The following is a 139,919-nucleotide window of genomic DNA, read 5'->3' as shown; positions in this document are numbered from 1 at the left end:
GCTTGGATAATTGGTCAAACAGAGGAGTCCCATGGCATGTGTGTGTGTGTGTGTGTGGGGACAGATGATCTGTTAGGAACACTAACAGGGTCTTGTAACAGGGCCCTAATCCCCTGGAGTGGGGCCTTATCACTGCCAACAGCCATTTGCTAAGATAACCCCCATTCCCTCCTCTTCCTCACCTTCCTCTTCTTCAAGTACCCCCCATTCCCTCTTCTTCCTCACCCCCCTCTTCTTCAAGCAGAACTCAGGTCCCTACTTAAAGGGCAGCGCTGCATATCGTACAACGCATATGTCTACTTCAGGCGAGGTTCGGAGCGCGGCTAAGATAAATAGCCTAGCGAGCCGTAGCTAACAGGTTTGTGTGGTAGTGAAGCATCATGTTTGGGGGGTGGGGGGGGGGGGAGCAGGAGGCCTGGCTGAATAACATAGCACAGGTTGATTGGAAGTGAAAGTGGGAGTTTAGTGGGTCAGCGCTTCTACAAGGAGGCTCCACGGAAACTGGACATTTATTTTTTCCTTTTGCTGCATCCTCGCCCTCCGTTCTCCACACCCCTCTGCGTGCGTCTGACAAGTCCCTTCCGCCCACGCGCGCCCTCTCTCCCTATCTCGGCCGGTCTCTCTCCGCTCCGAACATGAAATATGTATTTGACACCGTTTCTGCAGGCAGCAGAGCACGGCGGATTGTATGAGGTACGCGCACGGAATGACTGAAAACACCAATAAAAGGAAAGAAACACCCCAGCGAAGCCTGCGGTAATTAAACAGCCGTGTTGGAGTCACGTACGTGGCTGTGTGTGTGCGTGCGCGCTGCCTGGTTCCCCGTCGACAGAGCCAGAACACAGCGGTACCGGGCCCACGCAGTGTGAGGTGCCCTCCCCCCCCACCCCCCCCCACCCCCCCCCCCGCTGCGAGAGTCTTTCATCAAAGAGCCAGGGAGTGATTCGGGGAGAGAGAAACGCCGTGCAGCCTTTCATCCTCCCCCAAGAGGCCCGCGAAAATGGGTCAGTTAGCAGGGAGAGGTGTACACACACCCCTGCTGGCTGACACACACTGCTTTCACACATGCACAAACCCCAACATGAGCTTATAGCACAGGCACAATTTTCTGCCACACAGACAGACATATATATGCACTATTCTGATCACACACGCGCGCATGCACGCTCTAGCAGTCTATTCCACAGTGTGTTTTTCTGGGTTGAGATGTTCATACGGCCTCGGCAGCACTACCACTTTTAAACTCAGGGGTTCAAGTTCCTAACGGCGCCACCATGTGGTCAACTCAAGGACTTACTATATCACATACTCTTTCGAGGCATTTTTCATGCATTTGTTTTGACAGATAAGTGGGCAAAGGTAAAGGAGCGACCTTTAGCAGCGGGCCACAGTAGTTGGCCAGGTTCAAACCCACGCTACAACAGCACTGGGGGTAGGACTGCCCAGGCAACAGGGGAAGAACAGGGAACGGCTCTTCTGCCTTTCAGACGTTCGTTCAACAATTCAGGGAGCGTTCATTTATTCAAACGTAGACTCGGCGGAAAGGACATCGCCCTACGGACAGCAGGATGTTACGGTTTCCAACGACAACCGAGTTGAACTGCAAGGCCTGTGCTGAACACACCATTATCAGCCTCATCTCCCCACAAAGCCTGACTACAGTCTGCTGGTGTGTTAGGCATGTTGTCGCGTGTCTGGCGTGTAAATAACATGGGGGGGGGGGGGGGGGGGGGGGGGGGGGGGATTGAAGGTCAGCCAGAATGAAAGGATGAAACACCAAAGCTTTCAAAGTGAATATGTGCGTGTGTGCATGTGTGTGTGCCAGATGCTCATACTCAGTCTTTAAAGCGGAACAGTGACAAGTGCAGCAAATGAACCGCTGTATGAATACATTTGGGGAACGGGAGGAAACGGGCCGAGAGAAGCCGGAGATGTGAAAGGACAGGGGACGTCCAGGCGCAAGCCTGTTACCATGGCGACACGGTCTAGTGTCCCTCCCCAGCAGGCAGGGGGGTGCCGGGGGGGGGGGGGGGGGGCAGGGCTTGGCGACGCAGGGGTCCCCGGGGGATGGCGCCGACCGGTCGCGTGCCAACCGGGGAGAGAGTGGAGCGCGTGGCAGCGGAGGGCAGGATAGACAGCTGGTCACCCTGGGGGAGGGGTGCCACACACACACACACACACACACACACACACACAGGCTTCCCCTAATCTCTACGGCACAATACTTACCATATGCTAATCCCCTCCAATTCAAACACCCAGGGCAGAGGAGCTTAATATGTCAATAAAACAATGGGTCAAATATTCTGAACCTTATTCTAATCCATCCATTCATGGTCGACATAAATAAAGGTTGCTTTTCAGGGCACCTGGCTGGTTGCTGCTTTCAGAACGGATGAACGGTATTGGTTATAGTGGGTCTACTGCCATAGAGATGGATAGAGGTCTCGACTTGGATGTATAACGCGTATTAGCGTGGCAACTGACATTGAGGGCTTCCGCCACTTTAAATGTAGTCAATAGGGTGGGGTTTTTAAACGTCCCTGGCTGATTACCCAGTTGCACATGACTCTGAAAGGGTTATCAGGAGGGATTGGCCCCGATTTTCATGAAGATAGACTGCTTCAAAATGGAGGCTGCGCACTAATAGACTCCATAACAGAAACTGTGCAGGGACGTTTGCTCTACCCATCTCTGTTAACGTCTCTCACTATTATAGTGAGGGCCCCTCAGAGGGAGACACTGTGTCCTTCAGCTCCCTGCCCCCCCCCACGCACCCATCAGGGGTCAACCTCAGAGGTCAGTCTTTCGCTGAGTCGGTCAACCCAATTATCTGAACTAGACGATCTTCATTCCAATTATCCCCCTTTGCCTGCAGATTCCATTATTGGACTTCTCAATGGGAAAGCTTTGTCCAATCGAAACTCGGCCCAGATTATGGCTGTCCGGATGTGTCTCTCCGCCTGACAGCAGCAGACAACGTGCGGTCCCTAGTTGACTACAAAGACACATCGGTCTGTATCTGCAGGGAAGAGAGGGAGCCACGTAACCTAGTGGTTGGAGCACTGAGCTGGTAAACAAAATGTTCCCATCTTGAGCCGACCAGGTAAAGAATCTACTGCTGTACCCTTGAGAAGGGCATTTAAGCCACTTGTGATAAGAGCGTCTTCTACCCAAGTCCACTGTAAATGTCCATATTTCATAGCAAAAGCAAATTACGGGAGTCTCCGGTCTGGGTTTCGCAAGTGCATGAGCAGGGGAAAACGCATTGTGAATCGGGAATCAATTAGGAATCGTGTCCGCTAAAACGTGCACACCCGCACACTATTCCCGGAAACCCAAACGTCTGCCGGCGGACGCAGGAGCCGCCGCACCACGCCGCGGAGGCCGTTTTTGGCGGCGGGCTATGGTGAGACGGTTTCCTCACGGATGTGGAGGAGGAACGAATGTAGAGAAACTGGGTCGGAAACGGAGATGTTTAAAGGCCCGGTGGTGCTCCCCACGGGACCGTGAGAACCCCAGCGCGCGGCGGACGTGACCCGACTTGAAACTCCTACGCAGCGCCTTGATGTCTCCTGGGAGACTGGACCAAGCTGGTCAGAGGACATCTTTTACAAACTGTTGTGTAATTGATGCTGTTTCATCACCAAGGGGTGATGAGACAGAGACCCCAGTTTCCTCCCCTTAGCAGGAAGAGAGACACGAGGGGTCATGGAATACAGCATTCTGACGTGCGCATTCGCACGTGCCCGCACACACACACACAAGCCATCATTAGAGCGCAGAGACATTCATTATTCGCCAGCGGGGAAGAGTGTGTGCGCGTGCATTTCCGTGTGTGTATGTTCTATTGAGATGGTATCATTGTACTGATTTGGACCAGTAGTAAACTATGCTGAACTAAAAACCAGGAGGTACATTTACTGAAGGGAATAGATACGAGCCTGGCTAATACCTGAGGTAAATCACATCTCATAGCTGGCCCCTTTACAGCTGTTTCACAACACTGAAAACTAGAATAATACAGGCATAATATATACTAATCTAACGGGCCTCACAGTTTCAGCAGTCCAATTCAAACCCACCATCTTGGCAAATGCCATGCTCTACCAACCAGGGAAGGCTTCAATTTCAATTTCAGCTCAATTTCAATTGGCCACACGCCACAGGAAGCAGAATTTGAATTCAGTCTGAAATTACGCAAACTAAAACTCTGAATATTAAAACGCTTATTTATAGTACACATTGCACTTATAATTGACACTAATATTCACAAGGTTGAAACCTTTCGTTTATCAAGCTAGGTTCATCACAAATCAAAAGTATCTTTACAGACATTAAAGCGGTCGGACAAGTATGCGAAAGGTCTGAAAGATCCTTTTGTGGTTTCCCCGACAATAAATCATAATTCCCTTAGTGTTTTTCAAAAGGAGAGGGAAAACAATCCAAGAAAACGTCTACATTCAGAAATTCCTCACAGAGCCTGACCATGAGGCGAACGTCAATGTAGCCAAACGCACTGGCACAGTGCGCACAACCCGAGCACACCACTAATCTGTGGCTGGCTATACATAAGTCATGTCAGACAGCGGCTTGGCCTAGTTACTCCGTGCCCCACATTCTCCAACGCCGGAGTGGGTAGAACCAAGCTGGCCCAGACCAGGGAGAATACAGGGTAGAACCGTGGGACAGCCCCCTGCTGAAAGTCATTGGACCACTGACTCATTTACCTGAATTCCCTCAGAAGTAATCTCTCGTGTTCATTTTACCAGTAAGCCTACGGTCATGAGTAGCCCCAGTAGACAGGCCAGGTACCCCAGGGGTCCAAGCATCCGTTTGGCACTGGCTGTTCAAGTGTTCCTCACTGCTGTTTGTTAATGTCAGGTTGTCATATTATATGTGAGAATGAGCTCCTAATTGACAATTCAGCCGCAGTCGCTGTGTTTCCCACTGCGAACCGTGCAGCTGTAGCGCGGCCCGCTCAGAATGGAGCCATTGTGGGTCTCATCTCCATACATAACATGATAATCAGGGCCAGAGTGGCTCCTTGGGGTTCCAGTGACGGTCCTGGAGACGGACACTTAGGCCCACGCTGCCAGGGACTGAAGCGCTGAGAGAATGGGAGCGTTTCAGAGGGATGACACCACCTCTGGCAAACTCCCAGACAATGTTGGGAATGGACTGGACTCAACAGCTGCCTGGCACCCTGTAGATAGGCTAGGATGCTAAGAACTGGTCCCCTCAGAAAGCACATGAAGACATGTATGTATGGACATATATCAAATTAATTCCTCATCGACTGAGAGCCTACATGGGTCTCTAATGTGTGTGTTTGAGTGTGAGTGTGTGAGTGAGAGGGTGTGAACTAAACAGCTGCCTGTGGTAGGATTCTATCACTTTCAAAGCCCTAGGCTTAGTCGGAGACATTCCCAACATTCCCCCTGAATTCCAGAATCCCACATATCTTTGTCTCCCCCTGGTGTTAACAACACCCAAACTGCTCTGTTGAGTGAACAGTGCAACATTGTAAGAAGGAACCATATATTTCAGTCTGTATTAGTCACCACTGTGGGAATGTTGTTTTCATTCTGTGTCCCGGAAACAATTTCAACAAAGACTTTTATGTCTTTCCAGAAAAGATCACAGCTTGAGAACCAAAGCTGGTCCAAGAAATAATTCTTTTTCATGGTAAGAAAGAGAAAGTTGAGCCGAAAACCCATTTAAAAGAATTTCCCACCAGCGGCATTGCACACCAGTGTGTTTTTAATACATTTATTTGGATGGTTATTCATCAGTATATTTGGCATTTTTAACAAAGCCTGCAGCAATTTGCCCAAATCCCTAACTGAATCCCATTGGTGCATTAACTTGTCTATGCTTGGTTCAGGCAGCAGGGTGCGCTGTTGCAATGAGAAAAAGATGCATTGTGAATTACTAGGTCAAACAAAGCCACTCTATTCTCGCTGACACCAGCTCTCCAAGACCTACGCTGTGATTGTCAAGTGGGTCACGTCGGTCGGGCTGAAACAATCCTGGTGAATGTTTGCATCTTGTTACACTCCACTGATATGAGGTGCATGAAAGAGAGAATTTAAGCTTTGACGCCCGTCCCCACTCACCACACAAAAGACTGGAGCAAAAGCCCAAATTAGCAAAGATGGCTGCACTTCCGAAACGGTACCATAATCCTGTATAGTCTTCCAACTCAAGTCTTTGAAGCCGGTTCCAAGCTTCTTTTTGTATTTCACTCATTATGTAGCCTGTCTAGAGCAATCTGTGGCAGCTTATCTAGATGTAGTGCTTGCTATCTCGTTGGAGCCAAGCCCATCCATGGAGGGTCCCTGAGACATGGGTGGGTGTGTTCTGCGGTAACAGAAGCGGGTGGATGTGCTGAACAGCTTGACAAGTAGGGGGACATGGGTTAGCACATCGGTGCCTTGTAAGAACACACACACACACACACACGCGAATATAAGCTCAGTCAGCAGCGGCTTGATCTCCCCTGACACATCCCACGCTCCAGTCACATATCCAGGCAGCCCCGCGCACCCACTACCCGGGCCCCCGAGAGCCAGCCGGCTGAACACTCACATGGAGACAGCATCCTCGCTCCAGGCGCCCACGCGGGAGGTGGTCGGGCCACTTTGTTGAGGCCCGAACCGCGGCGGCGTATGCACCGCGTGCGTTTGTCCGACGGGCTGAAAAGGACTACTTAAGTCTTCCTGCTAGTTAAATTGGGCGGCAGAACGGTGTGAGAGCAAAGTCCGGGTCCTCAGTACTTATGAGTCATGCACAGGAGTAAAGTTGATAACTGTCACCGCTGTGTATGAAATTTGAATGACACAAATTAGATATAATAAGGGGGCACTAAGCGAGGTTATTTGTGAGGTGCTGTCGTCTATGTTGTATCCAGTGTACATACAGTGACGGAACATATTCAGACCATTTCCCTGCTGAGACGGGAGAACCTGGCCAGACAGACAACCAACTCTACAGCCCCATCAGTCAGGCCTGTAGGAAGAGGGGAATAGACTGGGAATGCTACTCAACATCTCTGAGGAAACCTGAAGGCCACAATTCGCCAATAATGCCCATCCAGTCTGACAGACCTTGAGAAGACCTACAACTAAGGAATTGGAGGAAACTGCACAATCCAGGTCTGCAAAGCTGGTAGAGGCATAGCTAAGAAGGACTCAAGGCAGCAGCTACCAAATGTGCTTCAGAAAAGTACTGAATAAAGTGTCTGAATACATATGTAAATTTGATATTATAAATTTCTAAAAACGTGTTACCATTATGGGGTATCGTGCGTAGATTGATGCCAAAAATACAAATTCTGTCTATAATAACAAAATGTGGATAAAGCCAAGTGTTCTGAACATGTTTTTGTTGCAACTTAGTGGCCTATCGCCCTTTCAACCAAATCTCTCTTTCACTGCTTTCCTGTCAAACAAATAAGAACATTAAACGCCCAGAAATGCAAATAAATGTACGCCACTTTTTAGCCAACTGAGGAATTGATACCACACTGGACAGTCCCAGGCTGACCCGAAATGCCTGAAGACCTGCACGGCAAGTTAGCCATGCCGCTCCCCTCAAGACGAGCGCGCTGGGCGCTGGGAACAAGCCAGAGAAACCAAAATAGCAGCCCGGCGCATCGGTGGGCTGATGTGGAGAAGAATCCACGGTCTGTGTTCCTCTGGCCGGCCTGGCTGGATCTAGCTGTCCGACGACGCGTCCCGACAGGCGGGCTACACCCAGTTCTGTGCACTCCTTTTCACCAGGCCCCGCAGGAAGCGGTGCCCTGAATCCGACATTTCGTTTGGGACACAGCCACAGCCAGGCCTGCAGGACCCAATGTAATTTGGAGCTTAATCCAATTGGATACTGTCTCTCGGTTCACACGGGGTCGAGCTGCGCTGTTAGCCTCTGCATTCATTGCCCCCCCCCCCAGAAACCCTCGCCGCGTATTCTGAAACCCATCCTCGGACACAATAGTTGTTTTCCCCTTTCCTCTTTGAAAGGCTGTTTGATGTGAGGGGCTTCCCACACAATGTTCCGTTTCACAGAGTCAGTTTTCCAGAGTGCTTCGATCTCGGGGGCGTAAAGGGGCTCCCGTTTCAGCTGCAGAGGACAGCAGGGGGACCATTCAGCGGGGGACTCTTCTGGAACGTTCAGATAGAAATAGGCGATGCAGAAAAAACACGACTCCCTGACATGGAGAACGAGGAAGTACATCCGCTCGATGGTTGTCTGACTACACACTCCACAACAAAGAACATGACTCAACAACATCATTCCTGTGGTCGGTCAAAGACCAATGCAGTAGCATGATAGGAAGTATCGTTATCGTCAGGACCGTGACCACACTACACTGAATGGTAGTGGCAGAGAGACCTATTATCATTCGACTCTGCGTGGCTAAATAACAGATATGGACAGTGGACACTGATAAACGGTCAAGTTGCTGTGTGCATATATCACGAGGCATGAGCGAGTGTCCTGCCAAGGGCGATTCACAGCATGTCTCTAGATGACCTAAGGAGCTCATTGACTGGACCGGCCAAATGATGGGCCCGTGGTCTATTTTAAATAAGGAGCTTCTGCTTCCATGGGGCGATGGTTGCTGAGGCGAGCAGTGGCGCTTGCGTCATCGGCCTCTCTCTTTATGTGGTGACTCACACACACGGCCGTCTCCCTCTGTGCCAGAGAGGCTCGCGTTAAAACACACTCTGTGGGGGGAAAACACTATGAGCAGAGAGCACAGAGACGCCCCGGAAGCTTCTGGAACATGAAAACAATCCTGTTCGTTCAGGTTGCCGTTTCTGTCGGGACGTTAGGAGAGCATCATTGCATTTCGCCACGGCTACGGCATGAACCGCGTTGTACAGATTGTTTCTGATATTCATTCTGAACCCTATGAAGATGTCAGTTGAGAGCAGATGTGTTATCCTGAATGCTAAACAATCAGCATCTGTTCACTTTGCCAGTTAACATTCCCTAGCAGGGGTCTCGAGATGTGTCACAAAAGGTAATTTACTCTGATAATCTTTATCCGGCACCGCCAATCAAAGAACTTGCCACCCCTCAGAGTCTGGCTCCACTCTAGGTTTCTTCTTAAGGTTTCAGCCCTACTGGGGAGTTTTTCATACCCACTGAGCATCAATTATTGTTTATAGGTTTCACACTGGGTATCTGTAAGCACTTTGTGACCACTGGTGATGTAAAAAGGCCTTTATAAAATACATTTGACTGATTGTCTCCGTGGTCCTATGAGGTAGAGACTTAGGCCACCCTGTACTTTTGTCTTATTTCATCAGTAAAATAGTTATGTTGCTCCTTAATAGTTTCATTCAGTTAAGAGGATCTGTTCTATTTCCTAGGGAATTGTGGCAGATGTTCTCAACCTGTTCCATCCCCAACATTGAGAACAAAGGCACTAACACGATGGGGGGGGGACACTCAGTGCCTCTAAATGGACGGCTCTGGTCAACCACGGGATCGGTCAGTTTCAACTATATATGGTCTTTAAGTAAGGGCCAGCATACTCATCATTCTATTGCTGGTCTGGGAGAGCCAAACCACTCATAACCCAAACCGCTACACTCTATGAAACACCCAGACACTAAGGATTTCACTTAGAGCATGTGAGAGTGTGTGCGTGTGTACACACACATGCTGAGTGCAAATTCAGTGGATGTTCCATAGGCAAACACACGCAGCCACACAAAAACCCCCAGTCAGCTGTATCTGGATGTTGATTAGGGCTCATAGTAGAGGAGCTGGAAAGCGTGCACGGCCGGCCTGTAACCCTGCCCCCACGTGACCATCTCGGCTGAGACGAGCCTCGTCCTCTGGGGCTTATTATCCCCTCGTCTCAGTCTCCAACACGGCCCATAGTAACCAACGCGTACACACAAAGAGGCGTACACACATGGGACCGCATGCGCCTCAGGTGTAGGGGTGTGGGTGTGGGTGTGCGCGCGCGTACACGTCAGCTTGCGAGCACTCTCAACTGCTTAGGTTGGAACACGGCGCACATGCTCTTCTTTACCACAGCTGAGGCAGACTAATAATCCCCAATGCCTTAATATGACATGATTTATTGGGCCAAAACAGACAGGCCCGGTTATCAGCACACCGGAGACGAGAGAGCAGAACGCCTCACGGTGGCGAGGCGGTGAAAGTCAGAGGGCTGCAAGGTGACGTTATGCCAACGCTGCGTCAAGGCAGAGCCTACCGCCAAGCAGCGACACCCCCTGACAAAGCTTTGTGTCGCTCAAACATTCGGTTCAAGGTGATTTGTCGATCCTTTGATAACGGGGCGTGAGGCTTAAAAGCCAGCAAGAGCAGCGGCGTACTCTGAAAGCGCTCATTTCGAAGCGCCCCGTCGCTCTGCTGTGTCAACGGGAGGGCGCCGATGAATTAAGCCAGATGAAAACAGCCGAAGCGTGAGGAGGCAAGTGCACAGCCCAGCGCGGATAACTGTCCGTTTGAAGATACCATCAGTTTCCAAACAAGGGCACTCCGCTGAAGATGTTTAGTCGTGTCTGTCTGTTACGTTGGCAAAACAACTTCCAGCTGGGAACAGTTTGTAGCAAATGGAAACTCTAAACCATTATACTCATTAAAAACATTACACAAAAAATCTATCGATGATTAGGATGCAAGCTTAGCGGGTGGCTGCAAATTGATCGTTCCTTATAGAACGGAGAACCACACGGTTTAACATGGTTTAGACAGAGCTGGCATAGATTATGTTGTCGAAATGGAGGACGGTCGGTCAGTTGTTTTGGGGGAGGGATTCCACTGGCAGATGGTGACCTAACACAAGAGACGGGTCCTTTTAAGTGAAAAGGGGTCATTGATTTCATCCCCTGAAAGGTTATAAGGGAAGTGGGTCTGAGGGGTGCTTCCTTTAATATATCTTCTGACCAAACTACTGCATAAAGCAGCTCGGTCATCCTTGTTACAAATGACCAAGAAGATCCATCCCAAGTCACCCCCCCCCATCCCCCCAATTTAGAGAGACTGCAGAATAACTAAACAGCCTATATAGGCCAACGAGTTGATTCATTTAACCCCTTTTCTTATTCGTGTTCCTTGAATATTCAGCACGCTTCACCACGATTAATGAATGTAAGAATTACAACAACAAAATTGTGCTGGGGAATAAATAAATGAATTATTTATGTTTACAGAACTACATGATCATCGACAGGAGGAAGGAGCTCATTTGGCTGCCGGTGGTCCCAGCTCACAGATAGTTAGCAGATTAAACATTTATAGTTGGATGAGAAGAGGCCCTTGAGGGTCAAGAGCATCTGTTGTGCCCGTTTGAAAAACGAAGCAAGAAACACAGTCCAAGTAGGCCTTTGCTACAAACCAGGCCGGTTAATTCTGCACAAAGATGCACATAGTAGACTAGACTACAAACGAAGATGGTTAGATCTACTGGTTTGGTGTCAACAGGGATCATGAAGCAGCATTATGACAGTGTAGCGCTAAGCAAATTGTAGCCTGCACTGCAAACAAGGCTGGTTACTCATGTGCTCCTGTGCTGCTCGGTGGGTTACCGCGAGGTGCTTGCGACGCCAGGGTTGTTGGTTGGACTCCCATGCAGAGGTCGGTAGGAAAATGTACGCACTCACAACCATAGGTCACACACACTGGGTGACAGCGCCCGCAACCCAATGTAAAACAAAATGTATAATGTTTAAAGTATATGCATTTGTTGTCTTAAACTTTTTTTTTTAAGTATACAAAAGACATTGTATCCAGTATACAAAAGACATTGTATCCATTTCTTCTGAGTAAAGCACATTTGAAACCAGATAAGATCTGTGGAGGAAATAATGACCAGGCTACATCAGCACCACTGGAAGGTCTTCAATCAACCTCGGACGTCGCTGGGTCAGTTTCCCAAGCTGTGCTGTCGGCCGGCCGACCCGCGGGGGCCTTCCCTACTTCACTCCCTCCTCCGGGACATGCAAGCTGTTGACATGGCTACGGGGGGTACGCCGTGATCAACGCAGGAAGTGACATCATCACCTGCCCAGGGGAGCTTTGGGTGGGTGTCAGTCCCCCTTGTTGTATAAATTAATTTGACAAGTTGCGCGCTCACACACGCACACGCACGCACAGGCACGCGCACAAGGGGAAGCTCCTCTTCACCCGGGGCCAGAGAAGGACTTGACTAAAAACAAAACAATAGCGTGAGTATGGGTTGAGCTGCATATCCCATGGAGGATAACTTAAAAATAACCCCTAAGCTAACACGCTTCCTGCTGAGGAGAGCTACCACACACACACACACACACAGAGACACACACACAAAGAGACACACACACAAAGAGACACAAACACAAAGAGACACACACTATGCTCCCGGTGCAGCTGCGGTACACAGCTGTGGTGCTCCGGCATCTCTTTCAGACAGGACTACACGTCCACCTTGGACCTGGCCCAGCGTCCACTACTCCCAGCATGGCAGTGCATGACAGTGGGTGGTGGAGCTCTGAGTTCTGCTGCCTTGTCGGCAGCTGGTTTCTGTTTTCCACTTCCTCCAGGATGCTGCCTTTGCGCGGGCGGCCAAATTCTTCTCCTCCCACCACTAATTGGCCTTTCGACCGATCTCATCGGATCTTCTCATATTAGGTATGATTCATGGCTGGTCAATTACCAGTTGGGGAAGACAAATATCGGAATTGGCGGTGTCTGTGTGAAAATATGAATTGGCTGGATTCTGTCAGTTTCAAGTTTCAAGGTTTATTTGTCAAATGCACTGAACCACACAGCATCTTCCTGCACAATGAGACTCTTGTGACAGAAGAGTATATAAGCAAAAATATATTACGTTCACAGCATATGTGGGAAGTGAAGTTTTTACATCATAATTTATATATTAGAGGAACATAAATGTTTTGGTTCAGTAAAACTCTTGTACCTGTTGGTTTCGCCTTTTTAGGGGAACTAACAAGTTCCTCTCTGTTGAGTGGCTGAAACCAAAGGGATGTGGAGATCATAGATATATTCATAGATAGATATACAGTACCAGTCAAAAGTTTGAACGCACCTACTCATTCAAGGCCATTTCTTTTGTTTTACCAATTTCCACATTGTACAATACTGAAGATATCAAAACTATGAAATAACACATGCAATCAACCAAAAAAGAAGTGGTTAACAGATCAAATTAAATTGCATTGCATTTTGTAGATGCAATTTCCACTTCTTCAAAGTGGCTTTTTGCCTTGAAGGTTTTGCATATTCCTTTCCCTCAATCAGTTTCATGAGGCAGTCATCAGAAATGCATTTCAATTAACAGGGGGCTCTTGTTAAACGTTAACTGGTAGAATTAATTTCCTTAGGGTGGGTATACACAGGATGACATGGAAGAGTTGGTATACAGAAGACCCTCGTTAAGTCTGTACTGTATTAGTCCATATTATGGGAAGAACAGCTAAAATAAGCAAAGAGAAACCACAGTCCATCTATTTTAGACATGAAGGTCAGTCAATCTGAAGAATTTTGAGAACTGAAAGTTTCTTCAAATGCCGTCGCAAAAACAAATCAAGATCTGTGATAAAGCTGGCCCTCATGAGGACTGCCACAGGAAAGGAAGACACAGAGATACCTGAGGATCAGTTCATTAGTGTTACCAGCCTCAGAAATTGGCATTTTACGGCACATCAGATTGCAGATCAAATAAACGCTTCACAGAGTTTAAGTCACATAAGCATCTCAATATCAACAGTTCAAAGGAGACTGCATGAATCAGGTCTTTATGGTCAAATTGCTGCAAAGAAACCACGACTGAAGAATACCAATTAGAAGAGACTTGCTTGTGCCAAGAAATATGAAAAATGGACATCAGACTGGTGGAAATCCGTCCTTGGAGTCCAAATTAATGATTTTTGGTTCCAACTGAGGCTACTTTGCAAGGCGCAGAGTGGGTGAACGCATGATCTCTGTATGCGTGGTTCCCACCGTAATGCATGGAGGAGGTGTGATGGCGTGGTAGTGCTTCGCTCGCGACACTGTCTGTGATTTATTTAGAATTCCGGGAACACGCAACCAGCGCGGCGACCAGAGCATTCTGCAGCGATACACCATCTCATCTGGTTGGCGCTTAGTGGGACTATCATTTGCTTTTCAACAGGTCAATGACCCAAAACACACCTCCAGGCTGTGTAAAGTCTATGTGACCAAGAAGGAGAGTGATGGTGCCGCATCAGCCGACCTCAACCCATCTGATGAGTCGGACCACAGGGTGTAGAACATTCTTCAACTACTTTGAAGAATGTAAAATATATATACGTATTTTGATTTGTTCAACACTTTTTTTGGTTACGACATGATTCCATGTGTGTTATATTGGAGTTTTAATGTATTCACTATTGTTCTACTATGTGGGAAATAGTAAACATAAAGAAATTGTGTAAAGAAAGGTGAGCGTGGGTGCGAACGTGCATGTGTGTAAATATATACATTTCTGTGATGTTGAATGTCTACCGATATATTCTTGTTCATGTTGCTAATTCATTTTGCACAATGTGTCGATTATATTATATATATTTTATTAACTTATTGGTGTTGATCAGTGGCAAACCGTCCACTTAGATTTCATTTTGCAACAGAATAAAATGTTGAAAAGTCCAAGGGAGGTGAATGCTAGAATAATAGAGCCACTATTTCTCAAATCTTTGAAAAAACTAACCAACTCTTAACCCACAGTACTAAAATGACAACCTGCTAAAGTTACCATTCTTTCAGGGGCACCTATTTCCTGGAATTCTCATATAATGAAAAGGAACATGGTTGGATCAGTGTTCGGGAAAGGTTGGCTCTGTCAGATCTCTATGGAACTCTCATCATTAGCCAGAGTTTGACTTCAAAGCATGTCAAAACACTTAATATCAATGAGCAGGTCGAGGTTCATTGGAGAAAATAAAACTTGTTGCAAAACATTTGAATTGAAACTGAGACATCCAGACTGGCGCTGCTTGTAAATCACAAGCAAAGGGATGTCGAGGGTAAGCTGAATATTTCAGGCGCTTCTATAGCGAACTACAATGAGCCAGACGGGAGACTCAAGAGTGAAGGATTATGAGGGGGGGGAGACGCAGAACAGAAGGAGCGCTCTCCAATACGGCCAGAGAGGGACAGAAATGAGGCAACTTGACAGCCAACCCTTGTATAGGAGCTGTGCATTATTCAAACACGACGATGCCTTTTCGAACACGAGAAACGACTGCTTGGTGGACGAGGGATGAGAGAGGGAAAAGGCCTACAGGGTGCGGACGACGGGTTTGCGTACACAGTAACACCTCCACCGCACCCGCAGCGCCACCGCGTTAAGGTCAACTTTTGCCCTTTGCCACCGTTTCCCGCCAGGCCGTTGACACGCGCGTTTTGATGCCTATGTGGGAGAACCTCAATGCGCGGAACTCACTGCCACGGCCCTAGGCAATGCAGCAAGGCAAGCACGTCGTTCCAGTGGAAAGGAATGCGCTTCTGTTGCACCAAAACGGAACGCAGCCCAAAGATCTGATCGAGGCTAAATTGACATTTAATGGACGTCCACACAGCTGCCAACCAGGCGCCAATTCATTCTCCTGAACTTTATACAGTCGTATTTGCGTTTTTTGGACGGGTCAGCTCTGTATTTGTCATTACTCTCTCTTGCTGATATTGTTGAATAACAATACTAGACCTGAACCCAGAGAATGGCAGTTAATAATACCATCATCAGCATTGTAACAATATTGTATCGTTTGAACCCTGGTAATTCCCAGCTCCAACAAAAGAAAATGTCATAAAGAACTGTCAACCAGAACTGACCAGGCAGACAACACACACACACAACTGAGAATATGAAGAAGCTGCCATCAGCTATGTCTGTACCAATAAAAATTAAAAAGACCTACGCGACTGACAGTGGCATAACGCACAGAAATCTCGTTCTCCCAAGATGAGACAAATACATTTCATCCTCTCTGCACCTTCCTCTCTTTCGCCACTGGCTTCTGAGGCAGGGAGTTCAGGAGTCACGCGAACACACCACCTCCCACTGGGCCGCCCGGGTCCGAGACAAGGCTTCCAATGCTGTTACGGTGATGCGGTGTGAGTCCCCCTCTGCCCTCCACCCACCCCTGCATACCCATGGCACATGGCCAATGAACGCTTATTAACGCCAGGAAGCCACTCACGCCCTCTTTTTGGGGCCAGGGGGCAGAAGGGTGCGGGTGGGTGAGTGTGGGGGGCAAGCCTCCTTAATCTGCATTGTCTTCCACACATGCCCAGTTCGGTAATCCCACTACCTAGTCTAGACAGCGAAGCCTCCGTAACATATGCCCTGCCGCTTCCCTCCCCACCACGCCAGTCGCTAGGCAGCTAGCCGGGGATGGTTGACCCACTGTGGAACCAGTACAGGGCCCCCTTTCTAATCAGATCTGAAGAGATCGAGTGTGTGTGTGTGTGTGTGTGTGTGTGTGTGTGTGTGTGTGTGTGTGAAGGGGGGGGCGCATTGACGGCAGGAGCCAACGGTCTCCGTTCATCACGACTGGCACCGGAAGGAGGCAGTCACTTTCCGAGAGACTTAGTGGTCAATCAAAATTAAAGCCGGCTTACGTGTCCAAGGGAAGGGGACTGAAGCCAGTGCGCGGGTGGGGGGGGGGGTCGCACTGGTTTAGGACGCAGAAGAACTAGCCTTTATTGAAAGACACATGGGGAGGGGCCTGCCGGGAACACAAGCCTGGTGATGTCACAGTGCACGTCTGTGCGTGTTATGAGCACTGATGCATCCTGAGCAGCATCAAGCTAACCAACACACGGATGGCTGATGACTGCATCTCCCTAATGGTACCCTGGAGGCAGTGTGTGTGTGTGTGTGTTTGCGTGCGTGCGTGAGCTGTTTCCCCATCTCCTCCATCTGTACGCAAGCTGGACGACAGACAGCAGTGGGCGGGGATTAATTGGGCACGGCCACTCACAGGTGACCTAACCTCAGCCCTGTCCAATGAGAAGGCCCCCGGAGATTGTGCTTGGCATTACGGGAGGCGGAGCGGAAGGCCTTGCCAGCCACTACACTGAAAGAGGGAGGATTTGCTCCTGCTGCTCATCAAGGACAGATATAAACGCCTGCCGCTTCTACCGATGGTTTGACCTTTTCGTCAGGATTGTTCTCCCTTCAAGCACTTTTTTTTTTTTGCCCTTATCTCTCCCCCTTCATCTTTCTCCAATTCCTCCTCACATTAAACACTCCACATTAGATTAAGCCTGTATGTAGGATGTGGAATAGGGCTATTCAAATCTGGCCCTGGAAGGTTTTCATCCTTTCTTTTGGAATAAGGTTGATTTTCACCTGGTATACCAGTTGAGTGTAATAAACTACCACGTTTAATGCAATAAGATATATATAGGAGTGTTTTGGCCCGTCCGAACCAGAGTTTCACAGCCCTGATCTAGGATGTGAATAGTCGGTTGGAGAGGAGGATTGCACCCCGCTGCATCCAGCCGTCCCCCTTTCAGGGTGGGGGTTCCATGTGGTTAGCTCACAGTGAGAAGCTGGTGGCCCTGATCTAAAGAACCGTCTGGAGTCAGACGTCCAGCTAATCTCAGGTTGGTTGAGCACAGTGGAGGGAGGGGTTTCACCGCGAAGCAAACACACAGGTCCATGAACACACACAAACGCATTTAAATTTAAATAAACAAGCTAGGTCCCATCCTGTTTCTTTCTGCTTGCACGTCTAAAGAAACCGTGTGCTATTTTTGTTCGGCGAAAAGTATACAGACTGAATACAGACCCTAGTTTGTCGTAGCCTATAGTGTCGACACCGCATAGTGACGAGCGATAAAAGCCCCGGGACACGTGTGACCTGCCGGCACGGGTAACAGATGCCACTGAAGGAATCTCTATCTCAGCATGTCCGAGACGTTCTGTTACCCGTCCCCACCACACACAGTGCATTCGGCTCCTGACAGCAGCTGAGCGGGACACCTAAACGCAGCAGCTCCTGGACGTCTTTTCTGGCTGAGACTCTGTCGCCGGCTTCATGACACCGACAAAAAAAGCAAGGACATAAATATGATAATCACGTCTCGCCCTCAAAGTGTAGACTGTGGTAGAGGAGGCGGGAAACACTGACATTTACGGGGTGCAAACTGCAAAGTCATTTCCTTGCTGTCGATGGCAACCATGATGACTCACTGATTGGTCATCCTAACGAGTAGGCTTTCTGCTCTATGACAGAGAACGCGGTGCACAACGCGGACTGTGAATGGAATCGATGCCGGAGCGTTTAGTTACCGGCCCAGCGGGGCAATAAAATGCCACCCGGCGCCAGCGGAAACAAAGTGATTGTCGACGAAGAACAAAAACTGATATTGCTCAGACAAAGAACACTGTGCCAGTTGCCTCCTCCACAAATCAGCAGTCAGAGTGCGGGGGAGTGCCGTGCGAGGCAGTGATGTAACAGGGTGAGTGTGAGTTTGTGTGTGTGTGTGTGTGTGTGTGAGAAAGACGTATTCAGCAGTAATAAAGGGTGCAGAGTGGATACGTCGTGGTACGTGTCTGCAGAGACACCAGATTATTTGCTTAGTGTACCACTTCTGACCAGCGGGCCCATGTAGGAAGCCGCGTCGGACAAAGCCCAGGACTGTGTCTCAACGGGCCTCCACGGTGACATCGGCCTCGTTCAGACGACTCTTTATCGCCTGTGAGTGCGTACATGCGCCGTTGCATAACAGCACTCCAACTACTGTTTAGAAGCATGTTTCACTTATTATTACATCCAGGACATCAATCGGCCCTTCTGTTCGCTTTGCAATCCATCTCACACACACACACACACACACACACACACACAAGTTAAGCTCTGTCTCTCTTCCTCCCTTATCGCTCTCCCTCTCTCTATCCCTCTTTCCAACACTCTCTCTCACAATCTCCCACCCTATAGATCAGTCATTCCATCAGCAGTGAAACAGTTGTCCTGGGTCAGAGAGATGAAGGGGCGTGGCGTATCAGTTTCCAGAGTGGCTCTGCCATCTGTCAGAAGAGAGGTCAGTGATGCCATTTGAAGTGCCTGGATACGACCTCTAGACTCTAGTCCCAACTGTCCTGAGCTACTACCACTTAATCACATCCCAAGGCTGCAGTATTTCAGTGGCAATCATCAACATCGTCCTCCTCATTAGACCCGTTTGGAGAACAAAAATCGCTACATTTGATTACTACAGGTCCCAGTGACATGAAAGCTAGTCCACAATAACCTAATGTATATATACATTTTGTGCAGTACAGCCATAATGACAGCAACAACAAACAAAACGCACAAGATCTACAAGGTTTGGCAAACATAACAGGCATACATGGTAACTTAATCAACAAACAAAAAAACGTGTGAAAAGCAATTGGCTTCCCAAGTAACGGAAGATATTGAGTCCAGATGCTAGTTAGTTAAATGATAGCTCTGGCGTATTGATGGACCCACAGACTAAGAGCGGTCCTGACAGATTTACAATCATACAGTAGATTTTGCTCAAAGTTCAAACCACTGAGCCAAGTGAAGACAATCATTTCAATCCACACAATCCAATCAGTGTAATTTGCGAGCCTTGCCAAGCGAAGAGCACGCAACGATAATGGAAATCTACCCAGGCCCCCTGCGTTCCTCCATTAAGGTGGGGCCCACTTTTGACAGTACCACTGTTCCTCAGGACATGGTCCAGATGATGGTGCTCAAGTCCCTGCAGGTAGCTAGCTGGGACGATAAACCAAACATTACAGACAATACCGACCACTTACCGTCGTTTTGCTGATTCGGTTGTGTAGCCTATTCAAATGTGTATTGGAATGAAACATGTTTTGCAAATAAGGGACATTGATGACTATAACAATCAGACATTGTTAGTTACATTTACCGTTATTTTTTCAATTCAGACAACGCAATACGAATGTGTCGCCCAGCTCTACAGGACACTCACATCGTCGGTCAGTGAAAGTGGGATTAGACTAGGTAGTGGGATTACCAAACTGTGCATGTGTGGAAGACACTTGTCTGACACGCCCATGGCAAACACCTTTTGTCAGGCATGGATGCCCGTCACCAGGGAAGCAGTTTTAAACGGAGTTGCTAACAGATGTGTTAACTCGATGTCTGAAGCTTTGCGCTTGCTTTACTTCGCCGCAGGCTCCAAAATCTGTGGAAAGTGGGCCAGCATCAACAACACCTGGATGGCGGGCGAGTCATCCCTGCCTACTGCACAACACCCATGTCTGTGTGAAAATGATCCAGAGAAATAGAATGGGGTCCTCAACAAGTATATTGGGCTAAATTGTGGCTTAATTTTGAAACACACATGTGGATCATTGAAGAGACTTGATGTTGGAGATTTAAAGTAGCCTAAATGGAAGAGAACAGAAGTAGATAACTACGACTCGCGATATAATTACAATGTTAAGCCTATACCAGGAACACGTATTTAGGAGGTCATGGGAGAATGCGTGCCATCCACTTCTGTTATGCAGCTCAACATCTGCCCAGCTGAGTGGTAAGAACCAGAAGCCTTCTGCGTTTCCCTTACTGTAGTTCCGCATTCAAGTTAATAAAATGTGCTACTTGATCTGTATTTGAGTATCATGCAGCAGGGTTAAGTGCTTGTTGAACCAGATCAATAAAATAATCGATTGTTTACTAACAAATCAATATTCCATTCAACGAGACCCTGCCAAGGTTTATACAATTATGTATACAGTAGGGTAAGACGGGACAAAATGTGACTTAGACTGTATCAAAACCATACAGCAATTGACACACTGGCATTAAACATATATGAGACGATTTTAGCGAAAACACGTTATGGTGTTAATGCATAACATCAACTGAATACACACACCGCGATTGCCTTACCTTCAATGGCGATGACATGTTCCCGAATCTGATTCTGCAGGATTGGCTCCTCCACGCGCTCAAGTAGTTCATATATGGAGTATATGTTCGGATGGACTGATTCGAAGCGTTGGATCTCAGACCGAATGGCAGCGGAGTTTGCAAGGTGCTGCTGATAGTTCATGTTGACGGTCGTTTTGCTTTCCACCTTCACGACTGGAAACAAATTGACTTGTCCGGTCCAATGGCGTTGTCCTCAGCACAATATTGTGTGGCGTAAGAGAAACAATTCGTCGATAGGTAACTATAGCTAAATGATTTAAACAGCAGAATTGTCTCGAAATGAGAGAGCAGCTGCTTTTCAATTAAATTGGTCCATGTAGCTAGCAACCAGCTAGCTGGCTACCCCTGTGTCCAAACAACCAACCCGGGCTCTCCTGATTCGAAATCCTGGAGGAGTGACAGTAGTAAAGTCGGCTGAGCAACGCTTCCCCATATCCTTGTTCCGTCCCTCACCGAGTGCAGAACTACAAACACAATTCACGGAGACCCTGTATATGTATTACAGTAGAGCAAGCTGTCCAGGAAAAAATGTATGTAAATTCAATAGTCATAACTATCTGACGCTAAACAGGTTTGAAACCCCTTGCTGAAAGGGCCCTCTCGTTCGGGCTAGCTCTTTTAGCTACTTAGCTAATGTCCAAGCCGGGGGACTAAACTCAGAATTTCTCAAACACAAACCATTCTGTACTTAGACCGACCATATTGTTTCACCGATTTTCTTCACAAACAAGCAAATAAACCAATCTATGTATCCAGGCAAAACACAAAAAAGCAATCTACATAGGTAGCTAGTAAGCTAATAGTTACTAATCGTGGCTGGATGTGTGTTCTGCGCAGTTCGTTGTTTTGTTTAGCGTGCAAGATCAGGCGCAAAACTCCCCACTGTCCCGATTTGGTCCAAACTCTGGCGTTGGTGATAATTTTAAATCAGCGCAAAATGTTGCTACTTAGAGTTAGTGATTACGATAAGCGCAATAGCTATATATTTTACAGATTGCTCTTGTTTATCCGCAAACATAGGTTGTCTTGCGTTGTGCCGAAATCCATCCCGTCTTGGTGTCTGTATCCTTGGACGTCATTCCATGAACGTTTCCTCCAGGAAAACGTCTGCTGCAACGCATTGGCTGGTTTCGCGTTCTCGAATGTGCTCATTGCGTAGAGGCTGCGCATTTGTTTGTATGGGCAACTGTTCTAATACTAGTTTAGTGGCTGGTCTCGTACATAAGTTCGATGGTAGAAAATAAAAAGGTATAGTAGTAATAAAAAATATGTATATCTTCATATTCTAGAAGTCAACTATTTTGGGCAAAATTAGCGCAATATATAATCTAAATATAATCAAAACAAGCAAACAAGGAATTTAAATAATTATACTCAAAATTCAAAAATTAACCTGAAATATTTTATTGACCAATTAAAAAAGTTCATATTTACATTATTTTGTTGTTGATTTATTCACTTATACAACCTGGTTATCAAAAGGATAACAAGGTTATAGGATAACAAGGCTCTTATTAATACCCACCACATAAATGTTGATCCCAAAACATAATTTGACATCTCAGTTCAATGCACTCAGCCCAGATGCTGCCTCTCATTATATTCACACATAGGATATATCCAACATGTCAGAAGATTCCGGACTTGTTAAGTTCAGTGGTCCAGTTTCTTCCTCAATCATCCCAGTTGGATACTGCTTCTCCATCCACCATTAAATAATGGACGATGCCAGCTCTTTTCTTCCCACTGCTCAAAGCTTTGATGCAGCATTCATGGTCTGCCACTGTGAAGTGTGTCTCTGTTCCGTCATCCACAAACTCTCCCTACAGATTACAAAAAGAGAAGTTCCATAAATATAAGTAAAGTATTGTGATGACAAAACCATGGAACAAAACATTAGAATATCCCATGGTCTTGGCCCATTTATTTAACATAGACTAAATGAATGTAATAACTTTACAAGTTGCTCCATATGGGGTTGAAAGGGTCCAGCGGTTCTTACCATTGTCTCCATTTTCTGCCCATTGCACCATACATCCATTGTGTCCTTCTCTATTGAAATAAATCACACATTGTTAATTTATTCTTACGGCTTGTGTTATGTTTTATCAACATTGTCCTATAGGACCATATAAATAGTACATTTGAAATACAGGTGGTCTCCCTGCAGCATTATGGCAATGTTGTTCCCTCACAGGCGGTGATTGGGAGTCTCGAAAAGGGCGCTGCATATTGGCCCAACCGCGTGGGTGGAGATGGTCGCACCGCGTGGGTGGAGATGGCCGGCAGGGTTTAAATGTCAGATCACGCTCTAGTGACTCCTTGTGGCTTTTAGGCCCCTGCAAGCTGACTTAGGTCATTCGTTTCAGGAGCATTCTCCTCTATGTGCATTGGTCCATGGTTTACACATACAGGCCAAAATGGGAGGTGTTCAAAAATAGTTTCAAAAAGTCCCAGACTGCACCTTCAACTAAGAATGGGATTTAATGACATTTTGAGAAAACAGGTTAAAATCATGAAAATATGTACATTTATTTGTCATTATTTACCGTAACTGTATGTACAGAGTGTATATTATACATCCGTAAGTTCTTCCAAACATCACTCAGTCAAGGTTAGTACTATGTTTATGATTGCCACATGGATATTTGCCCTCTCCAGTTAGGTTGCATGCATGGCTAAAAATAGCTCACCTAGATGTTTTCACCTGAGATAATCCTCTCCTAAGAGCTACACAAACCAGCAGGTTGCCTGAAACAGAAGTTACTATTTTATAGGCTTTTTAGCAAAGACTTACCAAGGACAATCCTGCAGTCAACACCATCCACCTGTAACACCCAAGTCTTAGTAGCTTTTGATCTATTGTCCGTGAATTTCTGGAGACTTTTGCCATCAATCTCCAAGGTGTACTCGTAAGTAAAGCCACTGATAGCCTCAATGTTTACTGTTGCTCTTGTTTCCATCCCTCCTACTGTGAAAGTCTCCTTTCCAACCAGTTTGAACATCCAATCTCTTCTGAGCACTTCCTGAGGGAAAAAGCATATACGAAAGCCATTGGCCTTTTGTACATAATCTAACACAAAAGAAAACAGTGGTTGTAAAATGAAATACAGACAAAGAAAGGAAACAATCTCCAGACGTACATACCTGTCCATTAATCCAAACAACCCTCTTTCCTGTCGTTGTTCCATGTTCAAACTCAATTCTGTAAACCCCGTCACTCAACGCCACCTCCCACATAGCAACAACGTCTCCAGTCATCATCTTGACTCACTTTCCAGCGGGACATGAAGCTTGTGTACCTAACTGGAAACCATCCTAATTTTAAAACTAGTTTGTAGTTTGAAAGTCATCCTATTGGGGTTGTCTTAAAGCAGTGTTGGTCTACGTGTCCATCAAATTGTTCTGGTCTACTCTGCCTACACAGCAAAGTACAAACTGCATTACTGTAAGAGGCTTATTGGTGCAAAACCAAACCCTCTTTAAATCCAGTTACTGCCAGAAAGAGTGTGTGAGATGTAGTGTAAATGCCTATACCTTATTTGGATTGGCCTAAGTTAAATAATAACAAATTGCCAATGAATCAGTAACATTATCACTATTATAATAACATAAGGAACATAGAGAAACTTCAGAGTGTTTTAAGCTTGCAATACGAAAGCCTTGTGTATTATAATTTTGTTATAAGGATGTAATAAGAATACGTACGCATCAAGGTGGTTTATAAATCTTCACTAAAAAGCTAGAGCACACTGTATAAGCTATAACCTGGTTGAATTTCGTCATCACCAAGTGAGTGTATGGAATATTTAAAGGTGATAAAACAAGATATTCACAAAATGTGGTCAAGGCTGCCAGTAGATGGCATCCCAATACTTTTTCTACAAAGAAAACGTTCCTAAATAAAACTTTCTGAACTTGGCAACATTTTATGGACTATTATAACAACAATAAATAAGTCGGCACGTAAAAACAAATTATGCATACAATCTTACGGCCGTTGGCCTAATGCATTTTATTGATCATAAGAAAATACTTAATAATAGTTTGTCTGGTGTAATAAATCAAATGAATGTAACCGAAATACACCTATGTCATTTAATGTAAGGTATACCGACTGAATGGGCAATATATAAATAACTGCCAATTTAGATTTGGTATTTTCAAAAGCAGATATGGTTGTAAAAACTAGCGGCACGGTATTGCGTGGGCGGTGCCGACATTTTCTGAGATCCACTACTCCGTTGTTACCGTCTTTCTGTCTCGTGTTGGTCCTCAGAGGGAGAGAGCGCTGACGGAGACTGTGGTTACTTAGTATTTCCATTGGTAACTCGACGCGCTGAAGGGGGAAGGCAGAAGATCCTGGCCGACAACGCAGTGAGACTTCCAGAAATCCTTTTTACGACGTAGAGAAACGTTGCTTCTGGAGTTACGATCGATGGAGTAATATTGTTACTGACAAAATAAAGTCATGGAACTGTTATGCGTAGTGCAGTACCTACATGTACTTTTTTACAATATCAAATGAATGGATGGAACAGATGGAACAGAAAAAGGAGACATTTGGAAGACTGCCATAACATGTATTACCATCAGAGAGTTATTTTTTCCCACCGGAAAAATACTATCTTCTCATTTAAACTTCCATGAGGATTATATCACACATTCACTAGAGCTTTTGTTGATTTAAACAGTGCTAAGTTACACATGCGCCTCTCTTTTTATGAACAGTTACTGCTGAACCCAAAAGAAAAAAAATTGATGGTCCGTCATTAAACATGAAAACTGGAAACAACTTCAGAACAATAGAGGACAACAGGCAATGCTTCTCTCATCAAGCTTCTTAAACTCATTGTGGGTTTATCAGTGATACTGCAAAAATGAAATGGACACTGCATCATTGTGTGTTGCTACTATTGCTGGTCTGGAATGCAGGGGCCTCTGAGAGAAGACCCCTAAGAAAGAAAATGTTACGACGAACATTCCTTCAGGGGGGGACTTTTAACAGGACACAGAATATGTTGTACTATGGCAGTATTACCCCTTCTGCTGAGGCTACAACTGTGTCCCCTATGGCGAGGCATCCTGGCAATAAGCAGAGTGAAGAGAAAGCAGAGACTTCGAGAGGAGAGGGGCGGCCCGGCAGAAAAGTGATGCTAAACAGGCGAATACCTCAGCGACCAAAGACTTCCATAAACAAGACTGTCCCTGGTATATCTCAGGACAACAGCAAACCAGGCGTGGCATCTCAGCCTCAGTCCAAGACAGCCCACGTTGTACCCGGCAGCACAGCCTCTCTTAACATCCTGGCCAGCTTTGCGGGCAAGAGCAGGGTTCTCGTCATCTCCGCCCCACACGAGTCAGACGGGTATTACCGCTTGATGACGACCCTACTGAAATCGGATGTGTACTGCGAGATGGCGGAGCGGCACATGCAGGTGATAGTGATTTTCCACCAGGAGGGAGAACGGGGAGGTAAGGTGCGCCGGGTCAATGCCAGGGGACAGGTGACAGAGGAGACCCTGGACACAGCCCTCATCCCCAGGCTAATGAACTTCCTTAAGTTGGAGGAGGGGAAGTTCGGCATGGTTCTCCTGAGGAAGACCCTGCAGGTGGAGGAGAGGTACCCGTACCCAGTCAGACTGGAGGCTATGTATGATGTGATGGACCAGACCCCCATGCGGAAGCTGGAGAAGGGCAGACAGAGGGGCTTTGTGCAGAGGTGCAAGGCGGCCGGTGTTGAGGGCCAGGTAGTTGGGTCCCATGGACCAGTGGTCACAAGCTCAAAAGCCAGAGTGAACCCAACGGGGGAGATGGTGCCAGTCAGGAAGGAAATGGAGGGAAAAGAGCATGGTACGACCACAACCACCACAAAACCTATTACTACCACAAAAGCAACCACAACAAAAGCAACCACAACTACTACAAAGCCAACCACCACTAGAAAGACAACCACAACCACTACAAAACCAACAACTACTACAAAAGCAACCACCACAACAAAACCAACCACCACAACAAAACCAACATCTACTACAACTACAACAAAACCACCCACAACAACAAAAGCAACAACCACCACTACCACAACCAAAAAAACAACCACCACAACAAAACCCACCACTAAAAAGCCCTGGGAACCCAAAATGGCCACCACACACTGGGACCCAGAGGTCCTTACCACACACAAATCCTCCAGAATATTCTCAGTGACCCACAAAGATGACATTACAGCATCCTATAGAGACCAATACGAAGGATTCACGACGGACGATATCAAAGATTGCCGCCAAGTTGCTTGTCCAACTCAGCTCACTAACAACAAATCAACCAAAGGTGTGGAAGAGCTGGGCAGTGACCTGAAGGTTGACGCGGATGCAGAGGTGGAAACAGCGTCCCCTAAGAAGGGCAAGGTCAAGCAGCCTGACCATGCAGAGAGGAGGAAAAAGGTGGATAAATCTGGGAAAAAAAGCAGAGCAGACAAGAGGAAATCGAAGGCTGCTAAAGACAGTGATAGCGGTTTTTATCATGGCAGGAAACCAGGGAAAAAGGGTGCCATTATCCAGAATAAAGATGCGGACACTGAAAGGCTTGCAAAACACCTAAGTCCCTTGGTCTCCTTTTTTAGTCATTTTGAAAAGAGACAACGTCTTCTTGTGAGTACCCTGATGTATTATGTAAAGTACTGGTTGAGTGGACACACTACAGTTGCTTAATTATTTTAATCCCAGCCGTGGCATGCCGCCAATGCCTAGGGCGTCCAGAATAAGGCCGTGCAAATTGGCTCAGTGCTGCCCTGGGGTGGATGGATGGATGTGGTGTACTCCACCCAGGCTTTTGGCTAGGGAATGCGTTCTCCTCCAGCGTTTTTACTTGCGTAAACTTCCTAGTATATGTTGAGCAGCATTATAATTAGAAGAAAGGAATGTGCTTTGGAAAGGAACCATTTTGATCTTTTACAATACACGTATTGTGTTGCAAAGAGGCAAGACCGTAATTACCAATTGGGAGGGGAAAGAAATGGGGTAAAACATTGGTTCATTCAGCCATACAATACGAAAAAAACTTTGAATAGGAGGCAAGAATAACAATTTTATGACACATGTCCGTCCCTACCAGGTGATCACTACTCCAGATGAGGAGAATCGTATGTACACACAGCAGAGAGATGAGTATCTGGAGCATGTGTGTGAGCTGGGCCTGCGTAAGATTTCACTTATCACCATCATTGGCTCTCTGACCAATGGCACCATGAAGATGGATGATTACCAGGCTGGTAAGTGACGTTTCAAACTATTTCTGTGTTGCTACTTTTTAATGAGAGACTTATGGAGTTGTGTGGTTACAGAGAGTGATCAGCCTCTAAAAAGAATAAAAGAAGAGGACCTTACAAACCAGTCGCTCATCAGAGCTTTGCGAAAAGAGTTGGGACTGATCTTTGAGGACTACTATATGGTGCTGACCGACTTTAATATGAAAGTAAAGGTTGGTAGATACTTAAAAAGCTTACAGTTTTCAATTAATGACATAGGTTTTGTTTATGGTGTCGTAGCCTAAAATCAGTGGCATTCAACTCCAGACATAGGGACCTAGCCTTTTGATTACAGACTAAATTAAGTCTAGGACAGCTACCAGGCAGAATAGAAATCTAGCAGTACTCTGTGTTCCTACATGTGGAGTGGACAACCCTTGACCTCATCATATTATTACCGTTGTTTTAGTCCTGCGTTTGAAAATCGATCATATCAAAAATGTATCTAAAGAGAATTGATAGTATCAATAACATTCCCTCTCATTTCTGTCTGTACCCGTCCTATGTCCGTTTTATTGTTTGGCCTCACAGCAGGAATATGAGGTGCCCATTGCCATGAAGGCTGTGTTTGACTACATAGACACATTTTCTTCACGTGTCAAGGAGATGGAGCAGCAGGCGAATCAGGGATTGATGTGCAAGAAAGAAGACAAATCCAAATCTTTAGAGAATTTTCTTTCGAGGTATCAGAGGAGTTTGGTTCTTATGACTAGGCAAAGGCAATCTGAAAGTCTGCACAACTCACATTAGACTTAAAAAAACAACAACAAAAAAACACTCTGGGTAGAATATAATAATCAAGCAATACATAGAAGGTGGCCTGGGGATATTTTGTTTCCATATACTTGATTGTCTTTAGTACGTCTGTTATTTTGTTTGCAGATTCCGATGGAGACGCAGACTGTTCGTGATTTCCTCCCCTGATGATGAGGAATGGGCCTATCAACAGCAGCTTTACGCCATGAACAGCCAAGCTTGCAATCTGGGTGAGTAGTGATGTCACCCTATTATCTCAGATGGGGTCAGTACATGAGGATTTCCAAAGAAACATGCTCAGCAAGCATCATTACACATGGTTTCTGCAACTTTCAGCAGCTCATCATGTGATTTTCTTTTTAATTGTAACTTACAGAGTCTCTCACAAAAGTGTAAACTGTTACAAAATACTACATAATAAATCGCTATAGCTATGCAAACAAAGGAAAGGGATTCTTGGGAGTTTAGCTTCAACATGCCTGAATTTGTTAAGCCAGAAAACGAAAACCACATTAAATCCCTTCCAAGGAAGAGGTCTCTTGAGACTCAACAGAATGTTTTGGTATTTGGTTTTGAGCTTGTGGTCAACTATTAATCTTGGTCAAGTACTGACGAAAAACAAACATCTTAGTTTGAGAGGACTGTCTATTGTTTACCAGCATTCAGTCTTATGTATGACTTAAATAGTACTGTGATGGAAGATCTGCAAAATAGAAACACTTTTGGCAAGTTGGTGAATGAATCATATAACAGAGAAACTAGTAAAACTGGACATCTGTTATGCTTCAGTTGTATGCATGCCATAATGCTTCTAGAAAGTTCTTCATGGATAAATTTTTTGCTTCATCTTTGCACAGAAAATATTGTATACTATTAATACTGTAGAAATATTTCGGGGTCCAATAAAGTATTTGTTTGTGGATTTTGAAGTGTACTTTGAGTTATTGTCTTGCTGTAAGATCCATTTTCGGCTAATTGTTAGCCCCCTTACAGACAGAATCATGTTACTGGACAAATTATCCTGGTATTGGGAAAGTTTCATGATGCCATTTACCTGAAATAAGACCACAGGACCAGTTGAAGACCCAACACAATCAAAGTTCCACACCATATTTATCACTTTACCTAGTACACAGTTACTTAGTTACATCAACGGTGTAATTTAGTTTACAAAAATGTGTATAATATACATTAAGATGTACATTATCAGGTCTTGGTTACAAATTGTGTGTAAGAAGTTTAGGAGCTTAATGGGCACATTTAATGGCTAGTTTTCACCTGGCTCTATTTAGGCCTACGCCATATTTCTGTGCTGAAGCTGATCGGGAAGGACTCCGAAGACTTGGGCGGAACCCTTGAGCTATATCCAATCAATGGTGAGAAACTGGGTTTATTTTGACAATATTGGTGGGAAAATAGTGAGATTGCTAGGCTAATTCTTTGATCTAGGCTAAACTACAGTTGTGGGCCAAAGTATTAGAACCTGTGCACTTCATTCAAATAATGCTTAATTTCAAAAATATTTTGGTATTCAGGTATGTATGTTTTTTGTGGTTTAGTGTTGAACAAAATCATACTAACAGAACAATTTTCTAAAACTTAGTTTATTGTACAAATAAATCCTAGAATGGTTCAGACAATATTATTGTCACATTCTAGCTATAGTAGATTTCAAGCAGTTGATTCTTCTTTACTTTGGAGTTCAAGTAATCTGTGAGTGAAAATCACTCATTGTAGCCAACCTTGCTGGACGTGGAGGCAAAAGAAATCCTGATGGAAAATTGTGGCAAATGATTGTTTGAATGGTAGAGAAATCACCTTGATCAACTGCCACCCAGATTCAAGCTAACCTGCAGACACAAAATACGATAGTTTCAACTCACACTACAATGACTACAAATACACTTAAAAAAGCACCAGGAAGGGTTCAAGACAAAAACTCTGGACTGTTCTGAAGTGCCCAGCAATGATTCCAGATCTAAATCCTGTTTAAAGCTTGTGGAGGGATCTGTAAACAGCAGTTGGGAAGTAACCTTTTAAAATCCGGGAGAATTGGAGACGTTTCTGGACCAACCTGTTCAGGAAGCTCATCCATGGCTATAGAAAGCGATTGATTATAACAGTAACAGTGAAAAAAGTATTGCAATGTTTCCAAAAGTTTGGGCCGTGTCTCTCAACACATTCCGTTGTCGAAAAGTATGAAATCAAGTAAAGTTAACCCCTCAACCCTACCTGTGTCGCAGGGACTGCCACGGTGGAACGTGAGGATGTCAATCCCTCTCTGGTGAATGACATTAGGAACTACTTCCAGGTCAGCCCAGAGTACTTCTCTATGCTCCTGGTGGGAAAAGACGGCAACATCAAGTCCTGGTACCCGTCTCCGATGTGGTCCATGTCTATCATTTATGATCTGGTTGACTCCATGCAGCTCCGTAGACAGGAGATGGCTATTCAGCAGTCCCTTGGCATGCGCTGTCCTGAAGATGAGTATGGAGGGTACGGTCATGACCGAGACCCAGATGGTTACCACCGGGGATATGGATACTAAGGGGTTTGGGATGAGATCTGGACATTGACTATATGTTAACTATTGGAAACATGCAGTGATATGGGCCTCATGGCAGCATGCCAATGTTTTTCTGTCTTTTGTCCTCTCAAGTGAGATCTCTCAGCTCTCATCCTGTACTTATATCAAATAGTGTAAGGCAAATATTATTATATCTACTATGTTTAACGATTCATGAACCAGTTGATTTACCTTTGTTCTCTGTTTCTTTCCGTTTCCACATGATTATTTGGGGTACACATCTAGCAGGCCTATATGTACAATGATTCTCTTGTTCATTACCTCTTCATCTCGATTTTACTCTTTCACTAAAACACCAAAGTAAATAATTGTGCAATGTGTGAAGCTGGTGGACAGTTCTATATTTTAACACATTAATAATTTGACAGTATTTTTCCCCTTGCCAGCTAAGATTGGAGGGATTACTCCCTCTCACTTTTCACGAAGGTATATTTCACCATTAAACCCATGTTGTTAACAACAATGTGTGACCTTGTCTGTAATAGTAGAGTAGATGGGCAGTGCTGACTTTTTATAGGCCGTTCCCCAGAGCACAGTGAACAAGGTGGGAAATTATATTGCTATGTTCTCCCTGGCTGAGCCAATAATGACATGGATTGGTAGAAGGAAATCGATAATAATGAAATAAACCATATCAATGGAAAGGAAGCTTTTACATGCTTTTATTTTGATTAGTTAATTTATTTTCATTCCATAAGGTGGTGTCTGGCTAACAAGTGGTAAAAAACTGAACAACAATCTCTGGTGAGAGCATTATAGCCTTTTCAGTTAGAGGTAATTGTTTGTGTATGTGTTCTATGTTCTTGGGAAACGAATATTTACAGTGTTGTGTTTAGTTTGGTTGTAGTTTGTGAATTATGATCAATTGCTACTTTTTTGTGTGTGATATCCATTGTTGGGGCACTGTATACTGCATTCATATGAAAAACTCTGGGACATCAATTGCAAGACCTTTGATATCACGTAATTACGGGGTTTGACTTATGGAATATTGTGAGTTTGAATGTTAATGGGTTAAATCATGAAATAAAGAAATAAAACCCTATCATATCTAAATCCTTTTAACTGAGAGAGCTAGATGAACTCCCAAAATCATGGGGTGGTAAAGCATGCCCAGGTGCTTGCTTAACAATGAGTAAGCAGAAGCAATCTTGGTCAATAAATCTGTTCTTCCAAACATTGTGACAGATTACTTGTGGTGAGAGGAACGTTGATGGATGTCCTTGGCATTTTATGGGAACTTTAGGATAAGTGCAGACTCACCACAGTTTTTCTGGACGGCAGAACAGTGTGAGAGAGTATGATCTGGAACCATCCCGTTCTCAGACATACGAGTCAAACACAGGAAATAAAACCGATTACAGTCACTGCAATAAGGGCAAGATGGACCTTGGTCAGGAAGGTAAACAAGAACCCAATGGCCACTCTAACAAAGCTAAGAGATTCTCTGCAGAAATGGGAGAACCTGCCAGAAGGACAACCATCTCTCCATCACTTCAACAATCAGGCCTTTTTGGTAGAGTGATTAGATGGAAGCCACTCCTGAGTATAAGGCATATGTAGGGCCTGCCTGTGGCATATGAAAGCCTGTCAAACCCAAACAAAAAAGTTTGATGAGACCAAAATTGAACAATTAATCCTGAATACCAAGCGCTATGTCTGGCAAAAACAAGGTATGCTCATTGCTTGACATACTATTTCTTTAGTAAAGCATATGTGGGTAGGAGCATTTGCATCGCAAATCTTATTTATTCTTGGCCTGCATGTTAACAGAGCAAAAGTTAACTAGCTGTATGTTTTATTTATTGAAACAATAATTGCACTTAGCAACTGACCGAAATATAATGACTTATAAACCCATAAAACATTAAGGCACAAATGGAATACCGTCCATAGGGGATTTTTAGATCCACTTCAAATTAGGTATCGTGTCGGTGTACACCACCTAGCCATTTAAACTTCAGTCAATATTGACTTAATAAGCGAAGATATTTTTGTTTAGTTAATTGAAGCAAATATGTTAACAATAGGCAACTTCGCTGTCGAGATTTTACACTGTTTTCAAAACGCCAAGCAGGGTAATGACTTATGATGACTTATGGGATAATAAATTAATGGTGAAATGCAAAAAGAGCCAGTATCACATTTTGCCTGTATGTTTTACAGGGATTATGACGCGTCCGCAATTTCACTGGCTGTACAGTATAAACCAGGCGCATTGTGAACGTAATAAAAACTTTCTGGCAAACGTCACACTGAATCGAATATAATATCATGAGCGAAGGCGATCATTCATCAGTAAGCAATATGGATCACAACGATAAGAGAATTAGAAGAGCGTTAAGGCGGCGACCTTATTCGGTAAATATCAAGTAATATTCAAGGTTTTCGGTGTGTTCCATGTGTATTATTTCATTCTTAAGGTTTATAAACCGATCCGAGCAAATTCGACCTGAAAACAATACGTTACATTTATACATATAAGTCTATAAACTGCATTTTCATCACAAACTAAACACAAATAGTAACCTCATTTGATTTTGTCATCTCCACAGTCAGCCTGTGTGAAGACCCACAACAGGCCTGTAAGTACATTCAATTCCTTATTGATTTAGCTATAAATCATTTGAACTGCATTTGAATTAATTTTTTTGAATATGAGCAAAACTATGACAAATATGTTCATATTTTGTTCTCAGCCCATCATCACAATCTGTGGTCAATCTGGGGTCAGATTTGTGCAATTAAACCAGTGTATCTCTGCCATCAAACCAGAAACTCCCTGCCAGGTCAGACTTCCCTATTGTACCCATACTGAGACACGCCAGATAGATCCATCTTTCTATTTAACCAAACCACCTCCTAATGTTGTGGAAGCTTCAATACAAATGAACATTCACTATCCACATCCTGGCCAATGGCTGTACATTATGGTGGCCCTGAGCACTTGTCTCTGTCTATGTCCTCAGTCTGGGAGGTTGACTCGGGTGATGGGGACATCACGTGAGGAGAGGTGCTCCTCAGTGCAATCTAACGACTCCCAAAAAACTTTCATTGTCTGTGCACGTGAGGTAAGAGAGTTTTACCATGTCTTTCTTGTGTTACGCCACTGTAAAGAAATGATCTACAACTGACTAGCTGGCTCCTCTGGTCCACAGAGCAACAATGAGGTTGATGAAAGCAGGTCAGCATCAGAGAACATGAAGGATGAACACAGAATAGGAGGAGTTCTGGAGCAGAACGATAATCTTTCAATCAGTTCCATCAATGAGTCCGACTTTCTTGTAAGTTCGGTAGCATGTATTTAAGTAACTCTGTGAGTGTAGAGATTGGACAGTGACTAATACCCTCTGACCTACAGAGTGATGATGAGGATTATGAAAGCTGGGCTGCATCTGAAAACATGAAGGATGAGCACGGAGTAGGAGCAGTTCTGGACCAGAACGATAATCTTTCGATCTGTTCCTTCAATGAGTCAGACTTTCTTGTAAGTTCGGTAGCATGTATTTAAGTAACTCTCTGAGTGTGGAGATTGGACGGTGACCAATGCCCTCTGACCAACAGATTGATGATGACTACAATATCTCTGAGTACGATTCAGATACTCCAGGAGAGTCAGACATGAACTCAACTTCTCTGAAACTGCCTCAACTGGTAGGCTTTAACTGTTTGGCGTGTGTGTAGATATGTAAGCATCCAGATGTGTTTGTGTCTGTGAGTGGCCCCAATCATACCATGTCATACCTCAACAGCTCAATGTGTTTGACTGCATTTTTAAAACAGATTTGTGTGGCAGCAGCAAAACAGCCCAACAGCACTTTGCCTGCCTCAGTGAGCACCCTGAAAGAGGTGTCCCTCCAGACGGATGTGGTCCCCGCTGGCAAGCCCCTGGAGGAACACCTGAACAAGGAGCAACAGTCGAATAACACCCAGGAGGACATCCTGTTGAGGGTAAATGAAAACCCGGTCTCCATCGAGCACTTCCCGGATGAAGGCCTGAAGAAGTTCAGCGGTGGGGAGGACATCTCCCGGCCTCAGGGGAAAAGGCAGAAGAAGCATGGGGGGTGCTTCAGATGGATTGGGGAGTGGCTGTCTAAGAGGAAGGGCGAAGAGATGAGAGACAGAGGGAGGACGGACCAGAAGCCTGGCCCTCTGATCGTCGTAAAGCCCAGAGACTTCAGCATCAGGACTGATGTGGAGGTAGGAGACCTCGGGGACCGTCTGCCTGAGCTGGAAGGACGCAATCAGGTTTTAGGAAAATGCCAGAACACACTCAGTCCTGAGAACACCAAAATGGTCCAGAGCTTTGTGAGTTACTCTTTCTCAGAGCCTTATATTTATAGAGTTTATCTGTATGTTGCTCAAATTGGAGACATTCAGTTGAATAGCATAGGTTTTGCTCCCTCCCCACAGGATATCCCCTGCCCAATGACCCCTCCCAGCCACACCCTTGCTTCCTTGGCCACTATTGAGTACATCCCTCACCCAAATAGGGCACGCCTGGCTCCCATCACTAATGTGAGTGAAAAGGGCAGGAAGCTTCTTGTGGAACTTGCCAGAGATTCCCAACGGGTGAGTTCCAGGAAGGAGAGACGGGTTGTCATGGAGGGTTGTAATGAAGTTTTCCCTAGATGCTGGTCTTGGATCATTTTTGCATTGTCTCACCAAATGGTTAAGGTTAGGAGCGGGGAAGTGGAAACATCCTACATCTGTTCACCTAGGGGAACTCACAACTTCTGTTGAGTTAACTGTACGTTGAGTATGTTTCTTTTCTACATATAGCCCCATGAGACAAACCAAACTGTCAAAGACATCAAGAAGGCTAAAAAACACAGAAAACGAAAGAAGGGGAAAGCCATTGAGAGACAGCAGGAGAAGGTTGTGGGGGCCAAGGAGAAAAAGCACATCAAAAAGGACAAAATCAGTCTGAGGAAGAGGTGAGGACACAAAGAGAAAATTTGAATTGCAATATAGGGGACATTCATGCTGAATATGAACATTTGATGGAAATCAACACCAATTAGTCTTTTTCTACATGATTTTCATCCACATGACCAGCCAGGCCAGCATAGCATATGCATGATGCATGGACCAACTGCCAGTTCTCCATGTAACCGATGTCTTCTGGTTTTTGACAGATTCCTTCAATGGCTGCTACCTAAGATGTGCTGTATGAGGAAGTAATGGAGAACGGCTACACACGCACACATACATACAAACACACACACACACACACACACACACATACACACAAACATACACACACAGCACACTTGCTATGCATATATTACATTTATTCTTCCACTTATATTTGATGGTATAGTACAGGGGTTCCCTAACCTTTTGCTTCAGGCCCCACCTGTGCATTTGAGTCACAGCTTGCGCCACCCTCCCGAATCCCATCATACATGCTCTTATATATTGCCCTAACACAGGCCTTAATATCTTGCGCTAACACATAGGCCTTCAGAAATTGGTTAGCATTTTACTATATACATTTTATTTCACAATTGGTAGGCCAAACCTAATACATTTCCATACTTAGAATTAATTAAATGGATAAGTCTGTCGCTGGGAACACAGCATTTGTATTCTGGGCTAGTACCTGTACATGTGTAAATTAATAGGCATTTCACTTCATACACTTATTCAACTTTGTAGGCTAAATGCCAGAACAACTTAAGTATAAACATATAGAGTTTATAACTTTGTGTACTTACTCAATTAATGAGTTGGATGAGCCTGACACTGGGAACAGCCTTTGTATTCTGGGCTTCATGCTTGATAGTGATGAACATAGTTCAACTTCTACTACCGTGAGTGGTGACCGTTGTTTGTTTTTAATGTATTCCTGGTATTCGCCATCAATTGACAGCCAGGATTCATTCAACAGGGTTGAGATAAAGGCTGCTGGCAGGTCCCTGTCACTGGATAGGTCCAGCAGTGAGTCCTGTAGTTCTGATGACAGGTTGCTGCCAGTGGTAGTGGCGGTGATAAACCACTGTCAGATCCAGTCGTGGTTTTTGTGTTTCTCTTCCTGAAAGTACCTCTTCAATAGTCCAATAAGTCAGCGTAAATGATTGGTTGTCATTTTATTGTCAAACTTGATCTCTCATTTCAAATAGATGCAGCAGCACATCATAGCACTAGCCCCATCTGCATAAGATTTTGCTTGGACTTTGGAAATTGTTGTAGTCTGTGTGGTCAATGCTTGCTTTTGACCACGCAAATCTTGCTCTTTACAATCGAAAAAATTTATTTATCAATGTGTGTTGGGTGTTTGGTGTGTAAATGTCTCTTCAGTTTCACCGGTTTCAAACTGTCAATTGCTAGTACCTCTGAACACATTACACATTGTGGATGTGCATCCCCATCAACCACAAGACACATAAATCCATACAGAATGTAATCATCTTGATATCGCCGTCGCTTTGCCTGCTTATGCTTGCGTTTCCTTCCAAATTTCACTGGCACTTTAGTTTCACTGGCACTGATAATTCAAAGTAATGGTTCTGATGTACAACTAATTTAATGTGTCCAAATGAATTTCTCAATAAAGTATAATGAATGACAGATGTGATTTTGTTTATCATTTTCTTTGTTATATATTCATGGTGTTGTAGAGCGTTGAGATAAAGGTTTTTGTGGGTTTTTACAATAGGGTAACCCAGTGGTGGGCTGTCAGGGCCATCAGGGCCTTCTCTGCTGGCCCTGTTAAAATAATTAAATGAATGTGTCTAAAAATCTATTCATTTTTCAGCAGCAGATGTGAATCTTGGTCTTCTTTTGCTGGGGCGGTCCTCATGTGAGCCATTTTTCATTGTAGCGCTTGATGGTTTTTGCGACTGCACTTGGGACACATTCAAAGTTTTCGCAATTTTCCGGACTGACTGACATTTCATTTGTTAAAGTAATGATGGCCACTCGTTTCTCTTTACTTAGCTGATTGCTTTTTGCCATAATATGAATTCCAACAGTTGTCCAATAGGGCTGTCGGCTGTGTATCAACCTGACTTCTGCACAACACAACTGATGGTCCCAACTCCATTAATAGGGGAAAATATTCCACTAGTTAACCCTGACAAGGCACACCTGTGAAGTGAAAACCATTTCAGGTAACTTCCTCATGAAGCTCATTGAGAGGACACCAAGGGTTTGGAGCGCTATCAAAAAAGCAAAGGGTGGCTACTTTGAGAAATCTAAAATATAAGACATGTTTTCAGTTATTTCACACTTTTTTCTTAAGTACATAATTCCATATGTGTTCATTCATAGTTTTGATGCCTTCAGTGAGAATCTACAATGTAAATAGTCATGAAAATAAAGAAAACGCATTGAATGAGAAGGTGTGTCCAAACATTTGGCCTGTACTGTATATTCATTTTGTTGTAGTGTGTTGAGATAAAGGTTTTTGTGGGTTTCTACAATAGGGGCCCTCAGGGCCATCTCTGCTGGCACTGTTAAAATCAAATATATATTTTCTCATAATTAAATGAATGTCTAAAAATCTATTGCTTTTTCAGTATGTTACGAAAAGAATATGGTTATTTTTTCTGAGTAGCTGGATTTTCCATGTCATCAAAAACGCATCACAGCTCCGTGGACCAGCTCTTAATACATCCATGACCAGCACTAGTAGCATCGCTAGACTTTAATTGAACTGCCATTTCCCATTTGATTATAACTTTGACTGACGTGTGTCATCAGCCAATCAAATTTTGATGCATAGTGACAGAACGCCCTAGGGGCCCGACATTGTGTCAACGCTAGCCCCCGCTGATGTCATCAACGAAGTTTGAACCTTTTAGCGGGTTGTGAGTGAACCAGGAGTGAACTATGCTATGGCCGCGGCCTTCAGACCTCCTAACGACCCTTTTTCCGATCTCCTTCATGTACCTTTTTCAAGGCGATCGTTTGGAGAGAAGAAATAAATAATTTTAAGAGGAAGGCCTACACCTAAGCTGGATGGGCTCATAGACATCATATATAAAGGCTAGATACCTTGTCCGCGCTAAAGGCTAATGGAGGTCGACGTCAGCACATGGCGGCCATCTTGCCCCAGGCCGCTCGCTCACTTGTAACATTGTGTTTTATGGTGCATGTACTTTTAAATAACCATAACTTGCACATTTTTCTACCGATTTTCAAACGGTTTGGTTTGTTATAAACGCCAGAGATAAAGTTATGACACTGCATACATATGAACCATTAAAACCATGGACTTCCATATGAAAATATCCTTGAACAGAACCAGATAGGTGTAATGAATATACAAACAAGGTATGTATGTTAAATCAATAGGCTACAGAATGGCAACAAAACATATACACTTTTGTACTATTATAATAAAATTACTATTATAAAATAATTTTAATTAGTACATGTTTTTTCTTTCTGCCGGATAACAAGCATCTCTGAACTGACCACATTTCAGCCCTCTAGGTCACTTGATATGACTTTAGAAACAACTGAGCCCTAGCACCAGGTCTTGTGAAGCTGTGTGCAAAAGCAGATCAATATAGAATGAAATTTAGTACTTTAGACCATTATTTGCCAAGGTATGGTCATGCGTATTGTAAAATGCCCTATGGAAACTCCCCATAGGACTTTGTCAGACAAAATGCTGACAATAAAATGCTTACTGTGGTGCAACCTCTTCGTGTAGAAGCATAATGAAATCAAATCAAATGAAAGGTAACACTGATGTTACTTGTAGACTATTTGGATTGTATGTCAGGGGTTCTGATATAGAATGACTACAAAAAATATGGAATAATTACACAAGTCTCTATTTTAATAATAATAATAATAATAATAAATTTTATTTATAATGCACTTTATATCAATTAAATGACCTCAAAGTGCTACAATGCATTAGCCTAAAAGCATAGAACAGCGACATTAAAATAACACAATTAAACAAAAAAGGCTTTTCTAAAAAGATGGGTTTTCAGGCCCTTTTTAAAAGAGTCCACAGTTTGTGGGGCCCTTAGATGAACAGGGAGAGCATTCCACAGAGCTGGGTAGTCCCATGGGACTGAGGAGCTGGGTAGTCCCATGGGATTCAGTGGATGTAACAGGGGAGGCAGAAGGACTTGGGAGAAGAGTGGTCGGGTGCAACAGAGCAGGTACAGCGGGTGGCTGGAGGACAGGGGTACTGGAGAGCATGGAGCGGATGTTTTCAACCTTTCTTTTGAAAAAGGAGATGAAGTTGTTGCAACGCTCCTGCGTGTTATCTGAGTGTAAGGGGATCTGGGGTTTGAGAAGCTGATTTATGGTTGAAAATAGTTGCTTTGAGTTACCAGGGCTATTGTTGATTATGTTGGAGTAGAACCGGGACCGTGTGTCACTGAGAGACTTGCTGTAGGCCCTCTGATGTTTCCGGTACGCTAGCTTATGAACAGCAAGTCCTGAGTCCTTGAACCGCCGTTCAAGGACACGCCCTTTTCTCTTCTGTAGTCGCAGCTCACTGGTATACCAGGGGGCTGAGCGTGTGAAGGTGACGGTTTTGGACTTGACTGGGGCATGACGGTCCAGGATGACGCTGAGTGACGAATTATAGAGATCCACAGATTTAGTGACTGAAAGGGGGTTGACAGCGGAGAGATGACGGAGGTCAGTAGTTAGAGCGACTGGGTCGATGTTTTTAAGGTTCCTGAAACTGATTTGTCTGCTAGAATTTCTGACGGAGGACAGAATGGGTAGCTCCATTGAAATCGCCTTATGGTCGGACACGCCCAAATCGTACACTATAAACTATTATAAGAGTGACATTTATTTGCACACAAAAAATAGGTAAATGATTCCCCTTTACAAATATAAATAAATCATTTATATATACACAAATAAATAAATGCTGTAGAGAGCACTACACTACTGTTGAAGTAAAAGAGGACAGTACCTTGAAAACACATACCTTGGGCTAATGCTCTTTGCAAAGGACAGTTTTATTAAGTTTCTGTCGCATGTTGTTGCTCTGTAAGCTGAGGATTGTAATTCTGGCGATGTGGTGCAGCCTTAACTTAAAAAACAGGGGCAGAATTATTTTTAACAGCCTATGGTGGTGGATGTCTATCCCATACTGTCTATTCCAACACAAACATCCTCTGAACCGATCCTTTTTCAGACAATGTAAACAACCTCAAGCAGTTTGATGGGCTGTGATCGTCTGGTACTGCCTGATGACTGCCGAATGACCCACTCTGCTGCCCTGATGACACTCATGGTTCCCTCTGATGGAATCACCAGACCTCCATTGTTTTTTAAATTCAGCATGTGGTAGCTCTGGTCCTTGATGGCCGATGCAGCATGTCACCAGGCTGGCACGGCAGACATCACACGACAGCTTCTTCAGAGCCTGTCGCACAACAAATCCTGAAATTTTAGTTAGTAATATCATAACTAATAACAATAATCATTAATAAGCATGGGGAAATTAAGGGAACACTTTTTTTGGACAATCATGAGATTGTTTTTCCCCAGATTGTGACAATTGGCACTTTTGGTTATAGGGAAAATCGACTTTCAGTTAGCCTTCACCTGAAATGTACATGAGAGCGTTGTCCACAAGACCATCGAAGTGGACGGGAAGGTAGCTGTGATCATGTACTAGGGCAGGAATGTCAGCAAATGGGGATGGAAGATCTTCTCCTCCTGCTGCAGAGGACACATCTACAGCTGACAGGCTTGTAGAGGTTGTCGATGACAGCTGGTAGGGACTCTGTGTCATCCTGTGCCGTCACATTGCCTCTGCATGGTTTAACAACCCCACACTGGGCCATCAGCTTTACATCCTAAAGATGTACTTGAACTGGCTGGCATTAGGGTTGTTATTCGTTTAAGGAAAAAAATATATATACAAGAAATGTACACAGATATTCAATACATGCTTTAAAATGTTTTATGCTTAAAACATTTATACAAAAAAAGACATAAAATAGGTTGAATGACATTATCATACAATTCAGACTGTATCAGTGATGAGAAGTTCTGCAAACAAATAGTCAAACACAGGCATTTTTCTAAATACTCAAAATGGTTTGTGACACTTCCAGGTATTGTGTATGTCTTAGGGTTAGGGTGTATGTCTGCAGAAAACACATGTTACCAAAAGTAAAAAAACATATGGACCGACAAACTGAAAACAATACAAGTCACTTAGTGTTGCGGCTGGTAAATATAAATGATGAACCCTACCAGATACTCTGATGTAGATGAAGAGAAGCTCCAAGTGGTCCTGGCTAAACATGTAGGTCAGGACATATTGCTGTCCTTCAAGCAACAAAGGAACCAACCGGATTGAAAAGCATGTGCAACTTTGCTGGTTAGCAGCTAAACTGTAACGTTAGCTGCCATAGGTCTCACTCAAAGCTTATTGTTATTAGCCAGCAAATAACTACAACCACATCCACACATATTGTAATTTAGACAAAAGATTAGTTGTCATAAAATCGTTATTGGTGTCAGTAAAACCTCTATAATCGAACAGCTCGTTTGTGATATCTGCCTTGATAACTTGCGCAAGTAGCCGTGATCCAACTATGCTGCACGATTTAGACGTTTTTAGAATAGAAAAGCTGCAATTTCAACATTTTCAAGCATTCAGAATTATAGCCACGTTAATAACGTTTGTAAGAAACCAAACTGTTTCTAAATCCGTCAAGATTTCAGCGAGATAAGAGTATTTGTGTTAGTGCTGATCACTCACCTTATATTAGGTACCACAGAGCCCGACAGGAAGCCTGCCTGTGACAAGATGGCCACCGGTGATGCCGGAAGTGAGTGCGCTTTGAGACGTCTAGCCTTTAAATAAGATGTCTATGGATGGGCCGACCAAGGCTGGCAAAGGTTTTGTGCGGCACTTGACTGGCTAACAGCTAGCACCGAGCGTAACCAGCTATTTTGCTGGCCATGTTTGCTTTTTAATACCAGTGAGGGAACATGGAACACCACAGGTTTTAACAACCTTAAAAGTTTCACCAAGGCTATCAAACATCAGACATCCGAGCGACACCTCACAATAGTGCTACATTTGAAGAACTTTGGTGAGTCCAGGGTGGATATGCTACTGGATGAGCAGAGACAAGAGACGAGAGCTAAACCTGCACAATGAGAGAGTGAAAAAAAAACGGGACATACTGAGCCGCTGTAATGGCATCGGGACTTAATGGCGTACAGGCGCGCGTAAAAGAAGAAATCCCTCAGACTCTGTTTAAAGTGCACTGTTATGCACACACATTAAATCTTGTGATGTCTCTGGGAGCATCAAAAAGAAATTACTGGAAGATTTTATTTGCGAATCTGGGAGGATTGTCTGTATTTTTACACGTTCTCCCAAGCCAACAAAACTGCTGGATGAGTTTTGCGAGAGGCGGCTGCCGCGGGTCTCTCAGGTGAGATGGAACTTCAACTCCAGGTTGGTGGGCACAGTCCACGACAAAAGAGCTGAGCTGGTTGAGCCTTTCCAGCACATCCTCGATCACGCGGAGGATTTGGACCGTGAAACGGTACATTGTGCATCAGGACACTTGTCACAGTTGAAAAGCTTTGAGTTCAGTTTTTTTCTCTTTACTTTCATCTGCATTTTTGACTTTGCTGATGTGCTGTTTGGAATACTGCTAAATAAGAGCTTAGACGTGCAGTTCAGTCTGGCCAGAATTGGGGATTTTTGCCAGAGTCTTGAAGGTGAGCGTGGGAAATGTGATGCCATCTATGAGAGGACCGGGGAGGCCGCGGGACAGCCGAGCGCAGCTAGAGGCCGAACAGACCCGCACGCGCACTACAGACAGCTACACACAGTGCTAATCGACAGCATCATCACGCAAATCAGGAATCGATTTGAGGATCACAAGCGACTACTGTTAGTTGCATTGCTGGACGCACAGCTGTTTACCAAATTCAAGCAGACAGTTCCCGAAACAGAGCTGAGGAGCCTGGATGAGACCTACAGCGTACAGTTTGACCTGGGCAGACTCAGAGCAATGCTCAGTGATGTACAGCCAAGGGCGGAAATCCCAGGGGGGTTGGGGGTCAGGACCGCCCGTCTTAGGATTGTCCCCCTCCAACAATATCCTTAAAAACAATGATTTGTATTGTAAATAATATAATGATATTTACTTAAATATACTTGATAGTAGTAAAACGATACAAACCCCAAATAATGCTTTTCAAATGTAGAAATGTTTTAGTCCCCCCTCCCTTGCCTCACAGTGGTTTGTTCCACTGCCTGCCTTACCCGTCCAGCGAGAGCATGGGCGAGAGAACCACATACTGTAGTTGGATTCGGTACAGTAACGCTAGTTGTGGAATGTAGTGAGTAGGCGGTTCAAGGCTATTTTTTTCAGATTAAACATCGGATGAAGTTTTTCTTTTCTCAAATAGAAATGATGCTGAGTAATTAATAAATTAGTCATGACATAAAAGTTCGCTATGTTTAGTGCAATATAATGTAACGTTACCTAGCATGTTTAATAGCTTTTTGGATAGAAATGCACCTGGCCACTGCAACTAACTTTACCACGGCAATAAGCCTAACGTTATCTGTGAACTGATATTAGGGTTAATATTAAAGATCTACAGGTTATGTTTTGCTAAATATGATGTTAAGTGGCTGATCAGTGGGTTTGCTGCTGTTAAATATATATCCTCTGTCCCAGACGAAAACTAATATTTATGTGGAGGACGCAAGATAATTTTTTAATTATAATATGAACGCGTGGTGAACCTATGAACCTAATTGAAGCCTATACTTAGACATCTGAAGTTAAAGATTTGTGTTGCTGCCCAGATAAAATGACAGAGAAGAGAAAAACGGACATAAGATCCTTTTCAGTACACCAAAACGCAAAGTAGTACCGTAAGTCGTCATATGGTCAATTTAGTCAGCTTTTTCATTGAATCAAGAGAAACACTGAAAATAAGGATGATGGTACAGTCGTTACGGAAGGCCCTGACTGAAAGAACACGGTACGCTACTGCCCATCCCATATAACATTCACTTAAACCACATAATGTCACCATTCTTTTATTCAGCTCCTCCTCTGGCCGGCACTAGTCTTAATCAACCACAAATTTCCTCTGTATCATCACACTGTAACGGTCCCTTCCTGAAGGGATAATTCCACTTCGTGTTTTCTGTGTGTCCTTGTCTTGTCCTTGTATGGTCTTTCCTGTTCTTGTTTCAGTTAATCGGTATATTCATTTCACCTGTGTTTTAGCCCCCACCTGTTTCTGTTCTCCTCGTTTCTCAGTGTATTTAGTTCAGCCATTTTCTCCCTGTTATTGTTGGTCATTGTGTGTGTATGCCTGTCATGTTTGCACGCGCCTTGCCTTGGCGCGCGCCTTGCCTTGGCGCGCGCCTTGCCTTGGCGCGCGCCTTGCCTTGGCGCGCGCCTTGCCTTGGCGCGCGCCTTGCCTTGGCGCGCGCCTTGCCTTGGCGCGCGCCTTGCCGTGGCGCGCGCCTTGCCGTGGCGCGCGCCTTGCCGTGGCGCGCGCCTTGCCGTGGCGCGCGCCTTGCCGTGGCGCGCGCCTTGCCGTGGCGCGCGCCTTGCCGTGGCGCGCGCCTTGCCGTGGCGCGCGCCTTGCCGTGGCGCGCGCCTTGCCGTGGCGCGCGCCTTGCCTTGCCGTGGCGCGCGCCTTGCCTTGCCGTGGCGCGCGCCTTGCCTTGCCGTGGCGCGCGCCTTGCCTTGCCGTGGCGCGCGCCTTGCCTTGCCGTGGCGCGCGCCTTGCCTTGCCGTGGCGCGCGCCTTGCCTTGCCGTGGCGCGCGCCTTGCCTTGCCGTGGCGCGCGCCTTGCCTTGCCGTGGCGCGCGCCTTGCCTTGCCGTGGCGCGCGCCTTGCCTTGCCGTGGCGCGCGCCTTTGAACCCCTGAACTCGGGGGTATTTCTGCAGTGCCCGGCACTCTGTTTGGTTCTCTTTATTTTTTGTTAAATAAAAAGGGGAAACCCTCAACCTTCTGCGCCTGCCTCCGTCTCCTAATCTACAAACGTGACACACACCTGCTCAGCCAACTATTAAAATGTTTTCTTCTGAGTTTCATTTTAAAGACTGCTGGTATTTAAAATATTGCCTTATTTAAACAATAATAAGTTTAGATTAACTCAATGAAAAGATGTGTAATGAAAATGTAAGTGATGTAAATAAACAGGGATGGATTTATTCTTAAAATCCCTTAAGCATTATCTTCTATTGGGATAAGATTTCCTGGGGGGCAAATAAACCCATGGGGGGTTATCTTACCCCAGTAGCGGGAAAAAATACCCCTTTCCTACAAAATACATTGGATTAAATACAAATGAATCTGTTGACTGTAGCCATTTATTTTACTTCATAATATGTTACCCTAAGCATAGCCATCTTCAACTTCAAAAAAACCCTCCCTAAATGTTTCTATATTGTGTCAGTAAATAGACATTCATTTTAGGGGGGGTGTCTCACCCCAAACTATTAGTTACGCCCACTGATGTTTGCCATTGGTCAGTTAATATGGGGTTTCCTGAATATTAAGTTACACCCAATGTTGTTCGGAGCTGAAGTAGAGAGTCTCTGACTTCAAGTTCCTCAGTGTGTTCATGAAAAATGAACACACCTGGTCCAGGCAATCAGACATGGCGAATATCCCAAATGCGAATATCCAGAGGGTGGTGAAGTCAGCGGCTACCATCACCCTACCGTGCAAGGCATCTACCATACACAATGCCTTAGGAAAGCACAGAACATCATAAAAGACTACAGCCACACAGGCTATGGTCTGTTCACACTGCTGCCGTCCGGTCTAAGTTACTGGAGCATCAGGACACTCACTTCCAGACTCAAAAACAGTTTTTACCCCCCGACCATAAGGCTCCTCAACCAGCAACACTGATCTATTGATCGCATGTGCACTTCATATGCGCTGGTCACTTTCTATGTAGATTCATGTAAATTAGTACATTTTAATGTATCCAATTATGGGCACTACAGGAATTATATTTATATGATTTAAGATGTCTATTCATACTGTGCATATTCCCATTTCTACAATATTTGAAATTGCTTCTGGTCACTATTGTTCTGTATAATTTGTATTTTCTGATATTATTTTTGCTTTATTTATTTCTTAATTACTATGCAGATGTCGTGTGTCATGTCACAATAATTTCATTGTTTAGAATGACACATGTTAACTTGACAAATAAAAGACTGTTACTTTGACTATGTTCCAAGCAAAGGACTATTTAGTGTTGTCATATATTTAGTGCTCCCATTTATGATCAATTGCTACTTTTTTGTGTGTGTGATGTCCATTGTTTGGGCACTCTGTACTGCATTCATATAAAACTCTCTGAGATATCAACTGGAATATTTGACTTATGGAAAATTGTGAGTTTGAATGTTAATGGGTTAAACATGAAACAAAGAAATAAAATCCTATCATATCATATCTCAATCCATTTAACTGCGAGAGCTAGATAAACTCCCAAAATCATGGGGTGGTAAAGCATGCTCAGGTTCTTGCTCAACAAAGAGTAACCAGAAGCATTCTTGGTCAATAAATCTGTTCTTCCAAACATTGTGACAGATTACTTGAGGTGAGAGGAACGTTGATGGATGTCCTTGGCATTTTATTTTATGCAGACTCAGCACAGTTTTTCTGGACGGCAGAACAGTGTGAGAGAGTATGATTCGATACCACCCAGTTCTCAGACATATGAGTCAAACACAGGAAGTAAAACCGATTACAGTCACTGCAATAAGGGCAAGACGGTCTTTGGTCAGGAAGGTAAACAAGAACCCAATGGCCACTCTAACAAAGCTAAGAGATTCTCTGCAGAAATGGGAGAACCTGCCAGAAGGACAACCCTCTCTGCAGCACTTCAACAATCAGGCCTTTATGGTAGAGTGATTAGATGGAAGCTACTTCTGAGTATAAGGCATATGTAGGGCCTGCCCGCATACGAAAGACAGCCTGTCAAAAAAATATATTTATCTGGTAAAGCATGGGGGTAGGAGCATCATGTAGGTGAGATGCTTCCCAGTGGCCTGGACTGGAAGACTATGAATGGAGGAAATATGGAGGGAAATACAAAGAGTTCCTTCAATAAAAATCTGCTCCATGCTTGGCATAGCAAATCTTATTTATTCTTGGCCTGCATGTTAACAGAGCAAAAGTTAACTAGCTATACGTTTTATTTATTGAAACAATAATTGCACTGACCAACGGACCGAAATATTATGATTCATAAACCCATAAAACATTACGACACAAATGGAATACCGCCAATAGGCGATTTTTAGATCCACTTCAAATTAGGTATCGTGTCGGCGTACACCACCTAGCCATTTAAACTTTTGTCAATATTTACTAAATAAGCGAAGACATTTTTGTTGAGTTAATTGAAGCAAATATGTTAAAAAAAAGGCACCTTGCCCTGTCGAGATTATACACTGTTTTCAAAACGCCAAGCAGGGTTAAGTCTAAAGAAAACACAGACCTTATTTGGATATTTTTTTATGATTTATGGGATAATAAATGAATGGTGAAATGCCAAAAGAGCCAGTATCACATTTTGCCTGTATGTTTTACAGGGATTATGACGCGTCCGCAATTTCACTGGCTGTACAGTATAAACCAGGCGCATTGTCAACGTAATAAAAACTTTCTGGCAAACGTCACACTGAATCGAATATAATATCATGAGCGAAGGCGATCATTCATCAGTAAGCAATATGGATCACAACGATAAGAGAATTAGAAGAGCGTTACGGCGGCGACCTTATTCGGTAAATATCAAGTAATATTCAAGGTTTTCGGTGTGTTCCATGTATATTAGTTCATTCTTAAGGTTTATAAACCGATCCGAGCAAATTCGACCTGTAAGAAATACGTTACATTTATACATATAAGTCTATAAAATGCATTTTCATCACAAACTAAACACAAATAGTAACCTCATTTGATTTTGTCATCTCCACAGTCAGCCTGTGTGAAGACCCACAACAGGCCTGTAAGTACATTCAATTCCTTATTGATTTAGCTATAAATCATTTGAACTGCATTTGAATTAATTTTTTTGAATATGAGCAAAACTATGACAAATATGTTCATATTTTGTTCTCAGCCCATCATCACAATCTGTGGTCAATCTGGGGTCAGATTTGTGCAATTAAACCAGTGTATCTCTGCCATCAAACCAGAAACTCCCTGCCAGGTCAGACTTCCCTATTGTACCCATACTGAGACACGCCAGATAGATCCATCTTTCTATTTAACCAAACCACCTCCTAATGTTGTGGAAGCTTCAATACAAATGAACATTCACTATCCACATCCTTGCCAATGGCTGTACATTACGGTGGCCCTGAGCACTTGTCTCTGTCTATGTCCTCAGTCTGGGAGGTTGACTCGGGTGATGGGGACATCACGTGAGGAGAGGTGCTCCTCAGTGCAATCCAACGACTCCCAAAAAACTTTCATTGTCTGTGCACGTGAGGTAAGAGAGTTTTACCATGTCTTTCTTGTGTTACGCCACTGTAAAGAAATGATCTACAACTGACTAGCTGGCTCCTCTGGTCCACAGAGCAACAATGAGGTTGATGAAAGCAGGTCAGCATCAGAGAACATGAAGGATGAACACAGAATAGGAGGAGTTCAGGACCAGAACGATCATCTTTCAATCAGTTCCATCAATGAGTCTGACTTTCTTGTAAGTTCGGTAGCATGTATTTAAGTAACTCTCTGAGTGTGGAGATTGGACAGTGACTAATGCCCTCTGACCTACAGAGTGATGATGAGGATTATGAAAGCTGGGCTGCATCTGAAAACATGAAGGATGAGCACGGAGTAGGAGCAGTTCTGGACCAGAACGATAATCTTTCGATCTGTTCCTTCAATGAGTCAGACTTTCTTGTAAGTTCGGTAGCATGTATTTAAGTAACTCTCTGAGTGTGGGGATTGGATGGTGACCAATGCCCTCTGACCTACAGATTGATGATGACTACAATATCTCTGAGTATGATTCCGATACTCCAGGAAAGTCAGACATGAACTCAACTTCTCTGAAACTGACTCAACTGGTAGGCTTTAACTGTTTGGCGTGTGTGTAGATATGTAAGCATCCAGATATGTGAGTGGCCCCAATCATACCATGTCATACCTCAACAGCTCAATGTGTTTGACTGCATTTTTTAAACAGATTCGTGTGGCAGCAGCAAAACAGCCCAACAGCACTTTGCCTGCCTCAGTGAGTACCCTGAAAGAGGTGTCCATCCAGACGGATGTGGTCCCCGCTGGCCAGCCCCTGGAGGAACACCTGAACAAGGAGCAACAGTCGATCAACACCCAGGAGGACATCCTGTTGAGGGTAAATGAAAACCCGGTCTCCATCCAGCACTTCCCGGATGAAGGCCTGAAGAAGTTCAGCGGTGGGGGGGACATCTCCCGGCCTCAGGGAGAAAGGCAGAAGAAGCATGGGGGGTGCTTCAGATGGATTGGGGAGTGGCTGTCTAAGAGGAAGGGCAAAGAGATGAGAGACAGAGGGAGGACGGACCAGAAGCCTGGCCCTATGATCGTCGTAAAGCCCAGAGACTTCAGCATCAGGACTGATGTGGAGGTAGGAGACCTCGGGGACCGTCTGCCTGAGCTGGAAGGACGCAATCAGGTTTTAGGAAAATGCCAGAACACACTCAGTCCTGAGAACACCAAAATGGTCCAGAGCTTTGTGAGTTACTCTTTCTCAGAGCCTTATATTTATAGAGTTTATCTGTATGTTGCTCAAATTGGAGACATTCAGTTGAATAGCATAGGTTTTGCTCCCTCCCCACAGGATATCCCCTGCCCAATGACCCCTCCCAGCCACACCCTTGCTTCCTTGGCCACTATTGAGTACATCCCTCACCCAAATAGGGCACGCCTGGCTCCCATCACTAATGTGAGTGAAAAGGGCAGGAAGCTTCTTGTGGAACTTGCCAGAGATTCCCAACGGGTGAGTTCCAGGAAGGAGAGATGGGTTGTCATGGAGGGTTGTAATGATGTTTTCCCTAGATGCTGGTCTTGGATCATTTTTGCATTGTCTCACCAAATGGTTAAGGTTAGGAGCAGGGAAGTGGAAACATCCTAAATCTGTTCACCTAGGGGAACTCACAACTTCTGTTGAGTTAACTGTACGTTGAGTATGTTTCTTTTCTACATATAGCCTCATGAGACAAACCAAACTGTCAAAGACATCAAGAAGGCTAAAAAACACAGAAAACGAAAGAAGGGGAAAGCCATTGAGAGACAGCAGGAGAAGGTTGTGGGGGCCAAGGAGAAAAAGCACATCAAAAAGGACAAAATCAGTCTGAGGAAGAGGTGAGGACACAAAGAGAAAATTTGAATTGCAATATAGGGGACATTCATGCTGAATATGAACATTTGATGGAAATCAACACCAATTAGTCTTTTTCTACATGATTTTCATCCACATGACCAGCCAGGCCAGCATAGCAGACCTGATGCATGTACCAACTGCCAGTTCTCCATGTAACCAATGTCTTCTGGTTTTTGACAGATTCCTTCAATGGCTGCTACCTAAGATGTGCTGTATGAGGAAGTAATGGAGAACGGCTACACAGGCACACATACATACAAACACACACACACACACACACACACACACACACACACATACACACAAAAACATACACACACAGCACACTTGCTATGCATACATTACATTTATTCTTCCACTTATATTTGATGGTATAGTACAGGGGTTCCCTAACCTTTTGTTTCAGGCCCCACCTGTGCATTTGAGTCACAGCTTGTGCCACCCTCCCGAATCCCGTCTTACATGCTCTTATATATTGCCCTAACACAGGCCTATATATCTTGCGCTAACACATTGGCCTTCAGAAATTGGTTAGCATTTTACTACATACATTTTATTTCACAATTGGTAGGCCAAACCTAATACATTTCCATACTTAGAATTAATTAAATGGATAAGTCTGTCGCTGGGAACACAGCATTTGAATTCTGGGCTAATACCTGTACATGTGTAAATTAATAGGCATTTCACTTCATACACTTATTCAACTTTGTAGGCTAAATGCCAGAACAACTTAATGTATAAACATATAGTGTTTATAACTTTTTGTACTTACTCAATTAATGAGTTGTATGAGCCTGACACTGGGAACAGCCTTTGTATTCTGGGCTTCATGCTTGATAGTGATGAACATAGTTCAACTTCTACTACCGTGAGTGGTGACCGTTGTTTGTTTTTAATGTATTCCTGGTATTCGCCATCAATTGACAGCCAGGATTCATTCAACAGGGTTGAGATAAAGGCTGCTGGCAGGTCCCTGTCACTGGATAGGTCCAGCAGTGAGTCCTGTAGTTCTAATGACAGGTTGCTGCCAGTGGTAGTGGCGTTGATAAACCACTGTCAGATCCAGTCGTGGTTTTTGTGTTTCTCTTCCTGAAAGTACCTCTTCAATAGTCCAATAAGTCAGCGTAAATGATTGGTTGTCATTGTATTGTCAAACTTGATCTCTCATTTCAAATAGATGCAGCAGCACATCATAGCACTAGTCCCATCTGCATAAGATTTTGCTTGGACTTTGGAAATTGTTGTAGTCTGTGTGGTCAATGCTTGCTTTTGACCACGCAAATCTTGCTCTTTACAATCGAAAAAATGCAGTTGTTTATCAATGTGTGTTGGGCGTTTGGTGTGTAAATGTCTTTTCAGTTTCAACGGTTTCTAGTACCTCCGAACACATTACACATTGTGGATGTACATCCCCATCAACCACAAGACACATAAATCCATACAGAATGTATTTGTCTTGATATCGCCGTCGCTTTGCCTGCTTATGCTTGCGTTTCCTTCCAAATTTCACTGGCACTTTAGTTTCACTGGCACTGATAATTCAAAGTAATGGTTCTGATGTACAACTAATTTACTGTGTCCAAATGTATTTCTCAATAAAGTATAATGAATGACAGATATGATATTGTGCTTTTGTTTATCATTTTCTTTGTTATATATTCATGGTGTTGTAGAGCGTTGAGATAAAGGTTTTTGTGGGTTTTTACAATAGGGTAACCCAGTGGTGGGCTGTCAGGGCCATCAGGGCCTTCTCTGCTGGCCCTGTTAAAATAATTAAATGAATGTGTCTAAAAATCTATTCATTTTTCAGCAGCAGATGTGAATCTTGGTCTTCCTTTGCTGGGGCGGTCCTCATGTGAGCCATTTTTCGTTGTAGCGCTTGATGGTTTTTTGCGACTGCACTTGGAGACACATTCAAAGTTTTCGCAATTTTCCAGACTGACTGACATTTCATTTGTTAAAGTAATGATGGCCACTCGTTTCTCTTTACTTAGCTCATTGCTTCTTGCCATAATATGAATTATGTCGGCTGTGTATCAACCTGACTTCTGCACAACACAACTGATGGTCCCAACCACATTAATAATAGAAAATATTCCACTAGTTAACCCTGACAAGGCACACCTGTGAAGTGAAAACCATTTCATGTAACTTCCTCATGAAGCTCATTGAGAGGACGCATTGATTGAGAAGGTGTGTCCAAACGTTTGGCCTGTACTGTATATTCATGGTGTTGTAGTGTGTTGAGATAAAGGTTTTTGTGGGTTTCTACAATAGGGCCATCAAGGCCATCTCTGCTGTCACTGTTAAAATCAAAAATATATTTTCTCATAATTAAATGAATGTGTCTAAAAAATCTATTGCTTTTTCAGTATGTTACGAAAAGAATATGGTTATTTTTTCTGAGTAGCTGGATTTTCCATGTCATCAAAAACGCATCACAGCTCCGTGGACCAGCTCTTAATACATCCATGACCAGCACTAGTAGCATCGCTACTTTCATTGAACTGCCATTTCCCATTTGATTATAACTTTGACTGACGTGTGTCATCAGCAAATCAAATGTTGATGCGTAGTGACAGAACGCCCTAGGGGCCCGACGTTGTGTCGACGCTAGCCCCCGCTGATGTCATCAACGAAGTTTGAACCTTTTAGCGGGTTGTGAGTGAACCAGGAGTGAACTATGCTATGGCTGCGGCCTTCAGACCTCCTAACGATCCGATCTCCTTCATGTGCCTTTTTCAAGGCGATCGTTTGGAGAGAAGAAATAAATAATTTTAAGAGGAAGGCCTACACCTAAGCTGGATGGGCTCATAGACATCATATATAAAGGCTAGATACCTTGTCCGCGCTAAAGGCTAATGGAGGTCGACGTCAGCACATGGCGGCCATCTTGCCCCAGGCCGCTCGCTCACTTGTAACATTGTGTTTTAAGGTGCATGTACTTTTAAATAACCATAACTTGCAAATTTTTCTACCGACTTTCAAACGGTTTGGTTTGTTATAAACGTCAGAGATAAAGTTATGACACTGCATACATATGAACCATTAAAACCATGGACTTCCATATGAAAATATCCTTCAACAGAACCAGATAGGTGTAATGAATATACAAACAAGGCATGTATGTTAAATCAATAAATAGGCTACAGAATGGCAACAAAACATATACACTTTTGTACTATTATAAAATATTTTTAATTAGTATATGTTTTTTCTTTATGCCGGATAACAAGCATCTCTGAACTGACCACATTTCAGCCCTCTAGGTCACTTGATACGACTTTAGAAACAACTGAGCCCTAGCACCAGGTCTTGTGAAGCTGTGTGCAAAAGCAGATCAATATAGAATGAAATTGAGTACTTTAGACCATTATTTGCCAAGGTATGGTCATGCGTATTGTAAAATGCCCTATGGAAACTCCCCATAGGACTTTGTCAGACAAAATGCTGACAATAAAATGCTTACTGTGGTGCAACCTCTTCGTGTAGAAGCATAATGAAATCAAATCAAATGAAAGGTAACACTGATGTTACTTGTAGACTATTTGGATTGTATGTCAGGGGTTCTGATATAGAATGACTACAAAAAATATGGAATAATTACACAAGTCTCTATTTTAATAATAATAATAATAATAATAAATTTTATTTATAATGCACTTTATATCAATTAAATGACCTCAAAGTGCTACAATGCATTAGCCTAAAAGCATAGAACAGCGACATTAAAATAACACAATTAAACAAAAAAGGCTTTTCTAAAAAGATGGGTTTTCAGGCCCTTTTTAAAAGAGTCCACAGTTTGTGGGGCCCTTAGATGAACAGGGAGAGCATTCCACAGAGCTGGGTAGTCCCATGGGACTGAGGAGCTGGGTAGTCCCATGGGATTCAGTGGATGTAACAGGGGAGGCAGAAGGACTTGGGAGAAGAGTGGTCGGGTGCAACAGAGCAGGTACAGCGGGTGGCTGGAGGACAGGGGTACTGGAGAGCATGGAGCGGATGTTTTCAACCTTTCTTTTGAAAAAGGAGATGAAGTTGTTGCAACGCTCCTGCGTGTTATCTGAGTGTAAGGGGATCTGGGGTTTGAGAAGCTGATTTATGGTTGAAAATAGTTGCTTTGAGTTACCAGGGCTATTGTTGATTATGTTGGAGTAGAACCGGGACCGTGTGTCACTGAGAGACTTGCTGTAGGCCCTCTGATGTTTCCGGTACGCTAGCTTATGAACAGCAAGTCCTGAGTCCTTGAACCGCCGTTCAAGGACACGCCCTTTTCTCTTCTGTAGTCGCAGCTCACTGGTATACCAGGGGGCTGAGCGTGTGAAGGTGACGGTTTTGGACTTGACTGGGGCATGACGGTCCAGGATGACGCTGAGTGACGAATTATAGAGATCCACAGATTTAGTGACTGAAAGGGGGTTGACAGCGGAGAGATGACGGAGGTCAGTAGTTAGAGCGACTGGGTCGATGTTTTTAAGGTTCCTGAAACTGATTTGTCTGCTAGAATTTCTGACGGAGGACAGAATGGGTAGCTCCATTGAAATCGCCTTATGGTCGGACACGCCCAAATCGTACACTATAAACTATTATAAGAGTGACATTTATTTGCACACAAAAAATAGGTAAATGATTCCCCTTTACAAATATAAATAAATCATTTATATATACACAAATAAATAAATGCTGTAGAGAGCACTACACTACTGTTGAAGTAAAAGAGGACAGTACCTTGAAAACACATACCTTGGGCTAATGCTCTTTGCAAAGGACAGTTTTATTAAGTTTCTGTCGCATGTTGTTGCTCTGTAAGCTGAGGATTGTAATTCTGGCGATGTGGTGCAGCCTTAACTTAAAAAACAGGGGCAGAATTATTTTTAACAGCCTATGGTGGTGGATGTCTATCCCATACTGTCTATTCCAACACAAACATCCTCTGAACCGATCCTTTTTCAGACAATGTAAACAACCTCAAGCAGTTTGATGGGCTGTGATCGTCTGGTACTGCCTGATGACTGCCGAATGACCCACTCTGCTGCCCTGATGACACTCATGGTTCCCTCTGATGGAATCACCAGACCTCCATTGTTTTTTAAATTCAGCATGTGGTAGCTCTGGTCCTTGATGGCAGATGCAGCATGTCACCAGGCTGGCACGGCAGACATCACACGACAGCTTCCTCAGAGCCTGTCGCACAACAAATCCTGAAATGTTAGTTAGTAATATCATAACTAATAACAATAATCATTAATAAGCATGGGGTAATTAAGGGAACACTTCCCTTTTTGGACAATCATGAGATTGTTTTTCCCCAGATTGTGACTATTGGCACTTTTGGTTATAGGGAAAATCGACTTTCAGTTAGCCTTCACCTGAAATGTACATGACAGCGTTGTCCACAAGACCATCGAAGTGGATGGGAAGGTAGCTGTGATCATGTACTAGGGCAGGAATGTCAGCAAACGGGGATGGAAGATCTTCTCCTCCTGCTGCAGAGGACACATCTACAGCTGACAGGCTTGTAGAGGTGTCGATGACAGCTGGTAGGGACTCTGTGTCATCCTGTGCCGTCACATTGCCTCTGCATGGTTTAACAACCCCACACTGGGCCATCAGCTTTACATCCTAAAGATGTACTTGAACTGGCTGGCATTAGGGTTGTTATTCGTTTAAGGAAAAAAAAAGACATACAAGAATTGTACACAGATATTCAATACATGCTTTAAAATGTTTTATGCTTAAAACATTTTTACAAAAAAAGACTAATTAGAACTAGCCACCCCTGAATGATCTTTCCACATAAAATAGGTTGAATGACATTATCATACAATTCAGACTATCAGTGACGATAAGTTCTGCAAACAAATAGTCAAACACAGGCATTTTTCTAAATACTCAAAAAGGTTTGTGACACTTCCAGGTATTGTGTATGTCTTAGGGTTAGGGTGTATGTCTGCAGAAAACACGTTACCAAAAGTAAAAAAACATATGGACCGACAAACTGAAAACAATACAAGTCACTTAGTGTTGCGGCTGGTAAATATAAATTATGAACCCTACCAGATACTCTGATGGAGTTGAAGAGAAGCTCCAAGTGGTCCTGGCTGAACATGTAGGTCAGGACATATTGCTGTCCTTCAAGCAACGCAGGAACCAAATGGATTGAAAAGCATGTGCAACTTTGCTCGTTAGCAGCTAAACTGTAACGTTAGCTGCCATAGGTCTCACTCAAAGCTTATTGTTATTAGCCAGCAAATAACTACAACCACATCCACAAATATTGTAATTTAGACAAAAGATTAGTTGTCATAAAATCATTATTGGTGTCAGTAAAACCTCTATAATCGAACAGCTCGTTTGTGATAACTGCCTTGATAACTTGCGCAAGTAGCCGTGATCCAACTATGCTGCACGATTTAGACGTTTTTAGAATAGAAAACCTGTGATTTCAACATTTTCAAGCATTCAGAATTATAGCCACGTTAATAACGTTTGTAAGAAACCAAACTGTTTCTAAATCCGTCAAGGTTTCAGCGAGATAAGAGTATTTGTGTTAGTGCTGATCACTCACCTTATATTAGGTACCACAGAGCCCGACAGGAAGCCTGCCTGTGACAAGATGGCCACCGGTGATGCCGGAAGTGAGTGCGCCTTGAGACGTCTAGCCTTTAAATAAGATGTCTATGGATGGGCTGACCAAGGCTGGCAAAGGTTTTGTGCGGCACTTGACTGGCTAACAGCTAGCACCGAGCATAACAAGCTATTTTGCTGGCCTTGTTTGCTTTTTAATACCAGTGAGGGAACATGGAACACCACAGGTTTTAACAACCTTAATAGTTTCACCAAGGCAGCTATCAAACATCAGACATCCGAGCGACACCTCACAATGGTGCTACATTTGAAGAACTTTGGTGAGTCCAGGGTGGATTTGCAACTGGATGAGCAGAGACAAGAGACGAGAAACAAACCTGCACAATGAGAGAGTGAAAAAAAACCGGGACATACTGAAGTTATGGTGGATGAGACCACAGATTTCAGCAACACTGCACCGCTGTCATTTGTACTTTGGTAGCCTACGTTACTGACACCGGAGTAAAAGAGAGATTTTTAAAGTTTGAGGATGTCACAGAAAGAAAACGAGCTCATGATCTAGCAGCTTCAATAATTAAAGTGTTGGCAGCTACGATTGCGAAACTAAGTTAGTGGCACAGTGTTATGGCGGAGCCGCTGTAATGTCATCGGGACTTAATGGCGTACAGGCGCGCGTAAAAGAAGAAATCCCTCAGACTCTGTTTAAAGTGCACTGTTATGCACACACATTAAATCTTGTGATGTCTCTGGGAGCATCAAAAAGAAATTACTGGAAGATTTTTTTTGCGAATCTGGGAGGATTGTCTGTATTTTTACACGTTCTCCCAAGCCAACAAAACTGCTGGATGAGTTTTGCGAGAGGCGGCTGCCGCGGGTCTCTCAGGTGAGATGGAACTTCAACTCCAGGTTGGTGGGCACAGTCCACGACAAAAGAGCTGAGCTGGTTGAGGCTTTCCAGCACATCCTCGATCACGCGGAGGATTTGGACCGTGAAACGGTACATTGTGCATCAGGACACTTGTCACAGTTGAAAAGCTTTTAGCTCTGTTTTTTTCTCTTTACTTTCATCTGCATTTTTGACTTTGCTGATGTGCTGTTTGGAATACTGCTAAATAAGAGCTTAGACGTGCAGTTCAGTCTGGCCAGAATTGGGGATTTTTGCCATAGTCTTGAAGGTGAGCGTGGAAAATGTGATGCCATCTATGAGAGGACCGGGGAGGCCGCGGGACAGCCGAGCGCAGCTAGAGGCCGAACAGACCCGCACGCGCACTACAGACAGCTACACACAGTGCTAATCGACAGCATCATCACGCAAATCAGGAATCGATTTGAGGATCACAAGCGACTACTGTTAGTTGCATTGCTGGACGCACAGCTGTTTACCAAATTCAAGCAGACAGTTCCCGAAACAGAGCTGAGGAGCCTGGATGAGACCTACAGCGTACAGTTTGACCTGGGCAGACTCAGAGCAATGCTCAGTGATGTACAGCCAAGGGCGGAAATCCCAGGGGGGTTGGGGGTCAGGACCGCCCGTTTTAGGATTGTCCCCCCCCAACAATATCCTTAAAAACAATGATTTGTATTGTAAATAATATAATGATATTTACTTAAATATACTTGATAGTAGTAAAACGATACAAACCCCAAATAATGCTTTTTAAATGTAGAAATGTTTTAGTCCCCCCTCCCTTGCCTCACAGTGGTTTGTTCCACTGCCTGCCTTACCGGTCCAGCGAGAGCATGGGCGAGAGAACCACATACTGTAGTTGGATTCGGTACAGTAACGCTAGTTGTGGAATGTAGTAAGTAGGCGGTTCAAGGCTATTTTATTCACATTAAACATCGGATGAAGTTTTTCTTTTCTCAAATAGAAATGATGCTGAGTAATTAATAAATTAGTCATGACATAAAAGTTCGCTATGTTTAGTGTAATATAATGTAACGTTACCTAGCTTGTTGAATAGCTTGTTGGCTAGAAATGCACCTGGCCACTGCAACTAACGTTACCACGGCAATAAGCCTAACGTTATCTGTGAACTGATATTAGGGTTAATATTAAAGATCTACAGGTTGTGCTTTGATAAATATGATGTTAAGTGGCTGATCAGTGGGTTTGTTGCTGTTAAATATATATCCTCTGTCCCAGACGAAACCTAATGTTTACATTTTTTTATTATAATATGAACGCGTGGTGTACCTATGAACCTAATTGAAGCCTATACTTAGACATCTGAAGTTAAAGATTTGTGTTGCTGCCCAGATAAAATGACAGAGAAGAGAAAAACGGACATAAGATCCCTTTTCAGTACACCAAAACGCAAAGTAGTACAGTAAGTCGTCATATGGTCAGTTTAGTCAGCTTTTTCATTGAATCAAGAGAAACACTGAAAATAAGGATGATGGTACAGTCGTTACGGAAGGCCCTGACTGAAAGCCCACGGTACGCTACTGCCCATCCCATGTAACATTCACTTAAACCACATAATGTCACCATTCTTTTATTCAACTCCTCCTCTGGCTGCCAACTATATTTTCTGACTTCAGGTTCCTCAGTGTTCATGAAAAATGACCACACCTGGTCCAGGCAAGCAGACATGGCGAATATCCCAAATGCGAATATCCAGAGGGTGGTGAACATAGACATAATAAAGAATAGACGCCACATCGACCACTACTGCCTACTGGCGCTGACGAGCCGTGGGACCGCCATCTTGGACCAGTCAGCTGCTCCACTCAATGTAATCTGTTTTGGCAGGTGAAACGACCTGTCAGCGCATTTAATTAATCATACCTCAGTGAATACCTTACTGATTTTCACGCAGGTTTTTTTGCTGCAAAGGTCATACATGTAGCTATGATACAGGACACATGGTTCGGCATATTTTAATATTCATAGTTTTATATTCATCAAAACTGTGAACATAATCCCCAAAAAGGGAGAAAAACAGGAACATTTCCAGTTTGATTATCATTCTGATTGAAACACCTAATGTGTAAATAGTGGCAGTAAAGTCAGAAATATATATTTCTCTCTCTCTCATTTCACAGCCCCCATCCCAACATACTCACATGGGTCCCAGTCTAAAATAGCAGGATGAAATGAAAAGTGACTGTTTTTATTTAAACTACACATTTACTTTGTTGAAACTCCCTTGAAAAGTCTGCAAACGTAATTAATGTAGCAATTTTCAAAACACAGTTACAAGTGCTTTTCAGAACCCAGAGGGAAAGGGATCAGGGCTAAGACAATAACAAGGACATCATGTAAAGATAAACTTCATTATACACAAGCTCACAAACTTAGTGTAAGGCAAAGGAGACCAACATTTGGATTCCTGGAGACACACACCATGAGGCTAGAGGTCATGAAACACAAACAAACAGAGGTATTTACAGACCCAACAACACTTACAGCAGTATTCACATAAAATGTGACAGACCACTGTTTTCAGGCAGTTTTAAGCCATTGCTTTCAGATTCAGTGTTAATCTTGTCAGAATGATGACAGATATGACATAAAGATACTATGTGTGATGAGTAAGGTTAAAGTACAGATAAAGCTTAGAATTAGTTTTGGGATGCTGGAATTTAGGATTAAAGTCTTGAATTGTCGTGGAACCACACACATGCACACGCTCTAAAACCCCTGAAAGAGGACAGTTCTTCCTCGTGCTCCCTTTCTGCAGCTCAAGAGAGGTGAGTTTGGTAATGTGGTGCAGCCTTATTTTGAGAAACACAGACACAACCAATGACAACAAGTCAGAATGATGGTTGTCGATGCCAAACTGAGTCTCCTCAATGTGTTCCCCAAGCAGAAAAACATCCTCCGTTCCAATCTCCTCCCGGACGATGTCTGTGACTGTCGACACCTTAGGAGCTGGCATTGGTGAAGCTTGGCGGATCACCCTCTCTGCAGCACTCAGCACCTTATTAAAATAATAATTTAAAAAAAATACATTATAATTTATATAGTGCTTTACACAGGTGAGACACCACACCGAACCATCAGGCGGCGGAAGATGGCCTGGAAGTGCCGATGGATTGTTATTACAGCCTCCTTATATGGAAAACAGGCACACAATACATACATTACTCACAAGACATAAAGATATTCATTAGGTATATTTTCAAAATTGTAATTAAAAGAACACCAACCCTACCTGACGCTCTGATTGAATTAAATAGGAGCTCCAAGTGATCTTGGCTGAACCTGTAGGTGAGCACATACCGCTGAACCAAATAATAAGCTTGTTTGAAAACCATTCTACTATCAGATGTTCTGTTGCCTTTATTTTAAGTGTGGTGGGTATGAGACATGAGAGGTAACTTAGTTTTGTTAGGGTGAATTACACGTGAATAATACAGTGTTGGGCAAGTTACTTGGAAATTGCAGTGAGCTAAGCTATTAGTTACTCTGTCATGAATAAAGCTTCACTACACAAAATCTACCACCCAGTCAAATGTAGCAAGCTAAGTAACACAAAACACAAAAAAAATATATATATAAAAAAAAAAGTTACACAAACGCAGCAGTAGGCTAGTTCATTACATAGGAAGCTACTTTAAGTTGTGCTAATTTCACATGACAAGAAAAGTAGCTTGTGTGGCCAAGCTACTTGGTAAATAAAGGAGTTACTACTACTGAAAAAAGTTACTTGATTCTGAAAATAGTGAAGCTACCGCCAAAATACTAAGTTACTAGCTAAACTAGTACTGCACAACAATGATAATACCGTCTTTTATTTATATGAATATATAATTAGCTGGCCAATGTTATACCAGTAATATTTGCTTTATTTCTACAATAGCATTCTTGATTCAGTTGTAATCTAAGTCAGTGTTATAGAATATGACTTATCAAGTCTCAGTTCGCTGGGTGAACACCGGCTGGTGCAGTAAAGCTGGATACGATTTCAGTACAGTAATATCAAAGATCCTTGCTCCTTCTCAACTCTCTGGTAATATTCTAGTCACAAAATACAACCAATAATACGGTAATGTTAAATCTTACTTGTGAAAAGTAATCCCCCGAGCCCTGTTTTCGATGGTCCGCCGATTTGAGCAGGAGTATGCTCCACAGTGCTCTGGCATGGTTGCTTCTGCTGCTACGCAAATAGGAGTATGACCGGTCAAACATGGGGGCCGTATTTCTCGCGCCCCAGCAGCCAATGCGGCGTCTACTCTTTATTATGTCTATGGTGGTGAAGTCAGCGGCTGCCATCACCCTACCGTGCAAGGCATCTACCATACACAATGCCTTAGGAAAGCACAGAACATCATAAAAGACTACAGCCATACAGGCTTTGGTCTGTTCACACTGCTGCCGTCCAGTCTAAGTTACTGGAGCATCAGGACACACACTTCCAGACTCAAAAACTGTTTTTACCCCCCGACCATAAGGCTCCTCAACCAGCAACACTGATCTATTGATCGCATGTGCGCTTCATATGCGCTGGTCACTTTCTATGTAGATTCATTTAAATTAGTACATTTTAATGTATCCAATTATGGGCACTACAGGAATTATATTTATATGATTTAAGATGTCTATTCATACTGTGCATATTCCCATTTCTACAATATTTGAAATTGCTTCTGGTCACTATTGTTCTATATGATTTGTATTTTCTTTTATTATTTTAGCATTATTTATTTCTTAATTACTATGCAGATGTCGTGTGTCATGTCACAATAATTTCATTGTTTAGAATGACACATGTTAACTTGACAAATAAAAGACTGTTACTTTGACTATGTTCCCAGCAAAGGAATATTTAGTGTTGTCATATATTTAGTGCTCCCATTTATGATCAATTGCTACTTTTTTGTGTGTGTGATGTCCATTGTTTGGGCACTCTGTACTGCATTCATATAAAACTCTCTGAGATATCAACTGGAATATTTGACTTATGGAAAATTGTGAGTTTGAATGTTAATGGGTTAAACATGAAACAAAGAAATGAAATCCTATCATATCTCAATCCATTTAACTGCGAGAGCTAGATAAACTCCCAAAATCATGGGGTGGTAAAGCATGCTCAGGTTCTTGCTCAACAAAGAGTAACCAGAAGCATTCTTGGTCAATAAATCTGTTCTTCCAAACATTGTGACAGATTACTTGTGGTGAGAGGAACGTTGATGGATGTCCTTGGCATTTTATTTTATGCAGACTCAGCACAGTTTTTCTGGACGGCAGAACAGTGTGAGAGAGTATGATCTGGAACCATCCCGTTCTCAGACATACGAGTCAAACACAGGAAGTAAAACCGATTACAGTCACTGCAATAAGGGCAAGATGGACCTTGGTCAGGAAGGTAAACAAGAACCCAATGGCCACTCTAACAAAGCTAAGAGATTCTCTGCAGAGATGGGAGAACCTGCCAGAAGGACAACCATCTGTGCAGCACTTTAATAATCAGGCCTTTATGGTATAGTGACTAGATGGAAGCCACTCCTGAGTATAAGGCATATGTAGGGCCTGCCTGTGGCATATGAAAGACAGCCTGTCAAAAAAATATATTTACAAGTTTGATGAGAACAAAATTGAACAATTAATCCTGAATACCAATCGCTATGTCTGGCAAGGTATGCTCATTGCCTGACTAATACTATTTCTCTGGTAAAGCATGGGGGTAGGAGCATCATGTAGGTGAGATGCTTCCCAGTAGCCTGGACTGGAAGACTATGAATATGGAGGAAATATGGAGGAAAATACAAAGAGTTCCTTCAATAAAAATCTGCTCCATGCTTGGCATAGCAAATCTTATTTATTCTTGGCCTGCATGTTAACAGAGCAAAAGTTAACTAGCTGTATGTTTTATTTATTGAAACAATAATTGCACTGAGCAACGGACCGAAATATTATGATTCATATACCCATAAAACACTACTGCACAAAAGAAGTACTGTCCAAAGGGGATTTTTAGATCCACTTCAAATTAGGTATCGTGTCGGCGTACACCACCTAGCCATTTAAACTTTTGTCAATACTTACTAAATAAGCGAAGATATTTTTGTTGAGTTAATTGAAGCAAATATGTTAACAATAGGCACCTTGCCCTGTCGAGATTTGACACTGTTATCAAAACGCCAAGCAGGGTCAAGTCTAAACAAAACACAGACCTTATTTTGATATTTTTTTAATGATTTATGGGATAATAAATGAATGGTGAAATGCGAAAAGAGCCAGTATCACATTTTGCCTGTATGTTTTACAGGGATTATGACGCGTCCGCAATTTCACTGGCTGTACAGTAAACCAGGCGCATTGTCAACGTAATAAAAACTTTCTGGCAAACGTCACACTGAATCGAATATAATATCATGAGCGAAGGCGATCATTCATCAGTAAGCAATATGGATCACAACGATAAGAGAATTAGAAGAGCGTTACGGCGGCGACCTTATTCGGTAAATATCAAGTAATATTCAAGGTTTTCGGTGTGTTCCATGTCTATTATTTCATTCTTAAGGTTTATAAACCGATCCGAGCAAATTCGACCTGAAAACAATACGTTACATTTATACATATTAGTCTATAAACTGCATTTTCAACACAAACTAAACACAAATAGTAACCTCATTTGATTTTGTCATCTCCACAGTCAGCCTGTGTGAAGACCCACAACAGGCCTGTAAGTACATTCAATTCCTTATTGATTTAGCTATAAATCATTTGAACTGCATTTGAATTAATTTTTTTGAATATGAGCAAAACTATGACAAATCTGTTCATATTTTGTTCTCAGCCCATCATCACAATCTGTGGTCAATCTGGGGTCAGATTTGTGCAATTAAACCAGTGTATCTCTGCCATCAAACCAGAAACTCCCTGCCAGGTCAGACTTCCCTATTGTACCCATACTGAGACACGCCAGATAGATCCATCTTTCTATTTAACCAAACCACCTCCTAATGTTGTGGAAGCTTCAATACAAATGAACATTCACTATCCACATCCTGGCCAATGGCTGTACATTATGGTGGCCCTGAGCACTTGTCTCTGTCTATGTCCTCAGTCTGGGAGGTTGACTCGGGTGATGGGGACATCACGTGAGGAGAGGTGCTCCTCAGTGCAATCCAACGACTCCCAAAAAACTTTCATTGTCTGTGCACGTGAGGTAAGAGAGTTTTACCATGTCTTTCTTGTGTTACGCCACTGTAAAGAAATGATCTACAACTGACTAGCTGGCTCCTCTGGTCCACAGAGCAACAATGAGGTTGATGAAAGCAGGTCAGCATCAGAGAACATGAAGGATGAATACAGAATAGGAGGAGTTCTGGACCAGAACGATCATCTTTCAATCAGTTCCATCAATGAGTCCGACTATCTTGTAAGTTCGGTAACATGTATTTAGGTAACTCTCTGAGTGTGGAGATTGGACAGTGACTAATACCCTCTGACCTACAGAGTGATGATGAGGATTATGAAAGCTGGGCTGCATCTGAAAACATGAAGGATGAGCATAAAGTAGGAGCAGTTCTGGACCAGAACGATAATCTTTCGATCTGTTCCTTCAATGAGTCAGACTTTCTTGTAAGTTCGATAGCATGTGTTTAAGTAACTCTCTGAGTGTGGAGATTGGATGGTGACCAATGCCCTCTGACCTACAGATTGATGATGACTACAATATCTCTGAGTACGATTCAGATACTCCAGGAAAGTCAGACATGAACTCAGCTTTTCTGAAACTGCCTCAACTGGTAGGCTTTAACTGTTTGGCGTGTGTGTAGATATGTAAGCATCCAGATATGTGAGTGGCCCCAATCATACCATGTCATACCTCAACAGCTCAATGTGTTTGACTGCATTTTTTAAACAGATTTGTGTGGCAGCAGCAAAACAGCCCAACAGCACTTTGCCTGCCTCAGTGAGCACCCTGAAAGAGGTGTCCCTCCAGACGGATGTGGTCCCCGCTGGCCAGCCCCTGGAGGAACACCTGAACAAGGAGCAACAGTCGATCAACACCCAGGAGGACATCCTGTTGAGGGTAAATGAAAACCCGGTCTCCATCGAGCACTTCCCGGATGAAGGCCTAAAGAAGTTCAGCGGTGGAGGGGACATCTCCCGGCCTCAGGGAGAAAGGCAGAAGAAGCATGGTGGGTGCTTCAGATGGATTGGGGAGTTGCTGTCTAGGTGGAAGGGCGAAGAGATGAGAGACAGAGGGAGGACAGACCAGAAGCCTGGCCCTATGATCGTCGTAAAGCCCAGAGACTTCAGCATCAGGACTGATGTGGAGGTAGGAGACCTCGGGGACCGTCTGCCTGAGCTGGAAGGACGCAATCAGGTTTTAGGAAAATGCCAGAACACACTCAGTCCTGAGAACACCAAAATGGTCCAGAGCTTTGTGAGTTACTCTTTCTCAGAGCCTTACATTTATAGAGTTTATCTGTATGTTGTTCAAATTGGAGACATTCAGTTGAATAGCATAGGTTTTGCTCCCTCCCCACAGGATATCCCCTGCCCAATGACCCCTCCCAGCCACACCCTTGCTTCCTTGGCCACTATTGAGTACATCCCTCACCCAAATAGGGCACGCCTGGCTCCCATCACTAATGTGAGTGAAAAGGGCAGGAAGCTTCTTGTGGAACTTGCCAGAGATTCCCAACGGGTGAGTTCCAGGAAGGAGAAACGGGTTGTCATGGAGGGTTGTAATGAAGTTTTCCCTAGATGCTGGTCTTGGATCATTTTTGCCTTGTCTCACCAAATGGTTAAGGTTAGGAACGGGGAAGTGGAAACATCCTAAAACTGTTCACCTAGGGGAACTCACAACTTCTGTTGAGTTAACTGTACGTTGAGTATGTTTCTTTTCTACATATAGCCCCATGAGACAAACCAAACTGTCAAAGACATCAAGAAGGCTAAAAAACACAGAAAACGAAAGAAGGGGAAAGCCATTGAGAGACAGCAGGAGAAGGTTGTGGGGGCCAAGGAGAAAAAGCACATCAAAAAGGACAAAATCAGTCTGAGGAAGAGGTGAGGACACAAAGAGAAAATTTGAATTGCAATATAGGGGACATTCATGTTGAATATGAACATTTGATGGAAATCAACACCAATTAGTCTTTTTCTACATGATTTTCATCCACATGACCAGCCAGGCCAGCATAGCAGATCTGATGCATGGACCAACTGCCAGTTCTCCATGTAACCAATGTCTTCTGGTTTTTGACAGATTCCTTCAGTGGCTGCTACCTAAGATGTGCTGTATGAGGAAGTAATGGAGAACGGCTACACACGCACATACATACAAACACACACACACACACACACACACACACATACACACACAAACATACACATACAGCACACTTGCTATGCATACATTACATTTATTCTTCCACTTATATTTGATGGTATAGTACAGGGGTTCCCTAACCTTTTGTTTCAGGCCCCACCTGTGCATTTGAGTCACAGCTTGCGCCACCCTCCCGAAACCCGTCATACATGCTCTTATATATTGCCCTAACACAGGCCTTAATATCTTGCGCTAACACATAGGCCTTCAGAAATTGGTTAGCATTTTACTACATACATTTTATTTCACAATTGGTAGGCCTAACCTAATACATTTCCATACTTAGAATTAATTACATGGATAAGTCTGTCGCTGGGAACACAGCTTTTGTATTCTGGGCTAATACCTGTACACAAGTAACAGCCATTTCACTTCATACACTTATTCAACTTTGTAGGCTAAATGCCTGGCCCTATGATCGTCGTAAAGCCCAGAGACTTCAGCATCAGGACTGATGTGGAGGTAGGAGACCTCGGGGACCGTCTGCCTGAGCTGGAAGGACGCAATCAGGTTTTAGGAGTGTTTACATAGAGTGTTTATAACTTTGTGTACTTACTCAATTAATGAGTTGGATGAGCCTGACACTGGGAACAGCCTTTGTATTCTGGGCTTCATGCTTGATAGTGATGAACATAGTTCAACTTCTACTACCGTGAGTGGTGACCGTTGTTTGTTTTTAATGTATTCCTGGTATTCGCCATCAATTGACAGCCAGGATTCATTCAACAGGGTTGAGATAAAGGCTGCTGGCAGGTCCCTGTCACTGAATAGGTCCAGCAGTGAGTCCTGTAGTTCTGATGACAGGTTGCTGCCAGTGGTAGTGGCGTTGATAAACCGCTGTCAGATCCAGTCGTGGTTTTTGTGTTTCTCTTCCTGAAAGTACCTCTTCAATAGTCCAATAAGTCAACGTAAATGATTGGTTGTCATTGCATTGTCAAACTTGATCTCTCATTTTAAATAGATGCAACAGCACATCATAGCACTAGCCCCATCTGCATAAGATTTAGCTTGGACTTTGGAAATTGTTGTAGTCTGTGTGGTCAATGCTTGCTTTTGACCATGCAATTCTTGCTCTTTACAATCGAAAAAATGCAGTTGTTTATTAATGTGTGTTGGGTGTTTGGTGTGTAAATGTCTCTTCAGTTTCAACGGTATCAAACTGTCAATTCCTAGTACCTCCGAACACATTACACATTGTGGATGTGCATCCCCATCAACCACAAGACACATAAATCCATACAGAATGTAATTGTCTTGATATCGCCGTCGCTTTGCCTGCTTATGCTTGCTTTTCCTTTCAAATTTCACTGGCACTTTAGTTTCACTAGCACTGATAATTCAAAGTAATGGTTCTGATGTACAACTAATTTACTGTGTCCAAATGTATTTCTCAATAAAGTATAATGAATGACAGATGTGATTTTGTGCTTTTGTTTATCATTTTGTTTATCATTTGTTATATATTCATGGTGTTGTAGTGTGTTGAGATAAAGTTTTTTGTGGGTTTTTACAATAGGTTAACATGGGGCAACACGCCCCATCCCATGTAAAACTCACAAAAACCACATAATGTCACCATTCTTTTATTCAACACCTCCTCTGGCTGCCACTAGTCTTAATCAACTACAAATTTCCTCTGTATCATCACACCTGCTCAGCCAACTATTACATTTTTTTTCTTCTGAGTCTCATTTTAAAGACTGCTGGGATTTAAAATATTGCCTTATGTAAACAATAATAAGTTTAGTTTAACTGTTTGAGAAGGCGTGAATGGAAAATGTAAGCGATGTAAATTAACAGCGATGGATTGATTCTTAAAATCCCTTAGGCATTATCTTCTATTGGGATAAGATTCCCGGGGGGGCAAATAACCCCATGGGGGGGTTATCTTACCCCAGTAGCTGGAAAAAATACCCCTTTCCTAGAAAATACATTGGATTAAATACACATTAATCCGTCAACTGAAGCCATTTATTTTACTTCATAATATGTTACCCTAAGCATAGCCATCTTCAACTTAAAAAAAACCCTCTCTAAATTTTTCTATATTGTGTCTGTAAATAGACATTCATTTTAGGGGGGGTGTCTCACCCCAAACTACCCTATGGCATATTTGCAGAGCACAAGTCTGGGGCGTTACATGATGTGGGGGTTCCTGAATATTAAGTTACGACCACTGAATATTAGTTACACCCACTGATGTTCACCCAATGTTGTTCGGAGCTGAAGTAGAGAGAGTCTCTGACGTCAAGTTCCTCAGTGTGTTCATGAAAAATGACCACACCTTGTCCAGGCAAGCAGACATGTTGAATATCCCAAATGCGAATATCCTTCCTAAATAGAATCAAAGAGGTTGGCATGTCTGCAAAAACTCTAACCAACTCTTCCAGGTGCACAATTGAGAGCATCCTCTCAGGCTGCATTACTGCCTGGTACGGCACTTGCTCCACAGCTGACCGCAAGGCCCTCCAGAGGGTGGTGAAGTCAGCGGCTGCCATCTCCCTACCGTGCAAGGCATCTACCATACACAATGCCTTAGGAAAGCACAGAACATCATAAAAGACTACAGCCACACAGGCTATGGTCTGTTCACACTGCTGCCGTCCGGTCTAAGTTACTGGAGCATCAGGACACGCACTTCCAGACTCAAAAACAGTTTTTACCCCCCGACCATAAGGCTCCTCAACCAGCAACACTGATCTATTGATCGCATGTGCACTTCATATGCGCTGGTCACTTTCTATGTAGATTCATGTAAATTAGTACATTTTAATGTATCCAATTGTCGGCACTACAACACATATGTTTATAAGATTTATGATTCTATTCATATTGTCCATATTGTCTACTACACAGATGTCGCGTGCCATGTCACAAGAATTTCATTGTTCAGAATGACGCATGTTATCAGGTGAACTTGACAAATAAAATACATTCACTTTGACTCTATGTTCTCGGCAAAGGAATATTGAGTGTTATGTTAAGTTTGGTTGGAGCTACTTTTTTGTGTGTGTGATGTCCTTTGTTTGGGCACTGTATACTGCATTCATATAAAAGTGTTCGGACATCAATTAGAAGACTTGTGGATAACTGTAAGTTTGAATGTTAATGGGTTAGATCATGAAATAAAGGAATAAAATCCTATCATATCTAAATCATATTATCTGAGAGAGCTAGATAAACTACCAAAATCATGGGTTTGTAGAGCATACTCAGGTACTTGCTCAACAAAGAGTTAAGCAGAAGCAATTTTGGTCAAAAAATCTGTTCTTCCAAACATTGGTGTGGTAAGAGGGATGTCCTTGGCATTTTATGGGAACTTTAGGCTAAGTGCAGACTCACCACAGTTTTTCTGGACGGCAGAACAGTGTGAGAGAGTATGATCTGGAACCCTCCCATTCTCAGACATACGAGTCAAACACAGGAAATAAAACCGATTACAGTCACTGCAATAAGGGCAAGACGGTCTTTGGTCAGGAAGGTAAACAAGAACCCAATGGCCACTCTAACAAAGCTAAGAGATTCTCTGCAGAAATGGGAGAACCTAACAGAAGGACAACCATCTCTCCATCACTTCAACAATCAGGCCTTTGTGGTAGAGTGACTAGTTGGAAGCCTCTCCTGAGTATAGGACATATGTAGGGCCTGCCCGTGGCACATGAAAGACTGCCAGTCAGACTCAAAAAATATTCTCTCATTTGATGAGACCAAAATGTAACAATTAGTCCTGAATGCCGAGCACAAAAACAAGGTATGTTCATTACCTGACTAAGTACTTTATGGTGAAACATTGGGGTTGGAGCATTATGTAGTGGAGATGCTTCCCAATGGCAGGGACTGGGAGACTAAGACTATGAATATGGAGGAAATATGGAGTAAAATGGAAGAAAATACAAAGAGTTCATTGTCCATCTGTGAAGTGAATCACTGGTCAATCAACTTCACTGAATTTGGCTGATTCTGAGTACACAATATATTCCTACACACTTGAGAATTCATCAGGCTTCTTCTGTGTTCTGTCATATCATCAATAAACACTTGTGACCCAGTGCCATTGGATGCCATGCATGCCCATGCCATCACACTGCCTCCACTGTGTTTTACACATGATGTGGTATGCTTTGGATCAAGAGCCATTCCAAGCCTTCTCCATACTTTTTTCTACCCATCTCTTCACCTCTGCCTATCCGTAGCCCCATGGCCCCTTCCCTTCTCATCGGTGTCTGAATCTTGTCTTGTTTTGTTTTGTTCTGTTTTAATAATCTACCTGCCCTGTAAAGCGACTTTGAGTCCAAGATAAGCACTATATAAATACAATTTATTATTATTATTATTAACATTCTGGCATAGGAAGATCTTAGTTTAATCTATCCAAAGAATGCTGTTCCAGAACTGGGCTTGCTTTTTAGATGCTTTTTGGTTAAGTCTAATTTGGCCTTTCTATTCATGAGGCTTATGAATGGTTTGCACCTTGTGTTGAACCCTCTGTATTTGCTCTTGTGAAGTGTTCACTTCATGGTATACTTGAATAATGATATGCCTACCTCCTGGAAAGTGTTCTTCACTTTGCTGGAGGTTGTGAAGGGGTTTTTCTTTACCATGGAAAGGATCCTACGATCATCCACCACTGCTGTCTTCCGTGGACCTTCACACCTTTTTCTGTAGCAGAGCTCACCAGTTCATTCTCTTTCTCTCAGAATGTACCTAACTGTTGATTTGGTCCAATGCTCCTGTTATCTCCCTGATAGATTTTTTATTTTTTGCAGCCTAAGTATGGCCTGTTTCACTTGCATTGAAACCTCCTTTGACCGCATGTTGTGGGTTCACAGCAACAGATTCCAAATGCAAATGCCACACCTGGAATCAACCCCAGCCCTTTTACCTGCTTATTTGATAAAGAAATAACGAAGGAAGAGCCCACACCTGTCCATGAAGCTTTTGAGGCACTTGTCCAATTACTTTTGGTCCCTTGCAAAAAGAGGGGGCTACATATTAACGAGATGTCATTCCTAAACCCTTCCTCCAGTTTGAATGTGAATACCCTCAAATTAAAGCTGAGATACTGCACTCTAAGCCCATATTCATTATTTAATTGAAATTGTATGTCTATGCATTGTGGGTAAATTATTGTTAATTTGTTAAAGATAATCCTTGTAATTTGTAGATGAGGAGTACATGAACATGTTGGACAGTTTTTTCATTAATATTCATAAATACTGGAAATGTCATTAATATTGTTATAAATTACTGCACTGGGCTGCACCTAATGCGCATGCTTCAAGAGTCACGAATGCTGTGTGACAAAAACAATTTGGGGCTGTATATGAGTTCCTCTAGTGGCATCTATTGGTTGAGCACAATAGGACAACCAGAGTGGCTCAGGAAAAAGCTTTAGCTGCTGAAGACTATATCATTTTACTGCCATTGAGGTCTCAGGGGTTTATCATGGGGAAAATCTGAATTTCATTAGGAAAGAGTATGACAATGTTTTTGGGTGTATGGAGTATGGAGAGAGTACCCTATACCCACAGCCATCAACCATAAAATGCCCCCAAAATTATTTCAAGCTCAGGCTGTACATTTCCTCATCCAAAGATAGGTGGGATTTTGAAAAACTGGTGGCAAAGGGAGTAGCCAGTAAAGTATCAGAGAAGCTAGTAAATTATCCAAAGCTACACCCATTGTACCTATGACCAAGGATGGCAGGCGTTTGGATTTCGGAAGCACAATGAGCACTGCGCTGATCTCTGATGCGAACTGCTTGTGTTGGTGTGCTACACGTCAATGGGCCTATACAGTTACTCTTGGCTTTTTTGTGGCAGAATAAAATAATACAGTTTCAAATGTAATGCACTGAAGCACCTTGCATCCTCTAACTGGGGGCGAGCCCGAACATGTTGATGTAGTCCTCCCGTGCCTCGTATGTCTCAATGTAGGCAAGATCTGTTTCTTTATTCAGACCACAATAGATAATTCAAACTAATGGTTATGATTTGCAACTAAATTACAACTTACTTTCTTAAAATGTATTTCTCAAGAAAGTGTGATGAACGACAGATTTTGTTTTAAATTTTCTTTCTTACATATTCTTAGTATTGTGTGCGTTGCGAGGCTTTGTAGCTTGAGTTGTCCATACAAATCTTGCGAGACTTTAACAGCGGAAGAGGATCCTCAAATGACGAGTCATGTGATCTGTTGCTGCCAAACGCAGAGGCTTGTTTTGGTCTGAACAACCGCAAACCGACGGTCCTTAAGCGTTTGAACAGCTTCGGATCAGTTAGGGTGACAATCCAATAGCTAACATGCAGAACGCCATTAATTCAGTAAAAGGCACGGCCCTTGGAGTTGCCGAGTTTTTCACTCCAGTATTGAAGGTAAGGTAAATTAGCTGTCTCGTTTGCGATCTTGTGATGCTAACATGCTAGCGCCATCAGGATGCATTAACGGGAAGTGTTACTTGATTAGCTAAGCATTCACAACCGTAGCTAGTTATATTTCTTAAATTATCTGCATAATATAACTTCAAATAATTGTTTATAGTAGTACTGTTGTATAAAGGCAGTATATTACATTACATTGTTTTGGCTCTGACACATGATTGTCTTATCAACTTGTCATTGTACTATTTGCTAGCAAAATTTACATCATTCCAGTAGAACACTTTGAGCAGTCAATGTGGCAGTCAAAGTTAGAGGCCTTGAAGCAATTACGAATGGAATGTCTAACCTCAGTATGAATGGTTGTTCAGACAGTCACTCTACTGACACATAATTCGAGCTAGTTATACTGTCAAACAAAAGTGGATGAGAAAGTTGAAAAAAAATACAACTAACGTCTTAACAATCAGGTTTCTTTGTAATTTCTGACAGGAATCTAAATTTAAGGAGACCGGAGTTATTACACCAGAAGAGGTGAGCAAATTGACTTTTTTGTCCATTTTGAAATATCTAATGAAAGCACGCTTGCAGTCTTTCATCATTTGGGCAAGTGTGTGGTAAAACCAAAAAGTAAGTTTCCTCGACCCACAGAGTAATTGTCATCTGACTGAACTGTCACAACTTCCTTTTTAATATCTTCTTTACTCCTGCTTAGTTTGTAGCTGCTGGAGATCACCTGGTTCACCACTGCCCGACATGGAAATGGTGAGATTTCCTTTGAATATTACTAGTAATCAAATTTGTACCCTCCCTCTCCCTGGACATGGCTCAGTACCATCCAAATCCAAGGAGCAATATCCAGGTAGTTCAATGGCCGTACATACCCACCTCTGATATTGGAGTCTGCTAAATTACACTTAATTGCACAGCCAAGTTCATCTGGGATGAGGTGTTCATAACACAGGAATGATATTCAGCTGTCTCCAAATATAACATCGACTACAGCACGGTTTACGACCACCGTGTGGTTCATTTGTCCCAGACGTCACATCCTTTTCATTCCTCCAGGGTGTCTGGGGAAGAGGAGAAGGTGAAGCCCTATTTACCCAAGGATAAGCAGTTCCTATTAACTCGTAACGGTAAGCAAAGAACTGTGTGAACCTCTTCAGACAGGGTTTTTGTTCAGACTATTACTGTTTGGCTAATTCAAGTGTGTGCTTGTGTGCGAGCAGTTCCTTGCTACAAGCGTTGTAAACAGATGGAGTATTGTGATGAACTGGAGGCCATCATAGAGGAAGATGATGGAGATGGAGGATGGGTTGACACTTATCACCACTCAGGTTGGCAACTTTTGCTTTTCAAATGACAGCGCTTCATTTTCTAACTAGATTTGTTGTTCTTGATCTGCCTCGCACAGCCGTCTCACGAATAAGTTAAAACGGAACTTAACATTCAGGTTTGTTTGTCCATGTGTTTATGAATCAAATTCATATTTTAGGTGTGGGGGGAATCTCAGAGGCTGTGCGAGAAATCTCATTGGACAATAAGGTACATTAGCTGGAATCTTTTTATGTAATTCAATCCTAGTGTAAATGTAATAAAATCCTATAAGTCTGCATTGATAATAATGAACATTTCTATTTATTGATCTTAAATGTATACTACCGTAGGACATCTCACAAATAAATGTTACTTTTATTTTTAAAGGACAATATGAACATGAATGTGAACTCTGGTGCTAGTGGGAATGGTGGTGGTGGTGGTGACGACGATGATGATGAAGATGAGGAGGCTGCAGATATGGAAGGTATCTCTACTCTTGGAGGACTTCAATAATGTCGTGTGCATATGCTCTTTGTTATTTCTTCAACATTATTCATAGTGTTAATTAAGTCTTAAATGAGTATGTTCCTTGTTCTGTCCTCAAGAGTATGAAGAAAGTGGCCTTCTGGAAACAGATGAGGTAAAATGTTGAGCATATTATAATTATTTATTTTCAATAAACTTTCAGTGTTTTGGTGAACCTTTTTTTGTTGTTGTTGCTGTTACGTGGTATTTGTTTCCAGGAAGTGTTGCTATCCTAAATTTTTCCATTATTTTCTTTGTTGTTGCATGTTATCAGGCTACCCTGGACACCAGTAAAATTGTGGACTCCTCAAAATCCAAAGCAGGAGAGGCTGGGAGTGATGACATCCTGCAAACTCGAACTTATGACCTATACATCACATATGACAAATACTACCAGACTCCTCGGCTTTGGCTCTTTGGATATGATGAGGTAACTCACTGACTGTATATTTAAGAGGTCTCTGAGCAGCACTGAGTTAATATGATACCAACAACTCCCCAAAGTTACCCGCTTATTATTTTTGGGTTTCTAGGTTATGCAGGAAGAAAACATTGTATGCTCACAGTTAGCGATCAAGTTTGTCATTAGATGCTGCTGTGTCTTTTTGGGTGGCAATGTGGATATTATTGAGTGCATAAATCCCATTGGCGCTCTGACAACTATGAATGATGCCTCTGACATACCTGGGGAAACTGGATTCCTGGGTTCTACGTTCCGTTTTACCATTCTCCCAACAGGACAGACAACCTCTGACAGTCGATCAGATGTATGAGGACATCAGCCAGGATCATGTGAAGAAGACTGTGACCATTGAAAACCACCCCCACCTGCCACCGCCTGCCATGTGCTCTGTGCATCCCTGCAGGTGAACACAGCAGATTTCAGACTTAATCCCAGTGTGTTAAAGTAAGAGTGGTGATCACTATGTGGTCTGTCTTATTTTTTATTATTATCTAAAGGCAAAGCTGATGCTGGATCAGCGCTGAGGTGCCTTTTAAACAGGAACCATAAGAGATTATATGTATTTATTATTATTTTTAGCAGGGATGGACCTAAAGATTCTTCACTTTGCCGATTCTGGGTTTCTATCCCGCAACCTATTGGTCACTCGGATTGTCTAACCACTGGGCTACCATGCCATTCCAGTGGCTACATTGTGTAAGCTAATGTTATCACTGCTGTTTTCCAGACATGCTGAAGTGATGAAAAAAATAATCGAAACAGTTGCCGAAGGGGGTGGAGAACTTGGAGTTCATATGTATCCTTTAATGGAATTATAGGGTGGGATCAGTTTTTATTTTTTTTTTAATGCAGTTTAGAGTTCAGAGGTATTTAAATATAGTATATTATTTTGTCATTATTTCAATGTAAGCTATGCTAAGAAGAATGGTGAATAGATGTGATATTTCTAATACTGTTTTGTCATTCCTGAGTACCGACACATTTTCCCCTAACCTAATGTTTTCAGGTATCTGTTGATTTTCTTAAAATTTGTCCAAGCTGTCATCCCCACAATAGAATACGATTATACAAGACACTTCACCATGTAACTCCACTATAGAGAGTTTAACGGATACTCCTGCAAAAACCTTTTGAGTGTTGATGGAATCTGTTGGGAATTCTCCTGCGGTGGGGCACTTGAATGTTGCCTCCGGGGAACGCCTTTTGGAATGTTCTGGATACTCGTAGAGTTTGCGTGGGTATAGGTTGAATCGCTGGATCGCCGAGTTGGTTCATGGGTGTTGTACACATGTTGGTAATGATGTAATGGCTTCCTGTGTTGAATGGTGACCATCCTCGCAGTGTTTTTGTCTGGAAGATTCTCACTCTGTACTTGGCCAATGCCCAGCTCTGCACTTAATAACATTGGAATATGACTTCAATATGTTTCTTTAATGTTAATTTACAGATAGGCGTTACAAGTTTTCTCCATTCGCAATAATAACCATCTGAAAACCTTTTTTTTTTAACCATAGTGATGGTGCTGCATTAATGGCCTCTGAAATGCTTACCAAATAAATATAATCTTTGTCATTGATAAAACATGTTTCCATCAAGCAATTTATTTTAGCCCAATCGGCATTTAAGCTTTTGCTGTTAGATGCACTTTGCTGGACTAATGTTTGGACCGTATTTCTAATTCAGACCATTTTGTCTTAATGCTAAAGTCTTTCTCTGAATGTGTACATTGTCCCCTGGGTCTTTGGCTATCAGTTGTCTATGTAAGTGTGTCGGTGTCCCTTTTTGGGGGGGGATGATGATATATGCCCTACTTGAGGAAGGTCTGATTATTTGTTGTTTGTTTTCCTGGTCCTGGTTCCACTGTCTTGTCCCATAGAGATAATATAATGATTGTTTTGTCTGCAGTACATGCTGTGTGTACATGCTTTCAAGGATACCTGTTTTACCAGAGGGCAGATATGTTATCAGAACATGATTCACTAGGAATTTCATTGGCTTTTCAAGTATAAAAATAGTTTCAGTCAGAAACCAACCAATCATTTTATGACTTCTACAAATGTTTCTGTACAGTTGGCTGAAGGTCTGCACGGTGCATTCATTTAACTATACTACTTTCAATAACAGCATGTATAACTCACTCATTCATTTGGAAACACTGACTGTAAAATAACACCTGCTACCTGGTTCAAGTTTACTTGACCTTTCCTAAGAATCAGTTGGACAGGTGTTGTGGTGGTCTTGTATAGCCTGTTGATCCAGAAGACTCCTGTATGAAACTGTTCAGCGTAAATATACTCTGAACATTTTAAAGTAATATACATTTATCAATAAAAATCCTAAATATTACTGATGTGATTGCTTTTATTTACACATTAAAAGGTAATAAAAACCTAAAACAAAAAACAAAAAAAACAAAGATGATGTGTTATACGAACAGTGAAAATGTTACCTAATACCAATAGGTGGATGACAAGCAACTCTTTGGCTATGTACTATTTTTGGTCTTGTAACTGAACAAATGCACACAATTTCCAGTGATCGATAGGTAGACTGGCTTTAGGATGTGTGCATGTGAAGCATCAGATCATCAGGGACAATTAGTTTAATTTGGATCAGAAAGATCCAGTTTTGGAAAAATCGCATGTTTTGCTATCCAGAATCAGGTAATCCATCTTACTTTTGTGCCAGTTTTTCAAAGCAACATTGGATTGGACCAGCCTGATCCAGATACAAACTAAGATTACCAAATCTGGATTACCAGTGATTTTAATGAGAATTCATATCACAATGTAGGCTACTAGCTATGTAAAGAACAACATGTAGAATAGCCAGCGGGTGACACTGTGTTTTTATTTAAAGAGACAGAAAAAAAGAATTCAATTTTTTCTTTGGAACAGTCAGACTCCTCACCTGACCCCAAACAAATAAAAACAAACAAATACATTGTGGATATTTTGAACATACTCTTAAATGATGAAAAGGATAACTTTCCAATAGTTAACAAAATAAGGAACGTTTAGAGTTCATTTGTGGAGAGACCTGCATTTTGAAGCCCTCCTTTTAGGTGGCAGATATCTGGCTTTGGTTTGCGATTGTTGGGTAGGATTGATTTGTTCCTCTGCCTGATGAATCTGTACTCGTGCTCCTTCCGTATCTCATTTAAGAAGTGACTTAGGCATCATCTTTGTTTGCCAAAGCATGCTTCCAGCTCCTGTGTCAATTACTACTGGCTCTACCAGTGAGGATCCACCTTCTTCCTCGGTGACTGGTTCATCTTTGATGATTGTGTCATTGTAATATATATACAGTGATAAATGACAGTTAGTAATGGGCAAACCAGGCTTCGTTAACATTATTTTAGCAGCAGGATATTATGCTGGCAACACTCAGATTTTCTTTGTCACAATAAAAGCCATCACTGAACTTTATAAGGCAATATAGTTATACTAGTCTTTGAAAAAATAAGAGACAAGAACAATATTGGAACAGACATTAAACAAAATGTACAGACTAGATTTGTAACTATATTATATATTTCAATGATGGCTTTTATTTAGCGCTGCTAGCATAATATCCTGCTGCTGGAAGAACGGCAATGAAGCATCTTATGGCCATTACTATTGACAGCTGTTTGGGGGATATTTTATGTGGAGAAAATATTTGTATTTTCACTTTATTTTACTTTTCTGACAGGCTTAATAAGTAGCCTAAAGTCAACTTTATCACGGTAACGGTTAAACAAATCAGGTGCAAAGTATTAATAAATGTCAATATACTACATGAATTTAAACATTTTATGAAATTTTGTTCCTGAAATCCCCCTGAATCCACCCTTCTGCTGGGATCAGGATAATCCAGATTGTTTTGGATCCCAATACTACTAAAATACGATCAGATTACTTCGGAACAACTGGACCCAAGCTCTCACAGAATTTAGCTTTGATCACCATTCCTAGGATCTCGCAAATAGGCTTCATCGTGTGGGTTGTCTTGGTTTAGTTGAAACATCCATTGCTATAGACAGGCTACAAATCTCAGTATGGTATGCAAATTGATAACATTGTTTGTAGCCAGAATTACTGAACAGAATGTGAACTCCAGTCAGAAGATCATCAATTTAAATTCTCTTTGCAGCTGAAAAGAGCTAATCATTTTCTTTTTTATGATTAGCTCATTAACTCTTTTTTTTTTTACCTGATTAACCTCGTTTTAAGGGGATTTTAATTGGTGACAGGGCGAGGATTTTAAAACAATGTGGTTTTGGGGAGCTTGTCTGTTTCAAAGGGGTGATGACATGAGTGCGCCTTGTTTGGTGGTTGTTTATTTTCAACAAAAAAAAAGGGCGCATCCTCTTATATCGCATTTGATTGGACGGTGGTACTGTCGTCATTTTAATGCGACGCAACAAAAAACAAAATCTCCACATTACATGGATTTCTCACGATGATGTAAGTCAGATCAGATTTAATAGCTCAGTAATGCGTGGAGGTCATCTAATGTTTTTTTTTTGAACATGTCTCAACTCTATCCCACGGTCTTACTTTGTGTTTATGGATTCTTCTCTAATCTCCGTCCATCTGAGCCTTTCTTAACGGCGTTTTTGATGGGACCTGATAAAAACCTTACGGAAACAGAGGTAAGTCAAGTGGAAGGACGAGGAAAGAGTTAGGGTTACATTTTCTTGTAATATTGTTTTCTACACATTCGAAATTTAGCTTGCTATAAATACATCGATTTATTTTTTTAGTTCAATCGTACGGTAATGTCATGTTTGTCTATATCAAGAAAATAAACAACGTTAGACCTTAACATTACTCTACTACATGTTTATTTAGCTAATGTTAGCTAACTTGGTGGTTTATTTTCCCAAATACTAATTCTGTTTTTCTGCAATCCTTGAAATATTTTCTTAATAGGAACATTATCTTATGTCTCAAATCTTTAGAAATGTGTATAATCCGGCAGTAATTGCTTTTTGGCACATGTATTTAGCAGCAATGAAGCAAGATAACTAACTAATCTGGTGGTTTCTAATGACTATAAGTCGGCTAACTCAGCAGTAGATAATACAAGAATTACATCACATGTGGGCCAATTGAAAACATGTATTATGAGTTTAACTAACACGATTTACTATGTGCAATCTTTCTACAGGTTGTAAATGAGATCTACCCGATATGGACCTATTCCTATCTTGTGCTGTTATTTCCAGTCTTTCTGGCCACGGACTACCTCTGCTACAAGCCTGTGCTGATCCTGCAGGCTTTGAGCTTTGTTGTGACCTATGTGATGCTAGTAAAGGCCCAGGGTGTGCTGGCTATGCAGTTTCTGGAGTTTTTCTTCGGTCTTGCCACTGCCGCCGATATAGCCTATTTCTCCTTCATATACAGTGTGGTTGAGCCAGCCCAGTATCAGAGAGTGACTGGCTACTGTCGCAGTATTACGTTACTGGGTTCTGCTGCCGGTTCTCTGACCGGGCAGCTCCTGGTGTCCGTGGCTCAGATGCCGCTGTTCTATCTCAGTGTCATCACGCTGGTGTCTGCCAGCATGGCTTTTGTCGCGCCTTGGTTTCTGCCCATGCCCAGTAAGAGCTTGTTCTTCCATAAGAGTCAGGGGACCAAGGGGGGACAGCTGGCACACCAGAACAGCAGGGCTCCCACTGATGACGCGGAAGACCCTGAAAGCAAAGTGCCTCTGAAGAGCGATGAGGTCCCCATGGTGAGTGATTTTGTTGAACGGTTAGTTGCCACTCTGAGAGTGGACAGTGTAAGGTCTGTGTTGTTTAATTCTGGCTCCCATGGAACTCTGCTGAGCCATGTCGAAAGCTGCTAGATTTACACAATAATCAAGAGTTGCAATACTGTAGCGTTGACGGGAGACCAAAAAACCTTGCTCAATCCCTCACTTTGAGGAAGCAGATTTTTTTTTGGTTTCTTTATTCTCTTCACTTTATTTCAGTCTTAATTCTTATGCGTTCTTATTAAACCCGGTGTATCACTCAGGTTGTGAATGCCGGTGAATGTGGTGGCGCCAGTAGGTCAAGCAGCGGCCTGGTGGACGTGTTGAGAATCCTGTGGGTTGATTTCCTGCAGTGCTACTCATGCCGTACCCTCTTGGCATGGTCGGTGTGGTGGGCCCTCTCTACTTGTGGCTACTTCCAGGTGGTCAACTATGCTCAGGCCCTCTGGGAAAAGGTCCTGCCCTCTCAGGAGTTTGAGATCTACAATGGCTATGTGGAGACAATCTCTACTTTGCTAGGTAAGCTTGCCGAATACCTTGTTAAAGCGCAACGTAAGGTTATGAATTTAAGAACTGTGCAGAATCCAGCACAGACTATATTGGAATAGAAACAAACACTGATTTAACTCAAATGAGTTGCTTAGATGTCTGTCCAAAAACGTGACCAGTTGGTGTGCCTACTGATGTGCTGGTGTCTTCAGGTGCGTTTGCAGCCTTTGGCGTGGGCTCTGTCAAGGTGTCCTGGACAGTTTGGGGAGAACTGGCTCTTTGCATCTTCTCAGTGGTCATGGCTGTGGCAGTTTACCTCATGGACACCATCAGGAACATATGGGTCTGCTACACCTCCTACGTAGTCTTCAGAGCCACATACATGCTTCTCATAACCATTGCTACGTGAGTATGAAAGACCCGCCTCCCTGAATATCAGCTGACGTCCAGGAGTCTCAAGTTTGTTTTTGTGGCCTAGGGTGGTCTTCCAGGCTAGGCTGCAGCCTCCTGTGCGCACAAACTGTCCTCTGACTTTTACAAGCCCATATCAATAACAGCCTAAGATGACACGTCGTCTTTGAACGGTGTATTCAATCTTTTATTTTGAAAAATACTTTATTTGTGTATGGTACATAATCTGTTTTCTGCTCCATCAGGTATCAGATCGCTTCCAACTTAAGTATGCAGCGCTACGCTTTGGTGTTCGGTGTGAACACTTTCACTGCCCTGCTGCTCCAGACAGTCCTTACCATTGTGGTGGTGGACACTGCTGGACTGGGCCTGGATATTTTCCCACAGGTATCTAATGACAACAATATGAAATATGATTGGTTTTTACAGATTTTACTGTTACATCAACAAGGTGTCTCTGTTTATTTTGTGTCTCTCTCTGTCTCTCCTAGTTCTTCATTTACGCCGGCTACTTCGCTGTGATCGCGGTGGTCTTCCTTATGGCCGGGCTGTATAAGCTCATGGTGAGCCAATCTCAAGCCAAGGCCAAGCCCCAGACTGACAGCGGGGAGAGTGAGTCGGACGGCTTTAGCAGGGACTCCCCTCCCCTTAACGAGCTACAGCAGATCACAAGGACGTGACTGTTGGTTTGTGGGGCAATACTACACGGTGAAACATGCCAGGACCGGAATTGAAATGGAACTGACTCCAAAGCCGGTTAGAATGCTATGTGCCTGTTTCATGGACAAAGTTTAAGATCTTGGATAAAGTAAAAAAAAAAATCAAGGTCAATGGAGAACTCCATTGGGCTTGTTTTTCTTACTTTTGTTTTGTCGTAGTCTAGGCTAAATCTTTGTCTGTGAAATTGGCCTTGTGTTTTTGATGTCTCAACTTGCTCTAGCAAATCACATTACGGGCCGGTTTCACAGACACATATTAAGCCTAGTCTAGGACTAAAACAACAAGCTTAATGGAGTTTTCTATTGAACTAGATTTAATTTTTTTCTATACTAGGCTAAATGCCTAGTGTCTGCGAAACCGGCCCTAGTGTTTGATAGGATAGCCTTATGGGTTTAGTCCCTGTGTTGAGTTTGCCTATATTTAGGCATGGTTTATGATTGTGACTTTCAGTTCATTATGGTACTCTCCGCCTACTTTACACTTTCCCTTTGTCACTTGAAATTGCTGCCTTAATGATAATGAAAGTGTCAACCAAATCACTACTGAACCGTATTGATAAGCAAACGGTTACATTGATGGAACGCACAGCATTTTACAAGAGCTAATCCTGCTGGTCGGTAATCAGTTGGAAAAGCATGTCCTATACAATGTGCTGGTTGCACTCCCCCTGGGGAAGGACGGGATAAAGGTTTCTGCCGAATGCCATGTATTACTACGTGAATTGTGCCATTGTTAGCGAAACATTGCACTTTTTTAAACTTGCCTATTGAATCAAATGACAGCTTTATCAGTTTTTTGATCACCAATGGGTTTGTTGGTCTCCATTAAAGTGTTTCTGTATCACATATCCAGATACAAAACCATTGATACCCATATTCTACATGGGTAATGAAACAAAGACGCACAATCAAAATCATTTGTTACATTTTGAGTCTGTATGTTGTATTATATGCAGTGTTTCTGTAATGAATGTAGGCTTACCACTAAAGAACTGTTTAAGCTACTGGGGTTTTGATTGATGGGGGGGGGGGGGGGGGGCATTATCAAATGTTGGGTTATGCTGCATATGTAAGGATTATTCCCTTGTGTAATGCATTGGAATACATGATTTGAAAGTGTTTTTTTATTTCCTATGTGCACTAATTTGACATTGTTTTAATGCGCACTGACAAAAAGCACTTATTTCAGAAAGCGCTACCTCGGAATAAAAGCAGAACCTCAATATATACAAACATAGTCTAAAACAATTTAATATACTGTGAACCTGTAGATTTATAGAACCTGAGCTAATCCTTTTAGTTTAGCTTTTGGACACTACATTTTCCTGATAAAATGAATGATTCAATTATGTTGTCATGTTGGATGTTTTTATGATATACTGAGTTCTTGTAGTAGTCTTTGGATTAATACATGTTTATTTTATACTGTTTTTAAGAAATTTCAAAAAATTATTTTGTAGTACACAATAAATTATATAAACTTTGAGAAATTATTTTTAATTGAAACCTTTGCTCATCACCATGTATTCATAATATAATATGGATATCGGTGACGCTTTAATCTGAGTCCCAAGTGCTCACTATCCATAACATTGTAACTATCTAACCCTAACCTTTATCCTAACCTAACTTTAACCATAGCAAGCAGTTGCTTACTATCAACCGTTAGTTTGTTGAACACTTGTTGACAGTATTACTATCTACGAATGGAAACTGCAACTCTCAAAATAAAGTGTAATCTGAATATGTATTAAAAACAAAATACTGATGTCTGTTAAGAGTTTAAGGCAACCTCTCACTTATTCTGGTTACATGAATATAAAAATGTGGCTTCAAATCCAGATACTGGATGGTGATAGTAAACATTTGTGCAACGACCATTTCATGTCTAGGTAAGTAATACTATAGCCCATGCGTAATTAATGTCATGTAACAATGTGCCATCTTAGAACTAAACATGCATCTGATATGGTAGAACAGGCAATTCATTTCAAGCAAATGTGCGTGTTTTTCATTTTACAGATATTTTTTACATTCATAAACCCTTAGCTTAAAGGCACTGTCTTTGGTAAACACGTTTAGTGACAACATTCATAACTGGAGTCGTCACAAGAAAGTCGACAAGAAAAAGAGATTAAATGAAAGCGTTGAAATAACAGACAAAATAATGCCTCTATGTGACATCTATATAACCCTTATGGCCAGATAGAGGCTATACACTTGAACAAAATACATCAATAAGTATAAAACAGTACATGTGATCATGTTGTCTACCTCACTGGTTCTCAAACGGTTCAGGGCAGGGGAACCTTTTTTCTTTATTGCTTATCCCCCCCCCTCCCAATTTCCGATTCTAGGTTTTATAATGGCAGAGTCGAAAGTCGAGGAGGGTCCTCTGAAGAGCATCTTGCCAAGTAATTCTGCTTATCAAACTGTCTGCTCGACTGGGAAGTATTCACCAACATGTGTACAGCAAGAAAAGGGCAATACCCTGGCCCATGATGAAGCTATCAGGAGCTTGACCTACCATTTACCGCTTCAGCAAGTAATCAGAACCCAGCCCAAAAATAGCATATAATGAGTCTTACTATAATTTTGGCAGAGCATGGATGAATAAACCTTAAGGGAAGTCTTAAGGGAGAGAATATACTTCAACATTTTCTAGTGTCCTGCAATGCTACACATTTAACCATAGGACAGATATTTGCTGTTGCAATGTTAAAGCAAATTTTACACACAAAAAAATCCACATTTTGAATTTTACACAAAAAACGATGAATTAATGTTAAAAAAATATATAAAAAACAAGAAGTGCTGTATTACGATGATGACTTTGTGTTTCTGTGAGCCTCACAGGCTCATCTTGCCCAGGGTAAAGAATGTGTGTAAACTGTCACTAATGAATAAGATTACACTGAATGGCTTTCCCACCTCTAAACTCCACGGATCCCTTGGAAAACATTGTTTAATCCATTGCTGTTGCAAATCTATATTTTGTTAAGTGGTTCCTCTACAGAACCCTGTTTGAGAACCATGGCTCTACCCACCAATGCCTATAAACTGGCCCCCAAATGTATCCAAAAGTAATATAAAGTTTACAATTCACTCATTTTGGTAGTCCACTATTATAACTAAAAGGCGATTTCTTCTTCTTCGTTGTCTTCGGAATCTGTAGATAAAAGATTGGAGATGACCAATATTACTAGTGTTACTGCTGCTGTTACACAATTGAAGTTATACACACTAAAAATAAAAGCCATTGCTCTTCTGTACTATGGGTTATGAACAAAGAGGGAAAGAAGGAATGGGCTGGCGATGGGAGAGGGTGTGTGTGTTTGTAGTGGGGTGTTACTGGTTCTTACCTGCCCTGATAGAGTGGTTCAGTTGGGCAAGCATCCTCAACATGAAGGACGCAGGCACAGTGATAGTGTTTCTGGTCTCCTCCAGCATCAGCTCATTACGGGTGACCACCTACAGGGGGCGACAAGTTAGATCAATGGCACAAACCAGGACAGAATGGCTGCCTGAACAACACATTCTTATATATTGAATATTAATTGAAACTCGTACCTCTTCAGCAAGTATTCTGTTAAATGAGGGCGTTTCCTCCAGGGGTGACCAGATCTTGATGTTGGAATCTATCCCTGATGTGGCTAGAACTGGAATGAGCATGGGGAAAACATAACAGCCTTCAGAAATGCTCTCGCTGCCTTCAGAAGATTCAGCGGACTGGGTATAAATGTCCTAACACTGACATGGACAACCAGTTGATTGGGCATTAATGTCCTAACACTGACGTGGACAACCAGTTGACTGGGTGTTGGGTAAATGTCACTCACGTGGTTCGTAGGGGTGCGGCTGCAGACAGTTGACGACGTGCTGGTCGGCCTCCAGCAGCATCACATGTTCTCCTGTCTCCCTGTCCCAAATGAAGATATGACCGCAGTCCGAGCCGCTTAGCACAAACTGGTCCCCCCAGAAACAACACTGCTTGGTCTAGATACAGCAGCAGCAACAGAAGGGAGACTAAGTATTGTATCTCAGCTGAATAGTTGAAGTCATCATTGCTACATATTTAGCAATCTGAAATCTTAACCCCATCTGGTGGACAAAAGCATTACTTAAATCTTGGCTTAATACTTAGTACAGTTACAGCAACAGGTAACCAGATAGTCCACCAGATGTATAAATCAGAACCATCAGGGTGTACTTTCCATTCACACTGGGAAAGGAAGCCCAGTGTCCGGGCAGTGGAAACCTATGGAGCAAGATGGAACTGGGCCAACATTCTGCAGATTTCCTGATCAATGAAACATCTGATCTCAAAATAGTTTTCTGTTCGCAGAAGTGTTGGTTAAATACAGAGGACACTATGTTTTGTAGACTTCAGCCAAGCCAAGTTAACAAAAGCAAAAACTGTATAGAGCTTCCAGTTGGTGCAGCAGCATAAGGCACTCTTTCATAGTGTCAAGCTGTCCCCCACAGGCTTGGTTGACTGCCACTGGCTGAAGTGTGGCTGGGAGCTCTATAGGGTGATGCATATTGTGATAGCATTGACCAGGGTGGGGGGGCGGCATCATCAGCAGGGATATCCTGGATTCATCAATCTAGAGCAACTCCCTGCCGAAAAGCTAACTGAGTTCGTCACTAGTGATTGTGTCCTCACGCACTGATTTGACTGTGTTCCTGGTTGGCTATGCAGGGTGAAAACAAAGAGAAAGACATGCTTTACCAATCTTCAACCTTCCTGAGCCCATCAGGAGCAACGGAATAGTCATGGGTACAACTGAATATCCCACATTTTGGGAGGGGAGGAAAAAAAGGAAATCGATGGGGAAAATAATAAATAAAATGCAAAAAACTGTTAATCAAAACACAATTGACAAAGCAGCCACCTTTCATCCTGCTGCCAGCTTGAAGCAAAGCAGGGTCAGTGTTGGTTGGTCTATGGATCATGGGGCAGATGCTGCTGGTGGTGTGTGGTGTTGGAGGGCCAGTAGTGGGCGCTCTACCCTCTGGTTTAAAAATCTAATCCTACAACCCCAGGGCAGTGAAAGGGAAATTACTCTCTGTTCTCAATAAATGTCACTTATCATAAAAATACGTCCGTTAATCCTGATGTGATGGATAAATATACAACCTGGCCGATATCAGTAATGCATTTAAGTTGCTCTGGATAACAACCTGAGCTAAATTACTAAAATGTATGTAGGCATTTCTTATGCTTGGCCCTGCCCACTAATCTTCCTAGGTTCTGACTACTCCGTTTCACTAGCCTCCCATTGGAAATGACAGCTTGTGGGCTATCTTGGATTAGTAATATAAATCTTAGTTAATACTGTACCATAGTTCTGGAATTACGATGGCCCTTGTAGACCTTTTCGGCCGAGGGCTTCGTGATTCGCCGAGTTTCGCAATCCGCCAACTCCTTCTTCTCTTTCCGCCTCCGGAAAATCTCCTGGATTCGCGCCGCGGCGGAGCGCCTTTCGGAAGGATATACAACATGTCTGCAGAGTCATTAAATCCCATCAAGTTCCGGCTCAGCGAGCCGTGTAATGACAGACAACAAGGTGACTGCATGAACAGTGTAACAAGAAAACACCGAAACCGCAACAAGGACTCGCCAAACTGGCTTCTTCGCTAACGCGGTTAGTAAAGTACACCGTTCTAATTGCTGTTTCAGTGGTAGGCAATTACCTCAGCACCCTTTCGCCTAATTCCGATCCTCTCAGATTAAACCTGTGGTAGAAAAAGGACAGCACACTGTGACAACCAGGCATTGATGTAGCAGTTCATTCACAAACCAGGCAGGGCTGCTAGGCCTCAGTCAAAACCATCAGAACCACGCACCTTTCCATCCATTCCCCCGGAGCCTGTGTGGCGGCTTCAGGCTCTTGTTCCATGCCCTCCACACGGCTGAGGGGTGAGGTTTCCCGAGTTTCAGGCACATGCTGCGGGCCCCGCATCCTGGGAGGCTCCCTATGGTCAGTGGACCGAGCGCTGGAGAAACCCAGTTGGACAGAGCTGCTTGTCGTGCCCTGGGTGCTGTAGGTCAGACTCAGAACAGCTTCACCAGAGGAGCCGCTCCCCTGGGTCCCCACGGCTGAAGGGGAGTTAGAGGAGAAGCTGGACGTCGGGTCCAGCTGAGACTGGCCGGGATCCCCTGGGCCCACAGCCTCCTGGTGAAGCCTGCTGCCCTGCACCGGTCCAACCCTGGGTCGCGGTTGAGGGCGGGGTCCTCCGCTGTTCTGGGCAACGCTGGCGTCCTCAAACCAGCGTGACAACATGTCGGACATCCTCTGCATCAGGGACACGCCGGGCCTGGATTCTCCTGCAAGAAACAGGGAGGAGACAGTCAAGAAAAACAAACAAAAAACATCGTATCCAATCCTTTATGTGATGCCTATTTATAACGTGTGTTAATATGTGCAATAGGACCAAACGTTGCGTGTCCACTGAGTGGGGGAGGAGCTCTTCTTACCGTCCCTGCCTCTCTCACTCTCCGGCCGTGACAGGGGTCCCGTGTCGGACCAGTCTCCTCTCAGACGCAGGCGTTTCTGTGGGGGCTCCTTTTGCTAGGAGATAAGCACGGTTGTCACTCACACAGCTCGGGCACTGCCTAAAATAACCGCCCTATCGCCATGCCTGAGAACCCCCCCCACCCCTTTTCATATCCCTCCATACAATCCCCGGCCCAAACTGGAAAATCGGCTTTGGCACATAGTACCTTGTACTGATGAGACATTTCAATAGAGTGTACAAAATATGCCGCTTCACTCTGCTCATTACCCAGAAGCCCCCTGGCCTATGTGTTCAGCAGCTGTGTGTGTGTGTGTGAGAGAGAACACAGCTCAGATTCCTTTCCCAAAACAGATTCTGAGAGCAGACCGTGATCCACTGTTAAGCTAGAAATAGCCCTGAAATGGGGCAACTCATCCCCCCACCTCCCCCCACACTCGCAACGCACATTATCTGACCGCTTGCTAGCAGAAGCCTGAAAAACGCAGCGAGGGACAGTTGTGGTGTAAACACAAACGGAAACCAGGACCAGTCTTCCATACTGAGTTTCAGTCAGCAGAGTGGTTGGTCCTCACCTCATCCTTTGTTTCCTGTGAGGGCCCCTTCAGCTCGCGGCCCCGGTCATCTTTAGGGTCAAAGAGGTAGAGGTACTCTGAGGTGTAGCTGGCCAACACCTGCCGTCCGTCCCTGCTGTATGCCAATGAAGTCACGCGGCACGACTTGTTTGCTAAGTGCCTCGGCACAAACCTTACACACATACCCGCCACTCCACTTCCTGTCTGGCAACCTGCAGAGTGGATGAGAAATATAGGGAAAAGTTATTCACCTTACCGTTTACCACAGAACTTAAGAAAAAATTTATATTACTACAATTAAAACTAAAGACAATCAATGGAGATTAGCCATTTAATGTAATGTGGTGTTATGCCTTAAAGACGACTAACATTGATGGAATTCTGGATTTCCATTAATATTTTGAGATTGTGTGTACCTGTTGCTATGGTACCCAGCATGCGCCTGTCATAGATGCGAACTGAGCTGTCAGAGCAACCGGCGGCCAGGTAAAAAGATTCCACAGGGGATATTGACATGGATGTTACAGCTCTGCGACAGTCAATAAGGATGTCCTAATTGAGAAAGCACACGATGCATTCTTAATATAGGGCATAAAAGGTCACTTGATTAGTAAACTTATAGGCAAAAAGAGAGGGACAAAAGATGTTAGTTGCCAGTATATTTAACCAGAAATACAATGGCAGTAATGAGGAACTGTTTGATTTTACAACTTGCTTTTAGATTGTTCCTCACCGGAGAGATGATGGATGATATGTTTCCATACTCCAGCAAATTTAAGGTTTTGTCTCTATTAAGTTGGTGGCATCTCAGATGCCATTAATTTTGGTGTTTCAAAGTGTTTTGTTTTAACAGTGTAGCTGTAGCTAATGTTAGCAGAGGCTTTTTCAAAGGCTAATTAAAGAACTAAAATGTTTAAATATATTTTCTCTTAGTGAATAGATTATTCTGGGTGAGAATCCATCTAACATTAATTTGTAAAATAATGAAATTATTTTTTAACATTACAATTGCAGAACCATTGCAAATATTCCCCAAATTGCAATCACTATATAACATTTTCTTTGGAATCTTTCTCTCCATATATCAAAAATATAACATTTTAAGGGATTTCCAAACATTTTAATGAATGTTTCACTATCTTTTCACCAACTGAATATCGGAAAGAAGGATTATCATCAAATAGTCCAAATCTGTATGGGGAAACGATAACAGTCTGTTTGACTGCCAACCAACAAAGGGGTGGAGCATGGGCGCCACGTAGTGATAACACATTCTTACCTTTTTACAGTTAGTTTGCCAACAGCCAGGTGAAACTCGGACATCAAACCACCGGATTGTTCCATCCTCTCCACATGACAGGAAAGAATGAGGGTCGGTAGGCACCGTCAATATCTACCAATAGAGGGGCTTTTGATTAGACTTTCACTGCAACTTGCCAATACTTCATTCACAGCTGGCATAAATCATTCCTTACACCCGTAGCTAGAAACCACATTAATCCAAAGTCATGTATTTAACTATGTCTCTGTGACTTATGTATGTTAAAGACGTCAGACTGATGTGCTGACCCAAAGCATATCTCATTTTTAAATCAAACCATTAAAATGATATTACGCCAGGTGTGAATAATAAGATAGTTCATGTACCTATCAGCCCTGTATTGTGATAATTCTGAACATTGGCCACCACAGCCCACCTCACCTCATAGGTGGCTCCGTTGTGACAGTGATATTGCAACACAGGGTCCGTGTTGGAACCTCTCTCTACGTTGGTAAGGAAGATCTTCCCATCCGCTGCTGCCGACACTATCATACTGTCGTTGGTTTGGGGCATGAACTTGGCACTGAAGATATTGGACTGATGCCATGATGTTATGGATGCCTTGACCTAGAGAGCAAATGAGCAATGGGGAACATGACATTACCACATAGTTCTCGGTATCTTCTAGGTCAATACGAACAACAAGTTGTTGTTGTTTTTGGGATCTGTAAGAAGTGTTTTTTTATCGTACTTTTCGGCTGTATGGATTTGTGATGACCAGTTTTTCGTCATCCGATCCCGATAAAATGTATTCGCCTGTGTCGTTCCAACATATTGTATTGACCTGTCATGAAAAATGTTTAAAAACAGGATATTGTAAAATAATAACATAGTATTACACTGATTACGCAGTATTTCTAGAATTTGTATACTCACAGAGCCTTGGTGTACATCAAGGGTGGCTTCAAGTTTGAGTCTTTGTACAAACTCTTTTCTCCCTGGAAAAAAATATTTTCGCTTCAATTACACCACTGTTAGGAATCCCATAAAATGCAGCCCCTTGAAATAACAACATCATTTTAAGACGATGAACCTGATTATTCTATCCCACACAAGTGTTAAAACACTACAATATTTCAGTTACACTAATGCACAGTTAACTAATGACAACCAAATACATATCATTTTAACATTACAGATTGTTTGAAGATGTATCCTTTGACCCACCTAGGTAGTTACTCCTTGTAAAGTTGTTTATTTCGTTAGAACCGACGGTGCGTTTCCTAATATCCCAAATTAGATTGTTGCTACAGGGCATGGTGTCGAAAACCTGACCGACTTTTAAACAACACTAGTGACAACTACCGTTACTGAAATGTCCACCGAATTACTAAATGTCATGTTTTCTTCAAACGTAGACTACCAACGATGTTTCCAGATTGCTCTTCTGCTGTATATCAGTCGCAATGGTTGTATCCAACTAAAATTGTCGGCAGAAATAATTGACTGAACTATTGTAGAACATACCGCGAGGTTTCTCATGAAGCTTTGCTGATGTACAGCCAGTCAAACCATACTCCTTGCTCTAGGACAGCGCTATGCCACGCCCACTAGTTTCTGCTCCAGAAGGGCAGCGCAACCAAGCGCAACCCAAGGGATTTCAGTTCGCAGTCCATTGCCAGCAAACGTGCGCACTGCGCATGCCCAGATTAGCCTTTCCCAAACTCATACCCCTTTTCTGCCCTTGCTTCTCGAGCCTTAAATATACGATATCATTGTCTGCGATGACAGGCCATTTACTTTCCCAGGAAAGTGTTTATTTTTGTTAAGGTCAAATTATTATTTTTTCAAACGTGATACATTTTTAGATAAATATAATATCCTGAACATAACCCATCCTGGTTTATTCAATCCATTGCTTCAATTGATGATGGGTTCCATGAAAAGAGAGATGTGTATCTAGTTTCAAACTTAAAATACAACAATTGCACAGTTCACAATGACATGTATGTTGGGTTTCCTAAGCGAAAAGTAGGATGGGCTTACTGCTACTATCAATTACACAGAGAGTAGGGCAGAGCAGCCCCCCCCCCCTTCATACACACACGCACACATAGACACAAACAAGATATGTCCATCCAGCAAGCATCATAGGGGTAGCTACAGTTTGCCTGTTTCAGCCAATGGTTCAGTATATTCTGTCTGATCTACTCTAGTTGCCTATAACTGACAGGGTCTATTGATGCTACCGTACATCACATAGCCAACTACTTCAATCCAGTACCAAGAAGTGTCCACAGTCTCCAGACATGGCTTTGACAGGAATTAAAGCTTCATACCACAAGATTCTTAATCAGATTGAACTTCGACTACCTGCTAAACTGAGACCTTTCTATAACCATCCTGCAGGTATGGAAATCATTATTCTAAGTCTCAACTAACATAGTTGTTTGCAAAGAGATACAATTATTTATAATGGTCATCTGTTGACCCATTCCACTCGACTAATTGATACATCAATAAGCACGTTTGAAGAGGCTGATCCTCAGTATAGCGGGATTGTAGCTGTATGACTAAATCTAATCCTTATGAAATAATTTATTTCATGGGTATACATCAACATGTTTGTTCTGTACACTGAAACACAAATTATATGTTTTTGAATGTTCAGTAGCTGTGTATGGACGCTTGGTTTTGAAGAGACTTGTGACATTTGAGTTTCTCTTCAATGGAACAAACATAGTTCTTATAGTAGTGTTGGAATTGTGTCAAGGTGACACAAATGAGTGTGATGTGCATGTGCCGCTGAATATATCTCAGAGGTGAGTGCGGTCAAACGGCTGTGATGCCATCCAGTCTGTCTGTCACATGCAAACTATCTGAAAGTTAATGAGCGAGTACACAGGGCTCTTTTTCCAACCCTATCAAGCTAACAGACTGACCACGTGGCAGTTCTAACAAGACGACCTGGTCAGGCTAGCCTGTGGGCCTGCCTCAATTGAGAGTTTTGTGCTAAACTTTGCACGTTTAGTCAAACCAAGTTCCACCTGGGGTCTCCGCTGAGGGATAGGGTTCTAGAAAGAAAAGTTTTAAAATGACCCTTTTTAGAGACAAGAGTTCTTTGTAAGGCAATGAGTAAGATTCTTTACCGAAAACCCAGTCTAGACCAACAAGTCTCCATGTTTTCAATATCCTGCCCACAGCCCCCCTGGTCATCCCTGGCCAGCTCCACCTGGTTGTACTGTTACTCTAGATTCTGCCTGAGGTCTCTGGACACAGCCAATCTGTGTTTATTGACCCGTTGGGCATCTGGATGGGTAAATATACCGATTAACAATGTGGCCCTAAACGTCTTGTGATCTTGTAATCTTTCTTCCTAGACACTCACCCTACTAAGGTGTTTTTCCCAGCCACTGTGAATCATGATCTTGCTGCTTGATCTTTGGGCTTTCAGGCTGGGTATCTGCATATGCACTTGGTGGCAGCTGCTGTTGTATAAAGTGCTTCATAAAATAAATGTACATTTCTTTGAATGCTTAAAAATGACTGCTTCAAATGGCTTATCTAGATAAGGGCACCTGCTACAATGTAAAATATAATGGGTTGCCATTATTTAACTTAACACATGTTTCATCTAGGACCAAGGACTATTTTCTTTTGGGCACCAGTGTGTAAATGGGTAAGTACTGAAAAGTAGAAAAGCCATTTAGAAGGGCTTGGAGATTGGAAAATCAATTATATGGAATATTGAAATGAGAAAGCAAAAACAGACAGGAGCTCATAAAACATGACTTTGTTGTTTAGTCTACTGTGTGGCTGTCTGGCTTAGTCCACTCAGTATAAGCATTTCATCTGCAGCACCAGTATTGTGGGTTTGATTTCCACTGGGTGACCAGGAGAAAAATTAATACATTCACTACTGTTCACCTTACTGTTTTTGATGAAAGCATCAGGTGAATGACTGAAATGTACGAATGGAAGTTGGAGAAAATTAAATAATAGTGATGCTGGAAAACTGATTGTGGCTGCTTTTAGAGATGTCCAGTTTTATGAGGTCCTTTATGCTTCCTCTGTCTCAGTTGTCCATTTAATCTGGGGCTATGATTTAGCACAAATATATTGGGGCTATGATGTAGTGCAAATGTAGTTCTCTCCGCCTCTCTATCTTTCTGTGTCTGTCAGTTTATCTTTCAATAATATTAATTCCAAAAGGGAAACATTTACATTGCCAAATTAATTAGATAATATGTACATACTTATTAACGAAATTGAAAGAAATGCACAGAAACATTTTATTTGAAGCACAGAAACTCTAGAAGATACATTTTTCATAATTTGAATTTCATAACTCCGTAACAATGATATTGTTATATATGCTATATGATATTGTTATGTGCTATATACAGTGTTGTTACAAAGTGAAAATAGTTCAAGTATGAGACTCTCTCTCTGCTTTTCTCTCGCTGTCTCTCTCTTTCAGGGCCTGGTTGTTGCTGGACTGGCTGATATGACTCGACCGGCTCAAAAATTGAGTGTCTTTCAGTCTGGAGTGCTAATGACCACAGGTACTGGAGCCGATCGCCTGTGTGTGTGCATGTACAGTACAGGCCAAAAGTTTGGACACAGCTTCTTATTCAATGCGTTGTCTTTATTTTCATGACTATTTACATTGTAGATTCTCACTGGAGGCATCAAAACTATGAATGAACACATAATGGAATTATGCGCTTAACAAAAAAGTGTGAAATAACTGAAAACATGTCTTATATTTTAGATTCCTCAAAGTAGCCACCCTTTGCTTTTTTGATAGCGCTGCAGACCCTTCATGAGGTAGTCACCTGAAATGGTTTTCATTTCTCAGGTGTGCCTTGTCAGGGTTAATTAGTGGAATTCTTTCCCTTATTAATGGGGTTGGGACCATCAGTTGTGTTGTGCACAAGTCAGGTTGATACACAGCCGACAGCCCTATTGGACAACTGTTGGAATTCATATTATGGCAAGAAGCAATCAGCTAAGTAAAGAGAAATGAGTGGCCATCATTACTTTAACAAATGAAATGTCAGTCAGTACGGAAAATTGCAAAAAATTTGAATGTGTCCCCAAGTGCAGTCAAAGGGTGGCTACTTTGAAGAAACTATAATATAAGACATGTTTTCAGTTATTTCACACTTTTTGTTAAATACATAATTCCACATGTGTTCATTCATAGTTTTGATCTCTTCAGTGACAATCTACAATGTAAATAGTCATGAAAATAAAGGAAACGCATTGAATGAGAAGGTGTGTCCAAACTTTTGGCCAAACTGTGAAAACAGTCCACCAGCAGCCTGTCCTTGGCATGGATTCAGACATGATGATTCATGTATCTTTCACACCTGCCTCTACATCTTTAGCTTTCCACTGCTGTTTTCTAAAAGCCCCACTGACTTTTAACAATGACAGTTACAATGTGTCTATGTTATAGAATGTCCTTAGATGACCCATGATACGGTTTCAAATTGGACTATTAAAAAAGATATATTTATCATGTTCCAGTCCTTAGATACTATTAATGACCAACCTAATGTTTTACATGTGGAAGTTAAGAGTTGTTTTTATGATATGTGGCGTTGGGTAGTTTGAAGGGCACTGTGATACACTGCATTTCCCTCACTCAACACTAGGGGTCAGCAGCTCCAGAAAGACTCACCAGAGCTGGCCCTGATCCTAGATGTCCCTTTCCCATTTAGGATCCTGAGCCTGGTTTATACAGCAGGAAAAGAACCTTGCAGCAACAGGAAATGAAAATGATCATGTGGATTACTATTGATAGACTGTGTTCTGAATGGGTTGATGCATTGTTTTTACAGGAAAAGTGGAAATAAAAAACTGCCATATCCTTTTAAGACTACAATACACATTTAATATTTTCTGCATTGCGAGAAAGTTCTCCTGCAACAGGGTTATCAAATTAAAATCCTTTTGTTTTTCTTGGGTCCTTGGGTTTTCCCCCAAAAAACACATTCTTCAGGTTAAAGGTCAGATCAGTAAGCCAGCCAACCAGGAGGTATAATGAGGGGACCCATTGTTGTTAGCAGGCTTGATGGCTATATAACATCTTCTAATGGCCTCAAAATTATCTTGGAAATCACGCACAATAAGGTTCTCAGGAAATGTGAATTGCCAGTATCAGATTTTTTGTACCAATTCTCTGCAACAGAGACTACTCATCTAAAGCAAAAATTGGATCCCTTTCTGCCAACTTTATTTATATTGCCATTCCTCAATTTTCCAGGTGTTTTATGGTCCAGATGGTCCCTGGTCATCATTCCCAAGAACTGGTTTCTGTTTTGTTGCAACTGTTCTCTTGCAGCATCAGGAGCAACCCAACTCTTCAGAATCTGGATGTGAGTGAGACAGATTAGATATCTGTGGGCCCAATTAAATCCAACCCACAAAATCATGTTTGGATTTATTTTATGTGGTGTAGCTATGTGTATCAAAGAACTGTATCAAAGGTCAAAGTGAGCACAGCCAGTGACATCCCAGCAAACAGGGAAAGTCCTAAGGACATTCAGGATAATGGGACACAACCTCCTGACCAGACTTGTTTCAGGTTCCAGAGATTGTCCTCAGTCTGGAACTTTGTTTCGGTTTAAACCAGTTCATGGCTTGTGTTAATCCTTGTTTCTTTGTGTGTTCACTGTCAACTGAGTGATCTAAATAACCACAGAGATAAATCTAATCCATCTTGTTCTATCACTATGGAAACAGAAATGAATAAAAATATGTTGTCTGCTGCTTTTGAAACCCATTTGATAGAGTTAGCGAAGCACTGTTAAAAGTTCCAGATTACAGCCATGTGTCTGTTTTTAAGGTGTACAAAACTGAAATAAAATAGCCATGGTTATACGGTAACCATTTTTTATTAAATGGAGTGTAATTTAGTGATTTCTCTAAGTGTGCCTAGTTATCTGATAAGAAATGTAATAACAGGTTGCACATTCAGTAATGATACATAGTTGTTTTTATTACTTTAAGACCTGTGATTATAACCTGCTGGAACCTCTGTCTCTTTTGTTTGCTCAGGATGTCACATTGTCCATCTCTGTTTTAGGTACAACCAGGAAGTAAAGAGACAACAGGAAGCAGAGGTCCAGTCATTGTTGGACTATTTATAACCAGTGGCAATAATGGGCTAGTAGAAGGGATTAAGTAACAGAAGCATTTTAATCTTTGATGGCTATAACCACCACAGGACTTAACTTGATAACACCCCCGCCCCCTTGCAAAGCACAACATCATGCTGCTAATAACTCTGTGTCATTAAATAAGCTCGATGGTAAACAGGCTATCTTAGCTTGTCCTGTGTAGCTCAGTTGCTAGAGCACTGTGCTTATAACCCAAGGGTTGTGGTTTCAATTTCCACCAGGTACCTGTGTTAAAAATGACATGAAGATGTGGATATACTCACTCACACAACTTGCTCTGAATATTGTCTCTTAAATGATGATTAACAACATAAATAATTGCAGATTAATAAACAGTTTAAAGATAGGACAGTATTGATCGTGACTGATGGTGCATTTATTGTTTTAGATTTTCAACTATGTCTGATTTCGGGAAGTTGTAAATACAAATAGATACAAATATCTTGTAAAAATAAATGCACAATATTTGGTACAAATGTTCTTGAATAAACCTTTTTATTTGCATTAGGGAATGTCCCACTTCAAGATAAACCTGTTGGCTTCATCAGTATACTGATAACAGGTGTGCCCATTGCTATATACGTCCACGATCACATGGGGCAAGTTCTCTGTCACAATTGGCTGTTGCCTTTTTTGAGGAGTTAAAAAAACAATCTGTATGATCCCATGTCTGTGTTGTATGTATGTTCAAGAAATAAATAAAACTAGAAATATGTATTAAGAACAAACATGCCCCTGATGTTTAGACCAACTTGTAGACAACTTTGGCAGTTGAGCATAGCCATGTTTTTCTAGGAATTACAAAATAGGGTGTATTCATATGACCTAACGGTCCAAGCCAATGGCAGTGGGTGTGGGGCGGGCTTCACAGTTTAGTACTGCCCCTCATGTGACACACCCTGCATAGTGGATGATGCAGTAGGGGCAGGCATGCATGCTTTCTGCCAATGGTTCACCAGTCTTATCCGTTCTAGATAGTAGCCAATCAATGACAGGGGTTACTTGTCCTACAATATAACACATTCTGCTTCTACTTTATATTGAACTTTCTATACCAAGTTCAACAAAAGTTAACACTCCAGTCTGCAGACATGGCTTTGGTGGGAGTTAGAGCTTCATACCACAGGATTCTAAACAATATTGAACTTCGACTACCTGCTAAGCTGAGACCATTCTATAACCATCCGGCAGGTATGGAAAATCGTATCATCAGACTCAGCTCAACATGAGAGTTGAGCATAACAATCCTCAGTGTTGTCTACTAATAAATGTCTGTCTCACTACCTTGTGGTGTAGACCAGCCCTGTGTAGAGTCCTTATCTTACAGACAAATATTTATCATGTGAAGGATACCTGGTGTGTGCCTGTTAAATCAACGCCTCGAAATAATTCTGGATAAAAATGAACAAACACGAAAAAGGTTTGCATTGAACAGAAGTACATAAATGGTGATTTGAATGAGTGGTCTTTCTAAACTTAGACCGAGCTGAAACCTGAGTTGTAACCCACTGCAGCAGTGCATGGACTTTGGATTGGGGGGAGCCTTCATCAGGACTGTAGGTTAGCAAGTCCTTCGTTACCAGGTCACAGGGATGGCTAACTCCTGAAATGTTTCTTGTCTACACATATTGTCAAAAGTGCTTTCTTCACACCTCACTCATGGGAACAATCACAAGAATAACCTAAAGCTGGATGCATTGGTTTCTCTCAGGCAAATTCAGATTGCTGGTTAAACAACTTCTTTACTGAAGAATGTGATCATTTTTTTATGATTTTGTCTTTTTTTGTGTATTTCCTATGCCATTAATGAATTAACTTCTTTAATGACTTGCCGAGTTCCCTTGTAAACTACATGTGGGTCGGACTCGACTCTGCCTACATAAAGGTGAAATGAAAACCTTGACATTGACTTTATCTTACATGGAACAAACACAGTTTGATTAAAGTAGCAATGGTATTGTGTCAATATGAGTAGGCCTCTGAATGGAAGTTAGAAGCGAACAAAGATGATGCTGCTAATTTGAATGTGAGTTGCCCCGCGTACTTCAGTTGGATTCAATTCCCATGGGGGATTCAACTATATGAAAATATATGCACTCACTACTCCCTAACTACTTTAATTCTCTATGGCTAAGAGTGTCTTCTAAATTATTAATATTTAAGAACACAGGGGACCTAAATCTGACTTGTAGATGTTTCTTAGTGTGTGCACTGACAGATGAAGACAAAATGCTGTTTCAAGCATTGTTTTTCAGAGGTCCAGGGGATGTTGTTAATAAAAACCGTTTGTCACCATTTCATTGGGCAGATAAAGTACACAATTTCAACCTCAGATTTCTATATTAGGTTAACCTGTCAATTAACAGAAATTTTATGTGAAATCCACAACAACAAAAATCCCCATGCTGTTGGATTGGTTGGGTTACAAGAAAATGAAATTAATTTACGTTTGTTACTTTTTGCCAATCCATACAATTTTCTATGTTGATTCAGTGTCATTATGAATATTGTGCTTGTTGAAATGAAGGATAGATGTTTTTTGCCCAGTGGGATGATGACAGGAAAGCCAGTATGACATTAAAAGCATAATAGTTAATTATGCATATTTTATAGTTAATAAAACATCCAGCTAGCTATCCGATAAAAAAGACACAGGAAGGCTATCAATGGACAATAGGTGTGTGGCTGCTGATTGAGTTTCAACTCCAATATGCCTCCTGGTTCCCAGTGTAATGGTCCACAATGTCAGTTTACTGAATGTCTAGGGTCCTACATCTTTGACAAATCTCACTCTGTTGGCGAATCAGCTGGAACAGTTTACCCAAAACAAACTCTTGCTAATCACTGCGGCCTTATGTTATTGTACTCAATTGTCATGTCTAACCTCTTCCAAATAAACCATGCTGTTTTTCCCCCAAAGGTCCAAAGACAGTTTTCTTCTGGGCCCCAGTGTGTAAATGGGTAAGAGGTGATGCATTTAAGAAGTGACTCGTGTATGTACAGTACTTGAACATCTTGGTGCTGAAATTGATGCTTGGTTGAAAGGTCATACCATTGTGTCGCTCTCCCTCTCTCTCTCACTTTTTCTCTTTGGTTGTATCTGTCTCCCTCCCCTTCCACAGGGTCTGATTATGGCGGGTCTGGCTGACATGGCCCGACCGGCCGACAAACTAAGTGTCTCTCAGTCCGCAGTACTCATGGTCACAGGTATGGAATATTTTTTTCAAAAGTGGAACAGTAAGAAATTCCTCAAGCGGGGGGCAAAACATATTTCCCATGTTCCATCTTCACCTTTCCTGTCACTATTCCCCAGGTGTTATTTGGTCGCGATATTCCCTGGTCATCATTCCAAAGAACTGGGGTCTGTTTTTTGTCAACAGTTTTGTTGGATTGGCAGGAGCCAACCAACTTGTTAGAATCTGGATGTGAGTGTGTCAGACTACAGTGTTTAAGTGCATAACAATGCGTCCCTATTCAGTCAAACCATGAAAGGAGAGCAAATAAAGTCTACAGATAGGTTGTCAAACTCAGAATTTATTCAACAAGATCACTGAATACATATTTAGCGCTATTTAACCATGATTTAATTAGAATTTAAAACAAAGATACAACTTAACTGATATTAAGTCTTTTAGTGCCTTTTATGAATGCGTGGGATAGCATGCACGCTAATGTATTTTCGTCTTTCAGATTATATAGTTAGTTTGAATGTTATGGATTTGTTCACTAAGGTCAGAGGTCAAACTCATTCCTCTGTGTTTGTAGGTACCAGCATGAATTGAAGAAGCAACAAGAGGAGAACAACAGCTCCATCATATAATCCTTGCCAATCTGAAAAAACACACACATGCCCAAGTACATGCAGTTCACACAAACCTGCACATAACTTTACAAAACAAATGTACTGCCATAAGTAAAATATTATTTTATAATATTATTTTTTTACAAAATGTTTAATTTTCCATTATCCATTTATGCTAATATCCCAGAGTCTACCCTCAACCATTAAACATGTTGTGTCAAGTGAGAAAACCACAGAATAAATAAGAAGGCAAGCCTATTTACATATGAATATGTATGTTTTGACATTCCTTCATGACAATCTTAGTATTCCCTCCCAGATTTGTTTTGAGACCAATTAAATATCATCTATTCTTGTAGATTTTTGCCCTTTGAATATGCACTTTATATGCAATTTCAAAACCTTTTCAGATTGGATTAAATATTTTAATTTGAAATAAATACATTTGATTCTGAAAAACGTATATCTATAACACGTGAAGAAAAGTTGTATTTATTTTCTATAGCAGAAATATTACAACCTAATACTGATGAATTCATTGTTCTGTTTTGAAATAAAAACTCACTTTGCGTTGTTATTGTCGTTATTCCTTGAGGCCTATGTTAATTTTAGTCTGATAAATAATGGAGCGTCTGATAAATAATGTAAACTGTAATAAAACCCTGATTGTCTATGCTTTTGAAAGCCTCTAACCACAGTTGCTACTGCACAACCATTTTTGGACATCAAATTAATTCTAACTTTCAGTCCCCACCCCAAACAAGGATGCTTCTACTTTTCAAAATCAGAAGTGAATGGAATTATTATCTTAAATATAGTGCTTAAACACTTATTTCATCCTAGCGTTGACGTGCATTTCTGGACATGGGTTGCGTAGCCGCGTTTAACGTCGCAGAACCGACCTCGCCATCACATTAGTAGTGTCACGCGCTCTCTGGTGGCGATTTGACAAACTAGCTACTTTAGGATTATTTCGTAAAATGAAACTTACAAACTACGTACCTTCATCTTATTCACAATATACAGCTTCGAAGAAAAGGAAGGATGCATGCATGTTGAAACAAACCTTTCCTCACAAGGCAGTTATGTAAATATGTAACGTAATTACTCAAATTTCACAATGGGCTCATGTTTCTATCCTAATGTTGTGATGTTATACATGCGCAGTCACGGTGGCCGAGAGGTTAAGGCGTTGGACTCGAAATCCAATGGGGTTTCCCCGCACAGGTTCGAATCCTGTTCGTGACGATCGTTCGTTTTTGATGTTTTGAGTTATTGAAGGAAACATTCTTAAAATAAATCAGGAAAAGGCCATTTTATGTACATCGTGTTCGTACTGGTTTTGGAAATTAATACTCAGAATATTTGGAGGCTTTCATTTGTATGATTTAGGCCTACAACTAAAACGTAACGCCCCCTTGAAAAGCATTGAATAATTTCGTGATTGAAATCTGACAGCTGGAAAACAATTAGAACCTAATTTGAAACTTCACCATCACCATTTAAGTATACTTTCCATCGCTGCAGTTACGTTTTTTCAATATGTCCGCCAATCTACCAAACGACGTTCTAATTTTGATTAAAGACATACAGTCGGGACTGAAAAATGTAAATGTAATTTTTATCGTATTGGAAATAGGTGAGTATTGATACCGTGTATCTGTTATTCAAAACAGTATAACTTTGTTCTCACTCGCCATTCCCTTTATGTTCTCCACCCGAAGGACGGGTGACAAAAACAAAGGATGGACACGAAGTTCGATCCTGTAAGGTCTGGAAACATTTCTTTCATATTTTTTTCAGTTTCCTCTGCTCATTTTCGATTGTTCTTATTGTACTTGCAATATTCCACCCTCCGTTTCCTATTTCCCAGGTGTTCCCCTCTTCGTTCTTCTCTAAACCCGTCTCTCTAAACCCACCCTCTCAACATTCAGGTGGCTGATAAGAGTGGGTGTATCACCTTATCAGTATGGGACGAGGTGGGTGGACTAATACAGCCAGGAGACATCATCCGCCTAACACGAGGGTTTGTCCATCCATTCATTTATCTGTGGTCATTCAGAACATTTTCCAGCGTTTGGTGTTTCCTGTAATTGTTTTCCTGTATTTTTTTGTAGTACAGTTGGCAAGGAATTTAAGCCAAAATGTGTTTTTTCCTAATATACCATGTGAAAAATATTTTAAAGACATGACTCTGTTGGCAGATATGCATCACTGTGGAAGGGGTGCCTGACTCTCTATACAGGAAGAGGAGGAGACCTACAGAAGATAGGAGAGTAAGAGCCAACCACAGCTGTAGCGGTGTTAGGGATGTTTTTTTGTTGACAGATTCTAAGTTATTGTGTTGCATGCTGGTTTTGCAGGTTTTGCATGCTTTTCTCTGAGGTGCCCAACTTTAGTGAACCAAACCCAGAGGTACTGGCCCAGGCTAACAAACCAGTGAGTGCACACACTTTCCTGCATGTGTGAGAGAATTAAGAACATAATCCATACATAACTTGAAACTTCAGAGTGAGGTGTCAAATTTTGATTACTCAAAAGGTTGGTGCAATGTCAGGGAAGGAAGTTGCCTGTTTGCAGTGTGAGGATTGATTTTTATTTTATTTTGCGTTTAACTAGTTAACCCTGATCTGAAAACCATTGGTCATCAACCTGATAAATAGTGATTGTAAAACAACACTCCATTACATAAATAAAATCAGAAACACTATGTACAATGGAAATGACCAAAGATAAATACATTTCACCATAGAGGTTATGTATATACTGATGAATAAGGTATATAGGTGATACATGAGGATGCTTCGCAGGTGCAAGTAGGGCCAGTTCACCAGAGTGTAAAGATCGAAGGGATGACTGTTGTAGAGGACAGAGGGTTGAATATTTGAGTATGTGGTGAATACCTCTGGTCTAACCAAATATCAAGATCATTTGTTGGTATTGACATACTCTTCAACTCCAATCCATTCATAGTGAAAAAACATTTGTTTGGGCTAGCAAGTAGGGAGTTAGCTATTGAAGACAAGGAATTTTGTGTCACTGGAATTGAGTAATTTGAGATCAAAGACAGCATGTTGTATTTTCTTGAATCTATGTTGAAGGGTTGTCTTTCTGGATTTGGTTTGAGTCCAGTGAGCGTACCCCAGGACCCCATCATGCTGGGTATCTTCCCTGTCGATGGTCTCACAGACCCATATCACAGCCTTCTTCAATAGTTTTTTATGCCTTTTTGCATACATTCTTTTAAGTTAAATGTTTATTTAGATTTAAAGTGGAGATTGACTTGGCCGGACAATTTTTGGCCTTAAATCTCCCTATTGTGTATGGCAGTGTGTTTTTGGATATTGTCTTGCTGTATGATGAAGAACCGTCCAATGACTGTTGCAGGCATTTGCTTGTACTTCAGCAGACCTCTGACCTTTCATATGTTCATTCTGTGGGGTTCAGAGTGGATTTACATTTACAACATTTCAGACACTCTTATCCATAGAGACTTATAGTATTGACCATCTAAATCTTCAAACACCTGTAGCAGACTACAAAGGCAAAAGCAAAACCTTGAATTAAGGCTACGGTGACAGAACACCAAGTGGTGCAGCAAGGAAGTCACTTCCTTGCAGTTAGCTATGTCACTGCAAGACTAGGGTTTTAATCCGGCTTGTGGATTAGCCCAGGGGTCCTGGGACAAGCAGTGCAAATAGCCAGCAACATCTGGGTTTGGGAAGTTAATATTCAAATACAGTTGCCTTGTATTACTGTGCTTTAGGTTTGCCTAAATGGATGTAGAAAAGCTGGAGTGTGTTCCTTCTGGCGCATGAGGATTCCGGTCTAGAAATCCAGGTTGAACTAACAATGTGGTAACCAAAATGGCACTGGGTGTGCTTTGACTGACTTTGCTGAGTCTGCTGCTAGTGGCTATGATGAAGTATAATAATGAATTTAGGGAGAAATGTTCCAGTAGAGTGCACTGTACATGCAAATCCAAGTATCCTCCTGTCTCCTGCTTTTCACACCTTTTTTCTTTTCCCTCTTCAGTGTAAAATTGAGTCCCTGAACAGTTCATCTGTGAGTCAAAGCACTGCCTCCTCAATCACTGCTCTCACCTACTCTTCAAATAGCTGCTCTCCACTCTCTCGGAATCCAACCTATGGGAGTGCAGGACGACTGAACGGGCGTGGAACAGGAAATCCTTGCACAGCCTCCAAACCGACTGTATCCAGGGGCAATGGAAGGGACCCAAGAAGGGCTGTGAAGCGGAAATGAAACTTGTGTCTAATGAGAAGGCAACTGTGGCTTCTTCTGACTTGCTTTGCTGTATTGTTTTTATTTGTATTTTGCCAAAGTATTTTTTTCTGCTAACAGTCAATTTGTTACATAGTGGTCACAATTTAACAGAGAATAACATATATAGGATAAATAAAATACATTGGAGCCAATATAGTTGTTAGTATTGATCTAAAAATCCTGTTGCCACCTCTAGTTGTTTGTACAAGATTCATACTGGTAGATCTGCTCCTATCAGAGTTGTAGAGGTTCATGTTACAAGCCTAGCTGTAGCGGAACTACATTGGCTACTCCATTCCGCTGACTAGAAGTGAAACTGAAAGTCTGTCAGATGGTCATTTGAGAATAGGAGTGGCTGGGTAGTCAGCAAAGTTTTAGATTAGTTTACAGACAAAACACTCCGACTAACTGAAGAGGAATTTAGACGTATTTGCTGCTGAAGACTGAGGTTTGATAATCTGCAAACATTTTACAGGTTAAATACTGGTTATCTAATAAGGACTCTTGGACCAGCCATGCTTGACGAGGGTGTTCGCTATGAGGCCCTATCAGTGGCAGTGGGAGCCACTGTGAGGCCCTTGTCTGACTTTCAGCTGAAAAATCCAGGAAAGTCACCTGATAACCTTCTGACAGTGGAGGGCTTTCTTGTCGGTTCTGTCCTTGGCCTCACTTCTCTCCTGGACTGGATCAACCCTGTTTCGTGGTTGACATGGGGGCTGTCAAAATTATTCGGTGGGCAAAGTAAAAGTAATGAGACCGACACTGAACTCTATGTGGACGAGGCAAAATTCTTCGACCGGCAGTACGACTATGACTTCACCAATGTTTCTGACTCTAAGAGTTTTATGCGAGGCGATGAGTGTTACAAGCGACCGTGTGGATGGAAACGGATTGCCTTGAAAGTTCTGGATAAATACAGTGATAACACTTGGCTTGGTCCAGATGGGATTCGGACCAAATCAGTTGCAGGAGAGTGGCCTGTGTCATATCACGGTACCAGCGAAGCTGGGGCTAAAGGCATCATCCAATCAAACTACAAAGCTGGAGACAGAATGTTATACGGCAGAGGGATCTACTCCACTCCTGACCTCAGCCAAGCCAGCGGCTACGCTAAAGAGTTTGTGTCGAAAACAAATGGGAAAAGATACCGGATTGTTATCCAGAACCGAATCAACCCAACCTACCGGCAGATCTGTAAGAGAGTTGACTACTGGCTTGTTCCATTGCAGGATGGGACTTCTGAGAGAGAAGAGAGGAGAATCGTGGAGTGCGCCATCCGGCCCTATGGGATTCTGCTGAAAGAATTTGTATAATCTTGATTGATATATATATATACATTTCACTTCCTATTTCTGACAGATTATCTGTGCATTGTGTCAAATGTTTAAATGCATCTTGTTCAATGCCCCCAGAAAATGTGTGCTTTTTTTCTCATATCATTTCTTATATTTTACTATGTAAATTAGTTGAAACAGGTTGTTTAGTTTCTTTATAAAACCTAGGGCTCAGTTCAATTTGTATTGCTGAAGAATTAGACCGACCCTAGTCCAGTGCAAGCTTTGTAAATCTGTCGCTGCACATTTGTTTACCACAAGCTATTTGAACAAAAGGAGAGATGGTGTCACCATTCTCAGCCATGAGAATGTGCTTAAATTGAGTGGTTCACATGTTTTCATTTTGTTGCTAGTGTTCAAAGATTTTTCTATATTAACATAATTCTAAGTTTTCAATTGTCTATGCATGAAGTAAATTAGAATGTTTAGAATACATTTTTCATTTTAAAGTTTGGTTAACTGCAACAATAACACTGCATTCAAAAGGTCTTCCACCTTTCCTGGGTTCCCACCCAAACGCTTCGTCCACCATCTTTAAAATTGTGTTGTCTATTTTAAAGATATCTCACAGCAATTCAGATGGTACAATGATATCCTAAACTTTTAAGTGCTTTTCTCACAGTTACCTTGCCCTCTTAGTGATATTCACTGAGGAAAAGGAGGCTAGAGCGTTTCCATATAAAATCCAAGTATTCTTAATTCAGCTGAACAAAACAACTGCATTTAAAATAATTCCCAAGGAAAAATAATTGTGAAAGACCATAATCACGCTATTACTGCAGATATATTATGAACATTTTCTACAATTACAATGTATATATTCTATATGTTGCTCCTTAAAGTAGCAAGAGTATTTCACATTTTGCTAATACACAGTTCTCAAAATAAATGGAATTAAATAGAACTGCTTTGTATTAAATGTATTCTCCATGGTGAAGCTGGGGGAAATTTTGCAAAAACAGTTTGCATTCAACACTACTTTCCCAATCAAGACTCAAAAGGTTGTATAGCAAATGTTTTATATATTTTTTTGGATATTTTAAAGATATTTCACAAGTTGTGGGATAAATATTCCCTACACTAATACTTGGTTTATCACATTATAGAATTTTAGCAACTGTATTTCTTTTAATCTTTCATTTTGTGTCAATATGCTTGAGGAAGTCATATCAGTGACATTTAGCCTCCATTTTACAACAAAAGCCATCTAATAAAGTCTGCATCCAAAACAATTTCAGAGTGAAAAAATATTTTGTAACATTATAATTCCTCTTTAACTGTGGTTATATTTAGGACATTTTTTACAATTACAATGCAAATATTATACATATTGCCCTTTAAAGAATCAAAATAGAACTTTTTATATCCTTTGGCATCCTATTGTAAACATATTATGCATAACAATTAAGTTGACACCCATACTAGACCTAATACAGTTTGTGCACACTACTACATCAAAGTGCAATCCTAATAACACCTACACCCTCTCAGAATTCCCCAGTACATAGGTTGGAATGTGCAAGTAGCCCATTTGGGATTCATTGCAATATTATCTCTTTCTCACTCTTCATCAATCATCGGTAGTTCTCTGTTTTCAGCAGTTTCGTATTGAGCTTGATAACCACAGATGCAATGTCAGCCAGACTTCATCTGTGAAAAGTACCACAGAGTATGTCGACAGAGGTTTGTTTTGGTCCAGGAGTCCGGTCCTCCACTCAGCTACCAGATCAGCAGACTACCAGGGCAGTATCTGTTAAGTTAAGCCCTGAGATAAAGAGCTGTCAATGAAAGAGATCAGTTGGCAATCAAGAGACACACAAATATACATGCACGCACGCAAGCAGATAGACCTGGTATTCCTTCAGTCTTCTATTGATGTTCTATGTATGGTTTATGGGGTTTATTCCTACTGGGGGCAAATACCAAACAAAAATGAAAACATACCCACTCCTGAAATTTGGTCTGGATGAGAACGTTTAGTGAATGACTTTAAAGTAAATGTTGTGGTCTCATTCTTCTGAATGTGTTGTTTCCATTAAAGTGCCATACTAAAATACTACCATCTCAGATTCTCCAAACCGCAAATGTTGGTGTTTTTTTTTTTCAATGTCAATCTCTCACTTTTCATCAGTCATCGGTGGTCCTTTGTCTTCTGCAGTTTCTTATTGAGATTGATAACCACAGATGCAAATTCCGTCAGACCCACAAAATCAGCACAGATGATGTTGACAGAGGTGTTATCCGGCCCAGGAGTCTGGTCCACCACCCAGTTAAGCAGCAGAGGGAAACTCTTCATCGTCAACTTCCTCAATGTCAGATACGGGTGGCAGACCACCAGGGCTGGATAGGTTGTTAGGTTTAGCCCAGAGACGAAGAAATTAGCTGTCAATGAAAGAGATTAGCTGTCAGTTAAAGGTCACATGACTGTATGCACACAGACATTTGATTTTAGATCCTCGTGGGGACGAACAGAATTATTCCCAATGTGCTTTTTACTGAACTTAACCGTAATAACCTAACATTTATACCTAAAGTTAACCAAAACCGAAAACTAACTCCAAATCTAACGCTAAACCAAACTGTAAATTTTACTCTAAACCTAACCCCTTATCTGGAAATAGCCTTTTTCTTTTCCAAATTGTTAGGTTTTACTATCTTTGTGAATTCTGGTCCCCAGATACACATACACACAAACACAGACCTGGTCTTCCTTGGGTCCTCTGCATATCCTCCAGGTAAGAGATGACCCTTTGGGGGTCTGGAGAGTTAGCATACCTGTGGAGTGTATCACACATACACACGTTGTTAAAAAATATATATTTTCCCTAAACCAGACCTAATCTAAGTAACATAAACTTCATGCCAAACCTTCACCTAACCATACCTCCTAAATCTAACGTGTAATGCCTAAATTTTATCCTAAGTCTGATTAATTTAAAGATACATTCAGCCGATTTTTTGCCACAGTTTGTTAAAATGGCTATGTAGACAAAAAGGGTCCCCTCGAAAATATTTAGTCATGTATGTGCCAATCTGTACTCAATGTCATCAAAACCACTTGCTTTCGAACTTGGTATTTCATGGCCAACTGAGGTACGATACTGATTGCACTAATACATTATGCACATATACACAACATACTAAACAATCAGCCCTCAATGGGAGGTAAGTTAATTACAAAAGTGTTAATTACAAAAGTCCTCCCAAACCTCTATCTTTAACCCAAGTCTGATAAAGCTTCTTTTCAAACCGAGGTCAGGTCCAAAGTCCTCCCATTGCATGATTTTCCTCATTGTACTATTGTAGTAGATAATTAAACAGGAACAAACAAACACCCACACCCACCCACCCAACACAGCATACCAATAAGGGATCTTAGGCCACAGTTCCTTGTGTTCTTTAAGAATCGGAACATCTTCGTATGAGGCAATGACCTGCTGTCCCAGACTCCAGCACTTGCTCAGACTGGGGGTTTCCTAAACACAAATTTCACAGTAAGTTCTTGAATTTTTCATGCCAATAAAGACATCAAACAACTTGCATTTTTCCTAACTTCACATCCTGATTTCATCAAACTGACCTAAACAGGCTGCACTTTCAGAAAGACAAAACTGAACAAAACCATGTACCTGTCGGGGGCAGAGTTTGTCTCCAAACAGCAGTGTGATGAAGGAGACCAAGGCCTCATGCTCACCATCACTCAGCTCGTAGAAATGGGAACATGACAGGATCACGATCTCCTTCTGGTGCTGCTCCAACCACACAGCTATGGACGTCAGGGCCTCCTGCACACAAACACACTTGTCTTCCTATTCTTGTGTGGACCTAAGCTCTAACCCTGACCCAGAAATGTGTGAAGGATATTGGAGAGGTGGAATAGAGGAAACACATAAAGACACACACACACATACGGTATGCAGGAGTGTTCACAGTACCGACGTACATACCCAGACACACACACACATGTTCTCATGTAAGAATTTCACTGTACCATTTTACACCTGCCAAATCCTATACACTTTGAACTTGAAAGCATATCTCTAGAGCTCATACTTGCTGTGAGTATAAGGGTCAAATGTCATGCATGAACTATACCGTACCTTAACAGTTTGCAGTGTGTAGATTGCATGAGCAAAGTACAATGTGTCATCGGAGCGGCTAGAGTTAAACGCATCTTGTGTGAAGCATGTTTTTTTAATATTTTTATGGGCGATGCGCAGGTCGAAGTAGCGGATTCCAGCGTCCAATTGATCTGTAATACACCACACCTGTGGTTGAAAAGGAGAAAAGTCAAGACTTTGTTAGATTTGAGCTGTGTTTTAAAAAAAAAAAACTACAAAAAGAACAGCTTTCATTGGAAGAAAATCTTATTCCCAAATACATTGCCAAAAAATGTATATAGAGGAAAAAAAGGCCTTCAAGGACATTTCACAACATTATGGACATCTCCTAATTCAGGACGGGGTGGGCAAACTAAGGCCAACTGAAACAAGTCAACAAGATGACAATATCCAATTGGGCAGCAGCTTTGTTGTTTGCTACTTAGAGGGTGAAGGTAAATGCTGCCACACGGTGGACAGCGGTATTGACATTAGGCAGCAATGCAAGCAGTACTTGTGGGTATGACTTGGTAATATCCTATATACTACAGTATGGAAGGTTGAAGTGAATTAATGCATACTGAAGGTTTGTGTGTGGGGGATGGCTACCTGTGTGGTGGCCCAGCGGTAGATACAGGGCCGTGTGATGCAGGGGACTAGCCGATCCAGCCACTTCAGCAATGACTCAGAACTCAACACAGGAGAGCATGTGTCCAGACAATAAGTCATGCTGTCGTGACTGCCTGCAATCAGAGAAAAACGAATGGACGGTCACATGACTTCCAGGGACCGCAAACATCCAGTAGTGAAACTACAGACTAAAGTTCAAATAAGGTACGCTAGTCAAAAATAGTGAAGGCCCGTCTTACTTTATTATTCTTGTTTAGCAAGTTTCACCTAACTCAGTATCCAGTTATTTTGAAACTGACGTACTAATTTGATCGTGGTGCTGAAATTGCAAATGTTGAACCACAAGTAGGTCATTAGTATGCAGTTATCCATTGCTTACTGGTTGTTTCGTGTGCTTGAATAGAAACCTCTTCCCACCTCTTTCGGGAACTGTTCCACCTATCGAATTTGAACCTGCACGGAGAACCCTGGTGTACGTGTATACTTTACCTGTAAGCCTATAGTCACATTAGAACAATGGGCATGTATAGTGCCCTCCATGGTTTAGCCCCCCGGTAAAGTTGAGCAAAAAGGCCATGAAACATTTTAATTAGCAGCTTGGCTCAAGGAGCGGGGCATATGAAAATATTGTTCAATATGTTGTGCGGACTTGATGACACATCGAACTTGACCATGGCCCTCGCTATGACTTCGGATTGTCGCTGAGGATAGATTGGTATATTTCTTTTCAATATCAAGTACTTTTTGTAATCGAAAAAGGTACAATAGGATTTTTACTGCGGTTCAATTTGCAAGATGATTCTCACCGGGTATCGCCAGGTCCCAAAGCGACATGTCCCACAGCTCCTCTGGCAATTGAGACATCCAGTCTGCGTTTCCAGCCGTCGCGCCTCCCCCCTCCATGTCCACCCACCAGCTACCTCGAAAATATCGGGCGGGACGAGTTAAAATACTATCAATACACTCGATTTTACTCTGATCTGCGGCAATAATTTGAATGCTCTGTATTCGCATGTCATTCTTGTTTCCGCATTAGTAGAGTGAAATTCCTGTTACCCAAAAAAATCATTGAAGCCACGTGACAACAGCAGGAACGGCAAAATCATACGAAACCATGAAAAATGAAATACCAATATAAACACATTGACAATTGTAGCTTATTTATTTTACTTAATATTGAAGATACTTGTGCGCGACTGACTAATTTATAATTAGTTCATTAAATTATAACTGTGGTCTGTTGACTTTTTCTGTAAATCAGTCATTTTAATAATAGTCACATTATGTTATGGGTGAGATGAGAAGGGTTGCTCAGTGATCCTTGTTAGTTGTGCCATCAAGTCATTCAGGATGATCATCATGGAATGATTGACAAAGGCTGGTTTTATTGTTTCCATTGTGTCAATTATCCACAGAACGGGTTTGAAGGAATGCCCTTTGCACCCAGGCCTGTAATCTGCAATGGAATAAAACACATTAGGATGAAAAACACATCAGGGTGAATAAAAACCCACAAACCCACCTACGTACCTTAAAGACGCTGCCTGCTTGAGGTTGCTTGGCCATTTCTGCCTCGCTCATCCCCATACACGCCGAGGTCACATACAGATCAGAGTATTCTTTACCCCCGAAACAACATGATGTTATCTTATCCACTGGAAGCTTTACCGTCCGCAAACGCACCCCTGAGAAGAGGGTTAGGGTTACATTTACATGCTTTTTCCCTGTCGGGGAATTGAACCCAATAACGACATGCTCTGAAAACAGGGACGCTACACAGGACCTGTATCAATGCTTACAGCAAACCAGCTTTCAGGCTTGGAAACTACCAGATACATCAGATACAGTACACAAACCTTTCTGTGGGTCGACGCATATCACTCTGCCTCCATTGTAGCAGGCAACCCAGAGTCTGTCGTCCGCATCGATACACATGCCGTCTGGAATCCCCTCCCCCTCCTCCATCTTATACACCATCCGGCGGTTACCTACACTCATACAACAAACACACAACAACCGTGAGCTTACTGTCAGCCACCAATTTCTGCACAGAGATTGGCAGAAAGGCTTTTAGGGTTGCTGCTCCTACAGCCTTCAATCTGACCTAAAATTGCAGGAGCTTGTAGCACTTTCAAGACAAATGGGAAATATTAGAGGGCCTATCTAGTTGCCAGTGATTTTAAAATTGTGCATCTTGTTTAACTGTTGCTATATTTATTTGGTTATTTATTGGCACTGGGTGGTATGGTTGCAGTATTTTGATTTCCCTGTTTGTGTTGTGTGTTTTAAATTAGTTTTTGTTTGTTGATGCCTGTCATGGCCAGGACACTCCTGTAAAAGAGTCATTTCCTGGTAAAAAAAAAAAAGGTTAAAATAAAAATGAATTAACCGTACAGCGTTTTTGATACAGAGGGTTGTAGGCATATGTTAGGTCATCAGATTGGCAAATGGTGTTTATAGAACCTTGTTCATGCCGGTAAACCAGGTAGATGTGGTTATAATGAACTAACCAGAGTTTGAGGAATTACTCAAAGTGTATAGAACCTGTTTGCAAATTATAACTGTTAGAAAACTTCCAGTTATTGCAATGCTGCCAGTTTTCATTTGTGAAAATAGTAGATTAATGCTACATGCAGAGACATAGAAATGTTATCCTCTCATAAAGGGATTCCTTAACCGAATCTCAAACTAAGCTTTTAAGCAAGATTATAATGACAACCATCAATGAAAGTTGACACTCAGGAACATGCAGACATCTAATTCCCTGTGATATGGATTGGACAAACCAGGTACTGTTGCAGACTGAGGTTGAAGAACCAGTGCAATTATCAATAATGTATTTTCTACACAGAAGATGATACAAGATTATCGCTTTACCATCTTTCTATAAGTATAAAAGGTGGGAAAAATTTAATCACACTGATTTGTACCAGACAGCTATAGCCATAATTAAAAACGTAAAAATGGGTAATTGACAACTCTTATGTAGTAAAGGTGTTTTTGTTTCACTTACTGATACTCCCTGAGTTAATGTCATAGTTGAAAGCCTCCACAGAGTAAGTGAGGCTGTCTATGTAGTAAAAGGTTTTGTGGTCCAGAGACCAATCCAGACCATTTGAGAGGTCCACCTGGACAAAGCAGAAAGATCAGACAACAAAAATGCTAGCACTCACTGCAGTCTTTTAAGCTTATATTAAGTAGAATTTCATTACATTAAGCACTTTCATAAACTGGTAATGCTAGACAAATGAGAATATTCCACTTCTACATGTATCACCTGATCAAAGTGCTTTACTACACTGTGGTCCTTGTTCAGGGAGAACAGAGAACCCTGCTTCAGCTCTAGAACCGCAGGACGTTCCTCCATCGCCATGGTACCTACCAAAACAGAGGTTACGGAACATCATGTATAACACAGAAAGGATTACATGGATAGAGCTTGATTGATTCTCTGATTGACTAATCAGTGGATGAAGATTGATCCTGGGCAGTTTATTTTCCGACCTGCGAAGAGTCGTCCAGCTGGGTCCACCTTGCCATCATTGAAGCGATTGTTGGGTTTGTCTTCATCAATTAGAGCAATGGTGGAGATGGACTTCGACTCCCAGTCCAGTGCTCCAAAACGCCTCCCCTCTCCGATCAAATAACATCCAGACTGCCGAGGGACCGCAAAGCCAACAAACTTCTCTGGTGGGAAGGGGGGGGGGGGGGCAGTGACAGTTATATACAACAGTAAACTTAGTGTTTGTAGCTCATTCAGGTAAATTAAAATATCTCTCACGAGTTAAGAGGTTTGCCCCAGGCTTGCCTCACAACTATCTTAATGGTTTTAGTTCGTTTTCAACCCTCTGCAGGACCCCTGGGCATGGTCAGTATTCCACTAACAGGATTAACTCCAACATTTGTTTTACCTTTGTTTTACCTTTCCATTTGTTTTACCTGTGATCACAGTGTCTTTCTGATTAGTTGCTGGGTTCCAACTGTGGATCTTCTTTCCAGATATGTCAACAAAGAGCAAAGATTGTTTTTTTTCCTCCCACACAGGCCCTTCTCCGATCTCGCAGCGATCTTTCACCACACACTCCACCTTCACAGACATAACTAAAGCAATCTAGCACACATACACACAGAGTTACCTAAATATCTGTGAAGTGAATAATGCAGAGTTGCATTTTTAAGCATAATTCTGCTCAGACATTTCTCCCCTCCCATTATGCTACTGCAAACAGCTCTATATTTAACACAACACGTTTTAATGTACAACTTAATGTTGGCTGGGGCACCTAAATTATTTCAGATCATTTTAGAAACGAACAACAGTCCCAAAGCGAATGGCCACGTTACCTGTTTCAACCGAAGTCTTGAGGAACTTCTGAAACTTGTTTTACGGGTGGTTTCGCACTGCCATAGTTGCCAGATCTGATTTGTTCTATCGAGAATTTAAAATCCCACGTTTTGTCAAATCTCTGCTGAAAACACACTCCAAGACTACTTTTACCATTACAACGACCATAACTATGACATTATCAACCCGCCCAGGCCCATTTCTTCACATAGCCTACACTCATTAAAATTATCCCAATCGTGCAAGAAAACACCCAATCTGGCAACACTGATCACACGGGCATTGAGAAACAAAGCACGTGACAGGCACAGTGCGCCCACCGTAGTCTCCTAACGGTTCCTCTGTTGAATACTATACTGGGTCGACAGTTTTAAACCGCAGACTCGGATGAGTTTGCCGATTCCCATGCCAAGTTACAACGTGGAGGCGTTGTTAATTCGGGCCAAATGACTATTCGTATTGCAACATAATTTACCCCCTAGCTTTTATATACATATACAAGTCGTCTCATGAACAACACAAAATATTCTCTTTTTACTTGCTGTTACAAAAGCCTACTCTGTTTTTACAAGAACCTGTTTGTTAAAATTAAAACTGAGTGTAGGACATTTTCACAGGAAATCTTCTATATTTGTTAAACTCAGTAGCGATCAACAGTGTAGAATTGGGGGGGGGGGGGGGGGGGGGGTCAATGTGACCCCACCTGGAAAAGAGAGGAAATTCTGGGAACCATTGACCCGAACACCCCTCCCCCAATATACAATACAAACCTACGCCGTTGGTCGTGATATGGCATAGAGAAATGCATTTATTCAGTAAAACAAAAGTGGTCAACAGGGGTTGAACAACACAAACATGGTTTATGCCAAACATGGCTTGGAGAATACAGTCAGTAACAGAGGCAGCGGGCACAGTTTATGCATTGCATTTCCTTGTTTACATTTCCTAGTTTAAACACATTTGAAAACATGATACACAATGAACCTACCAAGACATAATCTTAGTGTCAGAGTGACCTAAGCAAACTGTTTTAAGAGGCACATTTCTTTCAGAATAAGTATTTAATGAGTGTTTTAGATATCAGCTTGTGTGACCAGTGTGTTTGTATTGAATCAAGCCTGGAATGTCTTCGTTTCCCAGATCCCATCCAAATGTGCCAGAAGCAGGATCCAGGCTGTAGCTCTGGAGATGGTAGTTAGGGGGTCACCTGTCAATAGCAACAGTTCTCTGTGGCTTCCCCCCCCCCCTCAAAGGGTTCACTTTGACGTTTGAATTGGATTTCTGAGAGGTCACTTTTTGGCGGCGGTGGATCTGGCTCGGTTTAGTCGCTCCAGCAGCGCTCTGTCTGTGGTGGGAGAACAGCGAGCAAGGACAGTGCTGATCTCCCCTTCACTTCTCCTCTCGATAGCTGCCTCTGCTGCCCCCTCCAGATCACTGGGAGAAAGAGAGAGAAATGTAGCAAGAGACTAATGCATGCGCACGCACACGTTTTACCATCAAGGCGAGGACCTGGCAACTTTTATACCTAAAAATAACTATTTCACCTAACCCTAATCTCAATAACCTTACCTTTATGCCTAACCATAACCTAATAATCTCAATCTAATAAACCCAATAAAACCATAATTCTAAGACAAACTCTAACCCTAAACTTAACCCCAAGTTAGATATACCCGGCCAAATGTCCTCACTTCACATGATATCCCACACTCAGATAGTAAAATAGGAACACACACACACACACATACCACTCACCCTATGGCCAGATGGGCTTTGACCTTCTGCTCTGGAGTCACCTTGGAAACATACTTTTTGGCCTCGTATTTATTGTGTCGCTTCACACAAACCTCAACGAAGGGCTAAGCGAGAAACAGAGGTCAGTTACTTAACTACCTTTGTATACAGGTCAGAAAACATCCGTCGGGTAGCCTACTGGATTACTAATGTTCTATGAAAGCTATATAAAATGCTAACCAGATAGCCAATGGGAGACTTCTTGCTCTTGGCAAATTTCTCCAGCTCATCCCAGTCCTCCTTCTCGGCCAGGGCGGTCAGCTTCAGCCACCAGTACCTGACCCCATCGACAGAAGCTTCAGTAAGCGTTTCCTGCACAGTGACCTCATCAAGGGCCTACAGGCATCGGGTGGTGGGATGGTTTGGGCTAATGTGTATTGTGGTTTTCGGTGTGAAGCCGAAATCTTACGAGGTGACGTCATCAACAAGGGGCGCACGGAGCCCAGCCCTCACCTCTTGTCAGGCACCCTGAAGTCCCTGTAAAGCTGCTCCGCCTGCTTGTGATAGTTAGCGGAGAGGAGGGCGTGCAGGGTGTCGTGGAGAGACAGGCCCAGGAGGGCCTCTCCCTTCTCCTCATCCAGACGCCTCTGGAAGCGCAGCAGCTTCATCTCCTCCTCTGTTGCCTGGGAGGGAGAAGGAGACAGGGGAGGAAAAGAGGAGAGAGAAGGGAGTACGGTACATGTTTTGAGGGACAATTGTCATGATCTCATTTAGCCATTCCATTTTTGTCCCAAGGAGGCTAATGCTACTCACAGGCTACCGAAACAAAAACATCCTCTTAAAACTGTGTGTGTGTGTGTGTGTCCGCATCACCTTGGCTGCAAACTCATTCTTGGCCTTGTTGTACTCATCCACAGCACTCTGCAACAGGGATAGGCGAGCCTCCAGCTTACTCTCCTTGTAACTGGCTCTAACATAGAAGTTTCCCAGCTCGTGATGGTCATCGTCTTGGTTAAACAGATCCTTCAGTGTTTCCTGCTCCTGGTGCTTACAGAACTAGGCCGCACACATACAAAAAAGAATGAAAATCCATCAGAGAGAATTAGGACTGTGGTTTCCCAGCTGAGTTGATTGAATGTTAAATGGAAGTGACTTGAATCCCTGGTGCCTGACTAACTGCCTGTAGAGGCTGGGGGCCTACCTGCCTGTAGAGGCTGGGGGCCTACCTGCCTGTAGAGGCTGGGGGCCTACCTGCCTGTAGAGGCTGGGGGCCTACCTGCCTGTAGAGGCTGGGGGCCTACCTGCCTGTAGAGGTTGGGGGCCTACCTGCCTGTAGAGGCTGAGGGCCACAGGTTGGTTCCTGAGCGTCATGAAGAAGTCTCCTCTGTTCATCTCGTTCTTTAGGTAGGTCACCACAGTGTAGACCAGGTCAGTGTCACCACTCTCAATGGCTTTGCTCAGGCCCAGCTGACTCCTTTTCATCTTCAATAACAGCGGGACTTGCTCCCCAGAACGAGGCTCAAACTCCAACAACTACAGAGACACACACACACACACGAATATGACTGATGACTTTTGGATTTGCTTTGATCATTTTCTCCTAGGTTGGATGCATACGAGGCTAGGGCATTGATGTATTTGGACAGTTAATTTAGGCTGGCTGGTTTCTGTGCAGTACCTTGATGGCCAGTTCTGTCCTACCACACTCGTAAGCTCTAGCAGCGATCTCAGAGTAGGAGATTCCTGCTGCCTCGCCCAGCTTAACGCTCACAGCACGCGCTATCGACTCATCGGGCTCTTCCTTCTGCTGAACCTGAGACACACACACAGTGGAGAAACAGGTTCTATTCCACCTTTCATCACACGGCTCAAGCTAAACATCCATGTAGCAAAAGAGACTTGTTATAGCATGTTAAAAACAAACACCTGGGCATTTAGGCACTGTGGAAAAAAAACACTAACGGTTTCACCTTGCAGCAGGCCCAGTGTTTTAGTACTCGGCTGACTCCCTGGTATTCTGGGGTCTTCAGGTAACGGCAGATCTCAATGGCCAAAGGATACAGCTTGCGGTACACCAACCTGCCAACAGAGGGCCACAGCGAGTAAGCACACACACACACACACACAAACACACACACACACAAATACACACGTGGTGTTACCTGTCGATGAGAACCTGAACGGTCATCTGTTTGTACTGGGTATGTGTCAGGGGGATCCCCACACTATAGTCACGCACAGAATTCAGCACTCTCAGGTCTCGACACATGCTGACAAAAGGCTCCGGGGGGAAATTACTGAGGAAACACTTCCCAAAGGATGCAGCCTGGAGAATAGGAGACGGAGGGTGGGTTGAAGAGAGCAGTCCGCCGATACATTTATCTGTGCTCAGACTCATTTGAAAGACAGAAGGAGGAAAAGCGAAAAAGAGAGAATGACAGAGTAATAGAGAGAGTCCTAGATGAAGGAAAAAGGAAGAGAGAAAATGAGACAGAAAAATTGCCAAGAGAGGTAGAAAGAGAGATGAGTGTGCGTGTGTCTGACCCTGAGCAGAGTTTTCTGGGTCTCCGGTTCGTGTTCATAGCCGGCCGCTTCCACGCACTGTTTGACTGCTTCTCCCAACACACTCTGCTCCTTGATCTCCCTCAGGTACTCATCCGCCTTCTGGCTACACTTCTACGCACACAGACATGTGCGAAGAGACACACACACACACACACACACACACACACACACAAGCACAGAAAGACAAACTTTAGTCATTTTGCAGACATCCTTATCCACAGCAAGTACATTAATCTTAGGATAACTTGGTGAGAGAGCCAAATATCACAGCTGTAGCAGATCAATTCTTCCTAACTAAAGACGTTATCCGCAAAGCCAGTGCCAGCAGAACAAACACATGCACTGGGTCTTTGGTCTGCAATGGACATGCAAGGCAAACGTCACGTTGACCCAGACACGCACCTCATACTCCTTGTGGGCCTCCAGTAACAGAGCACCTGGGGCCATGGAGGCGATTTTAAAGATGTCTTCGCAGGCCGAGGGCACCTCCTGCAGCATCTCGTGCCTGGACGCCCCCACGATCCTCACCCCATCCAGCTCCGCTACGCACACACACTCCTCATCCAGCGTGTATCTAAGGTGGGGTTAAGGCTCCACCAGAGGGCACTGGGTGGTGACGGTACCCAGAACAACAGCAGTCTTTTGCCGGTGAAAGAGTCGTTCTGCTGGTCTTGCCGGGGGTAAACCGACTGTTGTAACAGACTGGGGTGAACAGAGCTCATGCTAAAATGTATTCAACAAGAAAGTAGTGGTCTGGAGCGGTCTGGCTCTGTTGTACAGGTACTGTTACAGCATGGGTTTCAATATGGCCCATTGCAGAAAAACATTCTCCTCTAACCATCTTGATGAGGGGGCGCAAGCATGACCATATCACCCCCATCCTGAAATCTCTTTACTGGCTCCCTGTCCCACTCAGAACTCCATCCTCACCCCCCAGTGCCTTTACGGACATGCCCCCTTAACCAAACCAAAACACTGAATACATTCCTGATTTGAATTCTGTTGTTTGCAATCATTACATCACGCAACTTTACATTACATCGTAACTGGCTAATATCCGTATTCACAGTGATGTTGTGGGGCTGAAGGATACTGGATGGTCTCTTTACACACACCGGCCACCAGGAGGAGTCGGTCCCACATGAGGACCACAGACGGCTGCTGGCTCTTAGGCCTTCTGCTCCACACCATCTGCTTCGGAGCGCTCCTCACCTTGGTCTCCACCTCGCTGAGCTTGTCCTGATGAAACCCCAACACGGTCAGCCAGTAATCCACACACTGAACATGTCTTACGCATCGGCGCCAGGAGTTTGTTCTGATCACGATCGGGACAGCATAACGGCGCCCTTTACATTCCGCGGACTGGGTTCCCGCGTTGACTGAAAATGTCGGTATGGGTTGAGGACCACCGGACAATAAGGTTCAAAATAAAAGCTAGCGCTGTTGTGGAGCTGTACGCTATGAGGGTTGGTCGTCTGTATTACCTTGAGGTTGGTTGAGCCCATCCACAGGTGTCCGGAATCCGTGAACAGAGCCAGGTACTTATAGCTGAATGACACAGCCATGTTAATGATGCTACATGCCTGGGGAGACAGGCCTGGAGGTGTCTGTGACAAACAGGCGCACAAACACACATGATCAGATAGAATCAGGCCCTGCATGAGTAGCGACAGTGTTGTTTAAGTGTGCACGTCTCAGTCCTACCACTGGGGTGCAGGACGTGTTGTCCAGGATGTAGAGGTCAGCTCCGTTCGCCAGCAAGACTTTGGTCTGCCTGTCCTGAGTCAGCACTGCCCAGCAGGAGGGTGCCCCCTGGAGGCCTGGAGGAAAAGACACACATTACCGTTACGTTACCGTTCAACAGAAACAAGCACAGTGGTTGACAGGCACACACGCACCTGGGACCTCCGGGAGTCTCCTCAGCTTTAGGTCGTCAATGTTCATCGCCAGGGTGAAGCGTGAGGCCCCTGTTACTATGGCAACGCCGGTTCCGTAAGGGGAGTGGAATACTTTGGCTTCCAGCACCTGGTTTTGAACCACTTCCTGCACCCACGTGCACACACGCGCACACACGCGCGCACACACATTGAAGAGACTTTTATTAGTATTTGTATGTGTTTGGCATGCATTTAGCATGTTTCCAGTGTGCGCTTACGTTTCCCATGCTGAAGTGTCTCTTGAAGGTACCGAACAGGTCATAGATCAGGACGGTGCCGTCCTCCTGGATAGCCAGCAGGTCATCACACACCGTCCAGCCCAACTGTCGCACTGGGCCACTCTTCCACTGGAGGAGTGAAAGGGACAGCGGAGAAGGACGGATTCAATGCAAGTTCGGGAACGCGTGTCTGCGGCGTGTATGTGAACACGCGTGTTGTGCGTATTTGAAAGCGTGTTTGTGTACCGGGAAACTGGCCATGCTGACGCCAGAGGAGGAGTATATCTCCAGCTGGGGACGTGCGCTGGGGGAAGGTCTCTGTGACTGCCTCAGAAGAGCTGAGAGAGAGAGACAGAGGTGGAGGGAGAGATGTAGGAAAGGAGGGAGAGGTAAAGCGAGAGAGATGGTGACGGAGGGAAAGAGGTGGAGGGGGAGATGGAGGGGGAGAGACAGAGGGGGAGAGACAGAGGGGGGGGGAGACAGAGGGGGAGAGACAGAGGGAGGGAGCAAGTGGCAAATGGTGGAACAGATTAAATCCCTGTTTTGATTAAAGTCCTGCTTCATTGCAGCCACTCCAGGAGGACTCGGGACAAACAAGGTCAAGATGCATGTCTTCCAAAGCACATCTACCATTCTGGTTCTTATCTTGCTGCTTGGTCAACCAGGAAGTTTAGAGTGGAATCCTTTAGTTCCAGAAGGAATGCGTTTAGTACCTTGATTGAGCTCACTATGTGCCCACTTTGTAGTTGCTACATCACGATGAGTGTTGGTCAATTGCACCACCCACCTGCAAGACCCCTGGACTAATCCCAGAGTCGGATTCAAACCCTGGCCTGGCAAAACGCTGCTAAATGCAAGGCAGTACCTTTAAGTGTCTAACAGTATCTATATAGTGAATTAATCCATACTGTGCATCCCTCCTAGCTGCTTTTTATAGGTTCCATTGTAATGTGTGTTTATGTACTCACCGATGGGTCCCCCGTATGGGGCAGCTGCCACCATGCAATCCTTGAGCCCATCCCGCAAACTCCATCCCATGTCATACAGCTCTATCTTCCTGTAGAGTGATCACACACGCACACGCACACACACGGTAGAGTCCCTGTCTTCAGAATGAATGGCAGTTGTTGTCACATGACATGCTCAACGCTTGGTGGCTACTGTAGCTTGCTAACTAATATCATGCAAACTGCGGAATTATTTCAGCGTAGCTAACTTACATTTGACTGTTCTCGGTATCACACAAATTTGCTAGCAAACCACAAGGTTTTATAACCAGTCTGATAGATACAATTCTGGGTGTCTAACTAGTTATCTAGCTAGATAAAGTTAGCATTTTTTGCACGTATTCCGGTAATGTGAAGTAGAGGCTAACACACACTGTCTGTACATTGCTCAAATCTGCTTGCCTGTAAAACGCATCGCCGAGTGGATTCCAGTTTGCCGTTATAAATGCCATGCTCCCCCCTCGTAAGTTACACGCCTGGCATACGTTGTGTATTATTATTGGGGGTAGCTATTACCGCTTGGGTGTGTTTTTGTTATTGTTTAGATTAGCTTGTCATCTGACGTTTGACCAAGAGATGCCTAGTTCCGGGGTTTCTTTTTCTCTTTACATGTGCAGGAAAGCAACCGGGTTCATTACTGCCACCAACTTGTTGGAGACTGCATCGACCTTATGCCCCGTACATAATTGTACTATGACACTCTACTACTGTAAGTATTTTCTTATAAACATGGTACTACTATGAAACGTCCACCATAGCTAATTGATTTTGCAATATGATGACACTACAATGCAGTAATCTGCCAACTATATGCTTCAATAATATGGTATTATTTATTATTATTTGCATAGCAGTACTATGACAATTCAAAGCTAATGCCATAGAACATTTTCATTAACCAGATCTGCTGTATACCATATTGTAACAAATGCAATTCCATGGTTATGTTTAGGTACAATGGCAGAACCATGGTTGGGTCTTTAAAGTATCATAGTAGTGCCATGCACGTAAAAAATACTATGCTGCATCACTGGGGTGGTAGGAAGCCTTATGTTTGGTCATTGTTAAAAGATTAATGAATCAATTCACCAAACACGGGGAAACACCATACCTGTCAGAGCAAAAACCAAACGTTGAAGACCATGAGGCTCTCCTTAAACCTCCAAGAATTGCGCCAAGGTAGATCTGGGGAGGGTTGAAAGAATTGCCAAAAGTTCTCAGGAGCACAGTGGGCTGGCTCCATCATTTTTAAATGGAAGTTTGGAACCACCAAGACTTTTCCTACAGCGAAACGTCCAGCCAAACTAAATAACAAGGACACCCTTGATCACAAGATGCAAAGAATCCAATGGCCACTCTAACAGTGCTTCAGTGTTTCTCTGCAGAGATGGGAGAACCTGCCAGAAAGACAAACATTTCTTCAGCACTCCATCAGTCATGCCTTTATGGTAGAGTGTCTGGGCAGAAGCCATTTCAAAGATGCCATCTGAGAGCATGAGGTAAAAGATCCTCTGTTCTGAGGCATAGTAGGCATGCCAAATGTGCTTCTACAAAGTAGGGTCTGAATACTTATTGTATGTACGTGAGATATTTATATTTTCAATAAATTGGGGAAAATAAAAAAAAACTGCAATAAATTGCACTGAAGGTCTATAACTTGTGAGAACAATAATGGTCAGAATACCTTTCAAAAGTGCTGTATGTTCAATACAAAAAGTTAAAACAGAAATCGCTGTTTAGAAATAGTAGGTCAGCAGCTGGACATCTCAACGTTGGTTCTTTGATGTCTTTACCTGGTTGATCTCCAAAATTAATTAAATACCTTCCAGCTGAATGGTTTATGATTGCCTATCAATATTTATTGTATTCTGTGTGGGCAAGCTATCAGCTAGTGGAAAATAGGCTAGTACCCAAACAATCAGAAAGAAATTAAGGGGTGTATTTTATAATTTCAGATGCCTGAAAATGTTACACTCAGTGACTAACATTAAGCAGATGACCGATAACTGAGTGATTTTCTAATCTTTAATTTACCCTAGGCAGATTTTCTTTGTGATACAACATTCTGGACAATCCAAATGAGATATCAGTTGACAGAAGGAAAAAACAGAGAGCAGGTCAGTTACAAATTCTTTATTTCTTTAGATTTCTAAGGATTCTGGAGAGAAGTGTTAACATTTAGGAAAATAACTTGAGAAGTTTCTTTGGCACCAGATATCATTTTAATTCGTTTTAGAGAAAACAACATATCACTGACACTTTACTTGAAGCCGACCAATTCACAATAATGCCTTCTACTTGTACAGAATGCATTTATTTTTATTATCAACTGCTGCCATTGTGTGAGAAAGTTCTGCAGATTCTCTGTAAGGTAAAACAGTACTATGTATGTTTTTGTATGGTTGGCATCAAGTAAAGTGTCACCAATTCAACTATATATTAGCACATACAACAAGTTAGCATCTTACACATAACACAAACAGTAGGTTTAAACTTTAAGCAATAGCATGAGGGGATTTCCATATTTGTAAAGAGCTTTAAAAGATAAAACAAAACAAATCATCATCATCCTTTTTCACATGCTAAACAGACATCTGCCCTGACGCAAACACATGTAGCACACACACATGATCACACACAAAGCGCACGAATATGTAATGCACAATGAAATACAAGAACGAAATTTAACAGCTCATGTGTGTGCATGTTTTACAGAGGGCAGATGGTTTTTTGGAAGATGATGGTGAGGAAAGTGTGTGGAAATGTGGAAGTATGTTAGAGAATAGGTATAAGCTATTCAGAAAGCGTGTTTACACGTGTGTGTGTTTAGAGGCCTTAACAGCCTCAGGCCTCCTCCTCCAGACGGCTCGCCTCCATCTCCTTCACCTTCATCTCTATTTCCTCCTCATCTTCGTTGACAAAGGCAGAGCTAGTGTGGGAGATGTCTTGTGGCAGCGTGGCTGAGAGGGCGTATTCCTCGCTCACTCCTTCCGTCAAAACCAGCATATCCGTCTCGGGAATGTCGGATCTTCGGAACGGACTGGTATCTGGAACACCGTTGAATTCGGGAATTTGGACGGATTCCAGAACTCGACTGGTGGCCACGTCTCCTGCTTCCAAAGAGTCAGCCTCTGCCTTGGACTCCTCCAGGCCTGGGGCCAGCTGGGAGTGCACCTCGTGGAAGGAGGCCTCCTCGTCAGGGCTGGCGAGCGGGGAGAGCTCGATGGAGGCCACGGCGGTCTGGGACGAGACCTGGGCCTCGGCTTCCGCTTCAGGATGATGGCCCTCCAGCTCAGGGTTCTGTGACAACAGGATGTGGTCATGTCAGATTTATTAACACCAGTGTGTGTGAGTGATTTTAGTGTGTGCTACACGTGCGGGTGAGTGTACCGACCTTCTTGATGCCGAAAGTGAGAGGTGACACTTTAAAGGAGGAGCTCTTTCCTCCGGGACTCTTCTGGTGACTGGGCGTCAGGCTTTTCTTGATTTTTTCTCGTTTCTCCTGGGACACAATCTTGTTCATTTTCTTCTCGATGTTGGCTTTGGAGAAAGCCCTCTTCAGACTGTCCACCTACAAAACATTACGAAGTACCTCGCTGTCAGCAAGCACAAAGCAGGGCACCTCCTTACTTTGACCCCTTAACTTCAGACTCTAGATGTTAAAGCTTGTTCCGACAGATCAGCAATACATCAACAATCCAAAAGGGACCCTTCACATTGCCGCAGAACATCACCATGACACCTAAGGGAGTGATCAGAATTTAACATGATGAGACATGGAGGGAAATGGGGGATTATCATGCTTTTTTCATTTCACTCTTTAGGAGGGTTTACAGTTTTTCATTAAGCCACTGAAATTCGACACTACTGTTGTTTGCTCCTTGGGGTTTAAGGCTGGGTGTTTTGTAAAAGCACTTTGTGACATCTGCTGATGTAAAAAGGGCTTTAGAAATACATTTGATTGATTGATTAAGTCCAAGGGAGGGTCATTTAATTTTATACTCGATTACATTTCAGTAGCCTATCTGTCAGACCTTTGGAATTTACGTATTAACTGTCAGAACATACCATATCTCTATGTAACCTTTTTATTGGCTATTCCATCAGCCAATCTAAAAAGAAAGCTAAGAAAAGGGGGAATAAATCTTCATGGCGTTGCAGAATTACAGAAGGACCAAAATCATGAACTAAGTTCTCTACTCAAGAATTCAAGTGGTTCTTTGCAGTCTCACTATAGATTGTCTTGAAATATTCAGTGGACTTTCAGAGTCAAAGGGAGATGTTCCGTTGGGGGAAAAAGTGAGTGGAACGAATCGTCTTTTGGAAGAGTTGATGCTACCGAATGTAGTCCATGCGGGTGTTTTTTCCCCATGGCTTGGGAGGGTGATGTGAAAATACATTTTGCTTGGGGGGATTTTCATATTTTTGGGGGGATTCTTACTCCAAATACCCCATGTCATACAAAACGATCAGTCCCTAACATGTCAGTTATGACAAAGCAGTAACCTGAACACTGAAGCTAAACCCTTTCCATCACCAACCTTCTTCAGACTGGAGCGTTTGAATTTATCTGTGCGGGATTTCTCAATGGGATCTCCGACCAGGTCATGCAGTCCATCTCCCTCTTCCTGCTCCGCCTCAAGCCCCACATCCTCATCTGAGGATAGGTCGATTGTGTGAAGCCCCTCCTCCATGGAATGGTTGGCATCAGCGTCGGCGGCAGGCTCCTCCCCCTCCTCTGGGAGTGTAGGAATGGGATCCTTAACAAAAACACTGGATGGAATTTCATTTTCCTCCTGGGGGCGGTGGTGTTGGATGGAGGGGGTTCAGGGAAGGAGAGAGAAAAATTATGATTGTAAAAAGGAATGTTTACGATAAAATGTCAGAGACAGTAAAAACCAACCCTGTGCCAATACCACTGACATTCAGCCTCTAATGACTTTGCTACATTCCTAAATACATTTTACAAAATGTCTGACACAACACACACATAAATGGATGGGATGGTCGCACACACAGTGTTGTTGGGTCCTGGCTCAAGGCCAGGGTGGAAACAGAGTTCAGCCTTGATAAGCCTAATGTAGCGGGGGAGAGTTTGCTCTGCTGGAAATGTTACAACAAGATAATGTACGTCAAAAGACACATACACATAGCTAGACACACACACTCACATGGCTCCTGGAAACAATCAAAAAGGCAAAACAATGGCAAGGAACAGGGGAAGGAAGCCAAAGCAACACATGCGCCCGAGCACGCTTGCACGCGCGCACACACACACAGGCACACGCGCGCACGCACACACGCACGCAGACACACACACACACACACACACACAGTAGGGAAGGAAGACAATGCAAGGTAGCACTCAGAGTTTCCACCAAATGCTGGACACAGGCCAAATCCTGAGAGTGGGAAAGAAAGGAGTGAAGAGGAGCGAGGCACGCTAGAATGAAAACTATGGTTGGCAATGTGGTATGGTGAGACATAACCTTGGAGTTTGGAAGCTGATCTGGAGTGGGCGGAGTGAGTTTATATACCAGCTCTGTAGTCACTTCGAAATGAGGTTGGGGGCGGGACAAGCAATAGCTTGAAGCCATTTGCCTTAACGCACATCTTTCTCCAACACATGTTTGAGAGAGTTAAACTGACCTGGCTAAACTGCAAACTGTAGGCCCAGAATACCCACCATTTTAGGTTGGAACCTAATGGGAGGGACCATAGACTGCATTGGGGGTGACCTGACTTAGGAAAGTATTTGAATGTTAGAAAATCACGCCACTGTGAGGCGTGGCTCCAAATGGAAGTAGGGCTAAGGAAAGTGGCTGTGGCTGTCGGAGACTGGTACAGTGATCGAAGCTCCCAACTCTGGACCAGACATGCCCCACTGGCAAAGGTTTGGCACCTGTGCCCTTCCTCTCTTTCTCCCACTTCATACCCATGTCCCAAGTCTCTCCTTATTACTGACCTTTTAATAAAAAATAAAAAACCACAAAAAACACTTAAAAAAATGTCAAATTAAAAACGGAAGCGACTGTGGAGGAGTAAAACCAGCTTTATACAGAAGGAGAAAGTTCCGGTCTTTATCTTTGCGACAGCAGACGCGTTGGTCCACAACGGGTGACATGCTGGCCCACGCACACACTGGCTGTTTACACTAGCAGCCCAATTCAGATACATTGACGAATCTGCACCGAGAAAGGTTCTGACGTGATCGGTGCCTGTGTGATTCAAAAAACTATCTCAGAACTCGGCTGCAGCCATTTTAGGGAGTGAACTATAATGCTGGATATGTGCGGGAGAATCGGGAATTGTTGGACTGAAATTCCCTTACGGCAACATCACACAGCGGAGAGAATTGAACAACACCCTCATACACACACATACACACACGCCTGTCCTCCTGTAGGCAGCTAAACAATGCTTGTTTTTGCGCGATCAAGTTGTGGAGGACTGCGTGTACTTGAATAACATTGTGAAGTTCTGACACACTGCAGTGCAGACTGGAGAAATCTCACGGGTGTGATTCTTATCAACTCTCAGAGTGTGAATGGCCACCCATACTATATCCTATTCATTGTATACCTTCCCCTACAACACACAGTTTTCCAGAAACCTTTTTTGGAGGTTTTTGTATTTCCTGTCAACCAACATTTCTGGAAAAACTGAGCACTTTCAGAAAGTTACTGGACTTGTACACCCGTTGTCCTAACTATAGGCCTATAGAACATTTATAAAAGACTCTATGATGTCTCTGGGTATAGGTTTGTGCTCAAACAAATGGGTATCAGTGTGAATGACACCCACGCACAAAAGCACACACACACACACACACACGCAAACACACACACATACTCGTACTCTCATTTTCTTTTTCTCTCCTTTCTCATACATACACACACTCACATGGTTACTTTGCTGCCCTAATGTAACCAGAAACATTTTTGTTTTCAGTGTAGCCTCGGCAACGACATCAAACAAGATATGTTTTGCATTTGTCCTCCCAGGATCTTTCCCACTGACAGGCTGCACCAACAGTAAAGATTTTAGATACTGTTAAAGCGAGACTGTGTTAAGTCAGGCTACATTGTACAGGGATTCCTACTCTGAAACACATCAGAAAACAGAAAATGCCTGCTGTTGTTTATTTGTTTCAACAGCCAAGCTGTGACCTTCTCTCTGTTTGTCTGTGTGTATGTGTAATGATCACATGTCAAGTGCATCATATTCTTATTATTTCAAACTCTTGCCCTAACCTAAACCCTAACCTTAACCTAAATAACCAGATTTTATGCCTAAACATAACCTTACCCTGACTCCCAACCCTAAACCCTAATTCTAAACCTAAACCCTAATTCTAAACCTAAACCCAAATATAACTTGACATTTTCTGATTTAACTACAGTTTGGACACATTTTTGTTCCTAACAGAGTTAAAACATTCACACACAAACACCCACACACACACCTTGTTCAGTCACCCCTAATCCAAGGAATTTCCTGGCGAGACAGACAAGAACGCACCATCTGGCTCAGAGGAATGCATTTACCTTAAGGCTTGCTTAACATTGTTACCTTTGGCATCCGTTAATTGTCCATAGCTTATTAACTTCCCTAGGAGAATTCAGTTGCTCAGCTAACTTTATCCAAGCTTAGCTGACTTAGCTGGCTTTTTAAGCTGGTTTACTGTTGTCATTATTTACACCTGTAGCCAGAGCTACTTTAAGACAATTGTTAAAAAAAATAGGAATTCTAAAAAAAAATTAAAAATGTATCTCCAACAAATTATTTGAATAATGCTTTACTAAGGACAATGAACAGGCCAATCAATAGTCTAGATAAAGAGTCCAATCAAGATTCTACTTATTTTTTTTAAAGACTGATGTACAACTGCGTTATTCTCCTGATGGCATATGCCCACACCATTTCTAATCAACGCACCGGCTTTTTTCTTAAATAACACTTTTGAATGGAAAATGACAAGACCCATACTGTAAGTTATTATAGGTCATAGGTTATAGAAAGGCGGAAACAATAAGCCGTTGTCTTAACAGATTTCTGTCACTGTAATTTAACTGGCGAGCATCCGTTAAGACCGGTTAGTCTTGAACTACCTGTGTCAATACCTAGGGATGGTGTAAATTATTGACACGTGTTGCCAAAGAAGCAAACAGCAGCTTTGCCCATACAGCTCCCACCAAGGTGTTAATTAGGTCAAGAGGCATTTCGAGAGTAGGAGAGGGAGCTAGACAGGGCTAGAGAGAGAGACTAGTTGTTTTATGTCCCTTTGGGCTTGCCTGTGTTGCCTTGATGTTAGACGGTCCCTCTCCCCGGATTTAGTGGGCCACTAGAAACTGTACTCTAGAGTTAACACACGCTTAAGCTAACTGTAGCAAATGCTAGCTAAACATCTGTAGGGGTAGACCTTAAGCGTGTGATGTACATTTAAAAATTATAATTACAAATCACCTGAAACCAACTCCATTTTTCTTTTTGTGTTCAAGGTAATTTGGTAATTAAGATAAGATAATTACTTCCATTGGTTTTTAGCTGGTGGTGGCTACATTTAGCCAAAGTTTGTTTCATGGCTGTTTTAAAAAGAGAAAAAACAGATCCATGGGTGGGGAAAAATCTATCATAGTGTAAAATGCACAAATCTTTCTAAAACGGGAGTGGGCTAACCAACAGGAGAAAAGTGACTTGTACAAATGAGTTACTTGTTGAAACCCATCAGTTTGAGCACAGACACCAACACATCTACACACATTCACTTATTACACATTCCACTCTCTGGGTCTGAGCAGAGTTGACAAATAACAGCTGTTGTGTGCAACACATCGATCAAGCATTTGTGTGTTTGTACATATGCGTGTGTGTGTGTTTACGTGGCTGTTCGTGTGTGTATGTGTGTGTGTGTGTGTGTGTTGGTGTGTGTGTGTGTGTGTGTATGTGTGTATGTGTGTGGGTGGAGTAGGGTAGTGGTCCACCTTGCAAGCCTTTGAACTAATCACTGATATCAAGAGCAACAGGAGAGAGAAGAGAGGAGAAAGAGGATAGAGAGAAGAGTTAGTGAGAAAGAGAGCAGAGGAGGGAAAGAGCGAGCAAGGACCAGGACATGAGTCCAAAACAATGATGGCGTTTGTATTTGACTGTGTGAGTCCATAGCTCTGCTTTGCACAAATAGTGATGATAATATACTGTACTCCCTAGAGAGAGCCAATCGGGAGATGGCTGGACTGAGAGCAGATGATGTTGTGAAATAGTTGTGATGGGGCGAAACACATTCTTTGCCCTGCATAAAACCATGACAACAACACACAGCTTCAACCAATCACATCTCTTTTCGCAGCAGGGCCCCTCGAAGCGATACACACAGAGACACACACAGAGAAAAACATAGAGACACACACAGAGACACACACAGAGACCCTCCCTTTTGTGTTGTAATGTCATTTGTAAATAATGTTCTAATGAGGTTATTTGCCTGGCTTTGTATACAGACTGCCCGCAGGGTTTCTCAATATAACCTTACAACCCTGAATCCTTTTACCCAGTCCTCTGGTATCTGCCTATGCCCAGAGGAGTGGGGCTGGTTGCCCTTTTTAAACAGGACCGTCCAGTAGCCCAGTATTGCAGTAGTGTTATAGTGTTGAGTTAGCCACAAAGCCACTGTTCAGGCTCAGTATATGCCCTCCTGTCTGCATGAGTCCCGGTCTGGCTTCCCACAGTTAGTTCAGCCCTCCATCCTGAGTGTTTACAAGCTATAGTACAATGGGGAGATATGTTGTAGCGTGGCACCCCACAGCAAAGGTAGGGACAGTTCCCATTACATTGTTCATCAACTATGCGACAAACATCCTAAAATATCTTTGAAAGCACGCTATGTTGTCAAAATGACACCCATTAGGATTTAGAAAAAAGTAACTATTAAGAGACAGTATTGAACCGAACAGACTGTACACCACAGTCTCTAATTCTGACATTCCCCCTTGCTGTCCTCTTCTCTCATCTCTCCATTATTTGTCTTTCTTCTCTCTCTTTCTCTCTTTCCCTCCCGCTCCCATGTTCTCCAAACAGATGCTAGTATTCCCCAGAACACAGGAGATAGCCTTATTAGGGCGTGAGTGTAAAAATACAATATCCTCTTTCTTTTCTGCTCTCATAACATTACTTGAAAAGGAAATAGTGAGAGAGGGAGAGATAGTGTCTGGGGAGAGCGAGAGAGTTCAATGTTGTAAGAGAAAGTGAGGGAAAGAAAGAGAGAGAGAGAGAGGGATGTGTATAGACCCTTGAACAATAAAACTGGAACAACTAGAAATTTGCACCAGCTGGTTAAAGACTTTTGACCCACTGATGGCCCATTGTAATGAAGGAGACACCCTCAAACATTCGCTACACAGCTGCTGCCAAAGGTTAGCCCTAAAGTCCATTCTATTAATAACCAAGGTGAGAGGCATGGAGGGAACAGAGATTGAGATGAAGAGAAGAACCTAGAGAGAGCTTCCAGAGTTTTTGCTTCTGAAAAACCTGTGTGTGTTTGTGTCCATGCGATGTGTGTGTGTGTGTGTGCGCGCGTGTCCATGCTCTGTCAGTAGGCCCACAAATGTAACACTAACAAAAAAAAGTACCCTCAGTGTTAGAAGTCACATTCCCACTCTAAACAGTGCGACTCCCCTTTGGCTGAAGTCACCAAACCTTAACCGTTAGGAAACACACGCAAACTATTTTCCAGACTTCTGTTCCACTAACTGACCATCAGCACCTCACTCATTCCCTTGGCTTTTCCCTTCTGCAGCCCCACCCTGCGAAGGCCAGTAAATCCACATACCCACTCTTGTGGTTACGAACAAATGGACAGAGTGTAGCTGTGGTGAATCTGATAGGCTTCCCCCTCAGCTTGGGGTTTCCTTGTGGGACAGTGATGGGTATTTTCCAATGGTTAGACTGAAATGCAGCTGTGTAAGATAATCCTCCCTCCCTCCTTCCCTCCCCTCTCTCTCTCTCTTTCTCTCTCTCTCTCTGTCTGTTTGTCTCTCTCTCTGACTTTCTCCACTTTAATGGAAATGTTGAGTCATTCGGGCAGAATTTTTGGTCTCTGGGGTACGAAATACAAAAACATATACACATATTTGCCGTTGTGGGAATACACAACAAGATCCGTGTTGAAAATCATATCTTCCCCAAACCCAAACTGTTTTCTTTTTCAAAAATGGGGCAAAATGAGATGGTTAAACCATGTCCCCAAACATGAGGCACAAATACACACTGAGCAGAAAAAAAACACACACAAACAAAGACCACGCCCTGAATACCATTGTGTTACTGACAACAATATCCTTCTCGGAGACACATAACCTGACATGATACCCATATCCTTTCTAGGATTCTCATTGGAAACTATCTTTTCTTTTTCTGGCAACCGTCCAAGGGCTGATAAGAGTGTAAAACACACATACACACACCTTGCACCGTCTCACAATCTGCAAAACACTTCCCCTCTCCTTTGACTCCTCAAAACCCACACCTTTTTCGCGACCCCACCCAGTTTCTATTCTGCATGATGGGCTCTTAAACATGTACCTCTTGGGCACACACACACACACATGCACACGTCTTACCTGGAATATGAGCACTTTGAAATTGTTTCTCTTCAGCAGATGAGAGTGATTGGCCTCCAGCTTCTTAACCTGGCCAGCCTGTCGCTCCATCCTGTCTCGCACCTGGAGAGCAACGGAGAGACCTCCTCGTATCAACCCAGGAATCCACCACATCAATGAATTCCATCCATGTCAATATCATTTTCAGTCAATCAAATGCATTTATATCAGCAGTTTATATCAGCAGTCACAAAGTGCTTTTACAAAACACCCCGCCTGAAACCCCAAGAAGCAAGCAACAACATGTCGATTTAATGAATCCATAAGATCCATCCGTGTACTGATCAAGTCGATCTATGCAACTATGAGATATATCTGCAACTCAATCAGATCTTGGTGGCATTTAATTTTTTAGCTTTATTTTACCTGATAAGTTGTCTAAGAACAAACTCCTGGGAGCAATTTGGGTTAACGGTCTTGTGTCCAGTGACAGAACAACACCTTGTTGTGTTGAGGATTTGAACCACCAACCTTTGGTTTAAAGGCCCAACACACTCGATCACTAGGCTAACTTGCTTCCAATTGCCACTGTGCACGGAGTATAACTCCAACTGAGGCCAATCACTGTCAGTCAATGCGAGGAAACGGTGGAAGATTGTATTTGACTAACGGGTTACAGAAACGTATACATTACAGAAAGAGAAAGGCATGCAGCTACATGTTAAGTGTTTAAGAATGTTTATTGTTGGAAGAAACTCTTGTCTCCACAAACATGAGCTGACTCATAATGTGGAGTTTGGTATTGAGTATTGTATTCAGTAGTGCTTCTTTTTCTCTCTCTCTTTGTATGTCCATCTCTCTTTTATTAATATAATTCAGTCCACCAAAACTTGGTCTCCCCCATCTCCCCCACTCACCCTCCCACTCATCCATCACTGACTCACCTCCTTCATAGTGACTGACACCTTGCGGCTCTTGTCCAGCAGCTTGCTGACAGTGTTGGATGTGTGTGTGTGGCTCTTGGACAGCTTCGTCATGTCAGCCTGGATCCCCCTGACTGCCCCCTCCATCTCGGCCTGGCGAACCTCCATCTTGTGCTGGTTCTCCTGCACCGTGTCCAGCATGTTAACCAGTTTGTCCAGGAGAGTCAGCACTGTGATGGCGTTGACCGGGCCCGTCCCCGGGACGCCCGCACCTGGTGTTGAGTCCTTGGTGGTTGTTGCTTCCGGAGCTCCAGACTTGGAGGCCTCATTTAGTTCTCCCATGCCCAGCTGGGTGAGGCTGTGGCTGGGAGAGGGTTGGTCAGGGCTGGGGACCACCAGGTCCTGGCTCTCGTGGACCATGCTGGTTCTCTCGGCTTGGACTGCGTCCTCACACATTGCTAACGTGGCTGGCTTATGTGCTGGCTTAACACACACCCGCACCCCACCCAGAATGGACACACCCCGTGGAATAAAGCTCTGCTTTCTCTCCTCGGCGAGTGTGTGTGTGTGTTCAGTTCCACGTCTGTTTGCCTTGCCGTCGTGCAGCCTGAGGATTTTGTTCTAGAGTTCTCCAACTTGTTGAAAACTTTCCTGCTTTCACCCTCTGTGGTACCTACCCGTTTTCCCTTTTCTCAGCCTCTCTCTCTATCTCTCTCTCACGTTCTCCCTCCCTGTCTCTCACTTTCTCACTCTCTGCCTGTCTCTCCCCCTTTTTCGAAGTAAGAAGAGCAGCAGTGTTTTTGACCCAGAGCTTAAAACCTCTTCCACACCCAAATGGGAGGAGCCTTTTGTCATGGCAACTAGACCTGCCCAGTACTGTGGAAGCTTGTGTCTGCGTGTGGTGATTTCATGTGTATGTGTGTCAAAGAGGGAGAGGATTTGGCAGTGTTAAGCACAAAAACAACTTCCTGCGACAGAAACACTTGTCCCCCTCTCTCTGAAGGGGCACAGAA

At 42.8% G+C, this 139,919-nt stretch overlaps 15 protein-coding genes and 1 non-coding gene across 21 annotated transcripts in view; 9 read left to right on the top strand and 7 right to left on the bottom strand.

Annotated features, from left to right (window-relative positions):
• Positions 1-22,070, bottom strand: part of agap1 (ArfGAP with GTPase domain, ankyrin repeat and PH domain 1) — a 123,972-nt gene extending 101,902 nt beyond the window's left edge. For 3 of the 4 annotated variants that reach the window (XM_013139803.4, XM_010892063.5, XM_010892064.5), the window contains exon 1: positions 20,913-22,070. In XM_013139803.4, coding sequence (XP_012995257.1) covers positions 20,913-21,075 — 163 coding nt within the window. In that variant the 5' untranslated portion in view covers positions 21,076-22,070. The remainder of the gene's footprint in view (positions 1-20,912) is intronic. The other variant, XM_010892068.5, reaches the window with a different exon arrangement.
• Positions 22,071-22,353: 283 nt separating this feature from the next.
• faimb (Fas apoptotic inhibitory molecule b) lies at positions 22,354-24,390 on the bottom strand. Its single transcript, XM_010892062.3, has 4 exons — positions 24,102-24,390; positions 23,752-23,980; positions 22,957-23,006; positions 22,354-22,777 (listed from the first exon to the last, which is right to left on the bottom strand). The coding sequence occupies exons 1-4, from the start codon at positions 24,216-24,218 to the stop codon at positions 22,628-22,630; spliced, it is 546 nt and encodes a 181-aa protein (XP_010890364.1). The 5' UTR covers positions 24,219-24,390; the 3' UTR covers positions 22,354-22,627.
• An 822-nt stretch (positions 24,391-25,212) lies between these two features.
• Positions 25,213-32,646, top strand: ccdc80l1 (coiled-coil domain containing 80 like 1). Its single transcript, XM_010892170.4, has 7 exons — positions 25,213-27,610; positions 28,074-28,230; positions 28,303-28,439; positions 28,798-28,949; positions 29,149-29,252; positions 30,315-30,398; positions 31,266-32,646. Exons 1-7 carry the CDS (start codon positions 25,835-25,837, stop codon positions 31,568-31,570), a joined length of 2,715 nt encoding a protein of 904 aa, XP_010890472.4. The 5' UTR covers positions 25,213-25,834; the 3' UTR covers positions 31,571-32,646.
• Positions 32,647-33,961: 1,315 nt separating this feature from the next.
• LOC114835254 lies at positions 33,962-37,179 on the top strand. The gene is made up of 11 exons (XM_034289890.1): positions 33,962-33,970; positions 34,165-34,194; positions 34,309-34,398; positions 34,579-34,680; positions 34,768-34,893; positions 34,971-35,096; positions 35,174-35,263; positions 35,393-35,917; positions 36,023-36,181; positions 36,392-36,546; positions 36,748-37,179. Exons 4-11 carry the CDS (start codon positions 34,600-34,602, stop codon positions 36,791-36,793), a joined length of 1,308 nt encoding a protein of 435 aa, XP_034145781.1. The 5' UTR covers positions 33,962-33,970; positions 34,165-34,194; positions 34,309-34,398; positions 34,579-34,599; the 3' UTR covers positions 36,794-37,179.
• A 12,074-nt stretch (positions 37,180-49,253) lies between these two features.
• Positions 49,254-52,362, top strand: LOC114830079. The gene is made up of 11 exons (XM_034289910.1): positions 49,254-49,368; positions 49,563-49,592; positions 49,707-49,796; positions 49,977-50,078; positions 50,166-50,291; positions 50,369-50,494; positions 50,572-50,661; positions 50,781-51,305; positions 51,411-51,569; positions 51,780-51,934; positions 52,134-52,362. Exons 1-11 carry the CDS (start codon positions 49,282-49,284, stop codon positions 52,177-52,179), a joined length of 1,536 nt encoding a protein of 511 aa, XP_034145801.1. The 5' UTR covers positions 49,254-49,281; the 3' UTR covers positions 52,180-52,362.
• Positions 52,363-75,015: 22,653 nt separating this feature from the next.
• atg3 (autophagy related 3) lies at positions 75,016-78,671 on the top strand. The gene is made up of 12 exons (XM_010864027.3): positions 75,016-75,216; positions 75,712-75,753; positions 75,935-75,984; positions 76,288-76,358; positions 76,452-76,559; positions 76,718-76,767; positions 76,927-77,026; positions 77,148-77,182; positions 77,342-77,497; positions 77,806-77,933; positions 78,258-78,326; positions 78,537-78,671. The coding sequence occupies exons 1-12, from the start codon at positions 75,145-75,147 to the stop codon at positions 78,616-78,618; spliced, it is 963 nt and encodes a 320-aa protein (XP_010862329.1). The 5' UTR covers positions 75,016-75,144; the 3' UTR covers positions 78,619-78,671.
• A 3,259-nt stretch (positions 78,672-81,930) lies between these two features.
• Positions 81,931-85,916, top strand: slc19a2 (solute carrier family 19 member 2). Its single transcript, XM_010864026.4, has 6 exons — positions 81,931-82,166; positions 82,685-83,248; positions 83,533-83,788; positions 83,971-84,163; positions 84,415-84,556; positions 84,661-85,916. The coding sequence occupies exons 1-6, from the start codon at positions 82,044-82,046 to the stop codon at positions 84,847-84,849; spliced, it is 1,467 nt and encodes a 488-aa protein (XP_010862328.2). The 5' UTR covers positions 81,931-82,043; the 3' UTR covers positions 84,850-85,916.
• A 700-nt stretch (positions 85,917-86,616) lies between these two features.
• LOC105005824 (DDB1- and CUL4-associated factor 6-like) lies at positions 86,617-94,823 on the bottom strand. Of its 2 annotated transcripts, none has more exons than XM_010864024.3 (15): positions 94,471-94,823; positions 94,180-94,241; positions 93,995-94,087; positions 93,685-93,870; positions 93,262-93,375; positions 92,399-92,534; positions 91,983-92,194; positions 91,370-91,463; positions 90,739-91,219; positions 90,586-90,627; positions 90,233-90,395; positions 88,728-88,884; positions 88,459-88,547; positions 88,251-88,359; positions 86,617-88,057 (listed from the first exon to the last, which is right to left on the bottom strand). In XM_010864024.3, exons 1-15 carry the CDS (start codon positions 94,559-94,561, stop codon positions 88,020-88,022), a joined length of 2,067 nt encoding a protein of 688 aa, XP_010862326.1. In that variant the 5' UTR covers positions 94,562-94,823; the 3' UTR covers positions 86,617-88,019. The 2 variants fall into 2 exon arrangements, with proteins under 2 accessions (XP_010862326.1, XP_010862327.1); XM_010864025.3 differs by having other exon boundaries at positions 90,233-90,371; positions 94,471-94,822.
• A 581-nt stretch (positions 94,824-95,404) lies between these two features.
• LOC105005823 (mitochondrial pyruvate carrier 2-like) lies at positions 95,405-100,851 on the top strand. Its single transcript, XM_010864023.3, has 5 exons — positions 95,405-95,652; positions 96,882-96,922; positions 97,724-97,808; positions 99,518-99,629; positions 100,340-100,851. The coding sequence occupies exons 1-5, from the start codon at positions 95,553-95,555 to the stop codon at positions 100,401-100,403; spliced, it is 402 nt and encodes a 133-aa protein (XP_010862325.1). The 5' UTR covers positions 95,405-95,552; the 3' UTR covers positions 100,404-100,851.
• Positions 100,852-101,354: 503 nt separating this feature from the next.
• Positions 101,355-104,783, top strand: LOC105005822 (mitochondrial pyruvate carrier 2-like). Its single transcript, XM_010864022.3, has 5 exons — positions 101,355-101,624; positions 103,354-103,394; positions 103,556-103,640; positions 103,747-103,858; positions 104,199-104,783. The coding sequence occupies exons 1-5, from the start codon at positions 101,525-101,527 to the stop codon at positions 104,251-104,253; spliced, it is 393 nt and encodes a 130-aa protein (XP_010862324.1). The 5' UTR covers positions 101,355-101,524; the 3' UTR covers positions 104,254-104,783.
• A 618-nt stretch (positions 104,784-105,401) lies between these two features.
• Positions 105,402-105,483, top strand: trnas-cga. The gene has a single exon. It is a non-coding gene; the product is annotated as a tRNA-Ser (tRNA).
• A 145-nt stretch (positions 105,484-105,628) lies between these two features.
• Positions 105,629-108,773, top strand: nabp1b (nucleic acid binding protein 1b). The gene is made up of 6 exons (XM_010864017.4): positions 105,629-105,874; positions 105,960-106,006; positions 106,170-106,261; positions 106,440-106,511; positions 106,599-106,674; positions 108,271-108,773. Exons 1-6 carry the CDS (start codon positions 105,778-105,780, stop codon positions 108,496-108,498), a joined length of 612 nt encoding a protein of 203 aa, XP_010862319.2. The 5' UTR covers positions 105,629-105,777; the 3' UTR covers positions 108,499-108,773.
• Positions 108,774-109,835: 1,062 nt separating this feature from the next.
• Positions 109,836-115,698, bottom strand: LOC105005820 (PI-PLC X domain-containing protein 1-like). 2 transcript variants are annotated; one of them, XM_010864019.4, is made up of 8 exons: positions 115,390-115,698; positions 114,563-114,696; positions 113,954-114,121; positions 113,483-113,638; positions 113,217-113,329; positions 112,555-112,628; positions 111,975-112,235; positions 109,836-111,631 (listed from the first exon to the last, which is right to left on the bottom strand). In XM_010864019.4, the coding sequence occupies exons 1-7, from the start codon at positions 115,595-115,597 to the stop codon at positions 111,985-111,987; spliced, it is 1,104 nt and encodes a 367-aa protein (XP_010862321.1). In that variant the 5' UTR covers positions 115,598-115,698; the 3' UTR covers positions 109,836-111,631; positions 111,975-111,984. The 2 variants fall into 2 exon arrangements, with proteins under 2 accessions (XP_010862321.1, XP_010862320.1); XM_010864018.4 differs by lacking the exon at positions 109,836-111,631 and having other exon boundaries at positions 111,947-112,235.
• A 31-nt stretch (positions 115,699-115,729) lies between these two features.
• Positions 115,730-118,962, bottom strand: rgn (regucalcin). The gene is given in 8 exon segments (NM_001304242.1): positions 115,730-116,039; positions 116,114-116,268; positions 116,440-116,571; positions 117,597-117,711; positions 117,861-117,961; positions 118,088-118,270; positions 118,523-118,694; positions 118,928-118,962. Coding segments are annotated over 7 exon segments (897 nt in total). The 5' UTR covers positions 118,683-118,694; positions 118,928-118,962; the 3' UTR covers positions 115,730-115,988.
• Positions 118,963-119,716: 754 nt separating this feature from the next.
• vps16 (vacuolar protein sorting 16 homolog) lies at positions 119,717-126,990 on the bottom strand. Its single transcript, XM_034289712.1, has 19 exons — positions 126,792-126,990; positions 126,351-126,439; positions 125,629-125,720; positions 125,383-125,511; positions 125,126-125,270; positions 124,932-125,047; positions 124,712-124,834; positions 124,321-124,466; positions 123,630-123,801; positions 123,207-123,338; positions 122,825-122,988; positions 122,633-122,741; positions 122,341-122,475; positions 121,989-122,195; positions 121,536-121,718; positions 121,176-121,345; positions 120,903-120,999; positions 120,684-120,787; positions 119,717-120,362 (listed from the first exon to the last, which is right to left on the bottom strand). The coding sequence occupies exons 1-19, from the start codon at positions 126,839-126,841 to the stop codon at positions 120,218-120,220; spliced, it is 2,508 nt and encodes an 835-aa protein (XP_034145603.1). The 5' UTR covers positions 126,842-126,990; the 3' UTR covers positions 119,717-120,217.
• Positions 126,991-128,507: 1,517 nt separating this feature from the next.
• Positions 128,508-139,700, bottom strand: cavin2b (caveolae associated protein 2b). Its single transcript, XM_010864015.3, has 5 exons — positions 138,928-139,700; positions 138,005-138,106; positions 130,931-131,185; positions 129,784-129,960; positions 128,508-129,689 (listed from the first exon to the last, which is right to left on the bottom strand). Exons 1-5 carry the CDS (start codon positions 139,360-139,362, stop codon positions 129,234-129,236), a joined length of 1,425 nt encoding a protein of 474 aa, XP_010862317.2. The 5' UTR covers positions 139,363-139,700; the 3' UTR covers positions 128,508-129,233.
• Between the last annotated feature and the right edge of the window lie 219 nt (positions 139,701-139,919).

This window comes from Esox lucius, chromosome 22 (genome assembly GCF_011004845.1).
Source record: "Esox lucius isolate fEsoLuc1 chromosome 22, fEsoLuc1.pri, whole genome shotgun sequence".
Taxonomy (NCBI): Eukaryota; Metazoa; Chordata; class Actinopteri; order Esociformes; family Esocidae; genus Esox; species Esox lucius.
The sequence above is the reverse complement of the archived record's forward strand: the minus strand, read 5'-3'. Positions and strand labels throughout refer to the sequence as shown.

Excerpts from the sequence above, each read along its gene's own strand:
- ccdc80l1 (XM_010892170.4), top strand. The coding sequence starts at position 25,835 with ATGAAATGGACACTGCATCATTGTGTGTTGCTACTATTGCTGGTCTGG. Across the intron at positions 28,231-28,302 it reads GATGGATGATTACCAGGCTG|AGAGTGATCAGCCTCTAAAA; the intron begins GTAAGTGACGTT and ends GTGTGGTTACAG. Across the intron at positions 29,253-30,314 it reads CAGCCAAGCTTGCAATCTGG|GCCTACGCCATATTTCTGTG; the intron begins GTGAGTAGTGAT and ends GGCTCTATTTAG.
- LOC105005820 (XM_010864019.4), bottom strand. The coding sequence starts at position 115,597 with ATGCGAATACAGAGCATTCAAATTATTGCCGCAGATCAGAGTAAAATC. Across the intron at positions 113,330-113,482 it reads ACAAACTCTGCCCCCGACAG|GAAACCCCCAGTCTGAGCAA; the intron begins GTACATGGTTTT and ends ATTTGTGTTTAG. Across the intron at positions 112,629-113,216 it reads TGGCCTAAGATCCCTTATTG|GTATGCTAACTCTCCAGACC; the intron begins GTATGCTGTGTT and ends TACACTCCACAG.
- LOC105005824 (XM_010864024.3), bottom strand. The coding sequence starts at position 94,561 with ATGCCCTGTAGCAACAATCTAATTTGGGATATTAGGAAACGCACCGTC. Across the intron at positions 93,871-93,994 it reads CAAATCCATACAGCCGAAAA|GTCAAGGCATCCATAACATC; the intron begins GTACGATAAAAA and ends TTTGCTCTCTAG. Across the intron at positions 91,464-91,982 it reads CACAGGAAACAAAGGATGAG|CAAAAGGAGCCCCCACAGAA; the intron begins GTGAGGACCAAC and ends CTTATCTCCTAG.
- nabp1b (XM_010864017.4), top strand. The coding sequence starts at position 105,778 with ATGTCCGCCAATCTACCAAACGACGTTCTAATTTTGATTAAAGACATA. Across the intron at positions 106,512-106,598 it reads GACCTACAGAAGATAGGAGA|GTTTTGCATGCTTTTCTCTG; the intron begins GTAAGAGCCAAC and ends CTGGTTTTGCAG. Across the intron at positions 106,675-108,270 it reads TGGCCCAGGCTAACAAACCA|TGTAAAATTGAGTCCCTGAA; the intron begins GTGAGTGCACAC and ends TTCCCTCTTCAG.
- LOC105005823 (XM_010864023.3), top strand. The coding sequence starts at position 95,553 with ATGGCTTTGACAGGAATTAAAGCTTCATACCACAAGATTCTTAATCAG. Across the intron at positions 95,653-96,881 it reads TTTCTATAACCATCCTGCAG|GACCAAGGACTATTTTCTTT; the intron begins GTATGGAAATCA and ends TGTTTCATCTAG. Across the intron at positions 99,630-100,339 it reads CAACTCTTCAGAATCTGGAT|GTACAACCAGGAAGTAAAGA; the intron begins GTGAGTGAGACA and ends TCTCTGTTTTAG.
- faimb (XM_010892062.3), bottom strand. The coding sequence starts at position 24,218 with ATGATGACTGGAGACGTTGTTGCTATGTGGGAGGTGGCGTTGAGTGAC. Across the intron at positions 23,007-23,751 it reads TGACTGCAGGATTGTCCTTG|AGAAGGACACAATGGATGTA; the intron begins GTAAGTCTTTGC and ends TTATTTCAATAG. Across the intron at positions 22,778-22,956 it reads GGCAGAAAATGGAGACAATG|GGAGAGTTTGTGGATGACGG; the intron begins GTAAGAACCGCT and ends TGTAATCTGTAG.
- cavin2b (XM_010864015.3), bottom strand. The coding sequence starts at position 139,362 with ATGTGTGAGGACGCAGTCCAAGCCGAGAGAACCAGCATGGTCCACGAG. Across the intron at positions 131,186-138,004 it reads TCAAAGTGCTCATATTCCAG|GAGGAAAATGAAATTCCATC; the intron begins GTAAGACGTGTG and ends CACCGCCCCCAG. Across the intron at positions 129,690-129,783 it reads TCACTTTCGGCATCAAGAAG|AACCCTGAGCTGGAGGGCCA; the intron begins GTCGGTACACTC and ends CTGTTGTCACAG.
- LOC114835254 (XM_034289890.1), top strand. The coding sequence starts at position 34,600 with ATGGGGACATCACGTGAGGAGAGGTGCTCCTCAGTGCAATCTAACGAC. Across the intron at positions 35,264-35,392 it reads CTCTGAAACTGCCTCAACTG|ATTTGTGTGGCAGCAGCAAA; the intron begins GTAGGCTTTAAC and ends TTTTTAAAACAG. Across the intron at positions 36,547-36,747 it reads AAAATCAGTCTGAGGAAGAG|ATTCCTTCAATGGCTGCTAC; the intron begins GTGAGGACACAA and ends GGTTTTTGACAG.
- vps16 (XM_034289712.1), bottom strand. The coding sequence starts at position 126,841 with ATGGCATTTATAACGGCAAACTGGAATCCACTCGGCGATGCGTTTTAC. Across the intron at positions 125,271-125,382 it reads GACACTTCAGCATGGGAAAC|GAAGTGGTTCAAAACCAGGT; the intron begins GTAAGCGCACAC and ends ACGTGGGTGCAG. Across the intron at positions 124,467-124,711 it reads TGGGCTCAACCAACCTCAAG|GACAAGCTCAGCGAGGTGGA; the intron begins GTAATACAGACG and ends GGGTTTCATCAG.
- LOC105005822 (XM_010864022.3), top strand. The coding sequence starts at position 101,525 with ATGGCTTTGGTGGGAGTTAGAGCTTCATACCACAGGATTCTAAACAAT. Across the intron at positions 103,395-103,555 it reads GGGCCCCAGTGTGTAAATGG|GGTCTGATTATGGCGGGTCT; the intron begins GTAAGAGGTGAT and ends CCCCTTCCACAG. Across the intron at positions 103,641-103,746 it reads CGCAGTACTCATGGTCACAG|GTGTTATTTGGTCGCGATAT; the intron begins GTATGGAATATT and ends ACTATTCCCCAG.
- atg3 (XM_010864027.3), top strand. The coding sequence starts at position 75,145 with ATGCAGAACGCCATTAATTCAGTAAAAGGCACGGCCCTTGGAGTTGCC. Across the intron at positions 77,027-77,147 it reads GGAGGCTGCAGATATGGAAG|AGTATGAAGAAAGTGGCCTT; the intron begins GTATCTCTACTC and ends TCTGTCCTCAAG. Across the intron at positions 77,934-78,257 it reads TGCTCTGTGCATCCCTGCAG|ACATGCTGAAGTGATGAAAA; the intron begins GTGAACACAGCA and ends GCTGTTTTCCAG.
- slc19a2 (XM_010864026.4), top strand. The coding sequence starts at position 82,044 with ATGTCTCAACTCTATCCCACGGTCTTACTTTGTGTTTATGGATTCTTC. Across the intron at positions 83,789-83,970 it reads GACAATCTCTACTTTGCTAG|GTGCGTTTGCAGCCTTTGGC; the intron begins GTAAGCTTGCCG and ends TGGTGTCTTCAG. Across the intron at positions 84,557-84,660 it reads GCCTGGATATTTTCCCACAG|TTCTTCATTTACGCCGGCTA; the intron begins GTATCTAATGAC and ends TGTCTCTCCTAG.
- LOC114830079 (XM_034289910.1), top strand. The coding sequence starts at position 49,282 with ATGAGCGAAGGCGATCATTCATCAGTAAGCAATATGGATCACAACGAT. Across the intron at positions 49,593-49,706 it reads TGAAGACCCACAACAGGCCT|CCCATCATCACAATCTGTGG; the intron begins GTAAGTACATTC and ends TTTTGTTCTCAG. Across the intron at positions 51,935-52,133 it reads AAAATCAGTCTGAGGAAGAG|ATTCCTTCAATGGCTGCTAC; the intron begins GTGAGGACACAA and ends GGTTTTTGACAG.